Source organism: Taudactylus pleione, unplaced genomic scaffold, assembly GCF_031769625.1.
Source record: "Taudactylus pleione unplaced genomic scaffold, aTauple2 ptg000176l, whole genome shotgun sequence".
Lineage (NCBI taxonomy): Eukaryota > Metazoa > Chordata > Amphibia > Anura > Myobatrachidae > Taudactylus > Taudactylus pleione.
Window position 1 is genome coordinate 5,323,755 of NW_028284578.1, and position 144,179 is coordinate 5,467,933.

General features: G+C 43.8%; 1 long non-coding RNA gene across 1 annotated transcript; it reads right to left on the minus strand.

The window, feature by feature from the left end:
* Window positions 1-19,284: 19,284 nt before the first annotated feature.
* LOC148520525 (uncharacterized) lies at window positions 19,285-107,917 on the minus strand. The gene is made up of 3 exons (XR_015878870.1): window positions 107,883-107,917; window positions 104,511-104,573; window positions 19,285-19,369 (listed from the first exon to the last, which is right to left on the minus strand). It is a non-coding gene; the product is annotated as an uncharacterized LOC148520525 (long non-coding RNA).
* Between the last annotated feature and the right edge of the window lie 36,262 nt (window positions 107,918-144,179).

Below are 144,179 nucleotides of genomic sequence, written 5' to 3' on the forward strand. Positions count from 1 at the left end.
CTCATTTGACCTACTGCTATTATTAAACAAATGTGTGATGTTAAGAAACAAAGAGAATGTGTCTCATTCAAGTGAATTTTCATCATTTAATTTCATTGCTTTCTGCTACATAAAATGACGTGGCAAAAGTATTTGTAAGCTATACAGACTCTCAATGAAATCCAGGTTATTGGCATCCTCAACTCTACCTAAAACCTTCATGTTTGAACAGTTAATGTCATTTGCTAATTCAAATATCAGCAACACATACTGTAGATCTTGTGCCAGGTATTTCTCTGATGACATTTGAAAGATATTTTGTTTTGTTTTGTTAATAACAACTAGTGAAATGATTTACAATGCCAAATGCTCTAATACACTGGTACAAATATTGGTGCCATTTATTTATTCTGACTGAGAACCATTTAAGATTACTGTACTCCCTGTGCAAAGTGCACTGAATGCGCTATGGTGCATCCATATAATATGTCCATATTTACCAAGAGACTTCTTGGGCCCCGCTACTAAAGGGGATGCAGCAAAGTTTATTTGGGAAAGGCCATGCTCAGCTGCGAGTATTGGGAAACTGTGTAAATGGTTGCCGCCCTGCTGAAGGACCATCTTGGGGGGATCTGCCTATGCCTCCCAGGTCCCCAGGAAATCTGTACCGCCTCCACACATTCTTGGCACTGCTGAATATGGTTCTGGGCAAAAGTTTAAATATCACATTAGTCTACACACCAAATACTTTAGAACCAATTATAAAAGCATTGGAAGATCAGCACTGTCTATCATACAGTATTTGAAATTTATGTTAATTTCCAGTTTTACTTTAAATTGCACCGAAGTACAAATGTAAGGTGCTAAATGCAAACCTTTAAAAGTACAGGGCAAGAAGAACCAACCTGTCTTATTGAGCATTATTATGCTGTCCGGAAAGCAAATGCACCACTCCCAAAAATGTACCTTCTGAAATCCCTATCACATTTTAATAATCTCTCTATAAAAAAATTAAATCTAATTTTTACACAGATCCACAAATCTAGGCACTTAGGTTCTCATAGTCTGGGGATGATTCGTAAAAAATATTGACACTGTTAGTAGAAACTCAGTGTATTTGTATAAAATATTGTCACACTGTTAGTGGAAACGCAGTGTATTCGTAAAAAATATTGTCACACTGTAAGTGGAAAACGCAGTGTATTTGTAATATATATTGTTACACTGTTAGTGGAAACGCAGTGTATTCGTAAAAAATATTGTCACATTGTAAGTGGAAAACGCAGTGTATTTGTAATAAATATTGTCACACTGTTAGTGAAAATGAAGTGTATTCATAAAAAATATTGTCACACTGTAAGTGGAAAACACAGTGTATTCGTAAAAAATATTGTCACACTGTAAGTGGAAAACACAGTGTATTTGTAAAACATATTGTCACACTAAGTGGAAAATGCAGTGTATTCGTAAAAAATATTGACACTGTTAGTGGAAACACAGTGTATTCATAAAAAAATATTGTCACACCTGATTCAGAGCCGGTCGCTAAGGCGCGATCGCTCGCTGCCGGGCGATTGTTGCTCAGTGAGCATGCGTATAATTCGCAGTCCGCGTGTGCAAGCCAGTCTCAGCGATGGGAAATCGTGCGCTCTTAGTACACAGAGCTCCCGCTACTTTGAGTGACAGATAGTGCCGTTTGTGGGTGGTAACAGGGGAAGGTGCTTATGAACAGGAGAGTGGTGGAGTGAACGCAGGCGTGTCTAACCATCAAAACTGATTTTCAAGGGCATCCATAATTAAAAGTCAGTGTCATAGTACACGCCAGATCGTATCTATTTTGATGGAAGTACTCGCAGTGCTTGCGGGATCCCAGGGTTATACCACAAGCACTGCGTGAGCAGGCGATGGTTCTTTCAACTGCCGATGTAAGCAGTCACATAATAGAGGAGCAGGTGTCACTCATTGCATTGTATATTTGCAAACTGGATGCGTTAATTAACTTTTTTTATTTTTGGTTTGCGTTTACTCTTTGTGTTTGTGTTTTTCGTTATTTTGAAAGATACCAATCCCAAAAAACTTTACTTCCCAAACAATTGTCCCTATTTTTTTGAAAATCACAAATACAAGTTTTTTTTGTTTTGGTGTATTTAAAGTGTTTTTTGTTTTTTACAATTAAACTCCTTTCAAGCTGGTGTGGAACTGCACATCCCAGCATGCCATTCCAGAGTAAATACCTGCCATATTAGCAATACTTTGACAGGCCAGGGCCGGATTCGTTGTTCCATAGTACATCTGGTGGTTTTTTGTTTTTGGCAGGTTAAAAATGTTTTTAATTATGAAAAATGAGTGCTTTTTTAAAATTTTGTTTTTTATTTCATCAAACCAACATTTTTGAAATAAAATTTTTTGGTCATTTTCAACATTTATAACACTAAAAATACATGATATTCTGGATGAATTTGGTTTCGGATTACCATCAGAAAATGAATATGTGGACACAATTACAGATGTGGGTGTGTAAAGTGTGGCTGTGCTGCCACCAGATGTGCCTCCTACACCTCCTACAAACACATCCCCTCAAAATGTGGCTGGCCCATCACATGGCATGACACAATGTCAATATATTCCTTGTGGGGCATCCAGGGGCACTAATCAGATTACATTTTTGGACATAAACATTCTGAGATTTCTGGGTGAAATAAATCCAAGATCATCAATCTTTTTTATGTTTTGTCGAAGCCGGATAATTGGCTGAGACAGGATCGGTTTAAAATTAGATCGGGACGATGCCATTTTGCGAATGGCAATGAGACGCCATTTTGCGACTGGCCGCCTAGCCACATTTTAGTGAAACTCGCCCTTATAAGTACATACGGCGATGCTATTATTTAGCGTTGTGGGATTCCCACGCAATAGAAAGAAGTTTAAAGTCCTCATCGTACAAATACAGACAGTCACTAAAACATATAAAATGATTATCCCTGCAAAACACGTACCATGGTGCACTCCACAAACACAGTCGCACAGCGTTAACTAGTGTCTTTTCTCAATTCCCCAATACTTACACACTGCACATTTACATAAAAGGTTCCCTAGCATTAAAGTGTAATATTCAAGGTTCATTCAGTAATTATTAATGTTGTGTAATAAAGGTTATTTGATATCTAAGGTTTAGTACATGGTAAGCAGACCGTGTTTGGTGTTGTACTGATCCACTGTGTCTCAACAGATTTCCGATATCATCGGTGAGAAGATCGCAACATGCGTCTGCAAACTATGGACTATAGAGAGTTAAAACATTAAAATGTAATCTGTAATGTTATCAGCTTAGATTAGCATGCAGCGGGAAAAAGGACACAAAGGACTGTTGGAGGCTGTTTTGTGTCCATTCGAACTGACCTATGAACTATCTTGTAACAGAAGCACCTTTAAGAAGAACCAATGGAATCATGCCAAACTTGTCTATTGTATTGCCTATCCCTGTAAAGAGTATATATGTGTGCTCTCTGAACCCAGTCTTGAGCCTTCTTGCTGTGCTGTTGATGGAGGTTTCTATTGTGGATGCCAGTATCTGGGTCCAGAGAGCATGCTTATGTAACAACTGTATGATTTATTTGCACTAATTGTCTTTAGATCACAGCGTGTAACCATCTGTTCTTATATTGAATAATAACTTTTTGTGCTTTGGAACCACACTCAAAGTCTGAAAGCATTTAGTTACTGTGCGACTCATTACGCTAAATAGCAACAATTTTAGCAGGTATAGGCAGGATTTTAGAAGGTATAGACAGGATTGCATAGAGGTTTTAAATAGGTATCCATAGTTGGGGGCTCACAGTGTTAATCACGCTACCGGTCATTTGGTAACACTCGTAAGCGGTCTCTCAGCAAAAGGGTGGAGGCGCCATAGCAGGAGAACGCATTGTGCCTTCGAAATCTGCTACCAGTTTGTTGCTGAGAGTCCGCTACCTGTTATTGTGGCTTTAGGAGCGCTGATTAAGAATCCAGAGATGAGGGAGGAAAAAGTTTGTTTTCCTTCATCGATAGTTTTTTGTGTGTTAAAAAGAGGAAGTCGCATTGTTGTGTATGCCACCAGTCGCACTATAGCGTAAAAGTCATAATACTTTTTGTGTAGTAATCACATTATTGTGTATGCGACTAGTCGCACAATAGCGTATACGTACTTCCGGTAGTGCTGCCACATGTTTTTAACAAAGCCGTTGAGAGCGCATTAATAGATAGTATTGTTGTAAATACATTGATCAGTGTTGCCATAGTCTGAGAAAATGTGTATTTTTCTGAGCAGGAAAAGGGTGTGTAACAGTGAGTATTTGTTGATAGGGACAACTGTTCCCTAGTTAAGGGTATCGTAGGACCCTAAAGGACTAGGCACAAGGGTCGACCTAGTAGCTCGGTAGTAGATACTGTTCTCACACATAAGCAGGTGTAGTTGTTGTCTTTGTTGTAGAATCGGCTCCCAGTGTGATTACAGCATTCAGTGATCAGTTAGGGTTATTTGAGCATTGTAATTGAACCACACAATTTTGGCTAAATTGTGATTGTGAACTGGGTAGAGGGTGGATGAAATCAATGAAAAGGGTAGTTGTTATTGGAATGACTACATGCTAGCAGTTGAAAGGTAGTCAAAAAGGGATTAGGTGCACGGAAGCAGCCTGGTTATTCTTCCATAGGTGTGTGTGGGCGCATCCTGTTAATATCGTCTGCAGGTATGTGAAAGTATCTTGACTGTCTTTCACCAGTTTAAATCTTTATTAAAAAGCTTAGGGTTCTCCCAGAATGGGGGCCAAGCAAACGGTAGAGATGTTAGATGATGTGCTGCTGTTGGAAGCGCCGCTTGGATCGCAATGGCATATTATACATACTAAGTACGGTGCTTATGCAACTAGGTACTGTGATGTATGACTTAAAATGACGATGGGGAGTGATAGACCTTTTCCCAGAATTGGTAGCTTTGATAAGGAGGTCTAGAACAATGTCCGAGATAGTATCTGTATGGTGCTTTCTCGAATGAAAAAGGTAAAATATAATGAGTGTTTAAAGTTATTGCAGCATGAGGGGGATGTGTGGCTTAAAGGTGTGCACGCGATGCAAACTAGTGTTGCGAGCACGTTACCAGAGAGTACACACGCAGCGCTAAACTGCGGTGCATGCGTGCCGCGAGATAGCGCTCACGTGAAGCAAGGTATCATTGCGGAAGGTATTGCCAGTGGTTCATGCGCACCACCACCGCCCTATACGGATTGGGGTGCAGTTACAGTTGTTGAAAAACAGATGCTCCATCACAACAAGCATAAATGGTGGCCCCATCTTCTTCTGTGACAGTACAGGAAGTGTTAACATCCCCATACACGAAGTTGTTAACCATATACGTAGCAGTAATAGACTGAATCCCCAGCCAGGTAACAAGGTCAAATGTAGCAGTGCGGCCAGTCTGCATCCCATTAGGACAATAACTGTTCCAAATGGGAATGCGGATGCGAACGGTGTAGTGCCAACAAGGGAAGTAGCAATGCATTGTCCTTGGACAAGAGCGGAGCTAAATTCCATAAAGAATGATTTCCCTGACCATAAAAAGGAATTAGGCAAATGCCAAAGATTTTTAAAGAATTTGGGTAGTGCTCACGAGCCAACCAATAAAGATTGGCGAGTGGTGTAAAGGGCTTGTCTTCCACGCAATACCAACGTGAAAAAGTTTATCACGGATTGTGTATTGGATGGAGATGTTCCCTTAACAGACAAAATTAACCAAAGTAACATTACCCGCATTGTAACTCAATTGGGTGTATATTTTCCAGTAGTAGTTAACTGGAGCAAAATTTTCACCATAAAACAAAAAGAGAGTGAATCTGCAGAGGATTATTGTAACCGAGCTCTGCAGGCTATCAACCAGTACACTGGGTTAGAGGATATTAAAGATAGCACTCATCACAGGGGAATGATCATCACTGTACTTATGGATCGTCTAAAAGAGAACCTAAAGACCCGAGTTCAGACCTCACTACCTGGCTGGAAAGGAGTTACTGTAGACAACCTCATAGAATCCGCTATTGAACATGATAAGAACAAAAAGAGAGAGACCAATGGCGATTAGCATTCAAACTCTATAAGGAATGACTGTGACATCACAGTCAACAGACACACCTACACCTGTACAACTACACGTTCTCACCAATCCTGTACCATCACAAACACAGCCTTACCCCACTTATCACACACAGCCACAAAACCCATACTATCCACAACCACCATATTTCTCTCAATATCCTTATCCACACCCACCATCTTTCCCTTCCACTCAACCCACACAGCAATCCTTTCACCCACCCCACTCATGAAGGTGCTTTAACTGCAACCAAGTGGGATATGTAAGTAAGAATTGTAAGGTGAAGAGGGCGGGACCCCCTAACCAGGGAGTACCTGGATATCCCCATAAGGGATATACACAGAGTACAGGAAACCCACAACAGTCACCAGCTCCAATTGTGGCTGTAAATGCTGTATTGGAGAGTGAGAGCCAACGCTAGGGGTCAGGTCATACCTGTAGTCTACATATAGTAAGGTTAACGGGAAGTACTAGGGAAGAACCGGTAATGATGGTTGATGTAGCTAGTACTATACAACCTTTTCTTGTAGACACAGGGGCAACCAGGTCAGTGATAAAATCTCCCACTAACTTACAGGTAACCGGCGAGACAGTACCAGCAATGGGTGTAATGGGTAAAGTGCAACATTATCCTTTAACAAAATCCACAGAGGTCACTATCGGCCATTGCATACCAGGCATTCTTTCTGACAAGAGCACCTGCATTTGGAATACCCGATTATGAAAACCTTTTGATTTGTATTTTACGGAAGCCGATGGTTGTGCAGCAGGTGTCCTCACACAAAAACATGGTGATGCCAGTAGGTGTAGCATACTACAGTGCACAATTGGACACTGTGGCAAGATCACTCCCAATGTGTTTAAGAAGTGTAGCTGCAACTGCTCTATTGGTCAGTAAGAGTGACTGGCAGCAGCGGCTCCTACTAACCTACTGGGAAGGGATTTGTTATGTAAGATGGCATGTGTCATATATTGTACCCGTGATGGTTTATTTCTAGATATCCCAGAGAGAGTTGCGCAAGAGGTGAGGGATATGTTGGAAACTCCCCAAAGGATAATGTATCACTCTACTGGTTTAAGTAAAAATTCATCTCAGGTAGATCATATATTATTCCAAATTCCAGATTCACTTTGGACCAAGGATGGACAGGACACGGGATTAATGGCAAACGTTAGTCCCGTAATGGTAAATCTAAAAAATGGTAGGCAAGCTCCTAAAATTCCCCAGTGCACATTAAAACAGGAGGTAGAATTAGGGGTTTATCCCATAATTGAGCGATTGTTACAGCAGGGAATTTTAGTTTGTACAGCAAGTGTAGCCAACAGTCCCATCATTCCTGTGAAAAAAGTGGTGGGAGGGGTTATAGGCTGGTACAAGACCTTAGAGGGGTTAATAAGGTAGTAGAGAGCCAATTTCCCGTAGTGCCAAATCCAGCTGTCATTCTCATGCAGATCCCACCAAATGCAACCCATTTCACTGTCATTGACCTCTGTTCTGCTTTCTTCTCTGTATCTCTTCATCCTGACTGTCAGTACCTATTTGACTTCACATACAGGAGTGTACAATACACATGGACACGATTTCCCCAGGGTTTCAAAGACAGCCCCAGTATCTTCTCCCAGGCCTTACACGACTGTTTACAAACTTTTCAACCTGCCAATGGATCTGTTCTAATACAATATGTGGACTATATATTTTTATGGTCTGATTTGTTTATGTCATCTTTAAGTGATACTAAACTTTTTTTGCTTCATCTCTCGCAAACAGGACACAAGGTTGCTAAGGACAAACTACAGCCATGCCAGTCCAGGGTTATATATTTGGGACACTACCTAACTCAGGGGTTATGACATCCCACAAATAACAGAATCCAGGCCATACAGAACATGACACTGCCGAAGAACCAACAGCAAATTCATAACTTCTTGGGAATGTGTGGAAACCGCAGAATGTGGATCCCAGATTTTTCTATTTTGGCCTTGCCATTACAGGACTTAGGACCTCATTCAGAGTCGGTCATTGCGGCCGCACGGTCGTACGCCACTGATGTTCGCTATACTGCACATGCGTAAAGTTCGCAATGTGCATGCGCAAACTAGCCGCTATGATCAGAAATTTATCTCTCCTTGAACACAGTCAGGTCGGTAGTTTGAGTGACAGATGGAGGCATTTGTGGATGGTAACAGGGGAAGGTGCTTGAAAATGGGGGAGTGAAGATCCGAACGCAGGCATGCCTCATTATGCGAACAGCATTTTATGGGAGTGCATAATTAACAAAGTAGCATCATGGCACATGTGACATGGGAGGTTTTTACACTGACATGATCGTAGAGCTTAAGAGAGGGTATGGTCATCCTTAAGCTCTACAACCAGTTCCAATGGTTCCCGATCCTTATATGCCCAGAGATAACGTGCAATGCGTACGAAAAGGGGGCGTATTATTTTGTTGTCTTCCGACCGCTTCCTCCCCTTGGTCGGCCAACTACCGATCCGAACTTAGGGACGCAACTTGCGAGGGAATCATTTGCATATCCGGCCCCTTTTTCTGTACGACTGCGGCTGCTTCGACTGACTCTGAATGAGGTCCATAGTCTCTTCCTCAAAGCCCGATCGTGTCATACACACAGAGGAATCAGAACAGGCTTTCCTTAATCTTAAGGATAGTCTGACAAGAGCACCCACCTGCATTGGGAATACCTGATTATGAAAAACCTTTTGATTTGTATTTTACGGAAGCCGATGGTTGTGCAGCAGGTGTCCTCACACAAAAACATGGTTATGCCAGTAGGCGTAGCATACTACAGTGCACAATTGGATACTGTGGCAAGATCACTCCCAACGTGTTTAAGAAGTGTAGCAGCAACTGCTCTATTGGTCAGTAAGAGTGAGCATGTGGTAAAAGGCCATGATATGATTGTCTATTCTCCCCATGCTGTATCTGCTTTGCTAAACTCTGCCCAAACCAGACATGTCTCCTCAGCTAGATTCTCAAAATGGGAACTAGCCTTAATAGAACCTGCAAACATCACCATCAAAAGGTGCAGTACGATAAATCCAGCTACGTATTTACCATATGTGCAACATGATGCACAAAGGGTGGAGAGGTGAGCCGCTGGTGGAAGGTGAGTTCTGCTGGTATATTGATGCACATGATTGTATGGAATATCTGAATCAAACCTTTACTACAAGACCTGACATATGGGATACACCTTTAGGAAATGTAAATGTGACATTTTACACGGATGGGAGTTGTCATAGACAAACTGACACTGGAGAATTATGTACAGGTTATGCTGTGGTAAATGACGAGGACATTATAGAAGCTGAAACTTTAGGCCCACCACACTCGGCTCAAGTGGCGGAATTGGTGGCACTAAAGAGAGCATGTGAATTAGCGGAAGGTAAATCTGCTAATAACTACATTGACTCAGGGTAGTACACGATTTTGGTGCCTTATGGTGTCTGAGAAAGTTTATGACAGCAGCAGGCACTCCAATTGCATATTCCAAACATATAAAAGGACTATTAACAGCAATCCAATTGCCAAAGGCAGTGGCAGTAATTAAGTGTAAAGCCCATACATGTGAGGATGATCCGGTCTCACTGGGCAAGAACAGGGCAGACAAAGCTGCAAAATGGGCAGCAGGGTTAAAAATGAATGTACCAACTGAACAAATTATGACTTTTCAAACAATTGATATGCTGAAATTAATTGAAATTCAAAATTTGTGTTCTATCCAGGAAAAGTCAGTCTGGAGGTCCAAGGGATGTGGGCAAGAGTCCTCTGCACTCTGGAGAGACGGACAAGGTAAGCCAGTGGCTCCCAAGGCATACTACCCAAGCCTGGCTGAGGCAGCGCACGGTCTGACTCATTTGGGAAAGCAAGGTATGTGTAAATTGGTGAGAGCATACTGGTGCGCACTGGGTTTTTCTTCTCAAGCAGAAAAGAGGGCAAAGTCCTGTCTAACCTGCTTGAGGAAAAACATTGGGAAAACGATCCCTACCGAACCATCCTACATTCCTCCGACTGACAGACCTTTCCAGGTAATACAAATTGATTTCATCCAATTACCACTCTGCAGGAATCTCAAGTATGTATTAATGTGCACTGATGTGTTTTCTAATTGGGTTGAGGCATACCCAGCTGCCACTAATATGCATTTACTGCCAAGAAAATGATTCAGGAATTTGTGTGCAGATACGGTATCCCTAAAATTATCGAGAGTGATAGGGGTACTCATTTCACAGGTGATGTTTTTCAAAATATGTATAAACTGATGGGTATTAATAGTCGACTCCATGCCCCCTACCGACCACAAGCCAGTACCAAGGTGGAGAGGATGAACGGTACTATTAAATATAAATTAAGTAAGATCATGGCAGAGACTGGACTAGGATGGCCAGAAGCAATACCGTTGGTCCTACATAGCACAAGGACCACTCTTAGACTCCCTCTAAATCTGTCCCCCTTTGAAATACTGTTTGGTAGACAACCTCATTTGATTATAAGCCCGCAGGAAGATTTGAAAGGTAACAATGAGGTAACTGTAAGATATCTTAACAATGAGTAAACAGTTAAAACAGCAACAGCAGAAATTTAAATTGTTGACCCATGATATGCCTGAAACAAACTGTCATGATGTTGAACCTGGAGAATATATTATGATCAGAAATTTCTTGTGTTCAGGTTGTTTGACTGATCATTGGGAAGGTCCATATCAGGTGTTGCTGATGAGTACCACATCTTTGAAGGTGGCAGTGAGAGATACCTGGGTCCATTCCACTCACTGCAAAAAGGTCAACCAACCGGTGGAGAAACAAGGTGGAGACGAGGCAGATAATGTAGTCTTGTCGATCACGAGCTTGTTCCAGGAGAGTTAAAAGGTTGCATTGAGATATCTGAACTAAAGAAATTTGCAGGTCCTTGCTACGACAATGGACTGGTCTGCTGTGTTCATTTTTGTATTCTCTTCCAAAGTTTCCATCACCCTGGTTTGTTCGGGGATTTCTGGTTTCTGTGACGGGGGCCGATAGAGGAGATGAAGTGGAGTCGAGAGGAGGAGTGCTATGCCAATCAGGGGAGTATCTGACCAATCATAGTACTGTAATTGTTAAGAGATCTGCTATTTCAGATACTCAGAGACAGTGTGAAGGTCTATCGTCTGAGGATTATTGTATGTGTGAGTTCTGTGGGTCCGTAATTGATAAGAATTGCATCCAATGGTGTCAACCTAAATATAATCAGTATTGGGGTGGGTATCCTTTAGAGGACTATCACACCATGGTGGGCAAAATTTTAAACCAAACCGACTGTTGGGTGTGCTCTCATGTGCCCCAAGGACAGCATAATGTAGGATTAGTGCCATTCCAATTAAATGTCTCTGAAATTTTAGAATCACAGAGAGGGCATGCACTAGACGGAAAATTTCTTAATACCAAACCACCCCATTTTAAACTCCACCAGTACCAAGTAGATAAATCACTTTTATTTTTAAACATCACCAACTCAAATGAACCAGGAAGTTGGGAGGTGACTGGGAATAATCAGATCACTAAGAGCTGCCCGTGAGCCTATGAATTATGAACTGTTACGCACAATTAGGTCTAGTGGAAGACACTTCCGGTATAAATATACACTGAATCCCACCAAAGAAATTATTGGTAGGGTACCAGAAGAGTATTGTGCCAAGATATTACAACCCAAAACATGTATGAGTCAAATGGGAGAACCTCAAGTAGGATCACTTGCCAGAGAAATGTGTACGACGATAATGATGTTTACTATCCCTTATGTTCTCCCCGATGATGTATATTTTGTATGCGGAAGGAAAGCGTATAAGTGGCTCTCTCCAAGTTCCGAAGGTTTGTGTTATTTGGGAAGAGTCATTCCAAAGTTGGGTATGCATTCCAAAGTTGGTAATGCCCGTATTACAAACTCCACCATTCAGCATCAATTGATGGGACATTGGAATACGAGATGGAGAGTCCTCTCTGATCGATACCGGCCCCATAATGAGTTGATTCCTTCTGACAATAGAATATTAGGGACCCCTCCTCTTCCAGAATATCCAAAAGCTAAAAGGAACCTAGGGGCACGTCCAAAGAACAATTACTCTTGTATGTATGAACACAGAGAGAGAGAACCAAAAGTTTTTTTTAGAGAGAACGCACCCAACCTCCCAGGAATCAGTGTATAGAAAAGATCCGCATCCATCCACACCAAAAAGAGGTCGAGCGTCAAGTGTAGAGGTAGATGAGGTGGGAAAAAGGAGAAACTTAAGAGAATGAAATTAAAGGAACAACAGAATCTAACCACCAGTATTTTCAATCTGTCTTCTAAAAAATGTCTAAAGATGAATTATCTCTGCTAAGCAAAGGTCTAAAATTCTCTCCTTCGACAGAACCGAATATTTTCGATCTCTATGTAGATCTGAATAAGTTTATTTGCAACCTCTGCAGGCAGAGATTTTTCGCAAAAAAGGCTATGTCTCAAGATATCTTAGAACCTGATCCCATCCTTTTGGATTCAACTGATGATCCCATTGTGGACATCTTACAAGATCTACAGAGAGAATCCAACCTCATTGATGAGAATGAGGCCCCCCTAAAAATATTTGACATTGATAAAAGTTGTTTAAAATCTAAGTCAGAGTTCTTTCCCATTAGTTTTAAAAGTAATAATATAGAGATATTCTATAAGACTACTTTAGAGAGTTTTAGAACTCTGTGTACATCAAAACCATTGAAAAAGAGTAATCTTACTAAACAAGAGAGGAAGGCCTTTAAGGTATTAACTAAAGATTCATCCCTCATGATCAAGGAGGCAGATAAGGGTGGAGGTTTGGTGATACAGGACAAATCCGATTACATTAAAGAGGCACTTAGACAATTAGGATACAATACATTTTATTGTGTGATTCCAAAGAATCCTACGAAAATTTTCTTATTGGAATTTTAAAGGCTCTTGTTAAACGCCGATGAGGATGGGCTTATTACTAAAGAAGAGTTTAGATTCCTTCTACCACCACATCCCACAATTCCAGTTTACTATCACCTTCCCAAAATACACAAGTCCCTCACTTCACCCCCAGGACGTCCCATCAATTCGGGTGTGAATTCTTTGACCTCTTTTCTTTCTGCCTATGTGGATGCTTATCTTCAGCCACATGTCTCTCGGTTAAGATCACATATATATACGTGATACCACACACTTCCTACAATTATTAAAGGGAGTTAGGTGGAAATCATCGTAAGCCTTTTTGACACTGGATGTTCAGAGTCTTTACACCAACATTCCCCACCAGTTGGGTGTGGAGGTAATTAAGAATATTCTCGAGCATGATGCTGACTTAACTGAGAGACATATACAATTTCTTCTGGATAGCATTCAATTTATTTTGCCACACAATTATTTTATTTTTTCGAACACTTTTTATCTTCAATTGATGGGCACAGCCATGGGGACCAGGTTTGTGCTGAGCTACGCCAATCTCTACATGGGCCAAGTCGAGGACAAGCTCGTGTGGGGTGGCGGGCTTGGCGACAGCCTGGTCCTATATGGTCGGTACATCGATGATCTGTTTATTATTTGGGATGGGGACCTCAACACGATTCTAGATTTTGTTAATTTTCTCAACACCAACACTTATAATTTAGTTTTCACTCATTCCTTTAATCATACAAATATCAATTTTTTGGATATCACACTTGAAATTTTTGAAAATCAAATTGTCACCTCTAATTATACGAAAGCGGTGAGCAGTAATACCTACTTGCATCGTAGTGCTCACTACACACCATGGAAGACGAATATACCGAAAGGACAACACTTACGCTTGCGACATAATTGTTCTACAAAAGAGGGTTTTCTTGAACAGGCTACTAGCTTGTTGGAATCCTTCAAAATGAGAGGATATCCTGACTATATTTTAGATAAGGTTCTGAATGAGGTAATTGAGGTAATTGACATCAATAGGGATTCTCTTTTGGTATCTAGGACCAAATGCAAACAGACAGGTACAACAGGACAACTATCATTTATCTCTAAATTTAATAATCGTTCAACTGAAATTAAAAGTATTATTAGGTCTAATTATCATATCCTAAAGAATGATCAGATACTTAAGAATATTCTTCCGATGAACCCTAATTTTATATTTAGGAAGAATCGCTCTTTAAAAACTCTCCTTGCCCCCAGTTTGATGAAATGTAATAAGTCTGGAGATATTAGAAAGTCGACTTGGCTAGAAACAAAACCAGCCGGCTTCTATAAATGTGGGAATGAGAGGTGCACAACATGCAAACATGCTCAGAATAAAACTAAAAATATTTCTTCTGTGGCGGGAAATCGATTATTACAGATTTCCAGCTTTATTAATTACAACACCAATTGGATAGTGTACCTTCTTCAGTGTGGTTGCAGTTTAAAATATGTGGGGCGGACAACAAGACCATTGAAAGTGCGATTTCTAGAACACCGCAGAAACATCCTAAACAAAGTCTAAACCCACAGTATTCCGAAACATTTCTTGCTATACCATCAAGGGGATCCCAGCATATTAATTCTTCTGTGAGAGGAGAAGGTGATAGATTTGGGAGATTGTGTCAACAGGAGATTTATTGGACCTTTCAGTTAGACTCATTATTTCCTAGTGGATTGAATGAAACATTAGAACTTAATGCTATTAGATAGTTAAACCAACCTGTTGTAACATGGTATGATAGAGAATCGATGAAGTTTTTATCAACCCATTTGGAGGAAGGATGTACTGTTGTGGCATCAGGTCAATTGCAGCCTTTAGTGTCTATGATATATCCTCTTTCCAAGAGGATGCGATATCATTTATTTATTGTGTTCTTGTACTGTACATCAGTGAATTATTGTGGGATTAGCCCACAGCTCTATTTAGGTGGAGAGCCATTGGTGTTGTATATCAACTTAGAACTATCATATAGTAAGGGTTTATTGATGGAATTGACTGAGCATCACCTCCATTAAATACCCTTTATTGTTCATTTTAGGTTTATCTCATCGATAGATTGTGGAATTAGTGAGCCATTTAAATATGTCCACATCTCAGTTTTCAACTTAAGTTGGTAATATAATGGGCCCGTCTGTATTAAAAGCGGCTAGCAATTGGACCCGGGACCTGGGATGGGTGAAATTCCACTGCCTTCTGACCTCTATGATATTTATCATGTATGGGATTTGACACTAAATTGCCACTGGTGGCGGGACGTACTGTGGATTGCGACATCAGAGATGCCGCACTCCACGGGCCGTGCGCTTTCCAGTGGGATGAATGCTAGTTTGTTCACTTTTTGGCTCTACCTTTCATCTATTGTGGAGCATTTAGGATTGGAATGCATACTGCTGTGGAGGAGGGGTCTACAGTGGAGTGCGACGTTGTAGTACATTGCGCTCCATGGGCCGCTCACTTCCCAGCGGGATGATCATTAATACTTGAACTTCCTGGCCCCATCCTCTGCTAGTTGCCAGAGGATGAAAATGAGGTTTGGGACGCGGTGATACTAGACGCCGCGCCTCTCACTAAAATTTATTCCTCCCCATTGTAGATCATGTGCTTTATACACACCAATAGGAGATGGGTACATAATTCTCCATGGGACTGAAGAGTTTTTTACATCATTGCTATATAAGTAAGTGTTTATCACTCTTATTATACTGTATAAGTGATCGGTTTGCCTCCCTTTGTGTTTTGTATATGTTTATATATGTTTTAATATTGTTTCAATGATAGAATGTGTTGTTATATAATGTCTTTTAGAGATAAATGCTGTGATTGATGTGATTAGATACAGATATGCCCACCAATATCCTTGCTGCTGGCACAGCAAGTCATGCCACGCATAGTGCGAGACACGCACCCGCAAGCAGGTATGCACACTGCATACGCCACAACGCCTCCTAAGGAATGCATGGCATGATCGCAGTGTGTGCCATAGAGTACCGTAGTGTATGCAGGCCTGGGGAATCACATGGTGTGATACATGCGCAATCAGCCACAAAGTAACTAGGTGCATCTGTACCACTGAAACCAATTAAGTATAAATGGTAGGCACTATTTAAGAGGCACATTTGAGAGACCAAAGTCACCTTGAAAAAGCTGCCAGAGAGGCAGTGAAACGTGTTGGTGAAACACCAGGAATCAGGCATCATCTGCACCTGTACCTGCACACCTTTGCACTCCATTTGCAAACCTGCCACCTTAGGACTTTGTCCTTATTGGATTGTCTATGTGACTCTCAGCTTGGTATCAAGAACCATGGACTATTACTTGTGACTTTGAGCAACCCTTCTTTCAAGCCACCACTACTACAGGACACATTGAACCACTCCTCAGAGACTTACAGAGGTAATATTTGTCCATGCAAGAGTTCCTATGCGATGAGGACACTATGGGCCTGATTCAGAGCCGCTCGCTATTTGCGGTCGTTCGTTCTAAAACAAGGGGTGGCTATTCAAATGAACCATTCGCTAATTGCGGTCTGTTCACGCCTCTAAGTCTGAACGAGCGAGCAAAACTTGCGGTTGTAATTTTGAAAAATACGCCCCCTTGCCGCTCGCACCATACATCATGTCCGCTATTTATTAGATTAATCGAGTACATCGAACAGCGTATGAACTGCACGCTATTCTTGTGGCTGTTTTTTTCAACCGCTATTTTGCGAGCAGTTCTGAGTAAAAAAAAAACCAAGTGACATGGTCAATGACGCTGCTGTATTAATTATGCATTACCTTAAAATGCCCGTTTTGACCTTTAAGCACGCCTGCGTTCGAATTCCACACCCCCGTTTTCAAGCACCTTCCCCTGTTACCACCCACATACGCCTCCTTCTGTCACTCAAAATAGCAGGCATTCGCTATATAGCGAACAAATGATTTTCGGCCGCACTGACTGGTTCACGCATGCGTATTAAAATCCGTACGCATGCGCAGATGTGCGAACATGGGTCAGAACGAACGAGCGGCCGCTTACGAGCGGCTCTGAATCAGGACCTATGTGCACAGTCATATAATTGGATTTTCCTTTTCCAGCTGATATTTCCATCTGGTTCTCCATACGGAATTCATCCTGGTGCCAAACAAACAGTGCGGTGCATTTAGTATTGCCTGACATGGGTGTTTATTAAGATTATGAAGTTTCTAATTTTTGACATGCATGTCTACCACTTAACTTATTAGTGCCTTTTTATTTTTAATTTTCAGTTTTTTATTTTCTAATTGTTGTTCTTTACTTGCAAGTATTGTTTTTAGAATTTGGCACTTAGTGATATTTTATTTATTGTCATATCATGTGTTTTCTTTAATACTTACTTATATTAAACGAGATAATGATCTAGCTTTCTACATGATACTTATATTAAATGAGATAATGATCTAGCTTTCTACATCTATCATATTTCTTTTGTCTCTGTGTTCATACTGTGTGTGAAGATATGGTGATGGTGTGTCTTTATGAATACCAAGCATTTCACCATGTGTAAGGGTCATAACTTCTGGAATGACTCTTCCCAAATAACACAAACCTTCGGAACTCAGAGAGAGCCACTTATACGCTTTCCTTCCGCATACAAAATATACATCATCGAGGAGAACATAAGGGATAGTAAACATCATTATCGTCGTACACTATCCCTCGTTTTAGCAGCTGCTCAGAGAGACAACCTTGTCAGCGATGGTGTTTATTTAATATTGTTTGCTAAAAGAAATATGATACCTGGTGACGTGCATAAAGCCACTCAATTAATTAGTGAGACAACTGGCTTTCAAGTTTTGGCAGCATTGGATCCCAGCAGGATCGCTCGGGCTACACTAAATTTTAGATATATCCAGGACCTTGCTAAATTAATAGATAATATCACCAAGATGTATGACTACACAATCAGGTATACAGGTAGGGAATTACAAGTGTACAAGAAAGAACTGGTGCAACACAGATTAGTATTAAATTATTTAACAGCTGTCACTGGAGGGTATTGCATAACTTTGGCCACCCAATTTGGAGTAAAGTGTTGCACTTACATCACAAATGATACCAGCGACCCCAAGGAGGCGATAGACCAGAAGATGGATAAAATTATGCAGTTAAAATGGGAATTTCAGAAGAACCAATAATGCTTCAGTGACTCAAGTAGAGGAGAAGACAGAGGAATGGGTTTCATGGTTGAACCCAGTGAAGTGGTTCTCAGGTCTAGGAGAGTGGGTCTAGGAAATGATTGCGAGTATAGGTAAACTCCTGATCTTCATACTGGTTGTCATCATAGTAATTGGCTTATGTGTCAGGTGTGTTCCTACTGTGTTGAAATGTGGAAAATGTAAAGATAAGGTGAATCAAAGGAATAAAATCATGATGGTGGTCAGTAGTAACAATATGAATACTGAGGTAAATGTAGGACTGCATTACAACCCTGAACTAGGAAATACCAACATATAATGTATAATATTTAGACATGCATAAAATGTGTTATTAAAATGTTATTTTGTATAATGTAAGACCCTATTCCTCCTCAAGACTTTTTTTAAAGATCCGCGGTGTGAGTACAGGGGTAGTTTTATGTCCCCTCCTAGACACATTATTGATGGATTAAGAACCACCTTGTGCCATCCCATAATATAACACTGAATGATATGTCATAATGTAAGCCTAAATTAATTTTAAAATCAGAGTATGATAGCATGTTGTTTGCTATCAAAGGGTGGACTGTCGAAGCCGTATAATTTACTGAGACAGGATCGGTTTATAATTAGATCGGGATGACGCCATTTTGCGAATGGCAATGAGACGCCTTTTTGCGACTGGCCGTCCGGCACCATTTTAGTGAAACTCGCCCTTATAAGTACACACGGCGATGCTATTCTATTTAGCGTTGTGCGATTCCCACGCAATAGAAAGAAGTTAAAAGTCCTCATCATACAAATACAGACAGTCACTAAACATATAAAATGATTATCCCTGCAAATCATGTACCATGGTGCACTCCACAAACCCATAGTCGCACAGCGCTAACTAGTGTCTTTTTTCAATTCCCCAATACTTACACACTGCACACTTACATAAAAGGTTCCCTGGCATTAAAGTGTAATATTCAAGGTTCATTCAGTAATTATTAATGTTGTGTAATAAAAGGTTATTTGATATCTAAGGTTTAGTACATGGTAAGCAGCCGTGTCTGGTGTTGTTCTGATCCACTGTGTCTCAACAGATTTCCGGTATCATCGGAGAGAAGATCGCAACATGCGTCTGCAAACAATGGACTATAGAGAGTTAAAACATTAAAATGTACTCTGTAATGTTATCAGCTTAGATTAGCATGCAGCGGGAAAAAGGACACAAAGGACTGTTGGAGGCTGTTTTGTGTCCATTCAAACTGACCTATGAACTATCCTGTAACAGAAAGCACCTTTAAGAAGAACCAATGGAAACATGCCAAACTTGTCTATTGTATTGCCTATCCCTGTAAAGAGTATATATGTGTGCTCTCTGAACCCAGTCTTGAGTCTTCTTGCTGTGCTGTTGACAGAGGTTTCTATTGCTGATGCCGGTATCTGGGTCCAGAGTGCGTGCATATGTAACAACTGTACCTTGGGTCTGTATGGTTTATTTGTGCTAATTGTCTTTAGATCACAGCGTGTAACCATCTGTTTTTATATTAATATTGAATAATAACTTTTTGTGCTTTGGAACCACACTCAAAGTCTGAAAGCATTTATTTACTGTGCGACTCTTTACGCTAAATAGCGACAATTTTAGCAGGTATAGGCAGGATTTCATAGAGGTTTTAAATAGGTATCCATAGTTTCTTTGCAGCCGACTCTGGGTGGACCATCGTGGACCCTGCTGGGAGCTCGGTCCAGCCACAGCAGGGCACTTGTCCACCTCACCTTCTATTGGGCCAGTCAGGTGTTCTTTCATCTCCCTGACATCTTGGCTTATGGACCTTAGAAATTAGTTTTGCTCCAACATGCTGACCTGTACTGTATCAATGGCAGCTTTGCCTTAACACTGCCACCCTTAGCCCATCCAAGACTTGGGCAAGGGTGCCTGGGGAGGATGGGGGAGGCACAATTGATGGAGGTTGTGCCATCACCCCATCCATCTGCAGGCTTTCAGCCATGGCAGGTCCTATAAAATGGAAGAAATAAACTTTATTTTTTGCCAAATAACAAATATAGACAGATACAAAGACAGGTGGATGCAAATAATTACCAGTCTCAGCATATTGATCATCTTGAGGAGGCCCTTGATTGTCTATTTTGGCCTCCAATACTAACCTCCAATCTAAGGCACCCAAAATTTTATGTTGCCTTTGGATCAAAACCAAGTTGTTAGGGAGAGGACCCCCTGGCACATTAAGGTGCTTGATCTACAAAATAAGATTTGTTTTGAGTCGGCTGCAAAGGTCACTCCACCTTAAGAAAAATGTACAAACAAATTTAAAGTCCTAAATGCAATACTGTGATTTATACATTAGCTAAACTGTTAGACATTAGGTGTGTGTGTATTTGTTAATCATCATGGTTTATGCCAGATCTTTTTAAATGTAGAAGATGGCTGACAATTATAGTGTCAGGCTTTAGTTTCTGCAGTGTCACTGCATTTTTGTAACAAGGGTGACACAGGTGTCTGTATTTAATCATATGGCTATTTTTTAATTTTCAAAATTTGGACCTTTCTCATACCTTTGCTCTGCTAAACCAGGGAGATCTGGATATCATGTTTAAAAAAATCATGTTTAATTCTGCACACCCTGAGTCAGGATTTAGATTAAGTTAGCCAGTTATATTTCTACCACATTCTTAAATTTATACTCCTGCCAAGTCCTGCCAAGTTGTAATTGTTTTATTTTTTAAAATATCTCTTAGTATTCCGACGACAAAGACAAAGGACACGACATGTGGAATCCACACCCACCCCTGAAGCTGCCCCCCCAACCATCCTCCACACCCACCCCACAATCTGCATCCCCCCAACCATCCTCCCCATCCACCCCACAATCTGCATCCACCAAACCATCCTCCACCCCACAATCTGCATCCACCCAACCATCCTCCCCACCCACCCCACAATCTACATCCACCCAACCATCCTGCCCATCCACCCCTGAAGCTGACTCCCCCCCCACTCATCACCCACCCCTGAAGCTGCCCCCCCCACTCCTCATCACCCATTCCTGAAGCTGCCTCCCCCCCACTCCTCATCAACCATCCCTGAAGCTGGCTCCCCCCACCACTCCTCAGGAAGTTCGAATTGGGCTGCTTTTGCCCAAGAATTGCCGACCCAATGAGATGAAGGTACATATGTCACAGATGCCATAATGCAATATATATCAAATTTAGGAACCTGCAAATAATGCCATGTGAAAGCAGCATTAACTTCAGTAGCCAACTGTGCAGTATTATCCGGCGAAGGGATACACACAAAATATTCATGGCTATGGTGGGTGGGTTTTATGTCAAACTGCTAAGATTTAATAACAAATACTTAATAAATGAATTTGCTTTTCATTTAATTTTCAGTTGAACAAGAGGAGCCACTTCAGAATGTTCTGAGGGAGGTGGCGACAAGTGGCACAGCTGTGCAACTAATATTGGAGGCCATTAACTGCATACAAAATGCACTATAAACCCCTCCCCGAAAAAAAAAAATCTAAATGTAGACCTAAAATGTGTGGTGTTGTTATTAAAAGGTCAAATATTCAATTAGTGAAATATTAATAAAGTCTAACTATCTCTGTCACTCTTTGCGTATATATGTAAATTTAAATGTGTACATATATGTATATATATATATATACCTGTGTATATATATATATATATATATATATATATATATATATATATATACAGAGAGAGAGAGAGAGAGAGATCTTTAAAAATCTGGGTTTGAATATATCTATATATGGATTTTTAAATATATATATATATATATATATATATATTGGGTTTCAGCTGTCACAAGTTTTGGATAGCCAATAAGATTCGGTAAAAAAAAACGAACGGAACTGAGTAGAACCGAGCCTGCACATCCCTAGTATATACATATATATATATATACACATATATACATATATATACTATATATATATATAGAGAGAGAGAGAGAGAGAGAGAGAGCATATATAATTAGACAAACAATGTTGGGGGAAGTCACATTTGCAAACTCCAGCCTCTGAAAATTAAAACCAAAAAAAGGTGCAGTTTTACACTGATTGCAAATGCCTTATAGGCAATTAAAGGGTACATTGAAAGCTCAGATGAGAAAACATGACTCTGGCAAGTAATCGCAATGGCCGCATAGGGTGACGGCTGTGTCTGTCAAACTACTAGAGTGTAGTCGTCGCTCGTTCTGTTACGTGGTCCGGTAGGTGTTTTTCATTGTGATGGGTGTTTACCCGCTTGCATTGTGTGTTGCGAGCGATCACTCATTTTACATTTTCACGCTCGAAGCAGCTGCAAGCAATCGCGACTTAGTGACCGGCTCTGAATCAGGTCCAATAAGTGGAAAACACAGTGTATTCGTCACACTGTAGGTCATTGATACTGCAGTGTAATATTTAAAATTGGTACAAATTGACGTGTGTGCTATACCCCACTTCACTCATGTTTGTTAATAATATGGAGAATGATCAGTTGAGAGGAGAGCATGGTGGTTCTGCTACCAGTGCCACCAGTTATGACTATACTAGTCCATCTACATCATCTACTAAAGCCGATGCCCAAGGGCATACAGGGCTTAAGTCAAGGCATTTAAATCAAGCAAGCAATGTTTTACAGTGTTAAAGGAAAAAAAATTAAAAGCTGTTAGCTGCAGAGAAAGAAAAAATTGTCAATATGCCATTTACTACACGAAGTGGCAAGGAAAGGTTAAGGCATAGGCCTTTATTTATGACTGGTGGTTCTGCATCTTATGATGATGTAAGCCATTCTCCCTGTAGAAGTGTCAAAAAAATTAAAATTGAGGCACATGAACCAACTGTGTGGTCAGAAAAGTCACAGATCCCCGAGGAGAGTCCAAGTGTGTCTGCAGTTGCCATGTGTGAGCCTGACCTTTCTAATACTGTACTTGAAGTGGATCCTCCTTCCACCATTTGTGTGCCCTCTGTGGGGATAAGCAGCACAAGTCAACATGCTGACATAGAAATAGAGGATGCCTCTGAAGATTTTTACCAGGAGGATATTTCTGTAGTTGGCACTAACAAGGATGATGAGGATGTTGATGATGATGAGGATGTTGATGCCGAGGATGTTTGTGTAAACTGTAAATCAGGCAACAGTTGCTGCCCATTGTTGTCATGCCTGGACAAAGGACCAAAAAATCCACTTCTCATGTGTTGAATCATTTCCAACCAAATGTAGACAACAGTTGTCAAGCCATCTGTAACCAATACCAAGTAACAGTGAGTATAGGTAAGGACCTTAACCAGCTAAAAACCTCCTCCCTGTTACATCATTTGCAGCACATTCATCAAATTGAAAAGTTTTTTCAAGTTCAGAAAGTTTGGCTAAAAAAATGTAACAACAATCAGTCCAGTGTCACCTAGCTGCTCCCTTCTCTCTGGATCCAAGTGCCTGCAATCTCCACCACCAACACCTTCATCATCATCAAGATCCTCAATTGTGATTGGAAGTAGTCCTGCATCCAATTTCATAAGAATGACTGACTCTTCTCCTATCCATGGTTCCTTAGAAGGATCCTTGAGTGCTACGCCTGTTGCTGCTGCTGCTGTGAGTGGATCTTCATCCCAGAAGGGGACCAGGATAAAAACAACTTTTAGTTTAACCAAACAATTGACTGTCAAATAATCATTTGCAATGGGGAACAAGTACGACAGCAGACACCAAGTTGCACAGCGGATTACCGATGCCATAACAGCTATGCTGGTATTAGATGTGCATCCAGTATCCACCATTAATGCAGTGGGTTTTAGACAGTTAATTGAGGTCCTGTGTCCCCATTACCATGTCCCTTCTAGATTCCACTTCTTTAGAATAGCAATTCCCAATCTGTACATGGACATTAAAAAAAACCTTATTAATGTCCTTTGAAATGCCATTGTGCCCACTGTCCACTTAACCACAGATATGTGGACAAGTGTGACAGGGCAAACTAAAGATTACATGACTGTGACAGCCCACTGGGTATGTGTATTGCCTCCAATAGTGAAAACAGCAGCAGCAGCATCTAACAAATGCCAGTACATTCAGAGGCAGGCTACTCTGTGTATCACCGGTTTCACTAAGAGGCATATAGCTGAGAACCTCTTAGAAAAACTCAGGGAAATCATAGCAAAATGGCTTACCCCACTTGGACTCTTCTCGGGATTTGTGATTTCTGAAAATGCCAGCAAAATTGTGCGAGCATTATATGTAGGTGAATTTAAACATATCCCATGTTTTGCTCACACAATTAATTTTGTGGTGCAACATTTTAAAAAATGACAGGGGTGTGCAGGAGATGCTTTCGGTGGCCCGAAAGATTTCGGGACATTTTCTACATTCAGCAACTGTGTGTCGAAGATTGCAGCATCAGCAAGTACTGTTGAATTTGCCTTGCCATCAGCTTAAGCAAGTGGTAGTAACTAGGTGCAATTCTACTCTCTATATGCTTCAGTGGATGGAGAAGCAGCAAAAGGTCATCCAAGGCTACACTACAGTCTATGACATAGGGAAAGGAGTGGGAATGTACCTTAGTCAAGTGCAGTAGAGGAATAATTTCTGTGTTGTGCAAGGTTCTCAAACCCTTTGAACTTGCCACATGTGAAGTTAGTTCAGATACTGTCAGCTTGAATCAGGACATTCCCCTAATCAGACTTTTGCAAAAGCAACTGGAGAAACTGAAGGAGGAGCTGAAACAGAGTGATTCCACTAAGTATATTGGACTTGTAGATCAAGCCCTTCATTCGTTTCACCAGGATCCAAGGGTCGTCAATCTCTTGAAATCAGTTTACTATATTTTGGCAACCATACTTGATCCTAGGTTTACGTTATACCTTGTGTCTTTCTTTCCGATGTACATAAATCTAAAAAGGTGCAAAGAGCTGTTGGTGAAAAAAAAATGTCAGCTCAAGCGGCACATGACACAGCAGCATCTCCTCCTTCAATTTCTGCAGCTGCCAGGAAAAAACAAAATTTTCCTGAGACCCACTGCTGGTGGTGATGCATATCAGTCAGCAAAACCTAATGAATTTGGTAGGGTCTGAAAGAACTGCCCACAATGAGTGACATGTCTACCGTGACTTTGTCTGTTATGGTCACCATTCAGAGAATGGTGGATGATTATTTTAGGGATAGCATCCAAATAGGCATGTGTCACAGTCAGTTTTACTACCGCAGGAAAAAGAGGCAATTTTGGAGTCACTTACACAAACAGGCTTTGCTTTACTTAAGTTGCTCCAGTGTGTACTCTGAAAGAGATTTCAGCACAGCCGGGAACCTTATCAGTGATCGGTGTAGGAGGTTACTTCCCCAAAATGTGGAAAAGATGATGTTCATCAAAATTAATTATAAATTTCATGAGGAAGACCTTTACCAGCAATTAAGTGAAAAAAAAAATACAGAAGCTCCTGTAATGGTGGATTCCAGTGGGGACAAATTAATATTGTGTGAAGAGGATGTACACATTGATGGGGATAATGATGACATCTGATCTTACCTATGCTGTAAAGCTAGTTTGTGCATGGGATCATTGCCACCAATGTCCACTGCGCATTGGCAGCTTGTTTTGTGGGGGGTCCAAACAAACCAATCATTTCAGCCACAAGTGGCAGTCCCTTTTGTTGAAGTGATTGGTTTGTTAAACTGTGAATGTCCTGTTTCATATATACACCCGGGTTGGTGGGCCCAAGGACAATTCCACCTTGCACCTCTATTCTTTGCGTTATGTGCTGTTTGGGGCATTGCTGCTTAACATTTTAATTTTATGGTGTATGAATGTCCAGAAATTGTAATGTCCACAGACAGCATCTCCTGCATGTCCCTTTAATTTTTTTTAAAGAAAATTCTGAACCACAAAATTGATGGGGTGGGCAAATATGAGCAGCAGCAGCAAAGAGCATCATTCTGTCAGGATGTGTGCAATAAAGTGCACTGCAAATACATTTAATACAAAAATTAGTTGTGTATAATGGTCACATACAAATATATTTACATGGTACATACAGTGCGTAAAGCAGGATGAGGTTGCCTGAAGCACACCACCCGTTGTTGAAACAAATAACCTACAGTAGGCCCAGCAAACGTCACAGATGCTGGGAGTTGTATTTAAGCCGAAGAACAACAGGCTGCTTTCCTCTGATTTAAACAGCAAGTCTTGGTCCCATTATTCCTAACAACCTCCCTGAGTACAAACTTGTAAACATCTGTTGACAGTATGTTCTAGCAGCACCTCCACAAGCAAGGCAACCTCATTTTTTATTAGATCATGATATACAAAAAAATAAATAAAAAACCTCCTCCAGATCAAAGATGTCTTTTAGGAACTGAAGAACTTGATCCTAGATTGATCTTCCCTCATAATTGTTTTTAAGAATCAAAACATTAAATTAAATAAATTAAAAAACTAATCAGTCTTTTCCCTGTCTTCAGTCTATAAACATTCCAACTCTGTCGGGCCTCTGACCCAGTTAAGGAAAACATTCTTGGTTTTTAAAATTCCTAGGGGTTGTATAGTTTATTATACTGCCATCCTGTCTACCACTACAATGCCACTCTGTGCCATGTTCGAAGCTGAACTGCCACATGTTAGTGCCGCCCACTGCTGTCACTTAGCTTAGTCAGCCAGCAAGCTGGATGCAACCTTTTGGCCCTAAATTAGATAAAAAATCAATATTGTGAGCTGTGAGGTGGTCAAAATTGACTGGAAATGATTGGAAATAAATGTTATTGAGCTCAATAATATTGTACGAAAAAACAGGCCCAAATTATGTGATATTAGCTTGTTTTATGATTTAAAAAAAAAAACAGATCCAAAACCAAAACCAAAACACAACACATGGAAGGGCGGTTTTGGCAAAACCAATCCAGATCCAAAACATGAGGAGATACAGAACCAAAACCAAAATACGGGGGTCTGCGCACATCTCTAGTTGCCAGCCAGTTATGCCCATGTAGTTGCAAGCGGAGATGCTACTGAGTTGTGTCAGACTATTGAGCATGCATAGTGCGAGTACATGTAAGAGCAGTCCACCAATCAGACTTAAGCTGGGTACACATACAGTACTAAATGATGTGTGTACCCAGCAATGCGACTGATGCCCCCACTGGCATATTGGGTGGCCAGTACACATTAGACGATCTGATGCCCAAGGGGCTGATATGTCAGGCCCCGCTGCATCCCACTGCTTGGGGTTGTCAGTCATATTGTCAGGTTGAGCTGTATGAAGAGCCAACCTGACGATGCGGCTAATGACACCACGGAAGTGTGCAATGGGCAACATGGTGCATATGCACTTGACAATTTCAATGATTTGTTGATTCAATCCGTCGGAATTGGGCAAATCTTTCAAAATATAATTAAGTGTGTATCCATCTTTACATATACTGTAACTGTGATTTGACCCTCCTGTATTTAAGTAAGTGATGCCCTTGTTCCATGCCAACTTGTACTTCTCTGTAAACCCCATCATCAAGCTCTGCAAACCCAAGTATTATGACCTGTTCAAATCACGGTTTGTCACGTCGCAAAATAGGATTTAGCCAACAGAAGTATTCATCACATGTTTTGCGCTTCATAAATCACCTTCTCTCTATTTTATTATTTATTTACATGTATAACCTGAAAACAAATCATTAAGTGTTTTTTGCAAGTCTAAGATTAAATGAAATATATTTTGCTAATTTGCTCTTCTGCTATCTTACCCCCACATTAGATCTCTGCAATATTTTACTTTTATGCCGTCCCCTTATTGCCTTTTTTTCTGATTAACAGAACAAAATAGCTTTTAGCTCCACTTTAATATTCCTCTGCCTTTCATGTACCCAAGCAGTTAATGTTCCTTGGCACTAATTAGTTCCCTTTTCTGTGTGTGTGTATTTTTTCTCCACCATGACGTCTATGCAGGGAATGTCAGAAAGGCTGTATGATGTACAATTTCCATCCAGCTCTGGCTTTTAAGACTGTAACTCAACAAATTTTAGCTTAATTAGTTTTAATAAAAAGGAAAGAGAAAAGGAACATTTGTTTTGTAACATGTGTGAAGCCATTCACTTTGGTGAAAAGTAGAGCTAGGAATATTTATATGACCATATAATACTTGAGACATATTGCAGTAAAATGTAGGTTCTGGTAAGAAAAGTATGCTGATTGATATTCCTTGTCTGTGCCTACTTGTGAAGTATGGCTGTATTGAGTGCTAAGCCCCAAGTAGTAGAGTATTAGTGAGCGAGTTACAGATGAATAATTGGAAAAGGAAAAAGCAATTTCTATAGAGCTGTTTTCTTAGAGACCTAAGAGTGCTGCACCAATCACAGAGTCCAATTAAAATAAAAAAGGATATATGGCCTGATTTAGAGTTGTATGCTTTTAGCATCACTGCTGCATTTTTATATGTTTCAGCGATGCTAAAATATGGTTATGCTGCAGGAAGCGTGTGGTGTAAAATAGATGCCTTATGTCGGCTTCTGTGGTCCTGCTGAAACCGGGGACACAGCATCAGATCACTCTATGTGGCCATCGGTCATCTCAGTAACCTTCAGTTTAATCAGGATGGCCAGTGTTTTCATGCAGCTGAAGCCTGTGAAGCTAATTACAAGGATGCTGCCACTGGCTTCAGCATACCCAGAAAACAAGGCCAAAAGTGCCCCCATTTTCTGGGATTCTGTTGGACGATGCCCCCAAACAGCCGCAGTACTTCAATCAGGCTGCTGCGTCTGGGCACTGTGAGCGAGCTCACAGAAGGATATCTGCACATGTGCAGTAAAGATATTGTGCATGTGCAGATCTTTAGAATGTAAGCTCTCACGAGCAAGGCCCTTGTTCCTCACGTGCTCTCCTCCCCCAAACTTATAGTATTTTACTCCTAACTCCCCAATTGGCACCTAACATTTGGTTGCTGATGCCCTGCTGCTTGTGTTATGCAGATATGTTTATAAACCATGTCCTTGTCCTGCATTGTTTTGTATTACTATTAACTGTTTTTCTTGTGTACTCATGTATATACTGTGTAAGGTGCTGCAGAACCTTTGTGACGCCATATAAATAAAGAATAATAATAATAGTCTGCAAACATTGGAGTTGAACGCAAACCTTCGGGTTTGCATATAACTTTGAATCAGCCCCGTAATACCCAATACAGAATCATATAAGTGTAACAATGTTCTGCTTGATGCATTTTATTCCCCATAGAAGGGCTTTATAGTGTACTGTACTTATACACATACTACAATGCAACCCATTGCAAAAAGTTACTGAATGTTATAGTGTAACCCCTGCTCACCTATATTAGAGATAGTTGAGCGGGTCACATTACACAGATACTGATTGCTTCTTATGGGTATCTTGTAGCTTGGCAGTGCCTGCACCTTGAGTTTGCATCTTTTTGAAAGTAGAGTGGTGGACTTGGGGAAACCCACTGCAGCACAATGTGTAGGTGTGGTGGACAGTGTTTCCTCTCTTACCAATAAATTAATGAACAGAGTGATCCGCGCTCCAGGTCTTAGAGGGTATGTTTATAGGGATGAGTGGGGGAGGGGGAATGGGGAGCAGGGTGGGGGGAAAGGGGGGGTAGGCGGGTGGGCTGGGGCAGAAAGTGGGGTATGGTGGTGCTGCACGTGGAACAGGAGTACCAGATCCTGTTTGTTACAAGCTGGACGAGGGGGGGTACACGTGCGCTCCTATGTGTGAATGTGTGCTGGGAGGGGAAAAAATGTATATATTGGTTGGGAGGGAAGGAACGGGGGGGGAGGGAAAAGGGGGGTTGGGAAGCGGAATGTGGGGGGGTATGTAGTAACAAGGGTTGGCGTGTATAGGTGTGTGCCTTCAGTGTAGGTGATGTTGGTGTGTAATGAAGAGCCAGACACTTGAGATTGAATCCAACCTGTTTATTGGTGAGACACAGTGCTCCCCAGGTGGTTCCGTGAATGGGGTTGGGGTTGAGTGGCGGGTTAAGTGGTTTCCTGGTCAGGGAGTTGGTGGGCCCTTTTAGGGGGCTCCTTTCCGTGCGGCCCTTACTTCTGCACGTCCCCTTTGCTGGACCTATGGTCTCAGTCTTGGAGGACCGGGATATTGATGATGACAATGAAAAGTCCCGTATAGTGACAGTAGCGGCGTCCCGCACTGATATTGTAGTTACCTACCGGTAGGTTGCAGTCTCTGGTCTGTGCACAGTTGTCGTGTACTCCGGTAATGGTTCGGTGGTTGCTGGCACCCTGCGAGCCCACAGGGTGTACTGGATGGGCGCCCGTCACTGCTCCGAGATGGGGGATGATGCGGTGGTCCGCATATATAACTCTGTATCACCTTGCCGTGGGGTTGATGATGGGCTACAAGGTGGGGTAGTGCAGTAGTCTGTGTGGGGGTGTGTTGCCTCCAACGCGTTTCGGCCTTAAGCCTTCTTCAAAGAGTTACTGATAGGTAGACTGAGAGCATGTTATATAGGTGGAGGGTGGGTGTGTGGGCGTGGCCTGTGGGTTGGTTAGCCTATCGTAGCAGAGGTGTTTAACAGGTGTGGGCTGCATTGGGTAGGATGGGGCAGTGTGGGTGACTGACACTCATAATGGCTAATCAGTGGTGGTATTGGTTTAACATGCGGGCGGGTGGTGTGTGTGTTTGCACGCACGTTCTGCTCCACGCGGTGATGGCCGGGCTGTCGGGCGGTGAGCGTTGCCGTGGGAGCGTCGGGTTGCCCTCTGACGTCACCTCCCATGTGCGCGTCACTGTCGTGTGGTCTGGGTTATCCGAGGGTGTGGCAAGCCATGTGACGCATAGACGCAGGCATCCCCCTGCGTCGAACGTCACATGGTGTCCATTAGCCTACCAGGGAGGGGATTCCCGGTGGCAGCGTCCTGGTCTCCATGGTGACGCTAGCTTGCCGGGACCTGGGCTCCAGAAGGTGCTGTCTGCGGCAAGCGTTCCGCGTATAGCGCCTTTGATGGGGGGTTAATTGTGTATGGAGAGATAAATAAATATTTACATGTATAGTCTTATATACCTGAATCGTCATATGCATGATATGTGGGTGCGCGTGATGGGAATCGTGAGGTGGGTGGCCCGATACCGCCAATCTGCAGTGTGTGTGTTGAGACCCTGATTGTGTCTCCTGTGTATAGGTGACCTGATTATATGTATAATAGGGGTAGGTGCCTGTGTCGTGGAATCTGCTGTTCGGGATGTGTCAAGGTTGGAGTTTAGTTGTAAGGACATGGTGGTTGCGGGTGAGGGGGAAAGGGGGGGGTTTATTGGAAATAGATATCTAGGTGCGTAATCCGGGGACTGTGAGATGGGTGGCTTGATACCACCAATCTGTAGTGGGTGCATGTGGACGCTAAATCTTAGGAACTGTGTAGTATGTAACCTGATCAGATGTGCATTATTGGTCGGTGCGTGTGTGGTGGGGTGGGGTCTGATTCTTGGGTGTGTCAACACTGATATCCAGTGTCGGTAGTGTGGAGACGGTGGTTGTGAGGGGCGTGTTGTAACGTACTGCTGGGTGTTAGAAGTGTTTTATGTTGGTTGGTGTGGGAATCTCCTCATGGTGCGATTTGTCATCATGTGCATGTCTGTGTCGTTTGTGAGGGTGTTGTATAACTTACTAAATAATGTGTGTGGGGTGGTTGTGTAGTTGTGGTGTATGCACACGCTCGTGGTATAGGGGAGTGTTGGTGGTATTTGTGGGTCACTTTTGTAGTGTCGTGGTGTGAGTGCATAGTTTATGTATTATGTGCGATGGGGTTCACAGTGGTTCACCTTCTATGCCGTGAAATGATTGGGTGGTCTCGGGTTACTGGTGAGGTGTGGGTGTGTTGCAGGGTCCGTACCTCTCCTTGTGGGTTGCACCTAATGGGTTATTACTGATTTAATTTCATTGTCGATGTTTAGGCCTTTTGGTGCGAACGTTTGCATGATGAAGATCCACTTAAGTTCTTCTTTATTTAATCTCTTTAGTATGTCCCCTCCTCTCCAGTTCTTACTCAGAGCCTGGATGCCTATAAAGGTCATACCTTTTGTGTTGCTGGCGTGTTTTTCTTGGAAGTGTAGAGGGACGTTGTGGGTATCTGTCTTGTTTATTATGCCTCTGATGTGCTCTGCGATTCTAGTTTTAAGGGGTCTGATAGTGCGTCCTATATATTGACGGTTACAGGGACATTGTAGCATGTATATCACGTGATTTGTGTTGCATGTTATGTGTTCTCGGATATTGTGTTTCCTGTTTGTGATGAAGAGAATGTGGTGGTTGGTTTAGTGCTCCTATGTCCTAGTGTTCGGCAGTTAGTACATGTTCCACAATGGTAGAAGCCCTTCTTTAGGTTTTCTTGATCTATGGTGATTTGTGTCAGCGAGGTCGGAGGTATGTGGTTGTGAACTAATTTGTCTTTGATGTTTGGTGCTTTGCGGTAGAGTACCTTTGGGTGCGTGGGAAGTATCGCAGCCAGTGTGTCGTCCTTAAGTAGTAAGTTCCAGTGTTTCTTGATTACCTGTTTTATCTTGGTGGCACTGGTGTTGTACTGCGTTATGAAAGGTATATCATCCGTGTGTTGTTTTTTGTCAGGTTTGTATTGTAATAGGGGTGAGCGTCCCTCATTGCCTATTTTGTTCAGAGTGTCTTGGAGTGTTTTGTTATCGTACTTTTTGGCTATGAATTGCTCCTTCATTTGTTTTCCTTGTTCGTGGTAGTCTGTTAGTTTAGTACAGTTCCGCCTGATGCGTTTGAATTGGCTGTTGGGTATGTTTTGGAGCCAGTTTGGGTGATGTCCACTATCTGACAGAATGAAACAGTTGACGTCTACTGGTTTGTGAAATGTCAAGAATGTGAAGAAATGTCCCTGTAACCGTCAATATATAGGACGCACTATCAGACCCCTTAAAACTAGAATCGCAGAGCACATCAGAGGCATAATAAACAAGACAGATACCCACAACGTCCCTCTACACTTCCAAGAAAAACACACCAGCAACACAAAAGGTATGACCTTTATAGGCATCAAGGCTCTGAGTAAGAACTGGAGAGGAGGGGACATACTAAAGAGATTAAATAAAGAAGAACTTAAGTGGATCTTCACCATGCAAACGTTCGCACCAAAAGGCCTAAACATTGACAATGAAATTAAATCAGTAATAACCCGTTAGGCGTAACCCACAAGGAGAGGTACGGACCCTGCAACACACCCACACCTCACCAGTAACCCGAGACCACCCAATCATTTCACGGCATAGGTGAACCACTGTGAACCCCATCGCACATAATACATAAACTATGCACTCACACCACGACACTACAAAAGTGACCCACAAATACCACCAACACTCCGCTATACCACGAGCGTGTGCATACACCACAACTACACAACCACCCCACACACATTATTTAGTAAGTTATACAACACCCTCACAAACGACACAGACATGCACATGATGACAAATCGCACCGTGAGGAGATTCCCACACCAACCAACATAAGACACTTCTAACACCCAGCAGTACGTTACAACACGCCCCTCACAACCACCGTCTCCACACTACCGACACTGGATATCAGTGTTGACACACCCAAGAATCAGACCCCACCCCACCACACACGCACCGACCAATAATGCACAACTCATCAGGTTACATACTACACAGTTCCTAAGATTTAGCATCCCCACGCACCCACTACAGATTGGTGGTATCAAGCCACCCATCTCACGGTCCCCGGATTACGCACCTAGATATCAATTTCCAATAAACCCCCCCTTTCCCCCCCCCCTGCAACCACCATGTCCTTACAACTAAACTCCAACCCTGACACATCCCGAACAGCAGATTCCACGACACAGGCACCTACCCCTATTATACATATAATCAGGTCACCTATACACAGGAGACACAATCAGGGTCTCAACACACACACTGCAGATTGGCGGTATCGGGCCACCCACCTCACGATTCCCATCACGCGCACCCACATATCATGCATATGACGATTCAGGTATATAAGACTATACATGTAAATATTTATTTATCTCTCCATACACAATTAACCCCCCATCAAAGGCGCTATACGCGGAACGCTTGCCGCAGACAGCACCTTCTGGAGCCCAGGTCCCGGCAAGCTAGCGTCACCATGGAGACCAGGACGCTGCCACCGGGAATCCCCTCCCTGGTAGGCTAATGGACACCATGTGACGTTCGACGCAGGGGGATGCCTGCGTCTATGCATCACATGGCTTGCCACACCCTCGGATAACCCAGACCACACGACAGTGACGCGCACGTGGGAGGTGACGTCAGAGGGCAACCCGACCCCACGACAACGCTCACCGCCCGACAGCCCGGCCATCACCGCGTGGAGCAGAACGTGCGTGCAAACACACACACCACCCGCCTGCATGTTAAACCAATACCACCACTGATTACCCATTATGAGTGTCAGTCACCCACACTGCCCCATCCTACCCAATGCAGCCCACACCTGTTAAACACCTCTGCTACGATAGGCTAACCAACCCACAGGCCACGCCCACACACCCACCCTCCACCTATATAACATGCTCTCAGTCTACCTATCAGTAACTCCTTGAAGAAGGCTTAAGGCCGAAACGCGTTGGAGGCAACACACCCCCACAGACTACTGCACTACCCCACCTTGTAGCCCATCATCAACCCCACGGCAAGGTGATACAGAGTTATATACACGGACCACCGCATCATCCCCCATCTCGGAGCAGTGACGGGCGCCCGTCCGGTACACCCTGCGGGCTCGCAGGGTGCCAGCAACCACCGGACCATTACCGGAGCACACGACAACTGTGCACAGACCAGAGACTGCAACCTACCGGTAGGTAACTACAATATCAGTGCGGGACGCCGCTACTGTCACTATATGGGACTTTTCATTGTCATCATCAATATCCTGGTCCTCCAAGACTGAGACCATAGGTCCAGCAAAGGGGACGTGCAGAAGTAAGGGCCACAAGGAAAGGAGCCCCCTAAAAGGGCCCACTGACTCCCTGACCAGGAAACCACTTAACCAGCCACTCAACCCCAACCCCATTCACGAAACCACCTGTGGAGCACTGTGTCTCACCAATAAACAGGTTGGATTCAATCTCAAGTGTTTCTGTCGCTTCATTACACACCAACACCACCTACACTGAAGGCACACACCTATACACGCCAACCTTTGTTACTACATACCCCCCCACCCCCCTTTTCCCTCCCCCCCGTTCCTTCCCACCCAACCAATATATAAATTTTTTCCCCTCCCAGCACACATTCACACATAGGAGTGCATGTGTACCCCCCTCATCCAGCTTACCAATAAATTAATGCAAGCCACTATCTTCAAAGATGAACAGCAACAAGCATACAGTAGGAGGCTGTGGTCAGACAGAGAAACTGCACCTACCATAGGGCTGGTGCAGGTTTCGATGGTGCAACCGATAGTGATGTCTAAGGATGCTGTATTAAAGTCTAGCTTGCACTACCTCACAAGAGTCTCCATTTGGTCAACTCCTCATAGAATGCAGACAACAACTGATAGGCTCATGTCTCCTGTGCTACCTAAACCTGACCACTGCCAGGTATCTCACAGACTGACTGCTTGGCGATTAGACCTCCTCCAAGGCTTGGCTGCTAGGTTTTCCACTTGGTCTTCTTCTCATACTGTACTTCTAACATGTTATCCAACTTTCATAGGTCTATTTCTTTCATGTTGAGTGCATGTCCTTCTGTACCGTCACCATCTCTTCTACAATCTCTTCATCCAAATAAGTTTTGTTGGTAATGAATGCTAAACTAATTAAAGACTGTTGTATCATTTTAAGGCAGATCAACCAACTTTTGAGGGCCTCCAATCCATACATTGGGGTAGATGTATCAAACCTTTTAAAGAGTGCATAAGTAGAAAAGGTGCCCATAGCAGCCAATCAGTTTCTACCTATCATTTTATAGAATATAGTTGATAAATGCTAGCTTGGAGCTCAATGATTGCTATGGGGAACTTCTGCACTCTTCATAAAGCTTGATAAATTTGAAGCACTGGAAAGAGAACATTTGCAATTCACAATTGTAGTGTGGTCAAATGCCAAAGGGGACTTGGCACAACCTGATATGTGTCTAGGATTTCTCCTAGAGCTCCGTATGTCTCCTCCCATGCCCATGATATCTCACATATCCATTTTGACAGTTGGGTCAAAGTTGTCAAATTTGGTCCACACTTGCCAACTTAAAAATGTTCCCAGAGGGGAGATAACTGTGGGGAACTGGAATAGGTGTCACTCATCATTAGGCCCCACTCCCTTTTGGCATAATATGCAGTGAAGGAAAGCAGTGGTCTACCTGGCAGGAAACTAGAATTAAATAAAGAACATTACACATGTAAGAGGTCTTGTTACCTTACTTATTGAACCATCCTCCTCATAATACATTAGACCCAGGACAGAGCAACAGAGGGGAGGGCCCGTGTGCACCCACCCTATCTCACTGTTGCATGTCCTCAGTAGACTTTGACACTGTTCCAGAGTGTAATGTGCATGCGCCCATCTCTGCAAAAATGGTGCTGGTGCCATTTTCCTGGTAATATCAAACAACTAACTAGAAAGTCAATCTAAAAGTGATTCAGACACCGGCAAAGATGATTTTAAGCCATCAAAACTTGAAAGCTCCTCATCACAAATGCGCATTAATCTTATAAACACTGCTCTCGTTAGTGATCGATATGGTATATCAAATAGGGAAACTGCTACCATATCAACTGTGGTTTTGCAAGATCAGTCAGTGATCCCTCCAAAGTGAAGAAAACTGCAAAACAGTCTTAGAGAGCCAATCAGACCTCTGCCCTCGCCCAGTAGCAGTCACTCACACAGAACAGAGACCAGTCTCTCACTGTTGTGTCTCTGCTTCTCACTGCCTGGCTGTAACACACTGGACTCACTTCAGTGGCCTCCCCACCAGTGCCGGGCATGATGGACTCTGGAGCCGGACTGTATATATAAGTATAGTGTACCCTCCAGTCCAGGCAGCACATCAGCGCTACTATCTACACTAGAGAGGTCACAGTATGTATGTTGCACCATGCCACGCCCCTAGCCACACCCCGATCACGCCCCATGCTAACTGCACTGCAGGGTTTTTGTGCCTTGCACAAATCATATAAATAGTTTTTACCATAGAATACTTTTGATGTGATGGTTAGTTACCATTGCATCAAAAGTTTCAATGGTGGAAGTCCAGCCAGCATTTGATGGTAGGCTTCCGATGTCCATCCCTCCTAGAAAATAATATTTTATAAGACAGAATACCTGAAAATAGTGCTATTCAAGCTCAGGAGCACACGCGGCAAAGATGGCATTTTGTGTAAAATTGCAATATTCTGACCTTTTTTTCGGAGCGACACAGACCCCCTCTTAAATGCCTACCTCGAAGGTTTGTATCTGAGTTCAACTGAAGCATTTTCACCTAAAAACAACTTCATTGCTATAATATGTGCCCCAAATTCACCTGATTACAAAATATCTTAATTTGTGTTACACTTTCAAAACTTCAAGTGCCCACTGGGGATAGTAAAAATTATCTGACTGAGCTGAAATTCTGCACATGAATTACTGTTATGGACCCACAACTTTTCAGCACTATTGGAATTTCAAACTCGCAATTTAGTTTTTTTGACCCAACGTAATGCACAGATCTCTAGAAACATGGCAACTGCACCATGTTCCCAGTAATATCTGTGGTGCCGATGCAGAGGTAAGTATTGTGAATGAGTGCAGGGTTTGTGATGTGGGCCCCCCGGCACCACACACCCTGCACCTATTATAGATATGCCCATGCATTATCAGGGACATCGAGAGGGGGGGTGTGGGTACTAATTACTCAGGCTTGTTGGAGGGGCCCAATGGGGGCCTTGCTCCAATGCCACCCCTCCTCCATCTTACCTGTCAACAGCCCAGCACATGCTGCTGTGTGCTGGGCTGCAGTGGGACCAGGTAGACTGCTGCCGCTGATCGCACCCAATGGATTTGTGCCTGGCTGAGGGGCTCACAGTGACCCCCTCCTCAGCAGTTTTTTTTTTAAAAGGGACGGGGCCATGTATCCCATGATCAGACCATGCCCCATGATAGTAATGGGGCCCAGGCCGGCTCTCTGCTTTCTACAGCCATATGCATTACACAAGCTTCTAAGGTGCCTTCTGAGCTGGGTTTCGGACTAATAGATCAACAGTGAAAAGGTCAACAATGTCTAGGTAGACACCAGATGTTAGGCAATCAATAGGTCAACAGGGACAAAAGGTTGACAGCGACAAAAAGTTGACAGGGTCAAAAGGTCGACATGAAAAGGGTAGACACAAGTGGTCGACACATGTTTTTTTTTTTCTAACTCTAATCTTCTCCCTAACCCTCCCCTTGGTGCCTAACCCTAACCCTTCCCTTGGTGCCTAACCCTCCCTCCTGGTGCCTAACCCTAACCGTCGAAGCAGGTGCCTGACCCTAACTGTCAATTCTAGTGCCTAAACCTAACCCTCCGGTAAGTGCCTAACCCTAACACTCCCTCCTAGGTGCCTAACCCTAACCGTCAGGGTAAGTGCCTAACCCTAACCGTTGGGGTAAGTAAGCCTAAACCCCTCGTAAGTGCCTAACCCAAAACCTAACCCTAAAAAAAATAAAAAATAAATAAAAATATGTCGACCATTTTTGTCTACCTTTTTCATGTCGACATTTTGACCAACAACCATATCGACCTTTTGTCCCTGTCGACCTATTGACTGTCTATCATCTGGTGTCTACTGTCGATCTTTTTACTGTAGATCTATCAACCGCATACCCTGAGCTGTGAGGGGCCTGGATTAAATATCCTGTCCCTATAATATTTAAAAGAAAAACATAGAAACTTCTAATTAATGACAGTCAAAAATAGAACATGAGCAGGTTACAAGCAGGGGTCACCCAAAGTGGGTTCTGTATTCACTAATATGTAGCTATACTGTAAGTAGCTCCTTTATATACATTTTATATTTATTTCTGTAATTGGTCTGCAGTACAGTATATACTTTTTAATAATGTTTTTTAAAACTTTCAGCCGAAAATGGTATTCATTGGACACTAGCCAACAAGGAAATCTATTTTAGTGGTATTTTAGTGGTGTGTACAGTATAATAGCTAAGAAAAAAAAAGAATCCGCGTTTCTGCTTTGCATGACTGCAAAGAAATATTTATTTATAAACCTATTGTCTTTCTCTATTATGCCTATGGTCTTATTACAGGTCACTGGAGCCACAATGACTACCCCGCAGGCACTGCTGCTACGTTTTACAATGAAACATCCACAGCTTCTGTATTCTTAGTACAGGTGAGAATGCTAACAATCATTTCAGGGCTTCACGTGCTGGGGAGCGTGCGGCACAAGACATACGCTGTAAAGTGTCACCATCTAGCATTAAATGCTCTTCAAAAACAACATGCTCTGCTCCATTGAGAAGAAAGTAATTTGTTGCCTTCTTAGAATAATTGAACAGAGCTAGGAAAAGTCACATTTGTTGCTGTGAAGTAGCATTGTAGAATTTAAAGGCATTTGCTCTCTGTTTGTGTGTAAGTGTCATTATTGCAGCCAATGTGGATCTTGTGTATCTCTGTGCACTTGTTTTCTTCTGGAAGTCCTAGAGCAAGCAATAAGCCAAACTATATGTTTATTTTTATATTTAAAAATAATCAGCTTGTGAATGACTGCACGTTAATGAGTTTTATTTATGGAAATGTAAAGGTTGAACGTGCAACTGAATGAGGATATATGATTTCATGCTTGCCTTCTAAAACAAAGTAATATATAGGGCCTTGTTCTAATATTTTTGGAGAGCAAGCAAAGTGACACACACACATCATTATATGTATACCAGTATATGATTGACATGCTGATGGCATTTGGGGATGGCTATGGTCAGCGTTACAGAAATGTTGCGTCCTGGCAGTGTGATTTCACTGGACATCACCAGTAACCTGTTAGATGTCTGATGGTCACGCAGCTGATCCCATGCTTTGTCTTCAGACACAACAGCAGATCACAGAGGCCGGTAATAAAATGCCTCCTGCGCCTTTTGCATATTTTAGCACAGCCACAAAGATTCAGCAGCTGTGCTATACCATCCATCTCTGAATCAGACCCAGAGTCATAACGTAAATTCATTAAGCTACTTACGGCAGATGCCGGCTTGCTTCCTTACTGTATGTAAAATAAGCATCCAATAACAAGATAACTTAACACTAATAAATAATGACAATGGTAATGATATAACAGTATATGGTGTTTAAATGTGGTCATCAATTTATTTGATAACAATTAAACTAGAGACGAAAAAAGGGGGCAGGCAGATCATGGTATGCTATCAGGCTCCATGGTATGCTATCGGACACTGCCCCATAGCAGCTTTAATAGTGTCAAAAGTATGAGCATACTGCCACCGGGTGCATAGCTGAAAAAGGCCACTCCTCTTCTCCATATCCATGCCTAAAATGGGAGATCCATCTGGCTAGTTGGAGTTGCTGGCCTATCAGCCAAAATGCCACTGTGAAGGAGAGTGTACATGCTATGCCACAGTTGTTTCCGATCTGCCAGACATCCTCATTTTCATTTGTGAGCAACCTACAGACCCTGAGTGGGTACACCTCACCTGGCTTGACATCAGAGTTTGATCCACCTACAAGTCATACTAATTTCTAGTGGTGGACAAGATATTCATACTAATTTCTAGTGGTGTGCTAGTTTGTCCAAGGATTATCTGACCCTTTCACTGCTTCCAGTGGTGGCCATGTTCCTGGTGATTTGCGCATGCACACTTGAGATGTCTTCAGAAATGAAGCACAGGTGCCATGTTCCCGGATACTTGTACATGCGCAGCAGAACCTGGCACACAGCCAGAGTCTACTGCCATGTCGGAGTGGAGGTTGCACATGGGCCCCCTCCTCTATTAAACCGCCCTTGAATCGGGGGTAGTCCTGCTTAGAATTTGTAAAAGCAAGCTAACTTCTCCCATATCCACGGTTCCCAAGAAAAATCCTTGCATGCTGGGGCTGCTGCTGCTGGGGTTGAATCTCTATCACAGAAGGGGACTTAGAAGTCTAGTAGATTCAAATCAACAATTGACTGTGAAACAATCATTTGCAAGAGGATGCAAGTATGACAGCCGCCATCTTGTTGCACAGCAGATCACTGAAGGCATGATGGCTATGTTAGCATTAGATCTGCATCCAATATCTGGCATACTGTATATTCATCTGGTTTTAGACAATTAGTTGAGGTTGTGTTCACACTACCAAATTCCATCTCAATTCCAATTCACCAGTACAGCATTTCCGCCTCTGTACCAGGACGTTAAAAAAAAGGTTATACTATAAAATGCCATTGTTCTGACTATCCACTTAACTACAGATACAGTAGGTGAACAAGAGGTACTGGTCAAACTAAACTAAAGGCTGCATGATCATGACAGCCCACTGGATGGGTGTATCACCTTGAGCAACAGCAGCAGTATCGAACACAGATTGCCAGCTCACTCACAGGCAGGCTACTCTATGTAACACAGGCTTCACTAAGAGGCATATCAGTGTCAATCCATTGGAAAAACTTAGGGATGTGACAGCAAAATGGCCTAAGGGTTTGTCACTTCTGATAACGCAAGTAACATTGTATGAACATTACAACTGGATGATTTTGAAAATGTACCATGTTTTGCGCACACAATAAACTTAGTGGTTTAGAATTTCTTTCAAATATGACAGGTGCGTGCAGGATGTGCTGACTGTGGCCTGAAGAATTTCTGGGCATCTTCGGTATTCAGCAACTGCATGTATAAGTTTGCAGCAGCTGGAACAACAGTATAATTTGCTATGCCACCAATTAAAACAAGAGATATTAAACACGTAGAATTCCACCCTTTATATGCTTCAGCGACTGGAGGAACAGCAACAAGGCAAGATGAGATAAGGAGAAGGGGGCGTGTTACCTTAGTCCAGCACAGTGGAGAATACTCTCAGTTTTATGCAAGTTACTAAAACCATATGAAATTGCAACCAATTAAGTGAGTTCATTGCTAGCCTGGTGATACCCTTTTAGAGAAGCCAAAGGAGAAGATAAAATTAAGCAATTCAGCTAAGTATGTTGGACTTCAGCTTAGTATGTTGGACTTGTAGATGTTGGACTAAGCCAGGACCAAAGGGGTTGCAACATCTTGTTATTGAATCAGTACATTGTGTCAACCTTGCTTGATCCTGCTGTAGGTTTAAGTCCTATGTAATTACTTTTTGTTTCAACTGACACAGATCTTAAGAGCAAAGAGCTCATTGCGAGCAAGATCAAGTGGCACATGACTTGATGATGTCTCCTGCTTCAGTTTCTACTGAAAATGTTGTTACCAAGAAAAAAAACCTTTTCCATGAGATAGTAATGAGTATGAGTCAACTAAGTACAGCACAGTGAACAACATTAAATTGTCTGGTCAGGCTTAGAAGAATTGGCCATATATTGGCCACACCTCTAACTTGGCGCAATTTAATACAGTATGCATCAATAGAATTGTGGAGGATTACTTTAATGATAATGTACAAATTAGCATATTACCAGCTTCTCATCATCAACTCATATAATCTTCATATAATCTTCAAATTATATAATTATATCATCAACTCATATAATCATCATATACCTCATAATTATCGACTTCAACTAGGCTGAGACTGTGCCATGAAATATGCCTGTGATTTCATTTTTGGAATGAATCCAGTTTCCTTTCCATTTTCAAAATCTTATTAGAATTTTGGAAGCTTGTTTAGTAAAAATATGTTCCATATATCCCATTTACTGTCACGCTCCAGCCCTTAAAAACCACTGTCTTACCTCTCCGGTGTCTGTCCAGGCTAGCACTGAGGTCTGCTCGCACTATGTATCACTCCCACATAGCACATAGGTCCGCTCATGCTGCATATCGCTCCTGGCTAGTGCTGAGTTCTTTCTGTACTGCACCTGCTGCATCCGCTCAGTGTCCTGTCACTGAGCAAGGAGATGGCTCTCCGCAGCCTCTTGCTCACAGCATGTTTTCCTAGCATGATAACACACAGGCTGCACCCCATAATTCCCTCCTAAACTACAGTATGGGTGCAGCCATGTTGGACTCTGTCACCTGATGCTCTTCCTCCACTCAGAGTGCTCCTCCCAGACCAGCTGATCAAAGCATCCATAGATATTTAAACAAGTGAAGCTTTAAGCGGACACACAAATACAGTGATAACCAGGGGTGGGCTGGGGGCTAGGGGGTATGTGCCTCTCAGGCCAGACACCAATTCATTGTTTAGGGCCAGCTTCCGGTCAGTCATTTTGTAATTAATTTGTCCACAGGCCGCTTATGGCAACAATGCATTTGTATTTTTGCAATTTGTAATTTTTTTTCAGGCTTTTTTGCATGTACTTGATGTATACATTTTTGTGATGATTCTTGCTCTTGAATATACTTAATAATTTTACTGGACTCAAATCTCAGTCCCAGTAATGGCTAACTGTTGCTCTATATCAATATTATAGACTAAGATAAGACTCATATATTTTACCTGTAACATTATACAAAAAGGATACAATTTATTTATATTGGATATTTAAAGAGTATTATCTCTTTGCCCTTAGAGATTGTCATCAATCAATAAGGAGTCTATTCATTATCGCTTAATTTATACAAAAGCAGGTGAAAATGAAAATTTTCACCTGCTTTTTAAGAAATTAAGTTTTCAGGCCAATCATCAAAAAGGTAAAGCAGGAGATATAATAGATATCTTCTGTTTACCTTTCTCTCACGATCTGGCCCATTGTCCCCATACACTAGTATGGGGACAGAAATTCATCAAGCTTCAAAAATTTAATATCTTCGAAGCTTGATTCTGGGAGCATTCACCATCTTCAGATGCATTTGCTTCCCTATGGGAAGGAGTCCCAGGTTGTGAAAAGGGATCCTTTTGGAACCCTCTGCCACTGTTCATCTCCTTCCGCCAGATGCCGATGCTGTTGTTCGCATGTGGGAACTCTAGTTTACGCAGACGCACTTGTTTCACTGCTCCGAAAGGAGCAGTGAAAAGATTTGGGGAAACAGGTGATTTTTGAATCAATTGTCTCCGTGCCAGAGCAATGATGAATTCTCCAGTGCTAGCCATGAGTTGTAATGTTAATTTCTGGGGTCATTTTACTTTCTGTTTCGGCCAACTGCGCATACACTGACATCTGGCAGAGCATGTACAAGTAGACAGTAGAGGGAAGGGATCCAATGGATGCCTCGCCCGAAAAATTTCTGCAAAGTGTAGCCCATAGGCTACAATGGGCTAACACCATTTAAAGATAGTATTAGTTGCCAGGGCCACGAAAATATGTTGTAATTATAATGACATGTATAATAATACTGTCCCTAACTAACTGGACTAGTGTGACAACAATATAACTGTTCTCAGACTGGGTGTAGTGTACTAACCTTCACTAATAATATCTCAACAGTAACAGAAATAATCACAATGATAGTGAAAATCAGCAACATACAATAGTACACAGACAAAGAGTATACAATAGTCTAAAAGGTTGATACAATTGGGCACTTGGTATAGCGAGGTAAAAAACATTGCGCCCCTCGAGACCAATTTTGGATTACCGTAGGTATGCATGCTCCCGGTACTTGCAGTATCCCATAACTTAATAGTAAAATCCTGCGGCTGCGGGAATAACCCAGCACGGCGGGATCTTTAAATATCCCGCCCACAATAGATTTCTCCCCTTAGCCTCTGGACATTTTGTGATTTTCACTATACTTTTGCCCATTCTGATATAAAATTGTAATCTAGAATCACAAATCTGAAATTCAGTGCTTGTTCCTGGTGCTACAAAGCTTCTTGTAAGTTTTTATATATAGAAGGTCTTATATATGAGCCTAAACAATCTGCAAAATGTTGTAGCCAAGTTTACATTGTCATCATGTAAGTCTGCATTCATTGAAGATTATTTTGACTGATTAAGAAAAGTCAATTTCCCCAAGGACAGCATCTGTATGTATTTTTCTTTCTACACACTGTCAGTTTTTTTCTAATTATGAGGGTGATGTTATGAATATCATTATAATGAGACACTCTACACTGAGTGGGTCCTTCGTGCAAAATAAATACAGCTTTTCTAATAAGTGTTCCTTTTTCTATTTTCTCCCACATCAGTGTGTCAGCTATAAAACGTAATATCGTATCATTCTACTGTATGTGACTGCTCATCATAGGAGGTATAATGTTAATGATTGCCATATTATTGCATTTGACAGTTTAATGTGTATTATTGTAATTATATTTTTATAAGATGTGATGTCTTAAAATAGCATGAAATAATAGATATAAATTATATCTACAGTATAGAAAGCAGTAGTACATTATCAGGGGAAGTAGACAAGGCAAAAAGTTTTTATAAGGCCACTCACATCATAGCCAAAAATATATTGTTTTGGGCATTTTCCAGCTTGATTAAGAGCTGTCCATATATGTATATGTATGTATATACAGGGGCAGATTGGGGACTAAAACTGGCCCTGGAAAAATTTCTGGAAGTGGCCTCACGTGGGCGGCACCAAATCAACTGTAGGCGCAGCCAACAGCAAAGTAGGTGGGATTTGTATATCACTATACCTTGATCGCTGCAATAATTTCCTCCGATAGGATGTTTGCCCCAATAGCCTCAGCACTGCACCAACTCACCAGTCAACCAGTATAAGAAAAGCTTCCAGGACACAGTAGTCCCGGAACTGAGAGACAGCATTACCAGTGGCGTAACTAGGGCAGGGCAAGCGGGGTGCATGCCCTGGGCGCCGTGGGACAGGCAGCATGGGGGGCACCGCCGGTCACGGTACCAGCCCGCCCGCGTTAGCCAGTGTAGCGCCGACCGCAATGAGTACGGTCAGCGCTACACATTTACACAGGACTGGCTCTAGGCTTCCAGCGCCGGCCCTGTGCTTCACAGCTGAGCCCATTCCCTCCCCCTGAGCGCTTGTCCAATAGCGCCAGGAGGCGGGCTCAGGCTGTGCATAACACACGCATCGCCGCCAGCGCTGGCGGCGATGTGTGTGTTAAGGAGCAGCCAATGAGAGTCAGATAGACTCTCATTGACTGCTGCAGCACCCACTGCAAGACCCAGGCTTCCGTCCGGCTCCTGCAGTGGGTAATGGGACAGACGTCATGACATCATGACGTCTGTCCCATAATGCTGAGCGCGCCAGCCCAGGAGGACTGGCGGGTGGTGGCGGTGGGAGCGGCGCGGACCGGAGCAGCAGCAGTGTGGATTCAGGTAAGTATATTTTTATATATATATTTTTTTTTTTAACCTATCTGCACTGGGGGCACAACGGGGGAGGGGGGTGGCTACTACTGGGGGGACCTCTACTGGAGGTGGGGGCACAACGGGGGAGGGGTGGATACTACTGGGGGAACCATTATTGGGAGGACCTCTACTGGGGGGGGGTTCTACTGGGGGCACTTAATCGGGAGGGGGAACCTCTACTGGGGATTACTACTTGGGGGGGAACTACCACTGGGGGCATTATAAAAGGGGCCTACTACTAGAGGCACTGCACTTGGGGGACCACTACTGGGGGCAATAATAGGAAGGGCCACTACAGGGGGCACTGGATAGGGAGGATCACTACTGGGTGCCTGCATAAGGGGACCACTACTGGGAAACCTGCATGGGGGGGGACTACTGCTGGGGGCACTATATAAAGGGCACTGCATAGGGGGGCACTACTACTGGGGTCACCATATAAAGGGCACTGCATAAGGGGACACCGCTACATTGTGTGGACTGCTACTGGGGGCACTGCATAAGGGGGAACACTACATGGGGCACTGCATTTGGGGGGCCCACTACTGTGGGTACTGAGAAAGGGGAACTAATTGGAGGATGTATAAGGGGAACCACTACTGGGGATATTGTATAAGGGGCACTATTATGGGCCTGCATAAGAGGGACCACAACTGCATACTGGGGGTACTGTATAAGGGGTACTACTGGGGTTAAGGTGCATATGGATAGGAATGTTCAGTGTGAAAATAAAGGGGTGTGTCATGTTGACACGCCCCATTTTTAAGTGACCACGCCCATTTTTTTGCCACACTTCGGGGGGGGGGGGGGGGGGCTCCGTTTTCAAATTTGCCCTGGGCTCCAAATACCCTAGTTACGCCACTGAGCATTACAGTATCCCAATGAGACATTTACTTATTGTAGAGTACGTTCTGGGGGACCTGCTCAGTTTCTAGTGACTTGTCCATTACCGCCATGCTATTGGGCTTAAATGCAATCACTGCCTGTAATGTTCTCTCAGACATCTGCCTATGTGTGATATCAAAGCAGGGTGCAGCCGCGATCATCAGCACCAGCGGGACCCTGTCAGTTTGGGCTCATATACTGGTACTTCCTGTTCCTGTACCCCCTTATGCCCCTCAGTTCCACCTGTGACCTACCGCAGTGCCACCTGCCTTGTCAGTCTGTCTGGTGTGTGGTCTCCTAGCCCAGCCAGCCAACTCACTTCCACAATGTCCGCAACTCCCTTAGATTAGCCTCCGCCCACAGCCAGCTTCGTCAGCCAGCCCGGCCACTCAGCCCCGCAGGTGCCGGCTGACTAAGTAATTTCTGCCTGTCCCTGCCCACACTGACTGCACACTTTAGCTGGCCGGCGGCCGTCTGTGTCACACGCCGCCAGCCCCACAACGCACACAGCCACACACTCGGGGTGCTGTCATAATGGTAATAGAAGTGCATTTAAAAAAAAAAAAGAAGTAACCTAACAGGCGGCCCCACAGGCACATCGGCCCACCGGGAATCTATCCAGTGAATTCAATGACCAATCCGCCCCTGTGTATATCTCTATATATATATATATATATAGATATATATAGATATATATATATATATATCTAGCAAAAATAAAGGGCACTCACCAGGTTTGAATGTAGAAAGGTCAACGGGTATTTATTACTCTTAAATACAGCATTTATGTGTCGATGTGTCAATCCATAAGGACAAGACTTAGGGGTAAATTTATTAAGAACTGAGTCTGATCGAGTTTGTTTTTTCTTAAACTGGATTTGCATCACCAAAATTCGGGTGATTTGATGCTTCTGAAACTCTCAAATTTACTAAGAAGTGAGTTTAGCTGACATTGAGTTGGCCAATGGTGAAGCAGATCGAGATTTCTCACCCGAGTTGCACATTACTCACCCGAGTTGCAAGTGTCTTCTCTGCCAAACTCTCCCGATCAAGCAGCCAAAGGTTTTACATTAAAAACAAAATGATGCAGGGTCCCTCCCCTCAAAACACATAACCAGCCCTGGGCTGCTGAGCCAGTCCTGGATACAGGGGAAAAAACGTGTAGGGTTTCCCCGTAATTAAGGAATGAGCAATGTGCTGCTGAGCCTGTCCTAGTTTTTAAAATAGGGAGAAAAATAATGTGTGGAGGTCCACCTATTTTTAAAACTAGCACCGGACTCAAATACGGCCAAGGGTGTAATGCCACAGCCAGGGGATCCTTTCACCGGGTTGCCCCAGCCAAAGCATTATCAACCCAAGCCAGTCAGCCCAAGCCAAATATCTCAGGGGAGGTGTGGACCCCCTCTACCAAGCACTCCAGGCTTAGTCTGAAGCTCTTCCTCACACCCCTGTAGAGGTGGTTGCGGGGGTAATAGTGGTGTAAAAAAATATAAACTATTTTACTGTGAGACTGCAGGTGCCAGCATGCCCGCCCTTTGGCACTTTTGGAACAAAATGTGCCAGCAAGCAGCCAGCACTTGTACCCCCGCTGTAAAAAAATAGTTAAAAAACCATAAGACACACACACAACATAGTAAGTAAAGGTTTATATCACACCTACCTAACTCACTCACACATACTTACCTGCTGCCCGACAATCAGCCCACTTCTCCAAGTAGAATTACATGGGTTTACCTGTGATAAAAGATCCTATACTCACCTACATCCTGGCGCTGGTCTCTGTAAAATCCCTGGGTCTTGGCAAAAAAAAAACCAATGGACTGTAGCGATGTATGTGCTGCCCGGCAATATATGTGCTGCTCGGATAATGACGGGACACCCCCATGTGGGAACTGTGAGGAGCTGGAGGTTACCAGCCAATCAGCGGCCGCTAATTGTAGAGTGGCCTGATTGTGTAAAGGAGCTAGACCCCGCCAGCCAATCAGCTGCCACTATTTGAAAAGCTGGCTTGGTCCGGCTCTACAATCAGCATAGTGCTGGTTCCTAGAATATGGTGTAACCCTACTTGTTTTTTCCCTGTATGTTTAGGAAACGGGACAGGTTCAAGAGCCTGTGGCTGTTTATGCTTTTTTGGGGGCGGACCCTATGTAATTTTTTTTTCATATTCAGCCTTTAGATAGTGTTTACATGCAGAAATATACACAAATCACACTGATCTGTGTATATTTCCACCAAACTCGCAGCACATGAGGTGGTCTATTTGAAACAACTAATTACACCCGATATTGTAATAATCTTATTTATTAGTAAATTCCTGAGTTGTATCTTTTTAATGAAAATACTTCAGAGTTTGGCCAATGGTGGGTTTAATCGAGTTTGCAATGTCACCCGAGTTTATCAGTGAAAAGACAGAAATTTCAGAGTTTGCCTTTAATAAAATTGCTAGTTGAAAAAATACCTAAACTCACCCGAGATTGCAATCTCAACCAAACTCGAAGTTTAGTAAATTTACCCCTTAATCCACACGACCACAGTACACACTGCAGGAACCCATAACACCCAGTACAGCCTGGGCCAGTGTATATAGCAAAGCCAATTAACAATCAAGGACCACCCATTGCAGACATGAAGTCACGGCCACCAGAGCCGGAAACACAGAAAACATATGCTTACTTAACCTATGGATAAACAGGAGCACTCCAACACCGCTAAACACAAAGTAACCTAGTAATCAGAAAAAAGGGGATTAGATAACACTATCGGTGCTGTAATGGAAGTGACATGTGTTCAACGCCATGGACTACATCATCACCAGAAGTGATGTCCCGCTCTCCCTGCTCTAGCATTCTTAGTAACAGGACAGAAGCCCTTATGTGTTCCACCAGTAGAGCACATCGGGAGACAGCACCAACCTGTCCAATGACACAAACACATCTCCCTAAATCTGCAATGGGTAACAACTGGCTCCAGATTTACTAATATCAGATAAAAAATTGGAAAATTCTGTATAGAGTGGCACAGGGAATTTCATCTACTTAAACCATGAATATAAACCACAGGTGCAATACTAATACCCAATATACAACAGAATACATCTCACACTATCACATAATAATCCATAAGTCTTTGATTGATCTGTCCGGTCAGATGATTTTATCAGCCAGGGGCTCTGCTTTACAGTTTTTGTTGACAGTTTTCTACAACCGTATGTTATGAGGATGGGTAGTTACATCAATGATACCACTGATTTTCTGGATAAGATTCTCTCTTTTAGTAACATCTCTTACTCTATGTGGCTAGCGACTATGGATGTAACCTCACTTTATACTGTAATGCCTCATGAGGTGGGGTTGTAGACCACCCAGAAGACTCTGAGTGATGCTTCACATAATGGCCCACCTGTTGAATTTATTGTGAAATTGGTAGAGCTCATTTTGAGTAAGAATTATTTCTCCTATGGCACAGGTTCTCAAACTTGGTCCTCAGGACCCCAAACAGTGCATGCTTTCTAGGTCCCCTCACAGAATTACAAGCAAAATAATTATATCCATCTGTGGATCTTATAAATGTGTCAGTGAGTAATGAATACACCTGTGCACCTGCTGGGTGACCTGGAAAACGTGAACTGTGTGGGGTCCTGAGGATCGAGTTTTAGAACCATTGTCCTATGGAAATGAGTTCTTTATTCAAAAGATGGGAATGGCTATGGGTTCTAATCTGGCACCCTCCTATGCCAACCTATACATGCATCATTACGAGAATGACCATACTGTATAATATATAATTTTGGTGATAAGATTGTTGGTCTTGGAAGGTTCATTAACAATCTTTTCCTTATTTGGAGTAGAGATGAGCGGGTTCAGATCTCAGAGATCTGAACCCACCCAAATTTTGAGATCTGGGGCAAGAACCAAATGAGCTTTCAGTTTCCCTGCCAGCCCCGAATCTCAAACTGAGGCAAAACAATAGAGACAAAATCTTGCGGCTGGCGAGCTTTCGTCTCTATGTATATAAGGGACCATGCAGCGGCCGCCATTTCACTCTGGCTGCGGAGACTGAACAGGGAGGGTGGGTAGTGTAGGGCTGGGAGAGGTAGTACTACTTACCTGTCCTGTGTCCTGTGCTGTCTGCTGTGTCCTGGGCTGGTGCACTGCTGGTCCATCTGGTGCTGTCACTGCTGTGCTGTCTGCTGTGTCCATCTGGGCTGGTGCTAGTGCTGATCTATTTGGGTTGGTGATGTGCTGTCTGCTGCGTCCATCTGGGCCCAAGTACTGGACCTGAAAAAAAAAAAAATTGTCTTTTTATATTTTTTCTGTGTGTGCATGTTAGGCTTAGTCGCACAAGATACAGCAACGCAACCTAGTGCTGCCCGACTCCAGTCATCATCAATCTGTGCTCTGGGTCCAAGTTCTGGACCCGAAAAAATAAATAAAAAAAATAGTCTTTTGTCTATTTATTTTCTGTGTGTGCGTGCGTGTTAGGCTTAGCTGCACAAGATACAGCAGCAATGCAAGTTGTAACCTAGTGCTGCTCAACTCCAGTCATCATCAATCTGTGCTCTGGGCCCAAGTTCTGAACCCGAAACCCCCCCAAAAAATAGTCTTTTGTCTATTATTTTTCTGTGTGTGTGTGTGAGTTACGCTACGCCGCACAAGATACAACAACACAACCTAGTGCTGCCCGACTCCAGTCATCATCAATCTGTGCTCTGGCCCAAAGTTCTGAACCCGAAAAAAAAAAAACTTAGCTGCACAAAAAACAGCAGCAACGCAAGTTGCAACCTAGTGCTGCCCGACTCCAGTCATCATCAATCTGTGCTCTGGGCCCAAGTTCTGGACTAAAAAAAAAAAAAAAGAGTGTCTTTTGTCTATTTTTTTTCTGTGTGTGTGCATTGTTAGGCATAGCCACACAAGATATAGCAATGCAATCTAGTGCTGTCTGACTCCAGTTGTCATCAATCTTTGCTCTGGGCCCAGGTTCTGGACCTGAAAAAAAAATAAAGCAAATAGTGTCTTTTTTTGTCTAATTGTTTTCTGTGTGTGTGCGTGTTAGGCTCAACCGCACAAGAACAAAATACAGCCAGCAACACAAGTTGCAACCTAGTGCTGCCCGACTCCAGTCGTCATCAATCTGTGCTCTGGGCCCAAGTTCTGGACCCGAAAAAATTGTTGTCTTTTGTCTATTTATTTTCTGTGTGTGTGCGTGTTAGGCTTAGCCGCACAAGATACAGCAATGCAATCTAGTGCTGTCTGACTCCAGTTGTCATCAATCTGTGCTCTGGGTCCAGGTTCTGGTCCTGAAAAAAAAATAAAGCAAATAGTGTCTTTTTTTGTCTAATTTTTTTCTGTGTGTGTGTGTGTGTGTGTGCGTTAGGCTCAACCGCACAAGAACAATATGCAACCAGCAACGCAAGTTGCAAAGTAGTTATGCCCTACTCCAGTTGTCATCAATCTGTGCTCTGGGCCCAAGTTCTGGACCTGAAAAAAACAAAAAACAAACAATTAAACAATTTTTGGTCTAATTTGTTTCTGTGTGTGTGTGTGTGTGCATGTTAGGCTTAGCCGCACAAGAACAAAATACAGCCAGCAATGCAAGTTGCAAGCTAGTGCTGCCCAACTCCAGTCGTCATCAATCTGTGCTCTAGGCCCAAGTTCTGGACCCGAAAAAAAAAAAATATATATAGTGTCTTTTGCATAATTTTTTTCTGTGTGCGCACGACTACACCTGTGTGAATTTTGTAACGGCACCTTGGCTACACTATTGGTGCTTGTTGCACTGCTTCAAGACCACAGAAAATATGGATGGCTGTCACATGACAGGAGAGCAAGGCCAAGAACCACATGTTGCAGCTGCCGCTAGCAGTCACCATGATGATGCAAGGCAGTCAACTGCCTTGTCCTCTATGAAGGCCCATACCCCAGGGCTTAAGTCATACCATGAATATGGTAAAGCTACTTTTGGAAAAGAAAAAAAAAAATCGAAAGGCAAGTTGCCTTTAGATAAACAAAAAATTGGCAACATGCCATTCACTACGCAAAGTGGCAAGGAAAGGATAAGGCCTTGGCCTTTATTTATGTTGACTGCTGGTTTTGATAGCCCTTCTGCTTGAAGTAGTAGTGGTAGTGGTACCATTAAAAAATTGAAAGTTGTTAAGAAGAGTAAGACAGCTCTGGAAAAACAAACTGTGTGCCCTGAGGTCACAAATCACTGAGGAGAGTGCAAGTGTGTCCGCGGTTGCCATGTGTGAGCCAGACCTAAATACTAGTGTACTGGAGGATCCTCCAAGTTCCAACATTTGTGTGCCCTCTGTAAATGTGGGGAAGGACAGTCAACATCTTGCAGATGAAGTCAGTGAGGATGCTTCTGTGGAATTGCACACGGAAGAGAAGGATATTTTGGTAGTTGAAGGTGCTAAGGATGATGAGGATGATGAAGATGTTGGTGATGAGGATGTTGATGCCGAGGATGTCCTTTGTGTAAGTAAGGCAACAGCTGTTGCTCATGGATTGAAAACGAAAAAAGCCCATTGTTGTCATGTCGGGGCAAAAGACAAAAAAATCCACTTCTTTTGTGTGGAATTATTTCCACTCCAATCCGGACAGCAGTTGTCAAGCCATATGTAACCATTGCCAAGCAAGAGTGAGTAGAGGGAGGAACCTAAACCACCTAGGAACCTCCTCCTTGTTACATCACTTCTGGAGTGCATTCATAAAATGTCAAAGTCTATATCGCCAAGTTCCAAAACTCAAAAGTAACAAGTCCAGTGTCACCTACCTGCTCCCTCTCTGTGGTATCCAAGCGCCTTCGATCTCCACCACCAGCACCTGCATCATCAACATCCTCATTTGTCATCAGGAGTAGTCCTGCTGCATCCAATGTTGTTATTTGAAGCATGATTGACTCCTCTCCTATCCATGATTCCTCAGAAGGATCCTTGATGACTATGCCTGCTGCTGCTGTTGCTGTGAGTGGATCTTCATCTCCATCTCTGTATTCTCCAAAAAACAATTAACTATCAAACAATTGTTTGCAAAGGCAAACAAGTGTGACAGCAATCACAAAGTTGCACAGCGGATTACTGACGCCATAACAGCTATGCTGGTATTAGATGTGCATCCAGTATCCGCCATTACTGCAGTGGGTTTTCAACAGTTAATTGAAGTCCTGTGTCCTCACTACCAGATCCCTTGTAGACTCCACTTCGCTAGAACAGCAATTCCAAGTCTGTACAAGGGCATTAAAAAAAACCTTATTAATGTCCTCAGAAATGCCATTATACCCACTGCCCACTTGACCACTGATATGTGGACAAGTGGGACAGGGCAAACTAAGGATTACATGACTGTGACAGCCCACTCGGTAGTTGTATTGCCTATAACAGCAACAGCAGCAGCAACATCTGCCAAAAGACAGCTGAAACAGAGGCAGGCTACTCTTTGTGTAACTGGTTTCACTAAGAGGCATACCGCTGAGAACCTCTTAGAAAAACTCAGGGAAATCATTGCTAAATGACTTGCCCACTTGGACTCTCCTCTGGATTTGTGATTTCAGACAATGCCACCAATATTGTGAGAGCATTACATGTGGGCGAATTCCAACACGTCCCATGTTTTGCTAACACAATTAATTTGGTGGTGCAACATTTTTTTAAAAATGACAGAGGCGTGCTCTCGGTGGCCCACAAAATATCTGGACATTTTAGACATTCGGCAAACGCTTGTCGAAGATTGCATGAATAGCAGATACTGTTAAATTTGCCCTGCCATCAGCTGAAGCAAGAGGTAGTAACTCGGTGGAATTCTACCCTCTATATGCTTCAGCAGATGGAGGAACAGCAAAAGGCCTTCAAGGGCTATACAACGGCCTATGACATAGGCCGTGGAGGGGGAATGCACTTTACTCAAGAGTAGTGAAGAATAATTTCCGTGTTGTGCAAGGTTCTCAAACCCTTTGAATTTGCCACACGTGAAATTAGTTCAGACACTGCCAGCTTGAGTCAGGTCATTCCCCTCATCAAATTCTTGCAAAAACAGCTGGAGAAACTGAAGGAGGAACTGAAATGGAGCGATTGTGCAAGGCATGTTGGACTGGTGGATCAAGCCCTTGATTCACTTCACCGGGATCCAAGAGTCGTCAATCTTTTGAAATCTGAAAAATATATTTTGGCGACCATTGTGGATCCTAGGTTTAAGTCCTACCTTGTGAGACTGAAATCTAAAGTTATGCAAAGAGCTGTTGGTAAAAAATTGTCAGCTGCAGCCGCACATGAAACACCATCATCTCTTCCTTCAGTTTCTGCAGCTGCCAGAAAAAAAATAAAATTTTCCTTACAGAATGCCTGCTGGTCATACAGATCGTTCACCAAAAATGACATCTGGCCGGGCCTGAGAGAACTGCCTACTAGTGACATGTCTTCTACCGTGACTATGTGTGATACGGTCTGCATTCACAGAATGGTGGAGTACTATTTTAGAGATAACATCCTAATAGCCATGTCAGACAGTCCCTTTCAGTACTGGCAGCAAAAACAGGCAATCTGGAGTCCCATACACAAACTGGCTTTGCATTACCTAAGTTGCCCACCCTCCAGTGAGTACTCCGAAAGAGTTTTCAGTGCACCTGGCAACCTTGTCAGTGATCGGCATAGGAGGTTACTTTCTCAAAATATGGAAAAGATGATGTTCATTAAAATTAATTACAAATTCCACAAGGAAGACCTCCACCAACAATTACATTAAAAAAATGATAGAGGCGCCTATAGTGGATTCCAGCGGGGACAAATTAATATTGTGTGAAGAGGATATACACACTGATAGGGATGATGAGGATGACGAAAACGTGTAATCTAAAGCCAGTTTGTGTATGGGATCATTTTCATTTCCATGTCCAATGCACATTGGCAGCTTATTTTATGGGTGTCCAAACAAACCAATCATTTCAGCCACAATTCGCAGTCCTTGTCGCTGAAATGATTAGTTTGTTAAACTGTGAATGTCCTGTTTCGTATACATGAGGGTGGGTGGGAGGGCCCAAGGACTATTCCATCTTGCACCTTTTTCCTTTCCATTATGTGCTGGTTGGGGCATTGCTGCCTGACATTTTAAATTAATGTTATGGTTGGTTTAGGAAACAATGATTTGTTTTTAAATTAATTTATTATCGATTTTACAGCCAGGGGCTGCACCAATGAATTGTTTTTTAATTAATTTATTAGCAATTTTACAGCCAATCCTCAAGGGTATCCCAACCATCATCTTTGCACAGTCCTCAACTCTATTAATAATTATTTCAATCAGTCTTGAGCCAGCAAGCTGGATGCAGCCTTTTGGCCCTTTAACTAGATGAAAAAAATCAATATTGTGAGCTCTGAGGTGGTCAAAATTGACTTGACACGAGTGGAAATAAATGTTATTGAGGTAATTAATACTGTAAGCTAATTTTAGGTGATTTTAGCTGTTTTTTTTATTTTTTAAGAAAAAATCCATATCCAAAACCAAAACCCGAAAACAAAACACGTAGGTGAGTTTTTGGCAAAACCAATCCAGATCCAAAACCAGGGAACAGCCAGATACAAAACCAAAACCAAAACACGGGTATCGGTGCACAACCCTAATTTGGAGTGGGAGAGATGTTGAGTTCCATGAATTGGTGAGGAACCTTAATGCACTAGAAAACCTTATACATTTCACTGCTCAAATCGCTAAGGATTTGATACATTTATTGGCTGGGACAACAATACGTGAGGGCAATGGATTAGGTACTACCTTGTTATGAAAGCCGACAGACCGAAACACTTTGCTGCACTCGTCTATCCATCATCCAAGTAGCCTAAAGGAAAGTCTGCCCATCTCACACTTTCCACGGGTTCTATGTAACAACACCTCCAAAAAAGCAACTGAAACACAAATTGTCAAGATTCATAGCAGATTATTGGAGCAGGAATATTCCCTCAAGACCATTGAGAGATGCCTCCTTGAGGTGAGGGACATGTTCTTACAGCTTTCAGTGAAAAGACCAGTTGAACCTACAGGTAGCAGGATGATTTCTACATTTACATTACATGTAGCAGCTAAACATATGAGTAAGGCTGTGAAGATACATTGGCCGATTATTTCCTCAGATCCGGCCTTTAAGGCTTGACAAAAGACCACCGATCTGTGCATATTGACGTGGCCCAAGTCTAAAGCAGATGTTAATGCACCCCACCAATAGACCACAGATGCCACAGATGCAGTGGATGTCTAGATGTAGAAATGGTTGCTATCTATGCGCAGACTGCACGAACTGTAGGTTTATGTTGATTGGCACAAGTTTTCCACATCCACACAGTGGTCGAAAACTCCCTATCCAACACAAACTGCATTGCACTTTGTGTTTTGTGGTATATATATTTATTTGCCCATGCAGGCTGTATTATGTGGAAATGACTACACACAGCTTTAGGAAAAGAACAGCAAATCAACGGTTTTCCATACGCCTTGTTATTCAAACTAAATCTTCAGACAAACCGGTGGTGAAACATTTCACCTTAAAAGTACATTCTGTATCAAATCTGAAATGCATGTTGATTGATCATATCCCTAAACCAAAGCATGGAGGTAACAAGGAACCATTATTGCAAAAACAGGAGACTAAGTGGATCTTTGATTTGCACACCACGAGTATTGAATGAACACCTTTCTTTCAATGTTTTTTTGCATTGAAGGGTGTGGTGTTGTAGAAGACCTGAGATTATACCTAAAAATCCTTTAAGGAATATTTTTTTACAAAAAAGTTTACATTTTTTTCTATAAAAAATGTAATTAATATATATTTATAAATAATACAAAATTATTTTTTTAGATAGATTTAATAAATGTTTTCAATAGGAAGTGATTTATCCTCTAAATTTTATTTTATTATGTGATGTTGTGGGATGTATTATGTTGTCTATTGGGTATTAGTTTGCACCTGTGGTTTATATTTATGGCAAAGTAGATTATATTCCCGTGGCCACTGTACATAGCATTTTTTCAATTTTTTTTCTGATATTAGTAAATCTGGAGCCAACTGTTACTCATTGGAGATTTAGGGAGATGTGTTAGTGTCATTCGACAGGGGACATCACTTCCAGTAAAGATGCGGTCCATGATGTGGAATGCATGTCACTTCCGTTACAGCGTTGATAGCCTGTATAGGACTATTTTTTCATTCCCAATGAGTGTTGTCTAATCCCCTTTTTTATGATTGCTAAATTACTCTGTGTTTAGCGGTGTCAGAGTGCTCCAGTTTACCCATAAGTTAAATAAGCATAACTTTTCTGTGGTCTCAGCTCTAGTGGTTGTGACTTCCGGTCTGCCAATGGGTGGTCCTTGATTGTTAATTAGCTTTGCTATATATACCTGCCCAGGCTACACTGGGTGTTATGGGTCCCTGCAATGTATACTGTGGTCTTGTGGATTAAGTCTTGTCTTGACAAAGGTCCTTATGGATCAAAATGTCGACACATAAAAGCTGTACCTTTGAGTAATAAAATACATGATGACCTTTCTACTATCAAACCTGGTGAGTGTCCTTCAATTTTGTTATATACAAGTGGACTGTTGAGTCTCTGTCACAAGCCGCCACACTGAGAATGCAGTGCGAGGCGAACGCCGGGCGATCATTCGCTGAACTCCTTCCCATCAGCTGTCCATCATCCTTGTTCTGTCCTAGATTGGCTCCTGTGGCTATTTCCTGCTGGTGTGAAGGCTTCTCCATTGCCATTGACAGCGTTTCACGTGTTTCCGGCTTGGTGTTGTCTCCTGGTATCCAGTTGAGTTCCCAGTCCTCTGGTCTGCTTTTGTTACCTGCCATTTGTGTCATCTAGGCGTCACGGTCCACATCATAGTTACCTGCCGTTTGTGTCATCTAGGCAGCACGGTCCGCAAATCCACGTTCTGCCATTTAAGTCATCCAGGCGGCACGAACAGTACGCACATTCAGTGTCCAGCTGTTTGTGTCAACCCTGTGCCACAGGCCTCAATCCAGTGTCCAAAGTACGCAATCCTGCATACCACCGCTTCTATCAATCCAGCGGCACAGGTCCTTCATCAGACCACCACAGCCAAAGCATCTTTACGGCCCGAAGGCTGCATCTATTTCTACGGCCGACAGGCCACAGCTTGCCAAGGCTGCTACACGCGTTCTACGGCCCACAGGTCACAGCCTGCCAAGTCTGCTACACGGCCCAAAGACTGCATCTTGTTCTATGGCCCACAGGCCACAGTCTGCCAAGGCTACTACATGGCCCAAAGGCCACATTTACTTCTACTACCCTGAGGCCCTGACTAGTCAAAGACTTACCGGCCCTCATGGCTGATCCACGGCTGCAGCTAGCCAAGTGTTCCAGTAGTCAAGTCTGTGGCAGGACTATTCCTTCAAAAGATAATACCCATTCCTTAACAGCCTCTAAAGGAGCACTGCCTTGATATAGACAGGTGCTGGATGGCAAAGAGAGTGATCAACCTGTGGCAAGACACTTCAAGGAACAAAGACACTCACTAGCCACATTAATTTACAAACGAATTGATCACATCTCGGCATCTAAACGAGGGGGTGACAGGGATAAGAATTTGCTACAATTGGGAGACATTTTGGATACACAGAATGAACACTGTGTCCCCACATGGATTGAATTTCCTTATTGTGGGCCCTGAGAATAACTGAATTAGCAGTGACATGCTTTTTACTGTGAAAGCTTTGTTTCATGTTATGGGGGTAGCCCATGAGACACTGATGATACCGGGTCCTGTCGTGATTCCATTGTGGGCTGTTGCCATTTGCTGGATGTCAACGTATAGTATCTGTGGGAGCAGATTGACTGTTACTTGCTGAACTTCAGTCCATCCTAGAGCTGCTGCATCATGCTAGTCAGGAGAGTTTTTGTATGAAACTGGAGTGGTTTTCTGTGCAAAATTGTCTAAGTAAAAGTTGAGTTGTCTAAGTAAATCAAGGATGATTTGAATAGAGGATATGGCCTTCTACTCCTGCTGCCCACCCTAGTTTACAGATATTTACTGACAAGTCTGGTACCACTGGATTTGGCACTTACCATGACGGAGACTGGTATGTTGAACCTTGCTCTTGGAACTATTTTTGGATTTATTTGTAGTGGAACATTGGGCCTGATTCAGACCCACTCGCGAGCGGCTGTCCGCTCGCAAGTGGGTCGATGTTATGGACTGAGCATGCGCACGACGGAGGGAGCTCCGTCGTGCGCATGCGCCAGACGCGACGAGCGAAGGAAAGTCCTTCGCTCGTTGTGTCCGATCGAAGGGGGCGTGCTGTCAGTTGATTGACAGCACGCCCCCTTTGGTGGGTGTGCCGTGGGGGCGTGCTGTCAGAAGCCGTCAGAAGCCGGCCCACTGACATCACTAGTGATGTCAGTGGGAGTGATTTTGGCTCTGATAGAGCCAAAATCACTCCGGAGCTTGATAACCTCAACCGCAGGCTCCGACTCGCAATTTCGATGGTCGCGATGGTCTCGACCATCGCGGCCATCACAATGCACGCTCGTATAGCCTGTGGGTGGTGACCCACAGCTATACGAGCGTCCAGGAGGACGCTCCATGAAAATGGAGCCCGGCCCTCATTCAGAGCGTGCGCTCTGCTCAGAGCGTACGGCTCTGAATGAGGGCCATTGTGTTCTGGTGTGATAACTTGGATGGTTCAAGCTATGATTTAGTCTGAAAAAGCCCTGCCAATGGGCCACACCCCATTTATACCTACAGTATTATCACATTGTATTTACATCTGTATCCTTTAAATTGTTCATGTTGCTAATTAACAATAACTGTATGCAGGCATGCCACTTACATATTGGTTATTGAAGGCCGATTCCCTTTATTCAACCCTGATTGTACAGTGAACCTTTTGCAATACTGAGCAGCCAGCAATATACACAATATTACAACTTGATGAACTTTGATGGCGTTGATTTATTTCAGACTATGGACTAGAGACTGATCACACACTGCATTATGAACATGCATTGAGCTACATCTATAGAGTGGACTTTGTATTGATCAAATTATTAGACATATAGTGCCAAATGTATTTGTGTGAGTGTTTAGCAGTAAACTCTCACATTATTATATTGGTTGAGTTGCATCTTCTAAATAGGAAAACATCTGGATGAGAGTTTAAATCGTGAGAGTTTTTTGAGTCTAAAAACATGCGAGTTTGCATGTTCTCAGACTCTATTACATTGGCCGAGTTTAAAAGCGTGTGAGGAAACTCACATTTTCTACACTCTCACTCTTTTACATTTGGCCCATTATGTACATTTTAAGGCAGTCCTTTTTTTCAGCCATTGTCATGTTGGGTAGCACTTTTAGCAATATACCCCAGAGCCTTAGATCTTTGTTGTTCATTTGCATGAATAGTCAGTAGGCATTCTTCCACGAGCATTGTGGCTTTTGAGTCATTTCGTTCTACGAAGTCTCAAAACTAATATCAGCTTCGTCATAGCACATGCCTGTAACTGGCAAAGTATAGCAGATGTATTACTGTATATCAGTTTTAGAGCACTTGCGCTGTGTTATTTTGTCATCCTTCTGTTTGACAGATTATCAAGCAAACATAGAGAGGTTGGTGAAGTTCTTGGTTGCCTTGACCTTGATGCCCTATTCAGTGGCATGGCAAGATCGAGAGCATGTAAAATGAAGCTGCAATGTCTGGTGTCGTGTGTATGGGATTATCAGAGCAGCCACACTAAATTGGCCATGTCTTCTGAGTTGGCAGATTTTTACCAGATTTATGACTTTAAGGATTCTGTTAAATATTTCCTGTTATCTGGGGCTTTGAAAGGGTGAGCTCATGAGAGGACATTTGATGGGGATATGCAATGTCTCATTGATCTAAGGCTCTTGAGTACCCTGATTGACATACAGTGATGTTTTTGATTGCCAAGATTCATTACCGACAGTGATCGCTGTCAGGACTTGGACGCAGTCTGATTGATCGCCATGGTGCATTTGAGGAAGGTAATGGGGTTGACGACTCAAACACAGGTGTATCACAGCCATTTTGGTGTAATGTTTGTGACTGCAAGTTTGCATTGAGTGGTTAAGGCTCAGGGTGATTACATCTGATGGACGTTCTGAGTGACCAATGGGTTGTTCAGAATATCAATGCGGTGACCGATGTGTGAACAATGGGTCATCTGTGTTTGCAAGTGGCAGACTTGAAACACAGCTAGTGGATGTCTCAATATAATTTTGGCGGCTACATCATTTGCATATTTTCGCACAACTGCTGTGTGGAGGTAAATGATGGTATTCCCACCTCCCAGCGCAGTCAGAATAATGGAGAGATATGGTACCGTAAAACAATGATACTTTCCTTAATAAGTGAATTGCTTCTCTTGAATGAAGTTAAACATTCATATGTGAAAGAAAGAAATAGATATACATAGTGTGATAACGTAAAAACAAATATTCTGGCAATTTAATAAAGTAGGATAAAAACAGTAAAAATAAATGGAATTCACTTGTGCCAAGATGCACAAAGTACACCGTGAAATCATCCACTAATGGCAATACAATTGCATACAATAAAATTATCCAATACTGGGTGGGGTACAAGGTATAGTACTGATGTAAAAAAGTCCTGCTAATTAGTCTGGGTACTCATTACCATGTGGCCTCCCACGATCACGTAATGTGCATGCAGAGGGATCCCAGTTCCAATCTGTGTGTCTAACTGATGTGAGTCTATGAAGTCCAGGAGTTGTAGAATAGCAGCATTCAGTAGGTCCTATGCATTTCAAGCAATCATGCTCTTTCTCAGGGATACTGGTGCTGCTAGATGTGTGGGTTTATATAGGTTGTCAGGATCACGTGGCCGGAACCGGAAGTCACACAGTCCCGCTTATCCGGTTCACGGTAACGGTACTTCCGCCAGAAGTGATGTCGGAGGACTTCTGGTTTCCGTGGCGGCGGCCATGTGGTGAATATTCTTAATGGGAAAAATTCTAATAGCAATTGGTAATTGTCGATTTCACTGAGTGAGATGATAAAAATGAAGATAAGGTCTCTTCTTACTCCTTCTTCAATGGTCCATTGATCTTACTCCATTTTTCATATAAATAATATAAAAAAATATTAGATATGGTAAGAACTTACCCTTGTTATCTCTATTTCTACGAAGTCCATAGGGTTCCACAGGATACCTTGGGGTATAGGTGTGACGTCAGTCGCAGGGCACCAAAGAGTTAAGCTTTCAGCCTCCCAGGATGCACTAGGTCCCCCTCCTATACCCCGCCCCCGGGCCAAGGCACCTCAGTTAGTTACCAAGCCATAGGCCGGAGGAGGAGAAGGAAGAGAGAGAACAAAGATCTGGACACATACAAGAATCACATTCTCACCAGAGGGAGACGGAAAACCGGTGACCAGAGCAAAGCCCATCTGCAGCACAGGTGCGACAGGGCGGGAGTCCTGTGGAACCCTATGGACTTCGTAGAAATAGAGATAACAAGGGTAAGTTCTTACCATATCTCATATTTTCTACTTCAGGGTCCATAGGGTATCCACAGGATACCTTGGGGATGTCCCAAAGCAGTATCCTTTAAGGATGGGGACGCTCCTGTGCAGAAAGGAGAATCCGCCGCCCGAAGGAAGCATCCTGAGAGGCGAAGGTGTCAAACCTGTAATACCTCACGAAGGTATGGACAGAAGACCACGTAGCAGCCTTGCAGATCTGAACTGCCGAGGCACCACGTCGAGCTGCCCACGAAGGACCCACAGACCTAGTGGAATGAGCCTTCAGAGAAGGAGGGACCGGTAGGCCTTCATGAAGATAAGCTTCAGAAATAGCCATACGGATCCAGGCTGCCAAAGTTTGCTTTGAAGCAGGCCAACCCTTTTTACGGAAGCCATAGAGGACAAACAAAGCGTCCGACTTCCTAAACGAAGAAGTGCGGTCAACATAAGTCCTTAAGGCCCGCACAACATCCAAAGAGGCCTCACCCACGGAAAGACCCGGTGAGTTAAAGGCCGGAACAACTATTTCCTCGTTAACATGAAACTGGGAAACAACTTTGGGAAGAAACTCGGGCCGAGTGCGGAGCACTGCCCTGTTCCCATGAAAAACCAAGAAAGGGGGTCTACAAAAAAGAGCCCCTAACTCAGAAACACGTCTGGCTGAAGCAATGGCCAGAAGGAAAACAGTCTTAGCTGTTAGCCATTTAATATCCACTGAGCCTAGTGGTTCAAACGGCGGTCCTTGGAGAGCCCTCAGGACCACAGCCAAATCCCAAGGCGCCACAGGTGGAACAAAGGGCGGCTGAATACAGAGAACACCTTGCATAAAGGTGCGCACATCCGGGATTGTAGCAATCCTACGGTGAAACCAGACAGATAGGGCCGAAACCTGTACCTTCAAAGAAGCAAGGCGAAGCCCATGATCTAGTCCCGCTTGCAGGAAGGCAAGAATCCGAGACAGACGAAACTCCCGCGGTGCATAACCTCTCGGTCGACACCACTGGAAGAACGTATGCCACACGCGATGGTATATCCTCGCGGAAGACGGTTTCCGAGCTCGTAACATGGTACGCACCATAGAGCTGGAAAACCCCCGGGACCTCAGCATGGCCGTCTCAACAGCCACGCCGTCAAAGACAGCCGAGTCAGGTCCGGGTGAAGACAAGGACCCTGAGACAGAAGGTCCGGTCGTAGCGGCAACCGCAGAGGACTGTCCACGGACAGACCCTGAAGGTCTGAGAACCAGTGCCGTCTGGGCCACGCGGGAGCTATCAACAGGAGCGTCCCTCCTTCCTGTTTGAATTTCCGGATTACCCATGGAAGAAGGGAGACCGGAGGGAACAGGTATGCGAACCTGAACGTCCACCGGACGGACAGAGCATCCACCAGAGACGTCCCTTCGTCTCCTGTGCGAGACCCGTACACCGGCAACTTGTTGTTGTGCCGGGACGCCATGAGGTCGATTTCTGGAAGACCCCACCTGTCCACCAGTAGTTGAAAAACGTCCGGGTGCAGGTACCATTCCCCTGGATGAACGTCCTGGCGACTTAGAAAGTCCGCCTCCCAATTTAGCACTCCCGGGATGAAGACCGCTGATATGGCCGGAAGATTGCGCTCCGCCCAAACCAGGATCCGAGAGACCTCTACGAGAGCCGCCCGACTGCGAGTTCCTCCTTGCCTGTTTATGTAGGCCACTGTGGTAGCATTGTCCGACTGGATCTGCACCGGGTGACCCTGGAGAAACCGCTGTGCCTGCAGGAGAGCATTGAAGACCGCACGGAGTTCCAAGATATTTATTGGAAACTCCGCTTCTGTCGGCGTCCACCTGCCCTGGAACAAGTGTGGACCCGAAACTGCTCCCCAGCCCCGAAGACTGGCGTCCGTTGTCAACAGGACCCAATTTGGAACCCAGAACGGACATCCCTTGTTGAGGTGGGTCGTGTTTAACCACCACGCAAGGGACAGGCGAACCTCCGGGGTGAGCACAATCGTCTGGAACTTCAGAGACTGAGGCAGCCCGTTCCACTTGGACAGGATCAGGTGCTGCAGAGGTCTGGAGTGAAACTGGGCGTATTCCACCATGTCGAACACCGACACCATGGAGCCCAGTAACCTCATCGCCGAGTGTAAGGACACCCGGCGGCTGTGCAGACAACTGCGCACCCTTGACTGTAAAGCAGAGATCTTGTCCTCCGTCACGAAGATCCTTTGCTGTCCCGAGTCCAATAAGGCTCCAAGATGCAGAATCCTCCGAGACGGGATTAGAGTGGCCTTCTGCCAGTTGATTAGCCAGCCGTGCCATTGCAGCCGTGCAATGGTCAGGTCCAAGTGGTGTAACAGGAGCTCTGGAGATCCTGCCACCAATAACAGGTCGTCCAAGTACGGCAATATGCGGACTCCTTGCAGCCGCAGAGAAGCCGCCATGACCGCCATCACCTTGGTGAAAACACGTGGTGCTGTCGCCAGGCCAAAAGGTAACGCCCGAAACTGGAAGTGGTCGCTGCGGATTGCAAACCGAAGGAACTCTTGATGGCGCAAAAGAATAGGGACATGCAGGTAAGCGTCCTGTATGTCCAATGACACCATGTAGTCCCCAGGTTCCAGCGCCAGAATGATGGACCGTAGGGTCTCCATCCGAAACTTCGGGACCCGCAAAGACTTGTTGAGTGCTTTGAGGTTGAGAATCGGACGATATGACCCATTGGGTTTCTGTACCAAAAATAGATTTAAATAGAAACCCTGGCCCCTCTGGGAGAATGGAACAGACACTATAACTCCAGCCTGGAGCATAGTGTGCAATACCTTCCGCAGCTCTGTAGCCTTGTTCCGTTCTGATGGTAGACCAGTGGTGAAGAATCGAGCCGGGGGTCTGTGCCAGAAGGAGAGGGCGTACCCGTGGGAGACCACCTCCAGAACCCAAGTGTCTGTCGTAGTGAACGACCAACACCGGGAGAACTGCAGCAGGCGGCCTCCCACCCTGGGATCCCCCAAGGGGAGACCCGGACCGTCAGGCCGCAGGCTTGTCATCTGGCTTGGGGGCCGGATGTCTGGTACTCCATGCCTGTTTCCGGGGCTTGACCGATTTCTTAGGGCCAGCCTGTCGAGGAAACGACTGTGGTTTGGGCCTGCCCTGGGCCCTAGATGACCGAAAGGATGATGGTCCAGAACCAGAAGGAGCAGCGGCCGACGGAAGACAAGCAGATTTGGCTGCCGCCAGCGTGGCCACAATCTTATCCAGATCCGGACCGAAGAGAACATCTCCGGTAAACGGCAACGCTTCCAGACCTCTTGGAATCTGCGTCCGCCTTCCAGGATCGCAGCCACAAGGTGCGACGAGCAGCTACCGCTGCTGAAGAAATTCTAGACACCAGAGTACTAATGTCTAGAGCCGCCTCGTTGATGTAGGTGGCCGAATCACGGAGATTGCCAATCAACTCCGCCTGTTCGGCCGGACAGTCGGATTCAAAAGAAGCCTCTAATGAATCCGCCCAGCGCTCCATCGCTCTGGCAACCCAGCAAATGGCCATAGCCGGCCGTGCTGCCCCCCCTGCAAGGGAATAAGCGGACTTCAGGCAGATTTCTACCTTGCGGTCCGTAGCATCCTTAAGGGAGGACATGGATGGCATCGGCAATGTGGCACTACGGACAAGACGGGTCACGTGAGAATCCACCTGTGGAGGGGATTCCCACTTCGCAAAATAATTATCCGCGAACGGATAAGCCACCGCCAGGCGTCTCTGCGGCTGGTATCTTTTGCCAGGTTGTTTCCACGCCTCCTCTAAATGGTCCACCAACTGACCCGAAAGAGGAAAGACTGTGGCATCGCCCTTCACATCTTTGAAAAAGGCATACTTAGATTTAGCTGCTGGGGGAACTTCGTCCTCAATCACCAAGGCTGTGCGGACCGCCCGAATAAGTCCAGGAATATATACTTTGGACTTAGCATCAGCGTCCTTAGTATGGAGAGGTTCCTGATCGTAAGGATCCAGAATCTCCCCATCATCAGACGTCCCTTCGTCATCCTCATAAGGAGCGGACAGAGACGCCACCGGCCTTTTATGAGGCCGCATCACAGACTCCCCTTGCAACACATCCGACAAGTGGTGTACAGAACTCGTCAGGGAGTTAACCCACGCTGGCTCCTGAGAACCCGGGAGCGGGGAAATAGGGAGACTGTGGGGTACCACCAATTGTCGTGGGAACCCCTGCATGGGTGACGACACCACAGACTGCTGGGACAAACCCATCGGAGTAAACGCGGGCTGCGGAGCTAACTGGCCCACTAAAGCTGTTAACACCTGAGCGAAACAAGCCCAGGGCGGCTCCTGTACCGGTGCTGTAACCGTAATAGGCCGCGCCATGGACAAACACTGCCGGCAAAGGCCCTCCGCGCTACCCTCCCCCTCCGCTAACGGTACTTTGCACGTGGTACACTGTAGCCGGAGGGGAAAATCACTTTCAGACATTATGGCACCACGTATGTGACCTCTCTCACCAATTAAGTATTAAATAGGCGAGAGACCACCCTGCAGCACCGCACCGCATGGGCTTTAGCAGAAAGAACAGGGACAGTAATAAAGCTGACAGTTTAGAGAAGAAAAGTTACAGGCAGCGCTAGCACAGTCACATACAATGCAGAGAAATAACAATTCCTGCACTAACAGCGCTGATCACTCAACTACACAGACACATGGCCTGGTAGGACACAGCGCTGCATACACAGACCTGAGCCACAGCGGAGGAGAGGTATGCGGGGGGACCCAGACCACGATGCTTCCTTCCAGACTTCCAGCAGCGTTCACCATGCGTTGCAGAGAAGATGGCTGCCGAGGAGCAGAGAGAAGCTGGCCTGGGGGAGGAGCGCTGACACAGGACCAGTCAGCACAGTGCAGAGAGCGCTGTGTGCAGCGGGGGAGGCGCCGGCTGTGAGACAGGGAAGGCGCGCTCCCCTGGCATGCATTTAACCCCTGGGACGCCGCAGCGCTACCGCTCTGCTGCGGTCCGCTGTCCCAGGGGGTAGTGGAAAGCGCAGGTTCAGTACCTGGCTCCACGCTGCAGCCAGTCCCCAGGGAGCCCCCTGCCTGGGGACTCAGGACCATGTGACCAGCGGGGACCCACCGCGGGACCCCGCTGCTTACCTTTGTCCCCCTTGGATCCGGCCATTGTCCGGAACATCTGGGGTCACCGCTAGCTGTGACCCCAGATGCTCACCAGCATCCCCGGATCGGTACCGGCGTTCTGGTACCGGCGGGGGTGTAGGGAAGACAGCATGGACGTCAGGACTGACTGTCCATGCTGTACATCCAGATGTGCAGCCACAGCTGCACTGAAGAAAGCTTCAGGGGCTCTTCTAGCCCCCACTCCGACAGGTGCACCCGACGCCGGCCGGGCACCAAACTAAACTGGGGTGCCTTGGCCCGGGGGCGGGGTATAGGAGGGGGACCTAGTGCATCCTGGGAGGCTGAAAGCTTAACTCTTTGGTGCCCTGCGACTGACGTCACACCTATACCCCAAGGAATCCTGTGGACCCTGAAGTAGAAATATACATATCAGGATAAAATATCAAAAACAGATCAACAGGATATGTTAAAATGTACGACATAGAAATGTGTCGTAGAATAAATGTTGGAAGAAGGAACCATAGTGAATAACATATTAAATGCATAATGGAGGCATGATAGATAATAGATAAAATCTATAAAACCCATATGTAAAATTGCGATTATCTGGGTGCTCTGTGGCAGATTGAGAATAACTGAGAAGGGGCAAGAAAGATCCATAAATATATATATGTTCAATTTAAAAACCACTTGAGTACGAAATCCTTATTTAAGCCTGTAGGTGAGAGTGTTTTGAGTTTGTGTATCCACTTCATTTCTAGTTTAGCCAATTTGGATTCTGTGTCCCTTTCTCACCATGTGGCTTTCAAATGATCAAAGGCTAAAAAGGAGCAAATATGACACGTGAATGAGTTATGGGATTTTTTAAAATGTTTTATCGATTCCTACCTAACTATACACTCTAAAATAATTGTCGCTGTTTAGCGTTATGAGTCACACAAGAAATAATTGCTTTCAGACTTTGATTGTGGTTCGAAAGTACAAAAAGTTAACCGGCTTTCGGTCGGTAAGGGTATGTAGTCTACTATTAATACCCATCAGTTTACACATATTTTGGAAAACATCACCTGTGAAATGAGTACCCCTATCACTCTCAATAATTCTAGGGATACCGTATCTGCATACAAACTCCTGAACTATTTCCTTAGCAGTAAATGCAGCAGTATTAGTGGCAGCTGGGTATGCCTCAACCCAATTAGAAAACACATCAGTGCACACCAATACATACTTGAGATTCCTGCAGGGTGGTAATTGGATGAAATAAATTTGTATTACCTGAAAAGGTCCGTCGTTCGGAGGAATGGTTTGGTAGGGATCGTTTTCCCAGTGTTTTTCCTCAAGCAGGTCAGACAGGACATTGCTCTCTTTTCCGCTTGAGAAGAAAAACCCGGTGCACACCAGTATGCTCTCATCAATTTGCACATACCTTGCTTTCCCAGGTGAGTCAGACCGTGTGCTGCCTCAGCCAGGCTTGGGTAGTACGCCTTGGGAGCCACTGGCTTACCTTGTCCATCTCCCCAGAGTCCAGAGGACTCTTGCCCACATCTCTTGGACTTCCAGACTGCCTTTTCCTGAATGGAGCACAAATTTTGCATCTCAATTAAGTTCAGCATGTCAATCGTTTGAAAAGTCATAATTTTTTCAGTTGGTACATTCGTCTTTAACCCTGCTGCCCATTTTGCAGCTTCATCTGCCCTGTTGTTGCCAAGTGACATCGGATCATCCTCACATGTATGGGCTTTACACTTAATTACCGCCACTGCCTTAGGCAATTGGATTGCTGTCAGTAGTCCTTTTATATGTCTGGAATGTGCAATTGATGTGCCTGCTGCTGTCATAAAATTTCTCAGACACCATATAACGCCGAAATCATGTACCATCCCGAATGCGTACCTAGAGTCAGTGTAGATATTAGCAGATTTACCTTCTGCTAACTCACACGCTCTCCTTAATGCCACCAGTTCTGCCACTTGGGCCGAGTGTGGTGGGCCTAAAGGTTCGGCTTCTATAACGTCCTCGTCATTTACCACAGCATAACCTGTACATAACTCTCCAGTGTCAGTTTGTCACAATATATTGTTACATATTTCATGTAACAGCACTGTGTCATCTGTGGCACTGTCCCATTTGATGTGCAGCACATCAGATGGGACAATGCAAACACACAATTCATCAAACAATAAATTGAGTGGATATGGCCATACACACTACACCATGGTCCTTTTGGACCACAGTATCGGCCAATATATTGTATAGTGTGTACCTACCTTTATGTATATTTTACGTAACCTCTGACAATAAAGGAATATGCATTTATTTTAAGGGATGAATCTTTTCATTTCCTTTTGAGGAATACTTATACAGTTTGTGTAACTCTTTCTTGTGAGGTCCCATGATTAAGTAGCAGAAGATGAATGCACATTACAGCAGACTTTCTGCAGCCACATTATGTTATTTTTCTTGCACAACGGCTGCACAAGACAATGTACAAATATTCTAATGTCATTGACATTGAATTCCACAATCCTCATGGTGTCCTATGTATTTATAGTCACAGCAGTAAGATAAATCTCACCAAACTATATTAAGGCATTTATATCAGTGGTTCTTGCTCTGCATAATGAGCTTCCAGAGTCTGGACAAAAATATTCATATATGCTGATTAAGTTTACAAACTTTACCCAGCATACGTTAAATATTCTGAAAATGTTTAAATTACATAGTAGCTATATTTTATGAATATCTGCAGAGCAGTCTCTTAAGTGCAACAAATAAAATGTGCATTTTGTTATGTACTATCTATGTTGCTCCTTAGTGTAGTCCTTATTCATGTTCTGCTAAGAACATAATGAGGTGAAGTCATTACCTCAAGGTCAGACAATGACATACAAATGGTTATACTTGTACTACTGGGTGTCTCCTCTAAGTTTAATTTTATATAACATGCACATTGTTTTATTTATCTTTTCCTTGCATAACTAATATAGATCCTAATTAAGTGTACAGAGAGCAAAGAACATACATTTTTATTTAAAAGAAAAAAAAGATTCTATCTGAAAAAAGAGAGAGATCTGGATTGGGTTTTTGGAATTGTTTTGATAAAAAGTTCTACCATTACTAATTTAAGATTCCCATCATGTGGGATATAACATTTATAGGTCCCATCACCATAAGCAGATACCTCACACAGCAGACCCTTATGTACAACTTTACAAAACCATTGGTTGCTACAACTAAATTAATGGCAGCCAAGGGTTTGCTGACACATGTATTTCTAAAAGCACCAGCATCCCCAAACAGTCAATGGCTTCAGGGTCTTACTGAGACTTATCAATGAGCAGTTTTGCTCTACCACCTATCCATAGATAGGTTGCTAGGTAGTGCAATTACATTTTTAACCCTGTGTCAGGTGCACCTCTGGGACTCCCAAGTTCGATCGCAGTGCGTCTGACAGGCGTCTGTTATAAAATCATCATTAGAACCTAATTAACTCAATTCTAACGTTCTCAAAGTGATCAGTGACCTTCATTAGGATGTACAAAGAGAGAATATATGGATATCTGATAAAAAAAACACATTTATTAACCTTAAAGCAATAGGCGTTCCCATGGGAACGCCTCTGTCTGGCAACCACGCCCCCGGCACGCCCACTAAAGGGGGTGTGCTGTCAGTCACCATCGACAGCACGCCCCCTTTAGTGCGAGACCCATAACGACGGCTTGGCCGTCGTTATTCAGGTCGTGCGCATGCGCATTGGGGGAACATCGACCCGCTTGTGAGCATCCTGCGCTCGCGAGCGGGTCTGAATGAACCCCATAGATTGTAAGCTCCACTGGGGCTGATGTGAATGCTAAATATTATTTGTAAAGCTGTGCGTAAAATGTGTGCGCTATATAATAACTGCTAATAAATGAACACCTCAAAACTTTGAAAATTTTATTTTTTATCAACATTGTCCAAAGACTGTAGGGAGATGGCTGTCTAAACTTAGAGATAGGGCAGTGACACAATTACACAGCAATGTAATATCAGATACAACAGATACTGTGTATAATAGAAATAAACAGAAACAAGGTCCATTTGTGCAACACAGAAATTAAATGGTGGCAGATTTAGAGGCCAGTTCCTTTTGAAAAATATATAGCGATTATGTTGATTATATTGATGAAGAGTAGAATTTTGGAAATAAAAATTAAGAATATAAATAAACTATGTCAGGGCCATACAGTATATTAAATTTATTTTCATAACATGGAGATGGAAGTAGAGCTTCAGCCCAATTTTGTAAATTGCTAAAAAAAAATATATTGGATTTGAAAAAACATTTCAATAAATAATTGAATATTGAAGTAGACTGCAGAGCTTACTGGCCTCTGTAGATTTCTGTAGATGATGGTTTTGATGAGAAAGTGGTGTACCATACAGTGAGCTTCTGGCCAATAATTTGTGCATTGGAATAAAATTTTAAATAAATTATTACATTCAATAATTAATCAGTAGTAATTGATTCATGTAGAATATTTGACCCTGACATGTGTGGCATATTTAGGCTGCCAGTCTGCAGTGAGGCAAATTAACATCTGTTCCTCTCCTTGCCTCTTGGCAGCTCCTGGCCACAATGGCCAGTAATTGGAATTAGGACACTTTAAAACCTCTAAAGAGCACCCATTTGTGGCCCAGGCTGGTGCCAGCAGCCTTCATATATTTTTCTGTCTGTCTGCCTGACTGTATGTAGGTTTTTCTCTGCGTAATATAGTATAAATATATATTAATTAATTAGTTAGAAAATGTGAAAAAATGTATTCATCATTGGGGAAAAAAAAGATTAAAATGGTGCTCTAAGGGCACGATTCTATTCAGTGCGATGTAAATAGCGCCGGGAGATAGCTCCCAGAGCTATTCAATTCATCGCGATGTTAGGTCAGGGAAGGCTTGTTCTCGCGCCTTAAACAGGGTGTTTAGGTGCGATAACGGGCATTCCCCAACCTAACTTACTGGTGCGAGGCTGTTTTCCAGGCGCGAAGGGCAGAAAACAGCCTTGAGCCTGGACTTTTGTCGGATTTCTTCTCTCATCCCCGGAGGGATGAGAGAAGAAATCATTATTCGGACTTGGCAGCGCGGTGTATTGAATAGTTCCGTGAGCTCACTCCCGGCGCTATTTACATCGCGTTGAATAGAATCGTGCCCTAAGACCACAAGGCACGACAAGACATAAAGAGTAAAATGGTGCTCCAGACTACAAGGCACGACAAGACAAAAACAGTAAATGGTGCTCCAGACCACAAGGCACGACAAGACAAAGACATTAAAATGGTGCTCCAGACTATTAGGCATGACAAGACAAAAAGAGTAAAACTATGGTCCAGTCTTCAGGGCACGACAAGACAAAAAGAGTAAAATGGTGCACCAGACTAAAAGGCACGACAATACAAAAAGAGTAAAATGGTGATCCAGACTTCAGAGCATGACAAGACAAAAAGAGTAAAATGGTGCTCCAGAATCCAGGGCACGACAAAACAAAAAGAGTAAAATGGTGCTCCAGACTCCAGGGCACGACAAGACAAAAAAAGTAAAATGGTGCTCCATACATAAGGGCACGACAAGACAAAAAGAGTAAAATGGTGCTCCAGACTCCAGGGCACAACAAGACAAAATGTAGGTTACAAGTTCCCTGAAATACATGTATGAATATGACAGCAAATTTGAACCTGCAAAATCACATAATAAACATATCCCTAAGGTGAGAATTTTTAGAAGTGGAGATGTTGCCCATAGCAACCAATCAGATTCAATTTAACATTTAACTAGCACCTTCTAGAAGATAATAGCTAGAATCTGATTGGTTGCTATGGGCAACATCTCCACTTCTAAAAACTCTCACTTTAGTAAATGTACCCCATAGTGTCTTCCGGTTGCTTCAGTAGATGCAAATTGTATATTCTAAAAACATGTTACAACTTTAAGACAAGTAAAACTCCAAGCCAAATCCATATGGTAAGAACATGATTAATTTGCAAGCTGTACAGTGGCCCAAAGAAAGGAAAATATGTCACTTTTTTAAAGAGTAATTTCCTCTTGCTGTAGCTGATGAAATGCAGGTCATATTTTTTCTGCACATGGTGCAATACTCTAAAGGACATTACGGAATGCCAAAAATGCCCAGAGATTTTATTGGCTATGGAGAGCATCTCCTGCACAGACCTTTCTTATTTGAGGAAATTCAAAACCACGACATTTATTCTGACACGTTATATTATGACATTTCACTTGGTGCAGCTGGTCTAGTAATCAGTTTGCTCAGTGACCCTGTCGACATTCATTATTTGTACATGAATGATATGTTAACATGATGAACTGTCGACAAATGGTATCTGGCGATCTAGCATTGACTTACCTTTGTCCTAGCAGTGTCTTATCTTTGTCATAGTGGTGTCTTACCTTTGTCCTAGTGGTGACTTACCTTTGTCCTAGCAGTGTCTTACCTTTGTCATAGCGGTGTCTTACCTTTGTCCTAGTGGTGACTTACCTTTGTCCTAGCAGTGTCTTACCTTTGTCCTAGCAGTGTCTTATCTTTGTCATAGCGGTGTCTTACCTTTGTCCTAGTGGTGTCTTACCTTTGTCCTAGTGGTGTCTTACCTTTGTGCTGGTGGCCGCAGCAGCGTCTGCATCTTATTTTGCATCCTGGCAGTCATGTGAGCATCAGTTACGGCAGTGATGTCTGAGCAGCATTGTTCCAGTGAATTTTTTCTCCACTATACCTCATCTTAATCCCTAACCCTATCCCTCCCCCAGTGCCTAACCCTAACTCCTGCCCCTCTGAATCCTAACCCTAATCCCTGCCCCCTCTGCATCCTAACCCTAACTCCCCCCAGCAGCCTGGCCCTAACCTTCCTGGTGGAGCCTAACCCTGACCATCAGCATCCTCAGACTGTCAAAATTATACATGGGTACATTGTGAACAATCTGAAGATGTCGACATGATGCATGACGATGACAGTTTGAACCATATTGACATTCTAATGTCAACATTGTGGTGTCAACATTATGAATGTCAACATGTTTACTGTTGACCTTCTAACCGGATAACACCACTATAATAGAGAATACAATGGAGTGTTAATTTCCAGCACTCGGATTATAGTAACTAATGGATCATTACAATTGTTTTCTGGGCTGTACTTTTCATGGAGCACATACTATAACAAACATTGCATTGACATTAATGTGAGGAGACACATTCACACAGCTGAAGCTTTCGGTGATGCTCAGTGAGTGAGGAGGTGGAGACATTAGAGAGAGAGGCCATCTGAAGTGCTAATCTGGAGAAAGTATGTGTTTTACAGGAGGGATGGGGGTAATTGCCTTGAATGCCCCCTGGATCCACCAGTGTCAAGTGTGCACACCTATGTGGGGTCATCACAATATACAAACAAGGTACAGATGACTCACTCAATACTGTAATTTAGAAACAGGCTTACAGTATATGTGGATGCTTCCATGTCTAATTCAGCGGCATGTATATGAACACACTTTTACTGAAAGCTTCTGCCCATCTTCTATAGGCGTTAGGGATCGCAAAACTACAATATGCCAAAAACTAGTCATGTACATGTAAGGATAAACGTTTGGTGTACACAAGGAAGCATATATCTTAAACAGAAAAATATAGCATACAGCTACATCTAAATGAGGCCCACACACATTACACTAATTCCACTGTGTTTTTAAACAATTAGAAATAAGAAAGTATTTATAATAAAGGGACATTACGCTCACTCTCTATACAAAAATGTTCCTGCATTTACAATGTTTTACACCAAAGCAGATGGGTTTTTATTCTGCAAATGGCCCAGTGCTTGATAAGCGATTTGTGCACATTCCTATCTAGGCTCTAGCCAGAATGCTTCTTGAATTCCAATTGTGGGATGTGCTTAATATTAGCTGGCATGGGAACATGTGCTGCATAATGAAATGAAACAAGTGAGGTAGTTGGAATTTAAATTAAACCTGACTGTAATATTTTGATGGATTATGTTCTAACCACCAACTTCAAAACTGTACCTTTTTTGTTGTTATTATAAAATGGTCAATTTATTCTTCTAGACAGAATGAATTGTAATTCCGTTATAAATTGGAAAAGAGTTTTCCAGTATATACAGCATTTAATTGTTTAAAGGTTGAGTTGCTTTGTCTAAGGAAGGGGCCATTTCTATTTATCTATACTGTATGAAAAATTTTAACAATTTTCTATTTCTTTACTCATCTTTTTGCTAAATGAATTATTACAAATCATCGTTAGTAAAATTCATATCTTCAAGCCATTGTAAATACTTTTTTGGGACCTATGTTGCTTCCCGAGAGAAAATATAGGTTTGGCATGATCCTATTTCTTTTGCCGTGATATTTTTGCTCATGTGAAATTAAATATTGCCTAAATCTGCTCGTCACAATTTAAGTGGGAAAAAGATTCAATGTGGAATTCAAGCACAAATATACTTAAATCTCATTGTGATCCATAAATTAGGGCGATTCTGAGTTGGGAGCAAAACAAAACAACAAAAAAAGCCGGCAACTTTGCATTTGGAACAAACCATGTTGCAATGCAAGGGGTGGAAATACAGTTATTCTTTTTGCATGCAAGGTAAATACAGGCTGCTTTTGCATGTAGCCCACAAATGCTGTACAGCTCCCAACATCTCTCCCCAGCTTTCTCCATACTGAAGTCAATAGCCCTGTACTTTATAACAAAATATTACAAATAATAAACACAATTTAAAAAAAAAAACTTTATTTGACTTAGATATACCGAAAACCTTGTTTCCCACATTAGCTTAAAAAGAAAATGACTTTCATTTTTCTTGATCTTTTGTCACTCAAAAAGTGTGTTTATGTACTGTAATCCAATGTGGGATAAAGCACCATAAAAACCAACATGACCGCTCACTACAAACTCTTTCTGATCAATGGCTGATCTCTGGAGTAATCGTGAGAGTCATTAACTGCTCAGCCAATTGCAAAATTTATTCCATGCTGGATGATTGTGATAGGCTGGTAGCCATGGAAAGTCACAACTTATTTTGGTTACATATTTGCAGTTGTGGGCAGTAATATTTACTACTTATGCAAGGAACTTATGCTACTATTAACTTTGTATTACGCTTATGCTCTGATACTCTGTTATATTTTATATTTCATATTTCCATGAATTAAATTACATTATACAGGCTAAATCTATATTGTTAATAAATTATTATTATTTTTATAGAAATACTGTGTATTGATATCTCACTGCCATACCAGTGGTACAGTATATATAATCCGTATGAGTGTAGTTCTACATATTTTTTATTTTTTGTTTGGCAGTGTGGCCACTTTTTCGCTCCATATGAATAAAATATAATAATAGTAATCAGGACTATTTTTCAGACGGAATGGACCGGAAAGCCGTTCTTGAAGTTCTTTTGAAAAATTACGTCACAAGGAACGCTGATCTGGAACCTGTCTGTCAGCATGGAGCATTGAATGGCAGTGGTGTGCAATGGGGCCAGGATGCTGCAGCCACTCCTGATTGCCTACCAGTCTGAGAGCTGCAAATTGCTCGTAGCCGGCAGTGGCAAACGCAGGATTTCTAGAGGGGGGTTTCCAAATGCTTGATTTTAGAGTGAGTGTGGCTAGTCAGTGAAGAGGGTAGAATTAGCACTTAACCAGCTTTAATATGCGTCATACAAAGTATATTGTGTGTCATAATTCCAGCAATCACAGTAAGCCATTAAATGCAGCAGTAGGGACATCCTGCATGAGCTGAATGTTTTTATTTTAGATGTGGGCACCATTCCAGAGTATTAGAGCAAGTCCAGGAGTCTGGGGGAGCAGCAGAATAACCTAGCACTGCCCTGGACATATATGTACATATTGGGCTCTATAGCAGCACATCCCTAACAGTGCATGTTTTCCAGATCGCCTAGTTGGTGCACAGGTTATTTATTACTGACTGATACATGTTAAAAGTTGCACAGGTGGTGCTAATTATTTCATTTGTGATACTGTGAAGAACATGCAGCACTAGTAAAAGTCTATTATATTACTATTTCTATTGTTGTCATTGTGTGGGCTGGGGAGGGGGGTTTCCAGGCAGACGGAAACCCCCCCTGTGTTTGCCTATGGCCGGTGGCAAATTCATAATGCTGCCGCAGCCTCTCCATGCCTGGCTGGCTGCAAGTCCACATTATGCAACCAGCTTGTGGCCCAGCACTCACTTCCTGTCACGTCTGAAGTGCAGGGTAGTACTTGCGAACAGTTTCCTGATATTGGAACGAGGCTGGATGATGGGGGTACTTCTTCATGAATGTCTCTGCCTTTGCAGGATGATGCAGAGGACAGAGGTCCAAGAAAAAAGAAAAGCTTGACCTCACCCAGTATTCAGAGCACTACTCCGGAGACGATGAGGTATGGGAACCTAGGACAGGTGCTGACTGGGAATGCTGGTGGAGGAGGCTCTGTAATGTAGCACAGGTAGCGGGTAGATTACCGGAACTGAAATGGGAAGAACACTGACAGTTGCACTATGAATGGATCAGGCAGCAAACAAATTCTCCAGAGCACAGATAACTAGCACACAGACTAGCTGGGTAAGACGTTGGACTGGCAACCTGAGGACTAACAGGAAGCCAATAAGTACCCAAGGCTGGAGCTGAATTGGATGTCAGAACCCATTATGAATCATTCAGACTGGATTAGCTCCTTCCAGACATGAGACCAAAGCCAAGATGGCAGCACCCAGCACATGGCAGCATTTGCACAGACTTCCAACTACAGCAGCTCCATCATGCTAGAGACCCAGCGCTGCCTCTCAGGGATCTGCCCGCACACCATGCTAACTGTCAGCAGCCTGCACCCCTGCCAGAGCACCCAGACAGGTAAGTTCCAGACCCCCCGTGGAACTCCACAGTGGCGCGTGACATTACTCCCTCCTTTTGAGATGGTCTCTGGACACTTTTTGGGTTTTCTTGGGTTCTTAGAGTGAAACCTGTGAGCAAATAAGTGTGAATGGACATCAGAAGAATCACCCAGCAACTTTCTTCTGGGCCATAACCATTCTAGTCTAACAAATGCTGGAGGTGACCATAACAAAGATGGGAATCAAGGATCTTTTTAATTTCGAATTCAACTCCTCTTTTGGTAAGTACTTTAGGAGAATGAGGCAGAGTTTTGAGAAACAGATTCAGAACCAGGGGCTTTAATAACTAGATGTGAAAAGAATTGGGAATCTTGAGGTAAGAAGGCAGTTTGAGCTTATAAGCAACCGGGTTGATAACTTCTTCCACTGAATATGGGCCAGTAATACGAGGGGCAAATTTCATAGATGGCACTCGTTGATGTAGGTTTAGAGTAGAAAGCAAACCTTAGTCCCCTACTTTCAAACTTAGAACTGATCTTCTTCTCTTATCCGCCCAATGTTTCTAACAATGAGAAGTTTTCTGAAGTGTAGATTGAACCTTTTTCCAAATCCTGGAGAAGTACTGTAAGGAGGATGTAACTTCTGGTAGGTTGAAAGCAGGTAAATTTTGAAATTCGGGTACCCATAGATGTGTGCCATAAACAGTAAAGAATGGAGTATGACCGGTGAAGGAGTGGTAAGAACTATTATGTGCAAATTCTGCCCAGGCAGAAGATCCAACTAGTTATCTTGAAAGGTGGATAGTTGAATTCGAAGAAACATTTCCAGATCTTGGTTAACATGTTCTGTTACTCCATTAGTTTGAAGATGATAAGCTGTTGAGAATTAGAATGTAACCTGTAATGCTGAACACAGAGCTCTCCAGAAGTTTGCTATGAATTGAACTCCACAATCAGTGACGATTTCAGTGGGTAGTCCATGTAAACGAAAAATGTTGAGCCAATTCAGAAGCGTAGGGCAATTTCTTAAGAGGGATGAAATTAACAATTTTGGAATATCGGTCTATAACCACCCAAATCATGGTATATCCACTGGAAGCCGGATGGTCTGTCACAAAGTCCATCACTAAATGTGTCCCTGGACGGTTAGGGATTGATAAAGGTACAAAATTCCCAGCAGGAGTTTGCTTTGGGATTTTATGCTGTGCACATGATGAAATGAATTCCGCTATGCCAGATTTCATAGATGGCCACCAATAAGAATGTTGCAAGAATTCTGTGGTGCTATGAATACCACTGTGTATGGAAAACGGAATGCCATGCACCCATACAAGTAATTGTTTATGTAATTCCAGAACAACAAACATTTTACCAAGAGGTAGCATAGTTTTTGTGGCAGCAAAAACTCTGTGTTCTACGACAGGAAGTTCTCTTTGGGTTTCAGTAGGACTTTCTGGGATGAATTATTTATTTATTAACAGTTTCTTATATATTGCAGCATATTCTGTTGCACTTTACAATTGAAAACATTAATAGAACAAAACTGGGTATTAACAGACAGATACATAGGTATGAAGGCCCTGCTCGCAAGCTTACAATCTATAGGATGATCGAGCGAGATAAGGCATCAGCCTTCTGATTCTGGGATCCAGGACGAAAGGTCAGTGAGAAATTAAATTGTGTAAAGAACATAGCCCACCGAGCCAATCTGATATTTAGACATTAGATATACTTCAGAAATAATACATTCCGATGATCTGTGTAGATAGTGACTGGGAAATTCGCTCTTTCAAGGAGATAATGCCACTCCTCTAATGCAAGTTTGACTGCAAGCAACTCTTGTTTCCCTATAGCATACTGTAATTCTTTTCTGCGGGCAATAACTTTTTCAAGAAGTACCCGCTTGGTTGAAATATATTATCCTCAAACTTTTGCAAAAGAATTGCTCTTACTGCTTCAGAGGAGGCATCGACTTCTAAGGAAAAGGGTCTACTCACATTAGGTTGGTGTAATACTGGTGCAGTGATAAATGCTTTTTTAAGCAGCTGGAAGGCGGTCTCAGCTTCAGGAGACCAACTCCGGAGATGCTGAGGTATGGGAACCTAGTACCGGTGATGACTGGGAATGCTGGTGGAGGATGCTCTGTAATGTAGCAGTTAGATTACCGGAACTTAGATGGGCAGAACACTGACAGTGGCACTATGTATGGATCAAGCAGCAAACAAATTCTCCAAATAGGTACTGCAATTGGAACACTGGAGGCAAAATGACACAAAGGAGCACAGAGAACTAGCACACAGGATAGCAGTATAAGATGTTGCACTGGCAACCAGAGGACTCCAAGGAAGCCCTTAAGTACCCAAGGCTGGAGCTCATTTGGCTGTCAGAGCCCTCTGTGAATCATTTAGAATGGATTGGCTCCTTCCTGACATGTGACCAAATCCAACATGGCGGCACCCAGCAGCTCCAACATGGCAGAGACCCAGCGCTGCCTGTCAGGGACCTGCCCACACACCACGCTAGCCACCAGCAGCCTGCACCCCACCAGCAGATGGACCCCACCAGACCACCCGGACAGGTAAGTCCTGGACCCTCAACAGACCTCCAGAGCGGCCCATGACACCTCCCTAGATCCAACCTTCTCTGCTCTGTGCTGCACCCCACCAAGTTCCAGCATTCGCCGCCCTGTGTCACCCCCCCACCATGTCTAGCCATCGCTGTGACCCCAATAGTTCTAGACATCCCTATCCTGCCCTTCCTGTTTGTCCAGCCCTCCCAGCCTGCTCGCAGGTCCAGTCTTCCCTATCCTGTGAACCTCCAGTTGCAGCCCTCCCATACCCACATCACTGGTCTCCCATATATTGCCCCAACTGCCCACCTTTCCCCTGTGTCCCTACCATATATATACTCATATATAAATTTAGTCATATCTCTCCTGAACTCATATGAAATCTTATCATAACCAAAGACAAGAGGAGTTCTAGCTAAATAGAACACAATCAACTACTAATATTACTGTAATTTAAATCTTCATACTTTATTGATTATTATTTTAAACACATAATTAATTGACTTCCCCTAAATAGGGATCCTGATAAGTAAGCAAAACATAAAAAATATTATAAATAAAGAAGATGGAAAAGCCAGGATATAATTCTTTGTTTATTTTAGAATATCTTATTTACCGTTTTTTTAAATATTTTCTTATACAGTATGTATAGGGGTAGGGATAACACTCTCAAAATCAGGAAGCACCCATGAAAAATGTGAAATTTATAGATTAATAAATCCTGAATAGGTTTCAGTTGGTACAGAATTTTAATTGACTTGTTTACTTTTGCACTTTTTTTATCTGGTAATATTAACACTTTACTTATCAGGGTCCCAATATGGAACATTAACTAATTATGTGTTTTTAAGGAATAATCAATAAAGTATGAAGATTTAAATTACTATTAGTGGTCCATTGTGCTATATCTAGAAAAAAAACATGTAAGCAAAAAGCTGTAGGGTGAAAATGGAGAGCAGGAGGGCATATGAAATGTTTTGCCCAGGGTTCCAAGGAACCTTGCATCGGCCTTACCTACCACACACCTTTCCCCTGTGCCCTTCACAAATCACCTTTCCTCTTGCCCTGTCCCTCATCCCACCACCCCCATTCATCTTCCTTCTTTATCCCTTACCACCCTTCTTCTCTTCTGCAGAAGGTGATGGAGTCCTGCTGGCCGACGATCAGATGCAACGTGGAGAAACCTGAGCATGGCATGCAAGCACAATCTTCTGATTTAAATACTTTTTTCCCTGTAACGATGCTATATAGAAAAATTTGTTTTTTTTGTTCAAAAAACTTCAGGCCATGACCTATGGTCAGTAGGTCAAGGGACACTTATATTATATGCACAGTGCGTATCGCAGTAGGTGGGCAGTTTGCTTTTTTGTAAAAATAAGTGTTTTTTTAACTGAAAAAATTTCAGGCATCAATATGAATCACGACACTTAATCAATAGAACAGCAGGAGCAGCAACCAAGCATTAGCGCTGTAGATGCTGCCACCACCAGTCATCATGAAAATACCACTTCAACGTCATCTACTAAAGTCGATGCTCAAATGCATAAAGGGTTTCAATCAGGGCATCTAAAACACAAAAAATATATATATTTTACATTGTTAAAGAAAAAAACACCTCTAATAAAGGGAAAGTTTTCTGCAGAAAAACATAAAATTTACATAATGCCATACACCATACGCAGTAGAAAGGAAGACTCAGGCCTTTTTGGTGCAGCTGGGGATGGATCTTCATCCCAAAAGATGACCAAGAAGGCTACTAGTAGTAGTTTAAAAAAAACAATTGACTGTTAAACAATCCTTTGCTAGGGGAAACAAGTACAGTATGACAGCTGTCAGTGGATCACTGACGCCATGAAGCTAGTATTAGATCTGCATCCAATATTCACCAATAATGCAGTGAGATTTCGACAGTTAATTGAGGCCCTGTGTCCTGACAGCAGAAATGGACTTAAGGCATCGAAATACCAATGCCTATCTTAATCCCGATGCCGGAATGCCAAAGGACGCTAGACAGATCGAGGTAAGTCCGGCCGTCCTTAGCACTTAGCCGTTAGGTTTAGGCACCCCTGGGGGACTTAGGGTTAGGCACCCCTGGGAAGGGTTAGGCTAGGGGAAGGGGGGGATTTAAGTTTAGGTGTCACTGGGGGGAGGATAGGGTTAGGCACCCCCTTTGGAGGGTTAGGTTTATGGTGCAGGGGAGAAGGTTAGGTTTAGGCACCCCTGGGGGGACTTAGGGTTAGGTACCACCCCGGGAGTTTTATGGTTAGGTTTAAGGGGGGAAGAAGGGTAGGGTTAGGGGACTTACCTGCTTTGTTGGGATTCTCCTTTGTCAGGCTTCCGGCCTCGACATTTCATGCCGCCGGGATTTCATACCCAACCCCACTTAACAACAGATATGTGGACAAGTGGAACAAAGGAAACTAAAGCTTACATGACAATGTTACAGCAGCAGCATCTAACAAATACCAGCTCATTCAGAGGCAGGCTAATCTCTGTATCCCCGGCTTCACTATGAGGTATACTGGTGTCAACCTCTTAGAAAAACTCAGGGATGTCATTGCTAAATGGTTTACCACACTTTGTGATTTCTGATAACACCACAAATATTGTGAGAGCATTACAGCTGGGTGATTTTGAACATGTCCCATATTTTGTTCACATGATCAATTTGGTGGTGCAGATTTTTTTAAAAATTACAGAAGCATGCAGGTCTGTAGGCCGAAAAATGTTGGGACATTTTCGGTATTCAGCAGCTGCATGTAGAAGACTGCAACACCTGCAAAAACAGTTCAATTTGCCTGTCACCAGCTGAAGTAAGAGGTAGTAGCAAGGTGGAATTCCACCCTTTATATACTTCAATGGATGGAGGAACAGCAAAAAGCCATCCAAACCTACGAAACAGGGAGAATGTACCTTACTCCAGCGCAGTGTTGTGCAAGGTGCTGAAACCATTCAAAGTATTCACCTGTGAAGTGAGTTCAGAAACTGCCAGCTTGAGTCATGTGATACCCCTAATTAGTTTGAGAAACTGAAGGAGGAGCTGAAATGAAGCGATTTCTCTATGTATGTCGGACTTGTAGATCGAGTCCTTTTTTCGCTTTTCCAGGATCCAAGGGTTGTCAGCATCTTGAAATTGGATCAATACAATTGTGCTTTACTAATGACTCAGTGACATTGTGCTGAACAGAAGCTGCCAGATCGGCCAGGAAAGAGGGATATTGACTACTAAGTACTAAGTTATTGTGATTTACTCCAACATACTGTGGTTTACTTCAACACACTGTGCCATTAAGTAAACTACACTATGGGCGGTATTCAATTAGTTTTGCACCCACGATGAAGTTTTGCATGATGCACTTTTCGCCTACATCGCGTATTTTAGCCGCGGAAACTTATCGTGCGCGCTCCCTGTTATTCACCATATTCAATTCCAAAAGACGCGAAAATGGCGACATGTGAAGTTAGAACAGGCGAAAAGTGGTGTCAGAATCGGGGAAATCAACCTGAACCCCCCAATAAGCTGCAGAAACATTGGGGATGAATGTGGAAGTGCCCGATTAGCCCTAATTAAACTGTTTGGGTTACTTACAGTAAGTTCGCACAATTGCCACTAATTAGCGTCTTTGCGCAAGTGGTGAAAAATGGCATTAAGCTGTATTTTGGGATGAAACTAAGTAGTCCTGTCAAATTTGGGGTACCTAAAAATGGGTGCCAGCATCTTTTAATGTCTCTAAAGTGAACTTTTAAATAAAGTGATGTTCCTCCCCCCAAAATGCCCCTGCAATCCCCAAAACACTTGACCCCTTCTTAGTGTACCCCCAGAACCTTATTTCGCTAGTTTACGAACTTGTCCCCCCCACTTTGCACTTTTTCGTCCCCAAATTCAAAGTACTTTTTTGGGATGTACTTAAGTCTTTTTCAGGAATTTTTAGATGCAGTTGTCCTTTGATTTACTGTTGCTTTGTGTTTGTGCTGCTACTCTGTTGCTTAATTTAGCCAGCTCGCTGCAGCCTTTTGCCTATGTTGGTAAGAAGAAGTGAAAACAACATTGTGATCTCTGAAGTGGTCAAAATTGCCTGGCAATGACTGAAAAATTAATGTTTATTGAGGTTAATAAGACTGTTGGAACAAAAGCAGGTCCAAATTATGCGATTTTAGCTGTTTTGGCATTTAAAAAAAAATACAAATACAAAAACATTGGAGGGTGGTTATGGCAAAACCAAAACCTGCAGATGAATTAAAACACAAACCAAAACATAGGGTCAGTGCACCTCTCTAATATGAACTGCACAAGTGTTATGGTGGTACTCATATTGCTATAATACTGTACCTATTTCATGTGGATCTGGCTTTCTTAATATTTTTTATTTTAATTTTCAATATTTTTTTGTGGATCTGGCGGTTTTAATGATTTTTTATGTGGATCTGGCTTTTTCAGTGCATTGTATGTGGATTTGACTTTTTTAATGCATTTTATGTAGATCTGGCTTTTTCAATGCATTTTATGTAGATCTGGCTTTTTCAATGCATTTTATGTAGATCTGGCTTTTTCAATGTATTTGCATTTAGTATGGATTCTGGTGATCTGTTGGTGTGTGTGTGTGTGAATGTACTGTACAGCAGTTTTCTCTCCTATAGTATATTTCTCTGTTTGTATAGTTCTATATATATTATATGATTGGTAGGCTAAATAGCAAAGAGTGTGGCACTGTCCAAACGGCACTATTTGGCATGATTTCAGCAGGCGGTATGTTTTGCTATTCCACCTTAAGTGCAATGACCAACTGTGACATTAAAGATGGTCGAGTCATACTAGAATGCACCCGTCGCTCCAATTTGTCCCATAGGTTCTTAATGGGTTTAAGATTTGGACACTGAACTGGCCAGTCCGTCCGGGTTACCAAATTTTCTGTATACCAGTGCAGCGTCGCTTGGGAAAAACATGACATGTGGCATTGTCGTCCTGTTAAAAACATGTTTTTATTCATTAGAACTGGCACAATGTAGGAAGCACAGAGTTATCAAAAACTTAATGTGACCATGCATTACAAGTTACAACTAGTGGACCCACGCCAAACCAGCTTGCAATGAGGTGTCCAATCACTTTTATCTACATAATGTAGTTGTCAGGGGAGGTTCAGCCAGATTTGTCCATGGAGTCCAGACTCTGATAAAATTACCTGGGGTATCATTTATAACTGAGATGATATGTTCCATCCTGTAAGTGAACCAAATAGCACTGTAGCAAACAATGAGGGATGTGCAATCAATTTCCACAGTGCAGCAATTTGACATATGGCTCTGTTCAATATGTGTTTTTATCGTTTTCAGTTGGAGGCATGAGACATAAGAAATGGGTAGAGATAGCAAATTGTATAGGAGAGGGTTATGTATTTCAACTATGGATTGTAATAAATTATTAACTTCTGTCCAATAATGCTGAATACAGTATGAGGATATGAGAACCAGCAAATATACAACAGGGTTCCCCAGTGACCACACAATCACCAGCAAAGCTTAGAAGTCAAAGGATATATTAAATGGAGTACAGAGGTGGTTCCGGCGCTTCCGTTATTCTATTTGTAGTTACCCCTTTCTGGATTTTTCTCAAAAATATGTGAAAGAAAAAAAAAACAATATATAATGTAAAAATTTAAAGAATATTTTTTCTTGTGAGAGATAGATGTACACTAACCATTCAAAAGTCTAAAACTTTGGACACAATTTTCACTGTGGTCCTACGGTGGATGCAGAATGCAATGTTGGTCTTGTTGGTATAGACATTGATTCGCTCCAGAATGTCCTATGTTTTAGATGAAATAAATATGACAAACCTCCATAGTACAGATCAATATACCCAATCTAAGGTTATATACATAAGGCCGTATTCAATTAGTGGTGAAAACGGCCTTCGCCACAGATGAATACGGCTGTTTTTCACTGAAAAAAGGGCGATATTTTTGCCAAAAAACAGGCGAAAATGCAATTGGCGAAAAAAAAACTGGAGTAAAGTTTTCTCCATTCCAGACCAGGCGAAAAAAAATGCAAAATCCCTATTTTTGGCTAAAGATGTGGGGATTATCTTTCAGAACCCTTGGACAACCCCCCTAATGATTCCCAAAGTTCTCGTACTTACATACAATTGCCACAAGTAAAAAAAGAACCTGTTCCCATGTCCATACCTCAGCCGCGCACGCAGGGGGGATTTCTGAGTAACTAGAAACCCCCCCCTGGCCGCCACTCTATTAACGGCAGCTGAACAACAGCAGTCGACTTTTTACACTAGCTGGGGCTGGGCTGGGCTGGCTGATTGAAGGGAGAGCTACAGCTGCAGTGCGCAGCTCCTCCCAGGCTATGTGTGTCAGTGTGTGTGTTTCAGTATGTGTGTGTGACATTGTGTAGTCTTTGTCAGTTTGTGTGTGTCAATATCTAGTCTTTGTCAGTGTGTGTGCATGTCTGTGCAATGCTGAACTGTCTATAAAAAAATATATATATGTACAGTATATATATATATATATATATATATATATATATATATATCTGTATATATATGGTACATGTGTACTTTATGGACTAATTACCTTATTATAGAGAACTTTCAGTGAAAGTTGTCCCCTCGCGGGCTCGCTGTGCTTGCCACGCTTCGGGCTCGTTGGCTCGCTACTCTCGCCACATGGTTTTATTCCCTCTCCGTGCCCTCTTGGATGGTAGGGAATGACGCTGGACACTTAATAAGGTAATGAGTCCGTAAAGTACACAAGTACTATATATACTGTATATATATATATATATATATATATATATATTCATACATATATATATATATATATATATACACATATCTCAATCAGTTTGGAAACCCACCTTTAAAAATCCTGCGTTTGCCTCTGTACCTCCCAATTGTTCTGATTTAGGAAAGACCGTATTCGATTGGCCCTGCTTATAGAGATTTTTGTGGAGGGTTTCCTGAGACCTAAAAAGAAATCTGTGATAGGTGTGGTGTTATAGGGTGATAACAGCAACTTAACGCTTGAATTTGTGAAGTTTTCACAGATTCTGGGCGGGATGTACTAAACATTGCATATGCAATGCAGTGCATTCCACCTCTCATCGCATACATACTGGCATAAATATCACTGGTACAGTATGTACCTATAAAAGCATTTAAAATTGCAAAGGACAGCTCTCCCTGGAAGAGCTGTCTTTTTTGATAGAGGGATTTCCAGAGTTATGACCCAGATGTCCCTCTGGCATCCTTCTGAACATGACGTGCATGCCACAGGGGGTGCTGGGAGGGATCCGATTGGATTCCTCTCAGGGGGAAGTGCGAAAAGAAGCACGTCATTGCATTCTGGAGCTTGGTACATATGGAAATGTGGCCAAAACTCAGAAAATGGGGGGTTTTGGAGTTATGACCGCATTTCAGATTTTAGTACCTCCCACCTTCTGGGTGTCAACGGCTGATAACCCATGTTGATGTCTCTTAACACGTTCAGTTAACGGCTGTTAACAAAGCTATCGGGTGAAAAAGGGAAGCTAATTGATTAGTCTTGGGCGATAAAGCCCAAGGCTACCTTCCTTTTTCTCCAGTGATAACTTATCACTTGCAATTGAATCCCCCGTCTCCAGTACTCTCTTTTTTTGCACATGGGGAATTACTTTAAGGAGGCTACTTAAAAATTATTAAAGCATCAAAACTCTAAACTTTCTACCATGAAAAAGCAAGCCTTCATTATGCATCTATTCATAACACTGAGCAGATTTAGAGGTGTTTATCATATTCATTGGCTAACTAGTTCAATCAGAGAATCAATGGGACTTACATGTTATTCATTTTGCATTAGTTAGTGCTTGTGAACTAGTGTCACTTTGTTTAAAAACTGTATTGCCAGGTCACCTAAAGGTGCCTACACACTAGACGATGTGCTCACAATGCAATATCGTGAATGATTTCCCTTGAACTCTCCCCGGCAGCTCCCCTGAACTCCAAGACACGATATGGTGCTAAAAAGTGTCCAACCTGACCAACGATCTATCGTGCGTCCTTAACGATTTCCAGGACTTTGTGTACAAGATTGGCAGATCTTGCCTGCTGTAGGCAAGATCTGAAGATACAATGTATGACCCGTGGGTATGGGCATCGTCATCATTATCATGAGTGGACACTCATGATTTGCTCATATTTTGCAGGATTTGTCTTTCCGATTCGTCGAAAACGGTTGAAACATGCAAAATATCATGTCATGTGTATGCACCTTTTGTCTGCCCACTGCTTTGCTCAACTCTGCCATGTCCCACCCCACCCCCTCTTTCAGTTGCTCCACACCATCACACACCCTGCTCTATCCCAACCTCCTCCCCTCTCTGTCTGCTGCTCTGTCCTGCTCTGCCCCTGGCTTTGTCCCACTCAGCCCCTGCCCCATCTCGCTCCTCCCTCCCGCAGCTGCATACCCATTCCCAACAGCTCCACCATTCTCTCCGGCTAAGGTCTGTCCTGTTGCCAGTGGCGTAACTACTGCCCCCGCAGCCCCCGCGGTGGCTTGGAGGCACCGGGTAGCTTGGGGGCGCCGGGGGCAGTGGTTACGCCACTGCAACTGTAAGCATTAGCCTCTGAAGTGATTGGAGGCTAAGGAAGCCTCCGATCACTTCAGAGGCCAGCGTTCCCAGTATTGCATTGCACGGGTGACGTCACCCTCACAGTGAGGAACCTGAGCGGCCGCGTCTGCTGGATCAATTGGTCCAGTCAGCGCGGGGGTTGGGAGAGACAGCCCGGATGACAGCTGCAGCCTGCACGGAGTCAGGTAAGTAGGGGGGGAACAAATACAGGGCGTACTAATTAAAGGGGCACAACTTCAGGGGGCAGTGGGCACTACTTGAAGGGGCACAACTACCAAGGCACTACTTGAAGGGGCACTAATCAAAGGGGCACAACTACAAGGGGCAATACTTTAAGGGACACAGCTACAAGGGGCACTGTATAAGGGGCACAACTACAGGGGGCACTACTTGAGGGGCACAACTACAGGGATACTATTTGAAGGGGCACAGCTACAGGGGCACTACTTGAAGTGGCACAATTACAGGGGCCACTATTTGAAGGGGCACAATTACAGGGGGCACTACTTGAAGGGGCACAACTACAGGGGCACCACTTGAAGGGGCACAACTACAGGGGCAATATTTTAAGGGATACAGCTACAGAGGGCACTGCCTATGGGCACAACTACAGGGGGCCCTGGATATTGGGTACTACTATAGGGGGTATTGCATAAGGGGCACTATTACAGGGGGCATTGCATACGAGGCACAACTACAGGGGGCACTGGATAAGGGGCACAATTACAGGGGGCACTACTTGAAGGGGCACAACTACAGGGGCACAACTACAGGGGGCCCTGGATAATGGGTACTATTACAGGGGGCATTGCATATGGGGCACAACTACAAGGGGCACTGTATAAGGGGCACTAATTTGATAGGTTATAAACTATGTTCCCAATAATCTGGTTCTACATGGACATAAAAACTGTGCAACCTGTCTTGAGCTGAGGTGACAGACTGGCAAGAGCGGAGAGGAGGGTTGATGTAGCAGATCTGTCAGGGTGGGATGTAATGGGCATTATTGTGTGGCGTAAAGTGTAATGGGCATTACTGTGTGCACAATGCGCTATTAGGGGCATTACTGTGTGGCATTATGTGTTATAAGGGGAATAATGTATAAGGGGCATTATTGTGTGGCATAATGTGTTATGTGGCATACTGTGAAATAGAGGTATTATGGCATGGCATAATTTGTTATAAGGGCATTACTGTGTGGCATGTGTAAGATGCATTGCTGTGTGGCATAATGTGTTGTAAGGGGTATTACGGTGTGGCATAATGTGTTATTGGGGCATTCCGGTGTGGCATAATGTGTTATAAGTGGCATTACTTGGTGTGTCATAATGTGTAAGGCACATAACTGTATCATGAACATGAAACCGCACACCTTAAACGTCGTCTGTGGGTGTGTTTGTTTTTTTTGGGGGGGGCGCCTGAAACTTTTTTGGCATGGTGGAGCAAAATTTATAGTTATGCCACTGCCTATTGCGATAGCAGTGGGATCAATTGGAGAAGCCACACACATGCCACGACTCCCACTGTGCATGCATGTTGAAAACAGGACAGGCAATAGGAGATTAATATTATATAGATTTATTATTATTATTATTATTATTAATAATAATAATAATAGTGAGCAACCAACATTAGACTATTTTGGATAGAAAAGTATCTTTCTTTTTTGGTTAAGGGCTTTCTAAAGAAAGTTTTGTTAATGGTGGTGGGGAAGTATATGTCGTTTGTTCAATTGTATATTATTTTAGATTACATTTTGTAAATATAATGAAAATTGGTTGTCTTGTCCATTATGGAGGCACACAATGAGGTCAAAATTGCTCCTTACCCACCACCCTTATTTTGAAGAGATCTTGTGCTTTTCTGCATTACACTAATAACCTCTTGTAGGGACCATTCCACCATTTTTGATAGAGGCATCCAGTCTGGAAGCTGGTTGCCACAGGTTACCCACTCTGCTTTCTCTGCTATAGACATAAACCGTCTAAACTGGCTACTGACTTTGCAGTATTGGCCATGCTGCCTAACTTTCTTTGGTATAATCATTTATTTATGCTTATTAGAGCTGACCTTTTTATACCAGGATTAGCCCTATTCAAAGCATTACTCCAGCTTCTGCAACTTTCATAAGATTATGTATGGCAGGATAGCTTCATTGGCATTCACTTCTCATTACTGAACATCTGGAAGCCAGAAGACACAAGGTTGTTTTGCAGAGCCGTTCTTGTATAATTTAATACCCTCATTTACTGATACCGTGACAATGTATATAGACTAGAAAGCAGCTAAGGGAAGAAGATGAGCCCCCCCAAAAAATCTTTAATCTCTGTCCCTGGGCTACTGTTATGCTAATATATGTAAGTTGCCTTTAATGTATTTATTCACATTGCCATGCATTATTTACAATACTTACATCAGGTCATAATTAGACTATGTAATCCCAACTGGTTTCTTAACTGCATAGTGTAAATTACGAGCATAGTTTAGCAGAAACCTGTATGATATTAAAGTAATCTGTAGGTGTTATCATCAGAAGCTTCAAATATTGTTAAAATAAATGACCTGTATGTTCATTCATGTGGCTAACGAATATCTCTTTTGTGAACATTCTCTATGCTCTATAGTTTATACGCTTCTCACCAGACACTGCTAGTGACAAGTCAGCCTGACCCTACATATATTTTGGATTTCAATAAATTGTTTGATCAGACAATACAGTGCAGTCAGTCATAAGAGAATCAATGAGTTGTGGATGAAGTTCAACCGATGAACCAAATTTAAAAGTATGTGGAGACAGTGAGATTGTAATCAGGACAGTAATAATAAATATGAGAAGAGGCAGCGTGAAGCAAAAAAGCGGTTTTATATATGTTTTTCTTTTCTGTACCATCTCTCATCAAATGTATTGAACACTGTCATACTGGGGCATGAAGGTCTACCAGAGGATTGCAGTGGTAGGGGCTGATGCATCTAGGGTGTGGCTAGCCACCACAGAGGCAATAGAAAGGACAGAGGAGTATTTTTACTAAAGTGAGAGTTTTTAGAAGTGAAGATGTTGCCCAGAGCAACCAATCAGATTCAATTTAACATTTAACTAGCACCTTCTAGAATATAATAGCTAGAATCTGATTGGTTGCTATGGATAACATCTCCAATTCTAAAAACTATCACTTTAGTACATTTACCCCATAATCTGCAGACAACATGGATACTATAGTGCATGGTCTGGAACATTTTATAATTATATAGTAAATACTGATAGTTCATGCAATATAATCTACCAGATTATGCACTGTAGTGAATACACTATAGTCCTGGGAATGCAGTATAATGTAACATATTGCAATGATAAAGCACAATATGGTGATCCTGTCTATATATACCACATTAATGCACTCTACATACTGTATGACTGGGACCCCCCCATCACCCTGTAAACACCAGATAGTGTATAGAACTCATTGAGAATTGCATTAGGTTTAGTAAAAGGCCAAATACATGCCATTATTAAAAACAAAGGTTGAATTATCTATTATCACTACTGGGATGACTGAAGTGTTGATTACTTTTTTTTTTGCAACTACATTCTTAGAGGCCCATTTATCAATGAGTTTTCTCATACGCAATGAGTTTTAAAACTCATAGCGTTTGATAAATGGTGCCCCTGCCAATCAGCTCCCAACTGTCATTTTTCAAAAAGATGACAGTTAAGAGCTGATTGGCTGGTTGCGTATGATAAAACTGGTATATAATAGGCCCCTAGATCTGTTAACCCACCAGCTGCTTTTGATTGGCAGGAGGTCAAATTTACCTCTAGTATTTGTAGAAACCAGTAAAGCACTCATCTTCATTCATGTCCCTGTTCTACAAGGTAATTGGCCCTCTAATAGAAGCAAGCTAAAATTCGAGGGCACAATCTGGAACCTGATACTAGAAGATAGTACGGGGCCCTCAAGCAGTGAGTCCCACTGGGGATTTCCCCTGTTTTCCTGTGGGCCAGTACAACCCTGTAGATAGAAAAGAAAACACAATAGGATGCATGGACTGCTTGCACAGTTCTCCCTGAATTGAAGTGGCAGAACATGCTAGGGGGCTGTGTCCTGTTTACTAGGTGCAGCGGAGGCCAGACTCCTTTTTGAGTTACCTATTAAAATCCACCTGTTAGACTCTGTGCCTCTGATAATGTTAGTGCTAAATTCTTCACTAGCTGATACTGTTGTTTCATCTTCAGAAGCAAGAGATGGCCTGATTCACAAAGCTATTGTCCATTAAAAGGTGCAATTTTTGCTCATACTTGCCAACGTTTCATATCTCCCCTCCAAGTGAAGCTTGGAGGAGAGATGCAGCTGGCCACTAATGTGGGACAGAGTTGGGTGCTTTGAGTCATTAGTCCCTGCCCCAAGCAGCAGAATACTGTAAATCGCGAGTCTACAAACTGGGTGGCCCAAAATGATGCAATTCTCATATAATTGCATCATATTGGCCAACCCCACCCCATGGACCTTTGGCATTATGCTTCCCAGCATGCCCATTTCAATAGGAAGTGGGTGGAATGAGGGTGGGTCACCTACTCTTCCTTGTTCGGGGGAACTACCCAAATATTAGGAGTCTCCTGGACTCTCTGGGAGAGTAGGTAAATAAACATTTGCTGATGTACAAAATGTATAGATGTTGTTTAAAATTGCACAATACACATGCCTTTTTCAATAACCCTTAGCCACTGCAAATCCTCTATACCCACACTAAAACACTGAAGATAATGTTGGAAGGCACATGCAGTGATGCATGCTGAACACACCAAAGAGGGGCCTTGGGAGGGTAGACCTGCATTGCCACTCCCCGCCTTCCGACCACCACTTCCAGGTTATACCCATGCACTGATGGTATTTCTGCCACAATTTTAAATTGTTTTCCTTTTCACATATTTTGTTCTATCCAGAACATCACAACTTTAATCCCTTTTGCCTGTTTTTCCCCTTGCCACAAATGTAAGCAATATTAATTGTTAAGAAAAGTAATTGGCACATAATGACTTAAAGGGCCTCTTAATGAATTTTACATTATCAGGAGTTGTATGTACTCATGTGCAAACATGTTACTTCTTTATTCAAATTGAATAAATTGGTTGAAAGCACTAATTATCTTCTTAATTTAATTCCCTTTTATGAGTTTTATTAATTTTCCTTATACAGGTTTTGTAGAAATAATTGAATACATTTCAGCAATTTTCATTTACTGATTTTGTGATACTCAGCAGAGCAGTTGTACAGGCCTACAGCTTGATTCTGAAACAAAATAGATTTTAAATCCATTAATTTTCATATTTTGAAAAGTCTCAGGGAACTTACATTGCTGAGAAACTGAGGGTAAGGAAAATTGGTTATTGAAGATTATGTAATGTCAACTGAGGAATAACATATTTTAACAACAGTATGCTGCATCTAAGAATGCAAGGAAGCTGTTCAACTCCTAAAGGTGCATAGACACACAACGATTCTTTGAACGATTATCGTTAAACGATATCGTTTAACGATAATCGTTTGAAAAAATCGTTCACTTTCTGAGTCAAACGATGAATGATTATTGTTCATGCGCGTTCACGTTTGTAGTTTGTAATTCAGTCAGACTTGTCAACTCAACGATTTTCATTAAGTTAATATGCAAAAATCGTTTGTAGTTCATAAAAATCGTTCATTACATTTAAATGAACATAGTAAATGAAGAACTTTAGTAAACGATTTTAGTTCATTTTTTCAAGGTAGTAAATCGTTTACTAAAATCGTTCATTAACTCAATCGTTGTGTGTGTATGCAGCTATAGTCTTAATCTAAATTACTTACAGCTGTCAGAATGGAGCTCCAAGAATAGAATGAAGTCTATAATTAGTGACACCCAACATTTGGTATACAGTAGGCTAATGAACAACTCTGCAAAAGCATAAGGAGCTGATTTTAACTTTATAGGCAAGTTAAATAGAGGCAATTTGAATTTGTAGCTCACCTGATGTACTAAGCTCTGGAAAGTGATAAGATGGAGTGTGATAAACTACCAGCCAATCAGCTCCTAACTGTCATGTTACAGACTGAGGGCCGTATTCAATTAGAAGCGAAAAGCCGAGATCCGCGAAAAAGTATCGCTAATTGCGTCCATTCGCCTGTCGGAAACTTATCTCCGTATTGAATTCCACCTGCTTTTCGCATACGCGTAAAATCAATGCAATGTAATAGGCGAAAAAAAATCACCTCTGAATAGCACGAGAAAAGAAGTGCAAAATTTTTAAGTTGGGGTGCAAAGGTGGGGAAACCACTCAGAACCCTTGGGACAGCTCCCCAGAGGACAACTGCGTCAAAAAATCCTGGGAAAAATATAAGAACACCCCAATAAAGTACTTTAATTTTGGGGGCGAAAAAGCACAAAGTGCGGTGACAAATTCAAAAACTAGCAAAATAAGGTTCTAGGGGTGCTCTAAGAAGGGGCCAAGTGTTTTTGTGATTGCATGTGCAATCACTTTATTAAAAGTTCACTTTAGAGACATTAAAAGATGCTTGCACCAATTTTCAGGTACCCCAAATTTGCCAGGACTACTTATTTTCTCCAAAAGATACTGCTTTATGCCATTCTTCACCACTTGTGTAAAGACGCTAATTAGAGGCAATTGTACCAACTTAAGTACCCCAAACAGTTTAATTAGGACTAATCGGGCGAAACTAATTGAATATCGCCCTGTGTTTGAAAAATGACAGTGAGGAGCTGATTGGTTGGTAGTTATCACTCTCCAGTTTATCACTTTCCAGAGCTTAGTACATCTGGGTGGTATTTATCAAAGCTTGGAGAGAAAATTGTGATAGATAAAGTAGCAACCAAACAGCTCCTAACTGTAATTTTTCAAACACAGGGCCTGATTCAGCGTTCAGAAGCTGGTCGATGGTCCCCGACTGCGCATGCGCCACCTCCGGCGTGCGCATATGTGAGACCTGTACTGTGACAGCAGCTCCGTCGCAACAGGTCTCGCTACAAGACGGTGCGGCTGTTCATTTTGATTGACAGCTTGTCCCGTTTTGTAGGCGGGGAGGGGGGGTGGCTGCACAAACGCAGGTGTTCCCTTAGGAACGCCTGGCGTTTGTGGGTGGCCCTACTGACATCACTCGTGGTGTCAGTAGAGGGCTTCCTGCTCTATTAGAGCAGGCAGTCCACTCGGGCTTGCGAGTGCTGAGACCCTACCACAGGGTCTCCTCGTAAGCCCGATGGTCGCGATAATCGTGACCATCGCCAGGCCGCTCGCAAAAGCTGTGGGCGGTCACCCACAGCTTAGTGAGCGGCCTGGAGGTCGAAAAAAAAAAAAAAATCCCGCCCTGATTCAGAGCGAGCACTCGTAAACAGCGAGCGGCTATGAATCAGGCCCACAGTCTGTAAATGTAAGTTAGAAGCTGATTAGTTTGTGCAGGGTGTACTAAAGTAAAAATGCGGCCAAAACTGTACCAAACTCCAGAATGTGTTACTTTCCAGAGTTTGGACACAGTAGGATATATGGAAATGGTATCCATATATAGATACCATTTTCCAATAGAAGCCTATGGGTTTCTCTTCACATTGTGTCATGGGAGGAATCCAACCATATCCTTCCCAGTGTACCCAGCAGCGTGCGTCATATGACGCATGCACATAAGGACTTCCAAGGGACTTCTGGGTCATAAACCCGGATGTTCTCTCTTCTCAAGGGACAGCTCTTTTTGGAAAAGCTGTCCTGTGCAATTTTAATAGCAATTCACCTGATCAGTGGCGGGATGTAACGCATCCAAAATCTGATGCGTAAAACATCCAGCTCTTTGTTATCTGTCATAATTTTGTCTCTCTGCAAGCACTGATAAATACAGTACACCCATGTGCTATTGATTGCATTGAAGATAAGATTATTTTTACAATTATGTCATGAGGCAAGAGCTTGTACATCTAATGTAACTGCCTGTTTGTCTGGTAGGTTGTGATGTTAGTGTTTTTCTGTCAGGTTATGGCCTAGGATCGGCTGTTACTCACCCCAGCACCAACTTCCCCTGACTTCTCGAGTGGTCAGACGTTAGGTTCGGCTGAGGATTATGCCTTAGGACTGCTTGGACATCCATGTGCTGCCCCGTGACTGTGGTTGCTATCATGGGCGGAGCCATGACAGTCTTTATCACCTGACTGACCCTTTACCCAATGGTAGCGTGGTTGCTGTCAGCTGATGCTGTCCTCCAATGGACTGCTACCTTAGGGTATATAATAGGGTTTTGGACAGCAGGATGTTGCCTGCACAATGTCGCTTCTTCTGGTGTATGCTTACCATTACTACGTTCCAGGTTCCGTGCTCCTTTCTTCTCAGAGCTACTTCTAGCAAGTGTACTCAGTACCATCATCAAGTACATCTCGTGATACCATTCCTCAGTGTCTGTGCTGTGACTTTAGCCACAGCATGTGTACTCAGTACTATCATTAAGTAAATCTCATGATACCATTCCTTAGTCACTGTGCTGCAACCATAACTACAACCAGTGTACTCAGTACCTTCATCAAGTACTGTCTTGTGTTATTCCTTTCCTGTGTCAGCGTTACCTCAGGATCTGCCCCGAGCACTGTCTATACGCAGCTGAGTTTTACCAGTGCTATTCTACTGTGTCTCTCCTGTTATTGCGTCCTCTATTCACACTGGTACCGAATACCTGACCCAAGGGCCGCGACCTGCCTGCTGGGTGCAGGAAAAATCCAAATCCCAATTGGAGGGGTCACTGGTGAACACCTCCCAGCAGGTTAGACTCCGCGCCTTTGGTCAGGTCTCGCCAACATCCTCTACTTGTGTATGAGGAGGATGTATATCCAGACCCCTCACCTCCGGTTCATTTCCCAACCAGGGACCTTGACTTCCAGCTCCTCAGTAGGAGATCTCCTTAACATGAACGTGACATTTTCATTATTACATCCAACTCTAGAACACTCTTGTGCCTGCCAGCCACCTCACTTTTGTGTCAGATAGATTACACACTTGTGTTGGGTGCTGAATTGCCTTTTTCCAACCTCAACTGCACTATGGACAATAGCAAGTGCAGTCTTGGATCTCATTTCTGTATTTTAGACCGAACACCCATGCTCACACTTCTCAACATGTTGGAAACTTTTTGCACTGGCAGTACTCTCAAACCTACATTCCTGTGTCTATGCTGTATTACTGGTTTCTGTTTCTCTGTAGGGGAGATGTATCAAATCTTCAAGACATATAAAGTGGAACATTTGTCTATAATATCCAGTCAGCTTCTAGTTATCACTTACCTAGCACAGTCCCTAAAATGAAAGCTAGAAGTTGATTGGCTGCTATGGGAAACTTCTCCACTTTGAGGAAGATTCACTTAGCCGCAGTAATTTGCAATGGGCTATTCAGTTAACCCCACTTAACAGGGATTTTTTTTTGAGTTAATTTAATGTCTGAGGCTAACTCCCTTTTACACCCCTGATAATTTATCGGGGCTAATTGAAGCCCCACCTTCATCTCTCTTAATGGTTTGACACATCTCCCTATCAGTGTTCCATAACCTAGTTCCCAGACCTCAGACACACTTAGGTGCCTTGCAACAAACACCTCATTAGCCACCTTAGCAGTTTTGTCATCCACCATTACTCAAACTGGAGCCAATTGAAGGAATTGAAGTGCAAGCCAGTGATCTGGCTGAACATAATTAAACCCCTAGGTGGGTCAGAACTTAGGCCCCCAAGTCTTAAGACATGTTTTAGTTGCAGCTTTAAGAAATAATATCCAATTGTTGACTGATATTATTACAGGTTTGAGGGAGGTGTCTTTGTTTATTTACCAGCAGCTGACAGTTTGCAACTCCCCCTTTTTTCATCTAGAAATCCCGTCCTCCCTCCTTGTTTTGTTAATTCTTTAGTTGTTTTTTTAATTGTTCTTGTCACAGGACACCGAACCCCGGCATTTACTTACCGAGTGCGGCGTCAATGGGCTCCATGATCCATGGTAGGGCAGCAGGTGGGAGGTGCCGGCACCTGCTGTAGTGAGTTCCGCTGACCATCTGCTGCTGCAGGCTCAGCAGCGCTGCCTTTGTCCCCCCAGCTGTAGCATTCAGCTTCCTGGTTACTGCACAGGCAGCTCCCATAGGGTCGCTCAGTGCAGGACTTAAAGAGCCAGGTGCACCAAAATCAAAATTAATTAGACATCCTATTGAAACTCTTCCTATAAAAGAAGTCCCTGGGATTATTTCCCTGCCAGAGTATAGGCTCTCTTATCATACTCCATCTAGTGATATCTTCTACTCGTTCCTGACCTTGGCTTGTTTGTGACCTTATTCTATGGTACTGCGCTTGATATCTGGTATTGACCTTGGTTTCTCTATGACCTGTTCATGTCTGATCCCAGGTACCGTTTATGTCTGATCCCTGGTACTGTCTTGTCCATTTGGCTCTGACCTGGCTTGCCGACCATGTTGTCGACTATGTTGTACACCTTAATCATACTCCACTCCAATCCAGAGTTCACCAGCACCTGTACTTGGTAACCAAGGCTGAGGGTGGTGATCTGCGGGTAGGATCCAGCTGTCCAAACTTCCTTGCGGGGGTCCCTGGTGAATACTGCTGACACATTAGACTCTGCGCCTAAGTAATGGATCTCGCCAATCCCGAAATACAGGCTAAGCATCCACTATCCATCCAGTGAGTTTCTGACAGTTCTTTAGCTTAATGGATGCGCTCTCCTATATTTGGTGGATGGACAGTCATCTGATACGGAATGTCATGGCTGCGCCCATAGGTCAACTCTGGAGGGAATTCTGCATGTGGAAGCTGGCGGTTGCAGGAGATGAGAAGAAGCTGCAGCTGGAGGGAGTCTGTCACGGAGCTAAATCATGGAGCGGGGTGACAGGTGAGTAACCCAGTGGCAGTGGAGCATTCATGACAAAGTATATTTAATAACTGTGACATGTTTTATTTAGGTAGATACACTTGTCTGAAGAAAATTGTGTGTGTGTCTCTGAAGGCAGACAGAAACGGACTGAGAATAGTTAATATTATTCCATACAAACAGCTCTGACTACTTCTGTAATAATAAGATGCAGTCTGTTCAAATACAGATATAGATAAGGCTGTATTAATTATGGGGACTATGTAGAAATTATTGTTCTACTCTTGAGATGTCCTGTCTATCTCTTCATTTTACACTTTCATCTTGCTGAGAAACATAAAATATGTCAGTCTAGTGTTGCTTTGGATCATAATAAATGCTCTCTTCATGTCTCAGAACTTTTGCTCTTACAGCTGTTTAGGACTGAGACAAAGCCGCTAATGATTATGTATGCGGAAAGGCTTCAAGCAGTGGATACTGCTGGACAAGAATACAGTGCTGATATAAGTATGTGAAAATTAGGCCTTTGAAAGTACTTCGTACTTTGAAAGGCCTTTGTATGTATTTCTGAGAGCTCTATATATAACTGACAATACGGCCGTATTAATGGAGCAATATTTTAAGACTCGAGTTACAGTAGGTAAAAGTAATGCTTAAGCATAAGTCAAGCAGTACGTAACCTAGTCAATTACATATATGACCTGGAAATTTTATAGAGACCATAAAGAAACCTGCAAGGATAATAATTAACACATACAAAAAATTATCCTGCACAGGGCTATTCAAATGTGGAGCTCACAAACATGGCCTGGGTTTAGTGTTATTAGTTATTGTTGGTGCTCCCCTGTCTAATTAATATACATAATACAAGGGGTTTTTCTTTTGTAAAGGACAAAAAAAAGAAGAAAAACCCTTTTTGGGGCCACTCTTAGTTTTTAATGTGTTTTATATTTTTTAAAACATAACTTTTAATACTATTTTTGATTAAAAAAATCAGCTATAATTTGTACGATCATATATAAATATATTAAAATATATATAGCAAAAACAGGCACAAGAAAAAAAGAGAGAGATAATGATGTCCCTGTATATTTCTATTCAAAATCATTACTTCCTGTAGAATTAAATTGGTAAGATGAAGATATGGGGGACTTTCCTGTCCCCTCAGTGTTTGTGGAGCGATGTTGCTAGATACTCTCACTATTGTTATTATCCTAATCAGCTGACCACAACAATTGCTAATAAATACATTTCACCATTGGCAATATAATATGCAAATTTAATATAAATTCTAAATGTATACCTGCAGCCTCACACTCCACGCTGACTGCACCGAATACTCAGCGCCAGAGCCGTAACTAGACTTTTTGGTACCCCGGGCCAGAAAGAGCAATGGCGCCCCCACCCTCCCCATTTTTCAAATAGGGACATAAGATACACGCCCAAAAAAGGGGTGTGGCCACAATGGGAAGGGGTATAAGAAATCTGATTTTTCCTGTGTGATGAAGTGGTACCGATCCCGTTGTACCAATTTTATCCAGGTGTCACTGCTAAATACAGTTTGAATCCAATGGCTGCAGTGATAATACAAGTCTAAGGTGTCTGACTGCCATGTGAGAGGTGATAGGTTTGAGTCCTGGGTATGACATTATTTTGAAATGTGTGTGTTAAATAAAAAAGCATGTGACTGAAGGTGCTAGGGGAGGTGAGGAGATGGAGGAGTTGGCCAGGGAAAAGATAGAGATCGCCAGGAGATGCTTGGAATAAAAGAAAAAGAAAGATTATAACAAAAAAAATGTAAATTTACAGGTCCGAGCAGTGTCCCTTGCCCTGCGGTGCCCTGTGCCGTGTCACATGTCGCACCACATTTCACCCCTTGCCCTGCTCAGCACTGACCGCGGGCATAGGGCCTCCAATCTAATGTATGTTGATTACACTACTACAGCTGAACCCATTGGGATCTTTCTAGTCCTATACTAACTGCACTAGCACACAGAAGTGAGACAGAGCAGGTTCTCTGGATTGGCTGCCTTTACTTACTATATTTTTTCTATCAACAATATTCTTTATGAGAGAACAGAAATGACTGCTTCTCTCACTTTAGAATATATTGCAACCTTGTATTTAATAACCACTATATGGTGATCACTACTTTGTTTGCAAATATGTGTATACTACCAGGGGCGGATCCAGAAAAAACTGACAGGGGGGGCACCACGCTAGGGGAAGGTGGGTGCGGGTGGTTTTTGCGCGTGCCGTAGGTGTGCAAGTCCCTGGAAAAGTGGGTGTGCCCTCTAAGCAAAGGGCGTGGCCTCACAGGGAATGCCATACCCATGAGCCACGTCCTCTTTTTCAGCACGCTGAGGGCATGGAATACATACAATAACCAAAGCCAAGACAATTTATGTCTTACCTGCCAGCTGGTGGTCTAAGATCCATTGGTAGTTGTCTGAAACTTTACAAGATTTAGACCTGTCTGGAAAAGAGATGGGGAATAAATACCTGCATTTAAAAGTGTCAAATAATTTAGATTCCTCCCCCTGAATCTGCAACTGCCAGCCAACATAAAGCAGTAGAATGCATGTATCGCTCTCATTGCCCTCTCCCTGCCCATATCTATATTACTCCCCCCTCCATAGCCGTCTCATCACCCCTCCCATCATATCGCTCTGATTGCCCCCTCCATTGTTCTCATTACCCTTGCATATCTCCCTGATTGCCCCTTTCATAGCTGTCTCACTACCAGTTCCTTCCATATAATACTGACCTCTCACAGCTCACTCATTGACTCCCTTACTGCTCCCCTAACAGCACCCATGTCCACCTTAGAGCACTCACTGTCCCTTTCATTGTCCACCAAGCAGCACCCCCCCCTCACAGCACTCTCCTCCCCACCACACAGCACCCCCAGCCCCTTTAGCAAACACCTCACAGCACTCCCTCGGACCATCCAGTGTCCACGTCACAGGACTGAACCCACGTCACAGGACCCAGTGTTTCTGCAAATCCAGCCCTGCAGCCAGCCCCCCTTCTCTGTCCCCAACTCCAGTAGCCCCACTTCTGTGTCTCCATCGCCAGCAGTCATCCTTCTGTGTCCCCAACCAGCCCCCTTCTGTGTCCCCAGCTCCAGCAGCTGCCCTTCTGCATCTCCACCCCCAGCAGCGCCCTTCTGTGTCCAGAGCCAGCACCCCTCCTTCTGTGTCCCTAGCCCCAGCCAGCCCCCCTTCCGTGTCCCCATCCCCAGTGTACCCCTTCTGTGTCTCCACCCAGCCCCCTGCCTGTGTCCCCAAGCTGTCCCAGTAGGCCCTCTTTCTGTGTCCCCAGCCCCAGCAGTCCCCATTCTGTGTCCCAGCTGCATCTCCCAACCCCCGATGCACCCAGCAGCACCCCTTTTAAGTCCATAGCCATGTCCAGCAGCCCTTCAGTGTCCCCAGATCCTGCAACCCACCTTCTGTGTCCATAGCCAGCCTCCAGCAGCCCCACTTCTGTCCAGAGCCAGCCCCAGCAGCCTCCCTTCCATATGCCCAGCCAGCCCCTTTTCAGTTTCCCCAACAGCCCCCTTCTATGTCCCCACTCCCCAGCAGCCTCCTTCTACGTCCCCACTCCCCAGCAGCCTCCTTCTACGTCCCCACTCCCCAGCAGCCTCCTTCTATGTCCCCACTCCCCAGCAGCCTCCTTCTATGTCCCCACTCCCCAGCAGCCTCCTTCTATGTCCCACTCCTCAGCAGCCCACTTTCTACATCCCTATTGCCCAGCCAGCCCTAGAATTTAATGTCTCCACTCCTGAGCAGCCCTCTTTCTATGTCCCTACTCAGGGGCTGGCTGGCAAGATTTAGCCTGGGGGGCAGGCAGAAATCACTGGCCCATGTGCAGCAAACAATAATTAACAGGTAGTTTTAGGTATAGTACTGTACACCAGCTGCAGTTGCAACAAAGTTCCTATAGAACAGGACAAGGACAGAAATACACAAAATATGGACAGTTTATCAATGTGGTAACCCTCCAGGCCTCCTTTCCTTCAGCCAGTCCTAAAGTCAGGGGCAGAACTATGGTAGACAATGGAGGTGTCTGCCGACCGGCGACAGTACTGAAGGGGCAACTCCTCCATTACTCACAATATATTCACTCCACTTAAGCCAATTCTATATTAGTGTTTTTATGCATATGTGATAGACAGACCGATAGGATAGATATGCACCATATTTATTTTCCCTTTTTTTAGGGTACCAATTGTAACTTGCCTCCAGGCATCTGGGATGAACTTTCACCACTGCCTAAAGTTAAATCTATAATGCCCCCATTTAATAATTAGGAATCCCTACCTGAAACCAACCCCAATATCAAATGGATAGCATTTACATGTAATAGAACTATTTCCCCCAGCAAGCCTACCAGATGAATATTTGGGAACTGTGGGGTCTCGTGCAGTGGTGCTGCTTGTAATGACAGAGGTTGATCCATATAAAAAAAAAGTGCATGGGATATAATGTTATAAAGTACCTGGGAACTACAAAGTTTGTATCTGTAGGTGTTTATACATGGAGACAGTTGATCCTAGTTCCACTCCAGCTAAAAGACTCGAATGTGCCGTGGAGCGAGGGCGGAAGTGCGGTTCCATGCCCTGACAGCGCTGTTATTTTCTCTCAACTGTAGTATCTGGCCAACAATAGTAGAAATTTGTACCCTCGCCGCGCTTTGCTGTACATGCTTCGGGCATGGGGGCTTGCTTCACCTGCCACAGGTTACTATTTCCACTTTGTATCCACGTGGAAAGTAACGGATGACGTCAGGCTCCTGTAGCTGAAGGGGATCTAGCCACAACCCATACGGAAATACTGTTACATACATAGATATAGGGACCCTATTGAGTGCTCGCGGACATTTCTTTCACCTGCTCACCAGCCCAATGCTCTTCACCCGTTGGCTCCTTGGGTTGCTGTCCGGGTCTGCACCTTTGTCTCTGGAGGAGTGCTACTCAGTAACAGCGCCATTCACAGGACAGGGAATCTACATGCAAACAAAGGTACTGGAGGAGACTGGGAAGTGGAACTGTCATTTTGAAGCCGAGCACAATGGGTCAGAACAGCTCCTCCAGGGCTCAACCATTAACCCTTGAGGCGATGAACCAAGTTTAAGGTAAGCGCGTTCTGTAACAAGACAAGCTGGCAAGTCCACACAGCTGCGCTTTTGACGTGCAGTGGTCACTGAGCACAGTAAGACACTAGCAGATGCCAGACCCTAAAGGGCGTCCCTCCACTGTACCACAGCGCCAGCAGACTGGGCAGAGGGACACCCGTCCGCAGCTATCAGCAGCGGTGAAGATCAGAGCTGGTCATGTCTGCTGAATCAGAGTTCCAGCTGCGCTGGAGGTTGAGCGCGCCAGGCCTGGACTCGGGAGGGGCGGGCTGCAGAAGCTCCAGGGTTGAGCTGCTCCAGCATGTGGGTCTGGCAGCCTCCGGAGTGACAGTCTCACTTCCGGCAGGAGGGCTGGCGGCACCTCAAGCTCTAAGTTGCCGGCTCCGAAGTGAGGGAGAACCATACCAGTTTAAACCTTTTTTTATGTGTTAATAAAACTACTTCCTGCAGGTAGCTGTACTGTATCTTCTTTGTTCATGCCTTTCAGAAATATACCAACGGCCAGCCCAAAGCACTGAAAATGCTTCCAGCCCGGGGGGCATCTGTCACCCTGCCCCCTAGCCCAGCCCCCCTCTGTCCTTACTCCCTAGCCAGCTCCCGTCTATGTCCCCACTCCCCAGCAAGTCCTCTTCTCTGTACCCTGTCTTACCTTGCTGCTCAAGGCAAGCGGCTGCGGCTGCGGCTGCGGCTCCTCCGTCCTCTCCTCTCTTCAGCGGTGCGCGATGACGTCAGGACATCACGCGCACCGGGTCTTGGACAAAAATAACTTTATTGCACGCCGGCAGACGCGCAAGCACATCGAGTAGCTGCACGGCCCGGGGAAGGCTGATGGCAGCAGCCTCATCCTCGTGGTAGCCGTGCAGCTGAAATACAAGTAAAAAAAAACAAAAACTTCTTGACGACAGGGGTCGCACGTGCCTGGGTAACCCCCCCCCCCCTGAATCCGCCACTGTATACTACTGTATGTTGCTAATGGTGAATGATCCTTATATTTAAATTACCCATACAGTTTGTTTTACAGACACACTAGCTATCACTGCCAAAACCGTAATTAGACTTTTTGGTGCTCTGGGCCAGAAAGAGCATTGACAACACTCCCTCCTATATTTAAGTAGGGACATATGACGCGTACCCAAAAAATGGGTGTGTCCTCATTAGGAAGCGGCATGGCAAATCTGATATGTCCTATACAATGATGAAAGGGTACCGATCCTGTTGTACCACTGTATTCCAGGTGTCAAAGGCAAATGCAGTGTGAATCTAATGGCAGAAGCAATGATAGGCAGTAATAAGGCAGTATAACTCACAAACTCCAGATGTAGCAGAGCGTTGGTGAAGGATTTGTCTGTCAGAACACTGACTGAAGGTATAGACAGAGTGCTACTTGTAGTTTATAAGCAGCAAACATCAGCGGCGGAGAGGTCTGTGTTTATACCCTGTAACAGCAGCTGAACTTACCAGCAAAGGTACTTGAGGTGTTCTGGTAACACCTAGGATAGGAATCGGTGACTGTGTTTAAGGCAGAAATTGTGGGGCAGATGTGTCTAAATGCAAGTAAGAGGTGATAGGTTTGAGTCCCACGTATGACAGTATTTTGAAATGTGTGTCTTAAATAAATGAGGATGTGACTGAAGGTGCTTGGGGAGGTGGCCAGATGAAGGGGTAGTGATAGGGGTGGCCAGGAGATGCGAGAGATAAAAGAGAAGGAAGCTACAAGTGAGAATGATTATATGGAACAAAAGTGACAGGTATGAGAAGCGCCCCTTGCCCTGCGGTGCCCTGTGCCAGGGCACATGTCGCGCCACCCTAGTTACGGCCCTGTGGCCTAATAATTGGTATATATTACATATGGGGTGAGCGTTTGGGCGTAGGGCCCCCAAGGCTATTCTGGTTGGGCCTCCTCATGGCATCACCGCTTAATACACATAGTTACTTTTCACATCACCTTTTATGCTGTTTTTTTATTCATGTAATTTTTTCACATATATTTTAACCCCTTTTTCAACACTTATTAACTACTTGCACACATCTATACTCTACACTGCACTGTCACCCTTTTTCCTTTTTTCATGTTATGCCCTGGGGGGGTCCTGGGCTTCATGTTTTTTGGGTGCCTTGCACCCTGGACGTGAACCCCTTAGTGTTAGGGACTGCTAGTGACAGAGAAGCTGTGACGTGGCCTAGCAGCAAAATGTATTTTGCTGCTAGGAAAAATACATTTGCAAATGCATGCAACTAATATCTCTGAATTTCTATCACTTTATTTTAGTAAAAATAATGTTAATAAATAGAGCCCATGGACTGTAAAGAGATCAATAAGTGTCCAGGCACTGCACAATGTAGGTGCATGACATGAGGGTGTTGGATTTTGTTCTTTTGTAGTAGTGATTCCTGGTAGAATATTCCTCATGCTTATTGTTCATGTAGAGCTGGACTATTACTCGCCCTGCAGAGATGGATGCATTTCAAGAGGTTTCCAACTCCCCAATAGTAGTATATGTGCCAGTTTTACGCAAGGAGAAAACAGTGGTATACAGTAAGTGCCTGGTTTACAGCAGGAGATGTGGATTTAAGATGCAAATGCTAAAGTCACTGTACAGAATTCATACACAATTACAATATAGGGCTCTATTCATAAAGTCAACATGAAATCATTTCATACCTCTTATCTGTCTTTGGGCAGAAAATCAGGTGGTTTTTCAGGAGATTCGCAGATACTCACCAATCCAGCGACCCGAAATGTAAAAGCCAGCCCCAGAGATGTGCCGATCCTAGCAAAAGCCCGAGGAATGAAAGCAATCGCATTTGGCCGTGACCATTAAATGGCTCCAATGCAGGGGACAGCATTGCTGACAGCCATTCGGTATAGAGTGGGGGTGACAGAATGTTTGAAGATGATTTTGTGGCAACCTGTACGAGGACAAGATGACAGGGAGGAGGCAGGAAGAGAGTAGTCTTCACTGCTCTTCTCCCCCAACAAGCCTCATTACACCATCCTGAGATGGCAAAACTTTTTTTGCAATGTAAAATAAAAACCAGAGCTTTCTGTTCTTCTATTTATTTATTATTTATTTATTAACAGTTTCTTATATAGCGCAGCAAATTCCGTTGCGCTTTACAATTTGAATCAAGATTGACATTATACTGGGTTGTAAAAGACATACATACATGACATACATAAGGGTAAGAGGGCCCTGCTCACAAGCTTACAATCTATAGGGAAATAGGTGTTGATACACAAGGAGAGGTGCTATTGCAAATAGGTCCAGCCCAATTGCAGATATTCTTGGTGGGCTGTATAATCCAGTCACACTGGAAAGTTGGCCTAGGGTTAGGAGGATGTTCAATTGAAGACAGAGAAGATGTGATAGGTGTTTACTATAAGAAGAGAGTTAGATAGGGAGCTATAAAAGGTTAGGTGGGCGGTCCTGGAATCTAATAAGCTTGTCTAAAGAGGTGAGTTTTCAGAGAACGCTTGATTGTTTGGAAACTAGTGGAAAGTCTTATTGTGCATGGGAGGGCATTCCACAGGGTGGGTGCAGCCCGAAAAAAGTCCTGTAACCGTGCATGGGAACAAGTAATGCGCGGGGATGAGAGACGCAGATCTTGTGCAGAACGGAGATGTCGGGTTGGAAGATATTTTGAGATAAGTGAAGAGATGTATGTTGGTGTGGTTTGGTTAATAGCTTTATGTGTGAGTGTAAGTATTTTAAATTGAATACGGTAGAAGACCGGCAGCCAATGGAGGGACTGACAGAGTGGATCAGCAGACACTGAACGTTTGGTGAGAAAAATCAACCTCGCAGCTGCATTCAAAATGGATTGTAGTGGGGAGAGCCTGTTTTTGGGAAGACCAATAAGGAGACTATTGCAATAGTCAATGCGGGAAATTATGAGTGCGTGTATAAGAGTTTTTGCAGTGTCTTGAGTAAGATATGATCGAATTTTGGCTATGTTTCTTAGATGTATATAACAGGATTTAGAGACAGATTGAATGTGGGGAACAAAAGACAGTTCAGAGTCAAGGATGACACCTAGGCAGCGAGCTTGTGGGGTGGGGTAGATTGTCGAGTTGTCAACAGTAATAGAGATATCAGGTTGGTAACTGCTATTGGCTGGTGGAAATATAATTAATTCTGTTTTGGATATATTAAGTTTGAGGTGGCGAGATGACATCCAAGATGAAATGGCAGAGAGACATTCAGTGACACGGACCAGCACAGATGGTGACAAATCTGGGGAGGATAGGTAAATTTGAGTATCGTCCGCGTACAGATGATACTGAAAACCAAAAGAGCTGATTAGTTTGCCAAGAGAGGTGGTATATATTGAGAAAAGCAGAGGACCTAATACTGAACCTTGTGGTACTCCAACTGATAGAGGTAGCGAAGTGGAGGTAGAATCAGAAAAGCGAACAGTGAAAGAGCGATTAGATAGGTAAGATGAGAACCAAGAAAGGGCTGTGTCTTGAAGACCTATGGATTGTAGTGTTTGTATGAGAAGAGAGTGGTCAACAGTGTCAAAGGCAGCTGAGAGATCTAGAAAAATTAGAAGTGAGTAATGGCCTTTAGCCTTGGCAGTGACCAGATCATTTACTACCTTAGCCAGTGCTGTCTCAGTGGAGTGTTGGGAACGAAAGCCTGACTGAAGTGGATCCAATAAGTTGTGGGTGTTAAGAAAGTGTGTGAGGCGAGTGTAGGCAAGTCTCTCCAGTAGCTTGGAGGGGCAAGGTAGCTGGGAGATAGGACGGTAATTTGAGAGAGAGTTGGGGTCAGAATTTTGTTTTTTCAAAATGGGAGTGATCACTGCATGCTTGAACAGTGATGGAAAGATACCAGTAGAGAAAGAGAGATTACAGATTTTAGTTAAGTGTGGAATGAGCACAGGAGACAGAGCTTTACTGATTTGAGAGGGTGTAGGATCAAGAGGAGAGGTAGTAGAGTAGGAGGATGAGAAGAGTGTAGCTACTTCATCTTCATTAGTGGGGTCAAATGATGAGAACGTGCCATTGGGTTCAGGTAGGGAATTGAACAAGACCCTGGCTGAGGAAGTGCATACCATTTCATTTCGGATATTATCAATCTTGTTTTTGAAATAGGAAGCAAGATCTTGTGCACTGATAGTAGCAGGTGGGTTGGGTGATGGAGGGTTAAGAAGTGATTTAAATGTATTAAAAAGTCGCTTGGGGTTAGAGGCTTGGTCAGAGATAACAGATTGGAAATATATCTGTTTGGCATTATCCAGTGCATTACGATAAGAGTGGTAGATTGTCTTATACGTGAGGAAGTCACTTGGAGTATGAGACTTTCGCCACTGACGTTCTACTTTACGTGAGAGTTTTTGTAGGTGTCTTGTGAATTTGGAATGCCACGGCTGACGTCTAAGTCTATGCGGAATGTGATGGGTAGCTGGAGCTACTTCATCAAGGGCTAGTTCTAGGGTCTGGTTCAGGTGTGATACAGCAGTCTCAGGAGAAGTGAAAGTAGAAATAGGTAAGAGTGATTGTTGCAGAGAGGTGGATAGTTGTTCAAAATTAATAGTATTAATATCTCTGCGGGTTTGAGGAGGTTTGGTTGATTTGCTTGGCATTGAGGCTGATGTAATGGAGGAGAGTGTGCAGGTGATAAGGTTATGATCTGAGAGAGGGAAAGGAGAATTAGTGAAATCAGAGACTGAGCATAGTCTGGTAAATACAAGATCAAGGCAGTGGCCATCTTGATGAGTAGAGGAGTCAGTCCATTGGGAGAGGCCAAGAGAGGATGTTAAGGAGAGAAGTTTGGAGGCATGAGGGGATTGTGGATTGTCAATGGGGATATTGAAATCACCCATGATGATGGTGGAGATGTCAGAGGATAGGAAGTGAGGGAGCCAGGCAGAAAAATGTTCCAGAAATTGATTGGGTGGTCCAGGTGGACGATAGATAGCAGCAATGCGCAGAGAGAAAGGAGTGAAAGTCCTAATAGAATGTACTTCAAATGATGTAAATGTAAGGGATAGTACCTGTGGAATAACTGTGTATGTAAAAGATTGGGACAGTAGTATTCCTACTCCACCTCCTTTACTATTACCAGGCCTGGAGGTATGTGTGAAGTGTAGACCACCATGTGAGAGTGCTGCAGGGGAGGCAGTGTCTGTTTGTGTGAGCCATGTTTCTGTTAATGCCAGAAGATTGAGGTTATTAGAAATAAAGAGGTCATGGATGGATGTTAGTTTGTTGCAGACAGAGCGTGCATTCCATAAGGCACATTTCAGTGTTTTGGAGGGTGATGGGAGGCATGTGATGTGTCTGAGGTTTGCTGGATTTATATTCCGTGAGTAGGGCATGTGTGAAGGGCCTGGATTTGGTGATATGTCACCAGCTAAGAGAAGTAGAAGGAGAGAGACATAAATATAGTTCTGTGTTTTGTATGAAAGTTTTTTCTATGAATCGCTCTCCCCATACTAGTGTATGAAGAAGCAATTTAACACTAATCAGGGGTACTGCTGGAGGGTTTGGGTATAGGATGCTGGCACTCAGGATCCCGGTGGTCAGAATCCCAATGCCGGTATCCTGACAGGGTTAGGATACCGACAACTGCAGGTAAGTATCTTAACAATAACTCTAACCCTACCCCTAAACCTAACCCTTGCTCCCCGAAGCCTAAACCTAACCCTCCCCCCCGCAGCCTAAACCTAATCTGCTCCCCCGCAGCCTAAACCTAATCTCCTCCCCGCACTCTAACCCTCCCCTAGTGCCTAACCCCAATACTTATCATCGGGATGGTGGCTTTGGGATTCTGACTGATGTCGGTTTCCGGCACTGGCATTCTGAGTGCCGGCATCACAGCATTCAGGATATAAACTACATCCTTGCTGGAGAAATCCTAGACTTCTCCACAGTAAACCCCTGTGGTTTGTGAAACAGTGCTTTTCACTTCTGGAACAGATCCCTTAGTACTTTAATGCAGTATCATATAGATAAGACAATCTGTCTGTGTTGAAAAGTGTTATTAACAAATAGTAAATCACATTAACCATGTTTACAATATTTACTAATATATATATATAGATACATATACAAATACAACTTTAAAGCATTAAGTTTAATTATTAAATAAAAATTCTCTTGACTTTACCCTTTTATAAAAAAATTTTCTTCTCTGCCTAACATAATGCAAATATCTATTACAAAATGTGAATACATCGCAGCATCCACAATAACAATAGTAATAATAATAATAATAATAATAACAACAACACAACGTACATGGGAGGGATAAAGATGCATTCAGCCAGTTGGAAGCTGCAGACAATCATCATCACCAATAATACGTCTCCTGACAGACACATATGCATCTTAGCTGCGGTCTGCATGCGACACATTCACCTGATAACTTCCTGTCCTCGGCCAATACTCCCCCCCATCACCTGTTCCGTCTCTTGAAGCACAAGCACATAATGCCTCTGACATGTAACACGCACAGATGCGTAAGAGTATTTTGTGTTTTTTGCGCAGTACAGAAAAGTGCATGTCCACCAAAAATACGCTTTTGTCCATTTGTGCATGAACTTTGTTATAATTACTCTCGTTTATCTGTAACTATACTATAAATCACACATTTATAACAAGCCCACATCAGGAGTGTACTAATGCACGAGGGGGTCTGTGTGCCTGAGCAGCGGGTTCCCCACAAGCCCCACATCTTACCTTGTGCTGGCAAGCAGGTCCCTCCTCCTCCGTAGCGCCATCTTCCCAGTGATATTTGGGAACATTGCACATACAGTATACACAAGGAAGCGAAGACTCTGGCACAGTCTTTGCTTTCACTGCGCAGCGTCATCTTCCTGGAGATGTCAGTGGGAAGATGGTGCTGCGGAGGAGATGGGACCTGCACACTCTGCAACCATTATAGATATGTCTATGCCACCTTTAGACATTAGCCACACTAATCACTAGATCTGAACTCTATACTAGGCTGCACCATAGACCAACCAATACCTTACACTACAAAGGCCTGAGATACAACTCTTAAACCAAATAACAGCACATGTACAGTATAACAGCATTCCATATAATAGTAGTTGCCAATGTGATTGCTGTCTTAGTAACTGGTACAGAGATGGCATAAACAAGTGATCAGAACAGAAGTAATCAGTTTTACTACATGGAACAATAAAATTTAGATGTAATAGCCATGTGGCTGCTGGTCAGAACACATATTATAAGAGCAGCTAAGGTCAATGTTGCCTACACTCCCGATTTCAGCGGGAGTCTCCCGATACTGAACTGAGACTCCCGCTGCCCCGCAAGTCCTAGCGGTACTCCCAGGTTTTCTGTGCACCCGTTAAAATCCGGACTGTGCATGCACGAGTCCGGAGAAGCCGGGACGGGGCCTGCACGGGAGACGTTCTGACATTAATTAAAGCCAGGCCACTGTGGGGTTATGGGTAGCGGTGGCCGCCGATCACTGTGCGCAGTTCAGAATTGCTGCAGCAGCGGACACGGCATCAGCGGCTTCTCCTTCGGGGGGCAGTGCCCCTGTTACATGTATGGGAAAGGGAATTATTAATTAAATTGATAAACTAACAGAGCTGGGGTCCATGGTGGCTGGGTGCTGAGTGTCACAGGACACAGGCATTAACTGCACTCTGAAAGGGCACTCAGTGATAGCCATCCATTCCATGGCTGTCAGTGAGTGCCCTCTCTGAGGGCCGGTAGTGCCTGTGACACTCAGCACTATCTTCCCTTTCTCCTGTCAGCATTTATTTATTTACAGTAGGTCTGTGACAATCTAGCAGTGTCTTTCATACAGTGGCCTCACAAGTCTGTATTACATACCTCCCAACATTTGCAGGATGCAAATAGGGACACCGTGCACCGAAGGCGCGCGCTCCTGAAAAGGGGCATGGACAATCCATAAAAGGGGTGTGGCCTAGCATCACACCCAGTTTGCATCACTAATGGGCGTTCCCAGCATCTCCGGGATGCTGGGCTGCCCCCGGGCTTCCCCTCCGTGCTGTGAATAGATGCTGTACGCACAGCATCTATTCTCACTCTGCATACCCGCTGCTCTGCATAGCAGAGCAGCGGTGTATGCTTCTCCCAACTTCCCCCCCACCACGGGACACTGCGGCCCACGGGTGGGACAGCGGGACAGTCCCAAAAAAACGGGACTGTCCTGCTGAATGCGGGACAGTTGGGAGATATGGTATTAGATCATACCCATACAAAATCTACCCATACAAAAACTAGCTCTGGTGGCATGCTTCTCTTAGCACTATAGCTTTTACCTGCCACTGCAGGACATGCCTCTCAGTGACAATAGACACACCCATAGGTGGAGCTAGACACACCCTTTGGACGTAATACGACACGCACCCACAGCGGCATGCCGCACTTGCGCGGCACACTCTGCTGCCGACTGCAATCTCCCTGAAACTAGTTTTCAAATGTAGGCAAGTGTGGCTAAGGCTGTGTCACATTTTATACATCCTGGGCCTGATTCTGAGTCAGAAGAGTAAATGCGGATGGAACTTGGTAATACCTGCATACAGCACATGCACTGCAGGCAGAAATCACAGGCTGTGAATGCGCTATACAAGGGTTTGCGAGTGCATATGGACTGATCCGTACATCGAAGGAGCTCTCTTCAGTGGAATGGGCGGTAACTGGGCAGTGACAATGTGGGCGAATGGAACTGATCTGTCTCATGGGCATGTTGTGGGTGTGTAAGCCAACTTCCATGCTCATTCATAGATGTCAAAATGGGAATGTCAACATGGTCACGAAAGAACACCGTTCGAATGTCGGAGAGGATACCCGATTTCCTGACCGATTGTGGCCCGATGGAGTTCGCATGACAGCTGAGGGCCTTTTCTTCTTCAATGAAAATTTATTTTGGGGCAACAGGGAGATGGTTTTATGTAGTAGTTAGTGATGCTGAGGCTATTGCTAATGCCTTGCTATTGCGTTAGAACAGCTGTTTGGTTTGAGCTATTAGATTTATTAGGTGGCACGCTCTGGCCAAATAATACAAGCACGTCCTTATTGATTTATGGAGAGCTGAATTCCAAAGTTTGGTTGTATGAATTTATATTTGTTTTTGTCATCCGGTCTGTTGTCTGCCAACTTACTGTACTAACTTTAATCACCAATCTTAATTATCAGAAAATAATTAATAATTAAATTTGGTTGTCAAAATAAATTTAAACCTTAATGTAACCTTAATTTTAATCCCAACTCTGGTTGTCTGTGTTTTTGTTTATTAGAAATGTTTAGTGATAAGTATTCAAGAGGGCCTATGTGAAGAAGGTAACTCATAGGGGGTTTATTGAAGCGCAAGCCAGGGATCAAACTGGTCCCCCCTTTTAAGACATTTTGGGTACTGCTTTAAGTATCCTATTTATCAAGAGGTGGCTTGCCATATGCTACTGAATAGTTAAAATGTATTTGGGATAGGCAAGATCACTCAGAGCCCAGGCTGTGTCAGCTATCGCATCTGCATTTGCATCCAGACCCAGCGTTTGTAAGAGATGTTGATTGACATGTGAGCGGAGATTCTGGCACTAACTGGCACTAGGTGCTTGAAAAACTACAGTCTTTAGCATTCCCTGGCAGTGGGATGATAGGAAGTGACTTCAGAGCCCACAAATAAAAGCAGGATTTATGGGCTAGAAAACAGGAAGAGAAGGATATATATAGTGTATAAGTACAGTGTAGAATGTGATCACATCCACAGCCATGTTGGCAGCCGTTCCCAGTGGGGACACCTGCTACCAAATACCGGTGTTTGCATGTCTGCTGAGCCTGCACAAGGGAGAGAAAAACATACTGTAGCAAACAGTAGAGGGTGGTATCAACTGGGAGAAGATTTGTTAGCGTAGACCAGTGTCGTCCACCAATCAGCATTCAGCGGGACAGTCGCGTTTTTCTGGGACTGGCCTGCTGTCCCACCAGCGGGCTGCAGTGTCCCAAAGTGGGGGGAGGGTAATTGTGGGGAGCACAAACCGCTGCTCTGCAGAGCAGCGAGTAAGAAGAAGTATCTATTCACTAGTGTACAGCTGTGTACAGTGTTTTTAGACCTTTTTGTCAGATGTTACTATGGTATACTGAAGTAAATTACAAGCATTTCATAAGTGTCAAAGGCTTTTATTGACAAATACATTAAGGGCCTGATTCAGAGCCGCTCTCAAAAAGAGAGCGCTCGCTCTGAATCAGGGCGGGCGCTTGTTTTTTAAGTTGCGGCCTCCTGGCCGCTCGCATAGCTGTGGGTAACCACCCACAGCTTTTGCGAGCAGCCAGGTGATGGTCACGATGGTCAAGACCATTGCGACCATCGGGCTTGCGACGAGATCCTTGCGTTGCCGCAAGCCCCAGTGGACTTCCTGCTCTAATAGAGCAGGAAGTCCACCTACTGACATCACCAGTGATGTCAGTAGGGCCGCCCACAAACGGCAGGCGTTCCTGCAGGAACGCCTCCGTTTGACCAGCCACCCCCCTCCCTGCCTTCCAAACGGGGCGAGCTGTCGATCAACATCGACAACCGCCCCTTTTGGATGCGAGCGTCGGAGCGAGTGCTTTTTGCGCTCGCTCAGGGGCTCGCGCACGACGCGCGTGCACACTGCCTAACAATCGACCCACTTGCGAGCGCATAGCGCTTGCGAGCGGGTCTGAATCAGGCCCTAAGTGTGGTATAGAAACAGTTCAAGTATTTAAATGTATGTAAATGTCCCGTGCATCACACAGAGAATCACCCAATATATAGAGGCCAACAGCAACAAATAAATAAATATGCTCCGGTACCTTCTCCACGAGTCAGCAAGAAAACCCATTGTTGTCCCTGGCCAAATTGCAGTATATAAGTACGACTGACATGGAGACTTCTGACTGAATAAGGTGCTACTGTCACACATCCAGTCATGCAATACCCTGCTTTTAAACTATTAACATCTTTTTCCATTGTTAAATACATGGCCTTTAGCCTCTATACATGCTAACACAGTATAATTATTATAAACAGTATAATATCATTAAATATAGCTTACCTCATGGTAAGGGTTGTATAGTCATATTTTAAATTGTGTATATAAACACACTCAGTGGCCACTTTATTGTGTAAAACGTTTTAGCACTTGGTATGCCACATGACAGACAGGTAACAAGGCGCTGGAAACATATCTTATCCTGGGCATACACTATGCAATTATCGGGCCAATCCGCCCAATATTGGTGGATCGCCTTGATAATTGTAGTATGTGTGCAGTCGACCAATGGTAATATATCGTTCATTTAAGCATACCGAATTGTCCAGCATGCCCGTCCGATGCAATATTTAGTAAGTTAAATGTCGGCCGCATAGGGCAGAGTATGCCCAGCCACAGCTGACCGACAGACATTTACCCTGTTCCTTCACAGGGAAGGAATGGGGAAATGTCTCCTCCCCAGGGGAGGAGCACAGATATCAGGGCCAATATCTCGCAGTGTATGCCCGCGATCTCTGCAGGGTGTCAGCCTGCCAGATAAAATGTCTGTCGGTGTGACAGGCATTTTATCTGGCAGTGTATGCCCAGCATTAGAGATATTACTCCAGGCAAACATGGCAGCATCACACAGCTGCTGAAGATTTGTCATGCTGTAAGTGCATACATGCCTACTCTTCCGATTTGGCCGGGAGCCTCCCGAAATTCGGCAAGTCTCCCAGCCCCTCCAGTCCCCCCCGCAATGCATCCCCAAACACCCACGGTGGTGGGGCTGATGACACGATTCTCGCTGAATCGCGTAATCATGACTCCGCCCTCTGCTCCACAATGCCGGAAATATCGGCATTGTGTAGCGGGGGGTGGGGCCAAAATGAGGAGATTACATGGCCCTGTCCCTAAACGGCGTGTAATTTCCCCGGCCATGCCCCTTTTACCTGTCCCGCCCCCTGCTAAGCTGACCTGGCTGCTCCCTGTAGGAAGGGGCAGCCAGGATATCGGCAAGTATGTGTAAGTGTCCTGTTCCAACACATCCCATAGGTGCTCTATTGTATTGGGTTCTGGTGACTTAATGGAGTAAACTAATCTCAAGCTAGTTCAACAAACATGACAATAAGCTGTGTGCTTTGTGACATCAGGGTATATTTAATAAAGCTTCTAAAACAGATAAGATTCTAACTATCATTTTTCTATTGCATTCTAGAAAATGACAGGCAGACTCTGATTGGTTGCTATGGGCAACACCACCACTTGTCTGTTTTAGAAGCTTTAGTAAATCTACCCTATGGTGCGTTATCCTGCTGTAGGCAGACTTTAGAAGATGGGGAGACTGATCATCAAGGGATGCACATGGACAGAAAAAATAGCATTTAAATCCTGCTCAAATGGTATTAATGTGTGCCAAGAAAATATTCCCTCACGATCACTAGCCTGAGCTGCTGACACAAGCAGGCTTGTACTGGGCCAGCGGGAGGGGGGTTCCCTGGTGGGCCCTACTGCGTTGAGGCCATGCCCCTTTTGGTGAGGGGCCAAGGCATAGTGGGCCACGATTGGAGGTGGGTGTTTGTCAGGGGAGGCACTGCCCTGCATGTTCTATCTAGGTCAATGGCAGAACATGACAGTACCAGTCTGTGTACAGAGCGTGATTGTGAGGGGTATATTTACTAAAGTGCGAGTTTTTAGAAATGGAGATGTTGCCCATAGCAACCACTCAGATTCTAGCTATAATCTTCTAGAAGGTGCTAGATAAATGTTAAGTAGAATCTGATTGGCTGCTATGGACAACATCTCCACTTCTAAAAACCCGCACTTTCGTAAATATACCCCCAAGTATCTAATTCTAACTGCCCCGGGATTGCTAACTATACACTTCCTGATTATGGTTGGCCCCTCCCCCGAGACCAGTGTTTGATTTCTGCATCCTCCCATCAGAAAACTATCACTTTTGTCTCTAGGCAGCTCCTGTACCTTGTGGGCAGAGGCACAGCACTGCACATTATACTACACTGCATCCAGGACACTGTGACCCTACAAGCTGACAACCTGTAAGAAAGATAAGTAGGACTGGCATTTCTACTATTGTAACTGCATTTAGCTCCTTAATGGTGTGCAGCTACTAGGCATTGCATTTCATGCCAGAAGGCAAGTTGGGATTTGTAGTACCAAATATGTATTGTATATTATACTATGGCTACATTAGTGTGGGTAAGATTATTTTATGAAGTTAGATTTATAGCTAGCTTTGGAGTTACACAAGCAATGAATGTAGTGGAATAACATCAAATATACCAGATATCTTATCGGAGCTCATCTCCTAACAAGAGGATTTTAGTAAATTTGTCTGCAAAAATTAATTTTCACATTGCGAATTTGGAGTGAAAAATATTTATGATAAATATGCCCCTTGGTGATTTAAAGCTTTGACAATGCTTATCCTGAAATCCATTAGATTTATGATACCTATAGGTGTAATTTTATCAGTCATTACTCATTACAGTAGGTGTATAGACATTTCTTATTATCACGGTCCTTGGTGTGACAAAACTAGAATAGCGTTTCTACTATGTGCTGTACATACTGTCAATAATGTTAAATATACATAATCTGATCAGATAAAGCTATGTAAATGTACTGTATAATGTAGTAACATAAGGTGAGTCTGTATTTCACAATGTTTCTAGACATGTTATCTAATGTGATTATTTCAGTATTTTGTAGTTATGAATTGAATATACAGTATATTAGCATTTTGTATCACAGAAGATTTAGCATACAATACATATAGTTTTTGTCCTATGTATTAGACTGCTTGTCATCTTATGAGTTAAGCTTAATATATTATTTTTTAAAATGTAGAGGAGCAGCGTACTGAAGTTTGGGACGGAAATAGGCAATGTGTCTATTTGGCGTTTTAGACGCAGGTGTAACGTGTAGAGTAGTTGTCGACAGTGATAGATTGCCCAGGCCAGATGTCTTCGGAGGGGTTAGCTCTGGTTAATTCCCAGAGGATCCCTTAGAAGTTTAGAGACATTGCCTGGCTCGCCTTCCATGGAAAGCTTTATGTGATTGGGAACCGCATGTGCAGGAGTGCCGATGATCGTGGTTACCCACGTGAGAAATGGCAAGGGGAAGAGGAGGCCATGTACCACTTCCTCTGTGAGTGTCCCTTTAACATAAAGGTTTATAGAGCAGTTTCAAGAACCCTACGTATCCTGTGTCTTTCGGGGCTGTGCTACCCTGAATGGGCTTATGGAGCATTCAAGGAATATGGAAGGTTTTATTTGAGCACAATTTTTTGGTTAGTTTAGAAGTTCTGTTTTGCACGTGGAACGCACCGTGTCAAATTGGCATTAGGGGTAAAGTCCTCCCCTGTGAGACAGTAATAGGGGACATTCTGCACAAGGTGAAACGGATGATGGACATTGACAGGGAAAGGTTGGATGCGGTCAGCGGATCCAGATTGTGGCGCCACCTGAAACCCCATTGAATCCTTTCCTTGTTGACCTTGTTGTCACATGTAGTCTATCAAAATTATGAGTAATGGTTTGCATATGCCTAAGAAGCTGTACTTACAGTACTTTTCCGCTGCTTAAGGGCTAGGTTAGGCAAGGTTTTGTAAGTTGGTATGGATTGGGGCTCCGGGAATAGGTGATGTGTGTTCTCTTACAGTATGGTTTGGTATAAGTGTATGTTGATTTATGCAACAATATCTTATGTTTTATATATTTATGTATTACATGGAATATTTTATTATGTATTGTTGCAATTCTTGTTTTAATAAAACAAAAACAAAGACAGTGAGCAAAACGGGAAATGCATATTTTTTGTATCTTAGACCAATATAGAAGTTGCATTCCACAGTGAGACACAAAACAGTAAATGTGTGTATTTTATGTCTCAGGTCCTGAACCAGCAAGAAATGCAGTTGTGTATATGCATGCAATCGGTCGATTAATTTGCACTGCACGTGCATATGCATCGCAGTGCGCATGTACGAGCTAGGCGTTGAGTTAGGAATTGTGTTTGCAGTGACTACGCAGATCCATGGCTGAGTGATTGACAGGAAGTGCAGTTTGTGGGTGGTGATGGGTGGGGAGGGGGGTGGTCGGCAAATGCAGGCGTGCCAGTGCTTTTCAACGCTGTTGCAGGGGCGTGCATAAATTATCCACTGCGAAACTAGATGCTGACTGAGGCATCATAGCGTGAGCATAAGTAAGCAATTCCTGAGTAAGTTCTGGGCTTCTCTAACTGTCCGATGTTACTCGATGTTACCGATTGTTTCACCATGTTGGCCACGTATACGGATGTGAGTAAGGGGAAGTGAGCATCCTTATGTCAGACTGCGATCGCAATGCGAATGCAAACATTTAAATATCACCGCTGATATTAGCAATGCAGTTGAGTGCATATAAGCAGAATAGAGATCCGTAGTGAAATATCACAGTGTCCAGGTGCGTTTGAACGCAGACTTGCGATTCTTGCTGAATAAGGCCCTTAGTTCAGCAGCTGGAGATCCGCCCCTTGTCGGATGGCTGATCTCCAGTGCACTGCAACAGTGAGGAGGGGGGCAGAGGAGATTTGAGTGCTGGATATCTCTGTTTGTGAATAGAAGAGAGCTACTGCATATTAAGGTGGAGAGCTGTATGTGTATGAGTGTGTGGGGATTGGTCTGTGTGAGGGGGAGATCTTTATGAGGGGAAAGTCTGTGTGTGTTTGTGAAGGGGTGATTGCAGGTAGCAGGCCGTGTGGTGGGATCTCAGTGAGTGGGGAAAGCTGTGTATGTGAGGGGGTGGCTGAATGAGTGGGGAAAGCTGTGTCTGTGAGGGAAGGATGAGTGAGGGGGGAGAGCTGTGTGAGGGGAGAGGAACTTAGAGGGGGGTTATGTGTGAGGGGGAAAGCTGAGTGAGCTGTATATGTGTGTGGGGGAATATGTGTGAGGAGGGGAGAGAGCTGTGTGTGGGGGGGATATGTGTGACTGGGAGATCTGAGTGAGGTTGGAGAGCTGTGTGAGAAATTTATATACTGTATGTTTTTCTATATACATTAATACGGAGCCATGAGGCGGTAATCTGCGTAGGGCACCAGAACACACCCTCCACTACATAATTACACCAGTCCGCCACCACAGCATCACACCAGACCGCCCCCCCCCATTGTTACAGCAAACTGGGTCCCCCGCCACCACACCAGACCATCACCACATCATTACACTAGACCCCCCTCAATCATAAAACTAGACTCTTCCGCCACACCCACCCACCACATCAATACACCAGACCGGACAAACAACAATTCAGTAAACCATTGTATGGCACCTCACCCAGAGCCGTGACTAGACTTTTGGTGCCCTGTGCCAGAAAGAGCATTGGCGCCCCCCATTTTTCAAATAGGGACATAACACACCCAAAAAAGGAAAATGGCCTCAGGGGGAAGGGCCAGGGAAGAGATAGGGGAGGGCAGGAGATGCTGGGGATGAAATAAGAGAAAGCTACAAGTGAGAATGATATTAAACAGAAAATTGACATGCCGAAACAGTGCCCCCTGCCCTGTGGTGCCCTGTGCCATGGCACTGGTCGCACTACCCTAGTTACGGCCCTAACCTCACTGCACCATCTCTCAATTGTACTTCACACCCTGTATTACCCCGCAGCATCGCCCCATTTTACTGGCAAGTCATCACTCTTCATCCCACAATATCACACAGCCTGGGAGGGATTGATGGGAGGAGTCTCCTCTCCAGCCTCGGTTGTTCCTTGCATTACTGCATGCTATGTGACATACCATGCAGTAATGCAAGGAGCAACCAAGGCTGGAGAAAAGGCCTCCTCCCATCAACCCAACTCCCAGGCTGTGTGATTAGCGACTCTCCTCTGCACCGGCTCCGCTAGTGCCTGAATCCCTGACGTGGGGGAAGGGAGGGAGCGCACGCTGACCACGTCCACAGGGAAGAACTAGAATGTTCAGTGTCTGTCACGCCCATCGCTACAAGCTAAGCCACGCCCACTCCAACGGATTTCCAAAAGTTCTTCATTTCCCACTAGTGAGATCTCCTGTTCCCGTCATGGTGATGGTCATACTGCATGTGCTGTATGACCCCAGTATTGGTGTCTGTATATCACTAGCATGGCATGTGTAAAACATCGCTGACATTAACATCGTAATAGTGAGAATATATTTATATGTCACTAGCTTAGTAGGTGTAAAACATTGATGGCATTAACATTCGGGGAGGAGGGCTCTCATAGCTGCAGGTGCCCTGATACTACAGCATGCTGGTGTGCAGGTCAGAAACCCATTATTACCCGGGAAGTGTCACTTCTGTTATTTTTCCTGTGTACCCTGCTGGAAGCTGTGGGCAGGAACTGAGCCAATCCTCATTGGAAGAGAAGCATTGGGGGGAATTAAATTGTATGCAATGTGCCACTAGGCATTGCCACGATATGCCGACTGCGCACATATTGGCCATATACGGTAGGGCCGGCATTGCAAGTTTGAACTCACAGCTAATACCACTGTAATAGTGTTTGAGGTACAGTCAGTGATATATGCCACACTAATATTGTATGAGATAGTCAATGGTATAGCGTTCCCAAGTGGCTGTTTCAGTGGGGCGCTTCACCGTGCCCGGTTTTAAAAGGCTAAAATGCGCCTTGCCCTTATGGATGACTGATCACTGTGCCTCTTCCTGTCCCCGTCATGTTCCTTGCCTCGCGAGAGGTAGAAGTTGGGGGAGCAGGGGGTGAATAGATGTGGTGATCCACCTAGCTTCCATAAGTAAGGCATTTTAAGGAGAAGAGACATGCCCTCTCTACATTAAAGTATTTGAAGATCGACCATGTACCAGTCACTAAGAGGTGGGGATAGAGGTAAAGCCTTACTTCTTACGGAAGTTAGGTGGATCTTTAGACTAGATTCCATTATTCAGAAAGGTCTTAATAATAAAATTAACTGGAATAGTCTAAAGCACAGGTTCTCAAAGTCAGATAATTATCTCCACCTGTGGATCTTATAAAATGTGTCAGTGAGTAATGAATACACCTGTGCACCTGCTGGGTGACCTGGAAAACGTAAGCTGTGTGAGGTCCTGAGGACCGAGTTTGAGAACCACTGGTCTAAAGTAATTTTTGGTGGTGATATTAAACAGTATAGTGTGGCCTGATCTTTGCTTGATGTACTATTTCACCATATTACATGTTGTGTGATCACTAATAGAGTAGTTTATTCAGTGTATGCGGAACCTTTAATTGGGATGTAGTTAGCAGACCCGGCGGACGGGAAGTCGCCAATCTAAATCCAGATGGTGCAAGCCCGACAAGGGACTTAAGATAGGCGTTGACATACCGACGCCTATCTTAATCCCAACACCACAATCTAGACAGGCGCCATCCCGAACTAATTAAGCCAGGGCATCTTAGCTGTTAGCCACGGAGACGGAGGGAGGGGGGGGTAATGTTAGGGTTAGGCAGCATAGCGGGGTTAGAGTTAGGTTTTGGGGGGAGTTACAGTTAGGCACTAAGGGGGAGGCTTAGGTTTAGGTACGAAGGGGGGAGACTTAGATTTAGGCACTAATGGGGGGGGTTAGGTTGCGGGTGGGGATGGTTAGGCTACAAGAAGGGAGGTTAGGGTTAGAGGGAGAAGGGGTGAGGGTTAGTATGCTAACCCAGCCCCTGTCAGAATAACGACCTTCAGGATGCCGCTGACGGTATTTTGACAGGAGGCATTTCGACCCATTCCCCTTCAACTATTAATATGATTACGCTTGGTGATTTGCGTTTTTTACTTAATAGATATGCTGCAGTTCTATGTATAGGTCTGCAGTTTGTTCTAGGTTAATGTTAATGCCCGCTTTTCTATTGCCTCGTACAGCGCCTACAGGCTGTGATGCCGTGAGCCTCCTCTGTGGTGAAAAGCAAGCCCCATGGTTACTGTGCAACGCAGGTCTATGGGGACCCGGAAGTGCGTCACCCACAGAAATCCGGTCTGGAAGGCGCTGAAGGATGACGGTGGTGGATGGCACATGGTGTGGTGTATTTAGAGCGGGTAAGTGTGCACTGGTATTTGTTATTGCATATTAATGTGTCCTGACAAAAGGGCTATCGCTCTGAAATGTTGATTTGATACGCTAGCATTTTGCTGCATCATGGATCGTGCCCTTGGAGTGCTGTGTCTTCTTTTTGGAGTATTGTATGAATGATTGGATTCAGGCACCAGGGCCAGATATGTAAAATATATACACACAGTGCTCGAAGTGAGGCGGTATGCGGCGGTATGACATACCGCCACTTTCCGCCACCACTTAATTTTTGCTGCAGTGGAGAAGTGTCCTGGCGCTGGTATCGAGCATAGGATCCCAGCGCTGGAACACCAGCAGTACTGAATGGAGATGTGTCCTGCGGGGGACACATCTCTGATTTTCACCGAGAAGGAGCATCGGTTCCCGGCAACGGCCACAGCAAAATGCGGCACCCTTCGCCTCCACCATGAGCTTGTTCAAGTTTGAGCCAGCCGGGGAGCTAGACATTGCAATGTGATGTGGAGAGCCACCAGAGCGTGCAGCATAAGACGGAGGGCAACAAGGAGGAGAACATTTTCCTCTTCTATGAAACACTGTGTGTTCAGTGTGGAGCCCGGGCAAGTGACTGGAGCACCAGGGCCTGAAGATCAAGTTCATCGGTTAGATGGGTCAGCCAACGACTCACTAGGGGATGGATTGAAGGGGGGATAGAAGGAACCAGTTAGTGAGAGGGACAGAGAGGTCGTAGTTAGTGGTGCAGGGGTGAGAGAGGGTATCAGTTAGTGAAGGGGCAGGGGGTGAGAGATGGAATCAGTGACAGGGGCAGAGAGTATCAGAAAGTGGTGCAGGGGGTTAGAGATGGAATTAGTGAGATGGGCAGTGGGTGAGAGAGGGTGTCAGGAAGTGAGAGCCTGAAGTGCAGGGGGTGAGAGAGGGAATCAGTGAGATGGGCAGGAAATGAGAAAGGGAATTAGTGAGAGGGGCAGTGGATGAGAGAGGGTGTCAGGGAATGAGAGGTGCTGGGGACGTGATAGAAGCAGGGGCTGAAAGAGTAACAGGCAGTGAGAGGTGCAGAGGGTAAGTAAAAGAGAGAGCAGGTGATCAGACACAAAGAGTATATAGGGAGTAAGAGGGTTACCTGGGATGAAGATATGGGCACATGAGGAGAGTGACAAAGGAAACAGATAAGAGAAAGCAGAAGGGACACATGAAGACATAAGAAAAGTTTGTTTATCATATCCTGCTACATAGTGCCAGAAGCATCTACAATTAAAATCATTATAAAAATCCCTAAAGTTTGGTTGGGGGGGGGGGGTTAAAATGTCCCTACCCCCACTTCAAAAATACCACTTTGAGCACTATATATATATATATATATATATATATATATATATATACATATACGCACAGTTGTGCACCAGGGCCTCCCATTTCTCTTTCTTTGTGCTGTTCTCTGAAGGGAGTAGTACACACCGTTGTAGGAAATGTTCAGTTTCTTGGCAATTTGTCGCATGGAATAGCCTTCATTTCTAAGAACAAGAATAGACTGTCAAGTTTCACATGAAAGTTCTCTTTTTCTGGTCATTTGGAGAGTATAATCGAACCCACAAATGTGATGCTCCAGAAACTCAACTAGCTCAAAGGAAGGCCAGTTTTATAACTTCTCTTACGAGCAAACCCGTTTTCAGCTGTGCTAACAAAATTGCACAAGGGTTTTCAAAGGTTTTCTAATCATCCATTAGTCTTCTAACGCGCTTAGCAAACACACTAATACCGACAGCGGCATCCCGATAAACTAACTAACCCTTCCCGGTGCCTAAACCTAATCTGGGGCCTAACCTAGGCTTGCTCAAATCCTTTTGTCTCTTCATGTAATCCCAGACAGACTTTTTGATGTTGAGATCAGGGCTCTGTTTTGGCCATCATCACTTCCAGGACTACTTGTTCTTCTCTGCGCTGAAGATAGTTCTAATGAAATTGGCTGTATGTTTGGGGTCATTGACTAGATAGATAGATAGATAGATATTGATAGAAAAAGTAACAAATACGGCACTCAGAGAATTCAATAATATTCAAGAAAGATTTACTTACTGAGTTTTTTTGGATGATATATATAGATCTACTTATGGCTTTTCACAAATAAAGGTCCTGCTTTATGTATATTTTTCATACATTATATATGTATTTGATATCTTCCATATGTTATTTACATTAATTAAGTAATGTACAGTGTTTTGATGTCACTTCCAGTCCTCTTGTATGTGGGTGATGGGTCATATAGTATAATTGTGACGTCATCCGCAGAGCCGGCCCTAGGCATAGGCATTCTAAGCAAATGCCTAGGGCGACTGTAATGCCTAGGGGCATTATGCGGCTCTTCAGCTCCCCAACACTATCCCCCGCCACTGCTGCGATTGGAGCTCAGCTCTGATCGGGCAGCACAGCGGTTAGCCTATCAGGTGATAGAAATTCAGAATGAGCTTCTGCACAGAAGCTCATTCTGGCTAAAAGAGGAGTTGAAGATGGCCGTGGGAGGGTATCCCATGGGCCTTTGCAGAGGAGACTCATGGCTCCACCTCCATTTTAGCTGTTGCACAGCGCAATCTGTGCAAGCAGTTCTGCAGCAGCATCAAGTAAAGGAGGCAGCAGACAGGCACTGACTGCAGACGGCAACTCCCATTCCAGCCTTTCGGTAAATTTGTTACTGTAGCTCAGGCTGGGAGGCAGGAGGGGAGGGTACTGGCCAGAAAGGGTTGCTGGACCGTGTTACTGCCGAGTCTGACCATGAGACACACACACACACACTAGGGGTCACCAGCCAAAATTTTGCCTAGGGCACCTAATTGGCTAGGGCTGGCTCTGGTCATCCGGATGCGTTTGTATACTGGAAGAGACGCTGGATAACACAAGATAGTTCACCGGGTGTAGAGGGATATAAGGTAAGATTATTTTGATATTTGATTGTATCCCTGATGACAATGAATTAAACATAGAAACTTTGGATGTAAAGGTTGTCTGCTGTTCATTTACTTGAAGTACCTGAGTGCAGATCTTGCTGCATATTATCCTGGCATCTCTTTGTGAGGGCACCGGGCTAAGGGGTCTGCTCACTAAGCCTTGGAGAGAGATAAAGTGGAGAGAAATAAAGTAGCAACCAATCAGCTCCTAACTGTCACTTTACAGGCTGTGTTTGAAAAAATGACAGCAGTTGATTGGTTGGTACCTTATCTATCTCCACTTTATTTCTCTCCAAGGCTTAGTGAATAGACCTGTAAACTACCTCATTATAATCTGGAGTTCCGTGGACACAATTACACATACTGTACACACACTTACATGCACAAGGGCTCCAAGCCATTGTATTTCCTAGGGCCTCATATCCTCTTAATCAAGCTTTGCTGCCAGCCCATCTCTGAATGAGGGACAGAAGGGGGGGTTAGGTTTAGGCACTTAGAGGGGGGATTAGGGTTAGGCACTTCGGGGGGAGGTTAGGGTTGGGCACCCCTAAGGGAGGGTTAGGTGGGTAGGTTAGTTAATACTTACCTAGGGACGATCGGGATCTCCAGCGCTGTCGGGCTGCCGCTGCCGGGATCTGTTCCACTGTCGGCCTGACGCTGCCGGGAATCGAACTGCCATGCGGCCGGCGCAATTACATACAGATTCCGTGTATAGCCGTACATTTGAATGTATAATGAGATTATATACTGCGCTCAGCTCTATTGTGATCACACCAAACTCCTTGAAAAAGGCCAAACCTGGCTGAAACGCGTTGGAGACCTAATTCCACTATCTAAGGAGGAGATGTTTACACAGGCACGGACCAATCACTACCACGTGATCAGAAGCATCAGACAGACTGCACACTCACAGGAGAGGACTCGGACACGTGACCCAGCACAGAAGATCACACGGGAAGGAGGAAGAACACACGTCGAAAGAAACAACAGCTGGCTGGAGGAAGGAGCGAACAGCGGTGAGGCACAGGAAGGTAAGTCTCCAGTGTGGAGGGGGTGCACGGTGAACGGCTTCAACGAGCCTTAACTGTAACATCCCCCCTCAATGCAGCAGCCACTCCAGCGTGCATTGCTGGCAGATGTCTGGGACCAGATGTACTGCTGGCATATGCATCAGGAGTAAACAGCTCACCTGCTGGTCAGGTCCGTACTGCTTTCCTCAAGAAGTTCACCCCGGGCATCTAACCAATAGCGCTACATCTGGTACTGTCAGGTACCAGCGGGACGCCGCTGGTTGCCTTTAATACTTTACTCTGCAATACCATATCCTGCATTCTCCATCTACTAGCAGCATTCCCCACATCTGACTGGGACATACCAGTCACGTTATTACAGGACACTGAACTACTTATTCAATCAGCAGTTTTCTGATATTGATCTCTCCTTGATATTTATACTTAGTATATCCCATTGTATGCACTTACATGTTGTGAACAATCAATTTTTGCTATTTTTTGTTATTTTCCATCTGGATATTTATTTGTTTGTGTACCAATAAAGAGTTTTTCCTTTTATTCACCCATACAGTCTATATATTTATTATTGATGTCAGTTAAATTTTGGAATAGATTTAAACACTAATGGCTCTATTTATTAACATTATTTTTACAAAAATAAAGTGAAAAAGGGTGTTTTCACACCCTTTTCACATTATTTTAGTTTCACCTGTAGTTATTACAGGGCAATTGGAGTAGAATTAGTAAAATTCTACTCCAACCCCTAGTATCACTTATTTTTAGTAAAGCAGATCGCATTTCCCATAATTGTAATGGGAAATGTGATCCGACTAGAGTTACTAAAAATAAATTGTAAAAAAATACCGGGGGAAGCCCTGTAATAATAACGCCACCTGGAGGTGGCGTTATCCAGGGTCTCCCCCGGTTACTGGGCTTCCACTCTGCTCTAACGGGGAGAGCAGAGGCGGGAGCTAGTACCAGTAATCAGCTATGTGGTCTAAACAGACCGCAAGCTGATTGCTGTAAAAAAAAGAAAAAAAAAATTGAAACATTTTTTTTTTACTTACCTGAATCCAGGGACCGGTGATCGGGCCTCCGGTGATGGCTCCTCTCCGGTCAGCTGGTCTCCCATAGTGCACTGCGGCCCGGTCATCAGGTGATCGGGTCCCAGTGCAGTATGGGAGATCACCTGATCGGGAAGCCTGGAGAAGATCACCGGAGGCCAGGAGGATGCAGGTAAGTGTAATGAGGGAGGGGGGGTTCGCGGGGGTGCGCGATCGTGGGGGGGCGGGGCTTAGCGTCGGTGGGGGGTAGCAGCGACGGTGGGTCGGCGCATGCGCGGGCTCTTAGTCGCAGTATTTTTTCCGAAAATACCGCGACTAGAGTGCGGAAGGGATCCGCAGGGACAGAGCTTTAGCTCTGTCCCTGCAAGGGATTTATAGTAAATCCCTGTGATATTGCCTGAATTCGCAATGCGAATTCACTCGGTAATATCACACTACAATCTGCATTCAATATGCGGATTGTAGTAAATAGAGTGCTAAGCATCAATAGAGCGAACGCAGTATCTAATCTCATTATTTATCTGTGCCATAACAGAGTCAGCTGTTATTCTCTATACCGCAGCTCGCAACTACTCAATCCACTTTAAGTGCGCAGGTATCCCCCCACCCTCTCGCATCATACATTTGAATGTGCAAAGACTGAGACACACATTTAGAGCATCTGTTGACGATATGACGATATACTGTAACACCGATTGGTGAATCTTTAGATGCCACCATTGGTTGGGCCATGGAAACTTGCGCCAGCCCTATGGTAGGTGCAGTTTCTCTATACTAGTATGGCCTCCTATGTGATGTATGTTGAGCGTCTGTGTACATGAATAGCCATCTACCAGTCACTACCCAACACTGGTTTTGCCTATCGCATTGACCATAAATAATTTAAATTCAACTCATGGCACCCCTGCAGCACCCAGTTTGGGAACCACTGGTCTAAAGTGTTAAGGTGCCCACACACATACCGACCTTTCATCCAATTTGGCCGATTTCGACGAATCGTGACGACAGATCATGTAAAAAATGGCCAAATCGTGAGTTTCTACTCTTGATCACGATACCAATGCTCGTCCCCGCTCGTCGTACCTCGCATCTTCAGATCTGCCGTGCTGTAGGACAGGTTAGCTAATCTGGGATACAATGCACTGGCTGCAAAATAGATCTTAGCTCAGATTGGACATTTTTAACTCCAAATCGTGACCACGACTGCCTGGGGAGAGTTATGGGGAAATCGTGTACATCGGCTGATTGGGAACAAGTCGGTATGTGTGTGGGCACCAATCTTTTCAGGTAAAAGATCCCACCCCCTCCACAGATTTTTCATCCCAATTCACACCTGATCATAACGTCTATGCGAGTATTCATCGGTCTACCCACTGTTTTCTGTCTGCAGCCATCATCATGTTTTTTGGGGCACCCCTTCCCTCCCTGGTCGGTCATTGGCTCATCCCCCTTGGGCAATCGCCAGCCTCATCCTTGTCTGTATTCCTCCAGCCTCACACCCATGTCTCTCAGAATCATCCCCTCTCTGTATCTCTGAGCATCATCCCCTCCCTGTGTCTCCAAGCATCATCCTCACTCTGTGTCTCCAAGCATCATCCCCTCCCTGTGTCTTTAAGCATCTTATCTTCCCTGTGTCTCTAAGCATCATCTCCTCCCTGTATCTCCAAGCATCATCACCTCCCTGTGTCTCTAAGCATCATCACCTCCCTGTGTCTCTAAGCATCATCACCTCCCTGTGTCTCTAAGCATCATCACCTCCCTGTGTTTCTAAGCATCATCCCCTCCCTGTCTCTTAGCATCATCCCCTCCCTGTATCTCAAAGCATCATCCCCTCCCTGTGTCTCTAAGCATCATCTCCACCCTGTGGGGGAGATGTATAAACCGCCAAAGTGGTATCAGCGCCTGTTATGTGTGCTGACACCGATTCTCCCCCATGTATTATTGGAGGGGCTGGGCGGTAAATGACAGGGGCGCTATAACATAGCAGCACCGATAAGCTGGGCAAAGTATGAACGTTCAGTTTGCCTGACTGTTCCGTCACCTGCCGCTATCGATATCGACAACTGCAGCTGGCATTGCCCTACCACCACAGCAGGGACAGCACTGTCGCTGCTGCGGCTGCTGCAGGCACCGAGACTAGTCTGCTGCGCTGTGGGCTGTTGCGGGGATCACCGGAGGGGGGAGTTTTCACTCCCCCGCTCTGTCAGACAAGATGTTTATACATCACATCTTTAGTGCTTCCTGCTTCACCTTGGTAAAGAAGTGAAGCAGGAAGCATTATAGCAGCACCATAAGTGCCGCTATAATACATCTCCTAGATGTATTATAGGATAGAATCCTGGGACTTGGCAAAACAAAAAACAGAGTGACCCGATCCATGCTGGACAAGTACTGGTACATGTGTTGTCACATATACCAATACTTTGCGAATGACAGGAGACGGGCCTCTTCGGTAAATTCCACAGCTCGGCAGCCAATCAGAGGCCTCTTTAAATATAGCGGCCGCTCATTGGCTGTGACCCACGTGTAACCAGCCAATCAGCGGCCGCTGATTGGCTGCCTGGCTGTGGGCTTTCCCGAAGAGGCCCATCTCCTGTCATTCACTAAGTATTGGTAAATATGACAATACATATACCAATACTTGTCCGGCATGGATCGGGTCACTCGCTTTTTTTTTGCTAAGTCCGGGATTTATACAGAGATCAGTGAAAGGATAGAGGTGAGTATAGAATCTTCTTTTCAGGTACCCTCATTGAAATTCTACTGGAGAAGGGGACAGAACAGCTGGCAGAAGGTAAGTATATGTGAGTGAGGTAGGTGTATTAAAGTTATACTTTCTACGGTGCATGTGTTGTGGTTTTTTAATAATTTCTTTTACAGCGGGGAGTACAGGTGCCGGCTGCCTGCTGGCACTTGTAGTTCCACAAGTGCCAAAGGGCAGGCTTGCTGGCACTTGTAGTTCCATAGTAAAAAAACAATAGTTTATAATATTTTAAACTACTATTACCCCTTACCCACAGCCCAAGGGTCTGGGGAAGAGCCCCGGGCTTCATATTAAGCCTGGGGTGCTCGGGAGAGGGGGGACCCCTTTATTGGGGGTGCCCCCACCTCCCCTGAGATCACCGGCTTGGGCTGAACGGCTTGAGGTGATAATGCTTTGGCCGGGGAGACCCGTGATAGGGTGCCCTGGCTGTGGTTTTACACCCTGGCCGGATTTGAGTCTGGTGTTGGTTTTAAATATAGGGGGACCCCTACCCAATCCTCCCCCCCTATTTTTAAAACCAGGACAGGCTCAGCAGCCCAATGCTGGTTCCTAAAATACGGGGTAAAACTACTAATTTTTTACCCTGTAGTTTTAGGAACCAGGACTGGCTGAGCAGCCCAGGGCTGGTTATGCTTTTTTTTTTGGGGGGGGGGGAGACCCTACATCATTTTTTTATTTAAATTAACACTTTAGAGAAGGGTACCATGCAGAAACGTGCACAGATCACACTTATCTGTACATGTTTCTGGCAAACTCGCAGCTCAGGAGGTGGTCTATTTGAAATTTCGAATTAGCTGCGAGTTTGCTACAATTACACCCAAAATTGTTATCTCGTTTCTTAGTAAATTCCGGAGTTGTATCATTTTCTTGAAAAGTACTTCAGAGTTTGGCCGATGTTGAGTTTAATTGCGTTTGCAATCTCACCCGAGTTTTTCAGTAAAAAATTAGAAATCTCTCCCAAACTCTCCCGGGTTTGTCTTTAGTAAATTTATGAGCTGAAAAACATGTCTAAACTCACCAGAGATCGCAATCTCACCCAAACTCACTAAGGGTGCCGTGAAGTAAAAAAGTTTGGGAACCACTATCATAATTATAATTCCTTATTGCTGCAATATGTTTTTGTTTTTTTTCTTTTAAGGGTGCATTGTATTAAATGTTATTTTTTTTCCTCTGAAATTGAAAAACTTAAAACCTGATAAATGATTTGGGTAATATTATAAATCAAAAGTTTGAATTGTTTTGACAGTTGTAAGAGCAGGAAGATCCAGGGCTATGATGTTGGTAAGGACTTGGCCTTGGATGCATTGATTTGGAAATCCAGGCTTTTGAAAAAGTGGATGTGTTGACCAGAGCAGATTCTACCTACAGTATTAATATCTAATTTAATCTACAAAAGGAAATAGCTGATTGATTGCTATTGGCTGGCTGGAGACGTTCTTCCGGTCTTGTACTTTGCAGCTGACCCATCAGAAATGTAGAAAAAAACATTTTGCAGGTTTGGCATCACATTGACTGTAGGAGTGAAATCAGTGTGTACCCTAGGAAAAGATGCACTAATAAAAGTGTTTGGGGTACTTAAGTTGTATAAATTGCTTCTTATTAGCATCTTTGCAAAAGTGGTGAAGAATGGCATAAAGCAGTATTTTTTGGTGAAAATAAGTAGTCCAGGCAAATTTGGGGTACCTGCAAATGGATGATAGCATATTTTTATGTCTTTAGAGTGAACTTTTAAAAAACGCGAAAAACACACCTGCTGCATGCACCTGCAATCCCCAAAACACCTGACCCATCCTTGCAGCCCCCCAAGAAGTCTATTTCGCTAGTTTTATGCTTGTCCCCCCACTTTTTACTTTTACGCCCCCAAAATAAAAGTACTTTTTTGGGGTGTTCTTATGGGTTTTTTTTGCACATTTGTGTTTTGGGGGGCTGTCTCAAGGGTTCTGGGTCATTTCCCAATGTTTTCACCCCAAAATAAAGTTTTTGCACTACTTTTCACCTACTATTCATAGGAGATACTTTTCCGCCTATTACAAATGCATTGAGTTTCCGCTTAGGCCAAATCGTCCTGGAATTGAAATTGGAGATACTTTGAAAACAGGCGGAAAGTCCAAATCGGCCCATAGTGTCTCATGGGAACTGCAATCCCCATTGCGTCATGTTTCTCTAATTATTGTTATAACATAAATGATTTGCATTTTTTTATACTTCTTCAATAATTATCCCCTATGGAGCCTGAAAATAAAAATGTACAGTATAATAATAATTGTATGCAAGTGGCATGTTAAGAATATTTTAATTGAGCAGTTGGTCAATATTGTAAAATGAGGACATTGCATGGGAATTTCAAATCCTGGGACTATACAGTATAGTAGATAACTAGTGCACAGGTTATTATGTAACAGGGGAGGGGAAGCTGTAAAGGTGCCCATGCACGGGGCGATGCACCATGTAGGGCAACTGCCGATCCGTCAGTAGACGGATTATGCTGTCACCGCTGGCAATCGTGCGGTCCCCGCAGACTGCACGGTATGCCAGCTCCCCCCTCCTTCAACTGAATGGGATTGTACATCGCATCCCAGATCAGATGAACATGCAGGAAGACCTGGGGATGCGATTTACGATCCCACGGGAGCACGCAGCATGATATCAGGTACGATATCGTGCCCATACATGGCACGATATGGCACCTATATCGTGCCGATCCGTCGGTTCGGCACGTATATCGTGCCGTGTATGGGAGCCTTAACTCATAGAATGCCTGTTTTGAAGTGATGACCAGAAAGTATATCACAGTGTACTTACAGATAACTGAATTTAGAAAGAACAATCTAGTAAAAGAGCTTAAGAGCCTGAGTGGTGAGTAAAGCATAAAAGAGTAAGGGGCCCAGTTATCAAAGTGTAGTTGAGGTAAAATCCGGTTTGTCTCAAATACTAAGTATCACCCGTATGTATGAAGTAAGGACCGCAGCAGATATCTCCGATACCTGCTGTGATCCCTCCATTGCCATTGGCAGCCGCCTCCCCATAGGTTTCTATGGGGGGAGCGATGCTGCCAAATTTACCAATGCGATGCATTCCGGATATTGGCCCCCCGCAGCCAACGCCATCTGATGGTGGCGTTACCTGCTGTAGCCTATGGGCTACACCGCTCACTATTGGCTGGCGGAGGGATCCGCCGGAACCCTCCCCGGCTATGGCAGATGTGCAAGTGCAGTCCACGGGACTGCGAATGCGCATCACCCCCTGCAGTGGCCGGCAGTTCTCCGGAGACATTGCAGGGACAAGCTCCTTTCCGAGCCCGTGTCCCTGCATGTCGCGGATGATACATCTGGCTGATAGGTTCGCTTTTGGCAAAGCGATCATGATTCAGTGATGGACGGTATAGCACAGCTGCTGAGTCTTTGTATGCAGCGGCTGTGCTGAAATATGTTAATGCCGCAGTAGGCATCTAGTGTATAAAGACACCTTAGTATTCATTCTAGGGTGGGCAGGGGCAGGACGGCTTTCACAGAAAGGTACTCCTCTCCGCGTGCCCAAAAAGGGGACGTGGTCACTCTAAAAGGGTATGTGCTCTTGAGACTTACCCTTTTTCATCACTGTAGGGGCTGTGCCCACCGTGGGGATGTCTGCTTCAGTGGGGCGCCACCATAAGGGCAGGGCGACATTTCAGTGATTTCAAATCAGGCAGGGATTGGCGCCCCGCTGAAACAGCCTGGAAGGAATTCTACGTCCGAAAATGCAGCATCAGATCTACATCGGATCTACATCGCAGCATCGGCCATCTGAGTGAGCCTAAGGTTACTCAGATTGTCCGCCTCATCTCTGCTGCCGAGGCCAGTAAATCTGCATCGGAAGATAATACAGTCACTGTCCTAGGCACTCCCACAAAATACGTGAGTGGCTATTACCAGGGTGGGGTCCGGAGGATCCCTTTCCCAGTACAATCTGAGATATGTAGCCCATGGGCTACAGTACCTAACAGTGCCAAGCTTGGTAAATCTCACAATACAGCAGCCCCTATAGAAACCTGCAGATCCCTGTAATACATCGAGGGAATATTTATATTTTGTGGGCATTTCAGGGGGATTTCCCACAAAATTGGCTTAATAAATATGTCCATTAGGATTCTATTGATCAAGAAGAGCAAAAACTATTTTTTTTGCCAGGGATAGGTCTTCTCCCTATTAACAATGGAAGATAACTAACGCTATAACTGTCTGCTTGCTTTAGAAACATTGCAGTGGTAAATCTCATCTCTTGATCAAGATAGTGTAAGAGTAAAAGAGGACAAAATGCTTTAGTAAATTAAATAAAGCATTTTTTTTCATTGATAGTTATATTAAATAACATTATTCTTATTTATTTTTTTAATAATTGTATTGTTTTTGTTTATTTTTTAAACTGCTACTGGTAATTCTAGGCCGGGCTTTGAGTCTAGTGTGCATGTGTTACTGGGATATAAGTAACTTAGGGTCCGGGACTTCCATATTAAATTGGTACTTAGCTGGGTGACCTGTAAACAGATCACAGTGTGGGTGCGGCCTCCCAAGCTCCAAAAGAAGCTCGCTGAACAAGTGCGGTGAAGATCAGCGTTTTAATGCCTTTATTCACATGACATTTTCATCAGGATAACAGAAAAGAAAACAACATTATCTTAAATAAAATCATCCACCCAGTGAGCTACATTGTCCGAGCAAGGCCGGACCCCCGACCAGCGGTTCCTGATTCATGACGTCATCAAGGCGGGCTCAACGTCCACACTAAATGATGAGTCATCAGTGCTCTCCACACACGAACCATCACCATAGCAACAATAGCTGTAAACAAAGACATATGGCAATCTCTAAAAATACAAATTGCTAAATACATTACAAAAAATACAGGGTATACACAGTCAGAATAAAACATCACCAATACATACATAGATGTAACAATAAACTGGACCATAACATGCAATAGCAGATGTTACTTGGCAAAAAGTGATAGCAATATCTGTAAAATGAACACCAATATATTTTTAAGAATAATGCAAATACAAAGGACCAATACTTCCACAATGGTAATATATATACACCACATAAGCCAACTTAAAAAATAAAATCCAATCTCAAGGGAAAGAGAAGGCAAACAGTGGCACATTACTGTAAAAATATATACTGTATACATATAAGTGGCTAGCATTAAATATTGCATGATTGATAATGATTAATGCCCTCTATTTGGGGCGGTATTCGGGCATTAAAACTTTTACAGTGCGAAAGCAGGTGCATACATAAGTTAGGGACCCTTATTCCTAAGGTACTTGGGGTCTGATTCATTAAAGATCACTATTGCGATCGCAGCTGCGATTATGCACGCAGTCCCGCTGCGAAAATATGCTAATGTCTGCGATCACTATGCTGTCGCAGGCCAACATAAGGATGCCCACTTACCCTTACAGACATCCGTAATACTTTGCAAGTCTGCAAAACCATCGGTACCATTAACTAACATTGGAGCTTCACGTACAATTGCACAAGGCCAGACCTTACTCAGAAATTGCTAACCTCGTTGGAGTTTAATGGGTGTGCATAATTAGCATAGTAGCGTCACTGAACACATCACTTGTTTGTTTTTTACCCTCAACTGCTCGCATGGCTTGCGGGAGGGTAAGGTCTACCTCAAGTGCTGTGAGCAGCTCCGATGGCTCTCGATGTTACCGATTAATCCTTCAAATACCGGAGATGACGTGTGTTGCGAGGGGCAAGGGGGCATCTTTATACACTTAGAGGACGTCCTTACGAGATGCAGTGAGGGCGCTTAATTTAAATATCCGGCCCCTTTTTGCCAGTGAGCGGCTGCAATTTGCGAGTGGCTCTGAATCAGACCATCAGGCCCTTAATGAACAATTAGATTTGAGCTGCTTTCTATAAGGAAGTCTAGTAATTTCCTATTGTTTTGTCATGCTCTAATTGTGTTTTTTGTAGAAGTTCATATACAGAAAAATGTACTTATATTGTTGTAAAATATATGGATTACTCTTTGGTCATCAGCACTTTTTTAGAGTAAGGTGCCATTGTGTGCCTCCTCTTTCCCTTTTTGGATTACATTTTTCAGTTGGCTTATGTGATGTCTATATATTACCATTGAGGTACAGTATATGTCCTTTGCATTATTCTTGAACTATATTGGTGTTCTTTTTAAGTGTTATAGATATTGCTATTATTTATTGCCAAGTACCATCTGCTATTGCATGATATGATCCACTATATTGTTACATCTACTGTATGTTTACAATGCTGATGTTTTATTCTGACTGTGTATACCCTGTAGTGTTTTTAATGTATTTAGCAATTTGCATATTTAAAGATTGCCATATGTCTTTATGTTTGTTTACATCCATTGTTGCTATGGTGACGGTTAGTGTGTGGGGATTACTGATAACTCATCATTTGGTGTGGGCGTTGGGCACGCCTTGTTAATGTAATGATGCAGGAACCGCCGGTCGGGTGTGCGGTCCTGCCCTGACAATGGCGCACACTGGGTGGATTGTCTTATTTAAGGTAAGGTTGTTTTCTTTTCTGTTATCCGGATGACAATGCCATGTGAATAAAGGCAGTGAAATGTTAATCTTCACCACACCTGTTCAATGAACTTCTTTCGGAGCATGGAGTTCTGCACCTCCGCTGTGATCTCTTAATTGCTGTCACTTACCTTAATTGCTGCTTCTAGTCCGTCCTGTGGCTCCTTCAGTGCATAGCTGCTGCTGCTCCGTCCCCATGTAGCTCAGTACGGGAGCTGCCTGGACTCCTGGGGGCAAAGAAGAGAGGGCCTGCAGCAGCCTGTGCTAAGCCCCTCCCCTGTGACATCACCACTGATTCTGGAAAATGGAATCAGTGGTGCTAGATGGAGATGGTTGCCGGACCCAAAAACCCACCACCCACAGCCTGCAACCGTTTGCGGGTCAGTCAGCAGCCTCTGATGACTGCCCGGCAAGCAGCTGCACAGTGTAAAGAACGGACTAGTGACATGGGCTAAGCAGAGCCAGATTTGGCCTCATGGGGCCCTAGGCAAGATACCTGTTCGGGGCCCCAGTCCCTCAAACAATACTGCATGTACATATTATATCTGTATAGTGATCTAGTAACACCTACTGTAATAACTATGCATATATTGTGGTAGGCGCTGCTGGAGCTACACACATATAATATATATATATATATATATATATATATACACAGTATATGTGTGTGTGTACCTTGCACCATCCATAGTGTGAGTAGGGGCTACAAGCAAAGGGGCCAGAACCCCTGGAGCACGGATAGGGCAATGTTTTGCCTTCAACAATGGACAGTGCATTTTGGGTACGAAATGTCGTTTTCAGCACAGTTGCATCAGATGTGGCGGAACCCATCCAATTATGAATTGTTCCCGCCAGGTTGGGGTTGGAGCCGGGATCACCGGCAGTGGGGCAAATGGCCGTGGACCCGTGGCCGCTCCACCTACTCCGGTGGATGTTAGAGCAATGTCGGTTTGGTTCAGATCTTATCTGAATCGAGCCAACGCAGAATTATTGACTCAAATATTTTTTCAAGGGTTTCAGCTTCAGGTAGATGGGGTGGTCGGAATTTACGTTCGGCGAGAGAATTGCCTGGTGTGCTTCGTGAGAAGATTGATGGGGAAGTGCGACTCGGGTGCATTGAAGGTCCTTTTCAGGAGTCTCCTATTGCAGATTTGATTTTGTCACCAGTTGGCATAGTTCCTAAGAAAGCCGAGGGGAAGTTTCGTTTCATTCACCACCTCTCGTACCCGAGGGGCGGTTCAGTGAATGATGCTATTGCAGAGGAGCTCTGTCGGGTTCGTTATCAATCGTTCGTTGGAGGTTGCCCGTTCGTTTGGGGCGGGGGCTTTACTGTGCAAGGTAGATATTGAGTCTGCGTTTCGTATGTTGCCCCTTCACCCTTCGGCGTTTAGGTTTATGGGTTTTCATTTAGAGGATGGGTTTTATTTCGATAGATGTCTACCCATGGGTTGTTCTATTTCCTGCTCCTACTTTGAGAAGTTTAGTTCATTCTTGCACTGGTGCTTGGAATTAGGGTCCAGTGAAAGGGGCATTGCGCATTACTTGGATGACATTTTACTGGTAGGTCCAGCAGGGTCACAAAGGTGCGCTTTGCTGCTGAAGCATACGGTTACCCTTTTTTGTGGCTTTGGTGTGCCTTTGGCTTTAGACAAGACAGAGGGCCCCACTACGATTCTTTCCTATCTGGGTATTGAAATAAATACACTTGGGGGGCTTTGCAGATTGCCAGTGGATAAAGTTAAGTGCTTGCATGATGGGATACTATTGGCGCTAGCAGTAGGCAAAGTTACACTGAGGCAGGCTCAGTCCATGTTAGCTTTGTTTAATTTTGCTTGCAGGGTTATTCCCATGGGTAGGGTTTTTTGTAGAAAGTTAGAAAGATTAACGGTGAAAGCCAGAAGCCCACATCATTTTTTGAGGTTATCGGGTGAAATTCGTCGAGATCTGTTGGTCTGGGATAATTTTCTTGAACGATGTAATGGGGTGAGGATTTGGCCTGAACCACCGGCTTCTAATGGGTCACTGCAGCTGTTTACTGACGCAGCTGGGTCAACGGGTTTTGGAGCCTTTTTGGGGAGCAGTTGGTGCGCTCCCTGTGGCCTGAGGAATGGGTGTTTGAGGGTCTAACGCGGAACCTTCTTTTGCTGGAGCTCTTTCTTATTATGGTCACAATGGAGCTTTGGGGGGGGTGCTTGCGGAATAAATCTGTGGTGTTCTGGTGCGACAGTTTAGGATTGGTGCAAGCGATAAATAAGCAGTTGTCGACATTTTTGCCGGCCATTAGGGTTCTTGCTCAGCTGGTGCTGCATTGCTTGCAACATAATGCAAATTTTTGCACCAGGCACGTTGCTGGAGTGGATAATAGCATGGCGGATGCGTTATCCAGAGGTGAATGATCTCGATTTAGGTCGTTAGCGCCTTACACTGACCCTGTTGGTGAGTTATGGCCCACTTATGTATGGCAGGTGATTCATCCAGCTTGGCGGCAGTAGCCCACCAGTCCCTGGGCCCAGGGACTTATCGTGCCTTCTTGGCCTCCTGGGAACCATGGAGTCGGTTCCTCTTGGAACAGGGTATTAGAGATAAGAGAATACATGTTATTTCTTGCCTTTGTGCG